Source organism: Anopheles arabiensis, chromosome 2, assembly GCF_016920715.1.
Source record: "Anopheles arabiensis isolate DONGOLA chromosome 2, AaraD3, whole genome shotgun sequence".
NCBI classification, from domain to species: Eukaryota; Metazoa; Arthropoda; class Insecta; order Diptera; family Culicidae; genus Anopheles; species Anopheles arabiensis.
In genome coordinates this window covers 13,646,708-13,753,828 of record NC_053517.1, presented here as the reverse complement: position 1 = coordinate 13,753,828, position 107,121 = coordinate 13,646,708, and the positions used below count along the sequence as shown (strand labels likewise).

At 49.2% G+C, this 107,121-nt stretch overlaps 11 protein-coding genes across 22 annotated transcripts; 5 read left to right on the top strand and 6 right to left on the bottom strand.

The window, feature by feature from the left end:
- The first annotated feature begins 1,376 nt into the window (after positions 1-1,376).
- On the top strand, positions 1,377-25,970 carry LOC120893901. 4 transcript variants are annotated; one of them, XM_040296104.1, is made up of 4 exons: positions 1,377-1,635; positions 3,380-3,714; positions 22,133-25,484; positions 25,942-25,970. In XM_040296104.1, exons 2-3 carry the CDS (start codon positions 3,496-3,498, stop codon positions 25,406-25,408), a joined length of 3,495 nt encoding a protein of 1,164 aa, XP_040152038.1. In that variant the 5' UTR covers positions 1,377-1,635; positions 3,380-3,495; the 3' UTR covers positions 25,409-25,484; positions 25,942-25,970. The 4 variants fall into 4 exon arrangements, with proteins under 4 accessions (XP_040152038.1, XP_040152037.1, XP_040152035.1 ...); XM_040296103.1 differs by having other exon boundaries at positions 1,377-1,656; XM_040296101.1 differs by having other exon boundaries at positions 1,377-1,660.
- LOC120893903 (actin-histidine N-methyltransferase) lies at positions 16,943-28,663 on the bottom strand. Its single transcript, XM_040296105.1, has 3 exons — positions 26,815-28,663; positions 18,178-18,462; positions 16,943-18,072 (listed from the first exon to the last, which is right to left on the bottom strand). The coding sequence occupies exons 1-3, from the start codon at positions 27,516-27,518 to the stop codon at positions 17,580-17,582; spliced, it is 1,482 nt and encodes a 493-aa protein (XP_040152039.1). The 5' UTR covers positions 27,519-28,663; the 3' UTR covers positions 16,943-17,579.
- A 276-nt stretch (positions 28,664-28,939) lies between these two features.
- LOC120895262 (acetylgalactosaminyl-O-glycosyl-glycoprotein beta-1,3-N-acetylglucosaminyltransferase) lies at positions 28,940-31,009 on the top strand. Its single transcript, XM_040298427.1, has 2 exons — positions 28,940-29,480; positions 29,543-31,009. The coding sequence occupies exons 1-2, from the start codon at positions 29,198-29,200 to the stop codon at positions 30,463-30,465; spliced, it is 1,206 nt and encodes a 401-aa protein (XP_040154361.1). The 5' UTR covers positions 28,940-29,197; the 3' UTR covers positions 30,466-31,009.
- LOC120895261 (acid phosphatase type 7) lies at positions 30,922-32,977 on the bottom strand. Its single transcript, XM_040298426.1, has 3 exons — positions 32,088-32,977; positions 31,591-32,011; positions 30,922-31,451 (listed from the first exon to the last, which is right to left on the bottom strand). Exons 1-3 carry the CDS (start codon positions 32,708-32,710, stop codon positions 31,104-31,106), a joined length of 1,392 nt encoding a protein of 463 aa, XP_040154360.1. The 5' UTR covers positions 32,711-32,977; the 3' UTR covers positions 30,922-31,103.
- Positions 32,978-33,156: 179 nt separating this feature from the next.
- On the bottom strand, positions 33,157-52,685 carry LOC120896150 (dynein heavy chain, cytoplasmic). 7 transcript variants are annotated; one of them, XM_040300066.1, is made up of 10 exons: positions 52,261-52,685; positions 50,416-52,043; positions 49,828-50,337; positions 49,391-49,429; positions 44,516-48,757; positions 43,963-43,989; positions 40,453-43,476; positions 40,138-40,378; positions 39,731-39,932; positions 33,157-37,365 (listed from the first exon to the last, which is right to left on the bottom strand). In XM_040300066.1, exons 1-10 carry the CDS (start codon positions 52,526-52,528, stop codon positions 33,468-33,470), a joined length of 14,079 nt encoding a protein of 4,692 aa, XP_040156000.1. In that variant the 5' UTR covers positions 52,529-52,685; the 3' UTR covers positions 33,157-33,467. The 7 variants fall into 7 exon arrangements, with proteins under 7 accessions (XP_040156000.1, XP_040156001.1, XP_040156002.1 ...); XM_040300067.1 differs by lacking the exon at positions 39,731-39,932 and adding an exon at positions 38,424-38,622; XM_040300068.1 differs by lacking the exon at positions 43,963-43,989.
- Positions 52,686-53,528: 843 nt separating this feature from the next.
- On the top strand, positions 53,529-56,682 carry LOC120896095 (probable leucine--tRNA ligase, mitochondrial). Its single transcript, XM_040299949.1, has 4 exons — positions 53,529-53,670; positions 53,731-55,534; positions 55,605-56,083; positions 56,172-56,682. Exons 1-4 carry the CDS (start codon positions 53,590-53,592, stop codon positions 56,469-56,471), a joined length of 2,664 nt encoding a protein of 887 aa, XP_040155883.1. The 5' UTR covers positions 53,529-53,589; the 3' UTR covers positions 56,472-56,682.
- A 270-nt stretch (positions 56,683-56,952) lies between these two features.
- LOC120897064 lies at positions 56,953-62,856 on the bottom strand. Its single transcript, XM_040301674.1, has one exon. It carries the CDS (start codon positions 61,449-61,451, stop codon positions 57,132-57,134), a length of 4,320 nt encoding a protein of 1,439 aa, XP_040157608.1. The 5' UTR covers positions 61,452-62,856; the 3' UTR covers positions 56,953-57,131.
- Positions 62,857-67,073: 4,217 nt separating this feature from the next.
- On the bottom strand, positions 67,074-104,661 carry LOC120894150 (lateral signaling target protein 2 homolog). Of its 3 annotated transcripts, none has more exons than XM_040296564.1 (4): positions 104,354-104,661; positions 101,746-102,054; positions 68,135-68,752; positions 67,074-68,053 (listed from the first exon to the last, which is right to left on the bottom strand). In XM_040296564.1, the coding sequence occupies exons 2-4, from the start codon at positions 101,752-101,754 to the stop codon at positions 67,865-67,867; spliced, it is 816 nt and encodes a 271-aa protein (XP_040152498.1). In that variant the 5' UTR covers positions 101,755-102,054; positions 104,354-104,661; the 3' UTR covers positions 67,074-67,864. The 3 variants fall into 3 exon arrangements, with proteins under 3 accessions (XP_040152498.1, XP_040152500.1, XP_040152499.1); XM_040296566.1 differs by lacking the exon at positions 104,354-104,661 and adding an exon at positions 104,012-104,319; XM_040296565.1 differs by lacking the exon at positions 104,354-104,661 and adding an exon at positions 103,238-103,428.
- Positions 77,705-83,152, top strand: LOC120894152. The gene is made up of 2 exons (XM_040296568.1): positions 77,705-78,403; positions 83,010-83,152. Exons 1-2 carry the CDS (start codon positions 78,130-78,132, stop codon positions 83,111-83,113), a joined length of 378 nt encoding a protein of 125 aa, XP_040152502.1. The 5' UTR covers positions 77,705-78,129; the 3' UTR covers positions 83,114-83,152.
- LOC120894153 (eggshell protein 2A-like) lies at positions 90,427-91,066 on the top strand. Its single transcript, XM_040296569.1, has one exon. The coding sequence runs from the start codon at positions 90,648-90,650 to the stop codon at positions 91,011-91,013; it is 366 nt and encodes a 121-aa protein (XP_040152503.1). The 5' UTR covers positions 90,427-90,647; the 3' UTR covers positions 91,014-91,066.
- Positions 98,935-99,572, bottom strand: LOC120894151 (eggshell protein 2A-like). The gene has a single exon (XM_040296567.1). The coding sequence runs from the start codon at positions 99,441-99,443 to the stop codon at positions 98,988-98,990; it is 456 nt and encodes a 151-aa protein (XP_040152501.1). The 5' UTR covers positions 99,444-99,572; the 3' UTR covers positions 98,935-98,987.
- Positions 104,662-107,121: the final 2,460 nt, after the last annotated feature.

The window sequence follows — 107,121 nt, the reverse complement described above, 5'->3', positions numbered from 1 at the left end:
AGTTGATTCGCATTCGCACTGTGTTATTTCTTCCTAGATGCTAGAGATTGTTGCTTCCATTCGTACCCTTTGTGGGCAAACTTTTGGGGGGAGGGAGCCACATCTTCATCAAAATCTTTTCGAGTATTTTTGACTCACCGAATCCAAATGGCCCCGCTTGCCCTTGCCAAAGAAATCCTGGCTGACTTTCGTAGATAGCAAAACTTACGGTCAAAAGTTTGAAATAGCAGAGGCAGAAAAGGGCAAACGCACAACAAGCAGTTGCAGCAGGCGCTGGACAAGGAAGGTGTAGTGAGTACAAATTTAGCTTGAAAGTGGAATTTTGCAGAAAGAAACCATACCACAAACCCAACTCATCGGTCGCCGTCGGTGTAGATTTAAATTAATCGTTACGAATCCCCCGTACCCAAGGATTCAGCAAGGACTCTTGGCAGGGTGGGGGGTCAACAGCTTGGTGGAAGTTTTTCTGGGCAGTTTTATCTTGTTTCGGAGAGCACAGAGCTTAAGCATAACTTTTGCGGCAACAACCGGTAGCAGCAACAGCAGCAAGTAGCAGCCGCCAGAAAGTTTTGGTGCGATGCCTCTGCGCTTTTGTTTTCCTTCTACTGGTGGAGTTCTATTCCGGGCAGAGGGAAGTGAGTGTAATATGGTATCCACAACTCCCACCCCGCTTGCTGGTTGGTTTTAGAAAATTTGTCTTATTTTTCTATTTATGCTGGGAAGCATATTTTTTTTCTCAAAAAGCCAACACTAAGGAGTACAATTCACAAGAATAAAAACCCTCCGTTAGAAGTTTTGCGGATTCGCTTTCGGGGAAACAAACAGATTGGCTAAGCGGTTTTTGAGGGCCGAAATCAGCTGACATCACTAATGATGGGTGGTTGCGGGTGGTTCGCAAGTACTTCAAAAGCAGCTTGCGGAGAGAACAAAAAAGTTAAACACCGCTTCCACGAACAGCGAAACGCTCAACAAATGGAAGTTACCGGTTTTTTTTCACTATTTTTATTGCCACCTGCCGAAGACGACGCAAACAAACCATCACCCAACCGAACCGAAGCCCGATCCGGAGTAACAACGCGCGGTTGGCACATGCTGGCGCACGAGCCACGCCACCGTCACAGCATCCTCCAACGCGCGCATGAATTCATGTGCTCATGCATGGTTCATGCGAAGCCTCGGCGCAAAGCCCGAAGCTGTTCATCCCATCCGCTTCCATGGCAACCGACGTGCCGGTTGCAATCGCACGCTCCCGCTCTCTCCAACGGGCCCTTGCGCGCGCTTTCTCAGCTTGCAGAGGAGAAGCGTTGGAGCTTTCCCATCATCTCCCGCTTCCCAGTCAGTGGGGGTTGGCACACAAAAAAAAAAAAAAAAAACCGAAAGCTCGCCAGCACCCGACCGATCGACCGAGCGACCAGCTGGACCGCTTTGCCGGATGGACGTGAAATGCCAGTCTGTTGTTGCGCTCGGGCGTATAAAGTGGTCTCCGGCTGCGCTTTATCTCGTCACAAAAGAGAACAGTGGCCGTTGCCGTGGCTGTTCGGTGTTGGTTCGCCAGTGTTTTACCGAGGGTGGCCAAAACATAGCACCCGGTCGAAGGCGAAAAGTAAACGCAACGGGTGGCCCAAGCCGTAACGGGTGGCGTAATTTTCCAACTTTGTGTGTACGTGCATCGGTGTATGGTTTTAATTTGCTATAATATAATTAGTGTGTTAACATTTCGGTGAAAAACAAACAGCAAATGGAAAATGTTGCGAGAATTGGCAAACACAGTTCAGCGTTGTTCCGGGATTGGGGGATTGCAGATGGCGAAGATAAGAGGAAACTGACACGGCACGAGTGGCATCTCTTTTGTTCGGTCGAGATTTTGCGCTAGACGTCGAATTAAATCCCTTTTTAAAAATTCTTTATTTTCTACCAATTTTTGTTTGTTTTTTGCACCCCCAGAGTCAAGTGTCGCCAAAGTTGTGTCGGTCGGTTGGCGTCCGTGGCGTAAGCACTGCCCGCCCACTTGTGAGAGGCGTGAAAAATCCAAAAATGCGAAAAAAAAGAAACTGGACATCAAACGAAAAACTGCCTCAAACGGGAATCGTATGACCGATGGGATGGGGATGGACGTGTACTTTTTTTTTCTTTTAATTTGTTAGCCGTAATGTGTGATCTTTGGAGAGGAAGGTTTTGTTTTTTTCTCTTTTTTAGTACTTCATAGCGTTTCTTGGCACCTTTTTTTCGGAGAACCCCATTAAGTAGGTGTCGTGAGGGAGCAAACACAAATCGGTTGGAGGTAGTGTGGTAGCATGTTCCGACAAAAACTGTCAGGACAGACAGGGCGGGTGTCAGCTCTAAGCTCCAAGAAGAAGACTCACGCTTGACTATTACGAAAAAAAGGCTTGGAAGAGTTTAAAACAGTAAAAATATACGTTTAGCTTTTGAAAGATTCGGTGCGGGCAACACCCTTTGCTAACGATCGAAAAGTCTCGTTCTTGGAAGTCAATCCTTTTGATGTGATCCTATTTAATAACCCGGATCAGCTATCACAAAATCCGTCGCCTTAGTTAAATCCGTTGTTTATCGAATGGAATTCACTGTCTGCGCGATGTACACTGCTAGAGCGTGGAATAATTAGAGCGTTTATTGTGGAGGGTGTAATCATACGCCCCATGTAGCATTTTCTCCTTCACATAGCACAAGAACGTAGCTGTCGAGGATACGCGTCAACCGTGATGCAGCGTGAGCATGCATACACACATTAGCGCCTGGTGCGGGTGAAAATGCGCAAGTGAATGAAAGTGTGATGCAGAAGCGAGCATTAGAAAAAAAAGAAAAAAACCCACCCCCCCGTCAAGACGCAACAACAAAAAGCAACGGGGTGCGTTAACACACACCGCACCGCCGGGCGGTTTTGGCGAGAGCATCAACAAGTGAAAACGCATGCACGCGATACCCAACGATGACGGTGATGATGATGATAGGTGATGCTGGAACAAATTGTTGTTTATCGAACGCGAGGCACAATCGACCGTGGCGAAAATCGCATGATTGACGTACTGAAGTGTGTGTGTGTGTGTGCGCGCGTCTGTGTGTTTGTCAAAGTGACTTGATTGAAAATGTGAAATAGGGAAATGTGAAACAAGGGTATTTTTTTTTTTAATTTTACTCAAGTCAATTCTCCTCTCCTTCTTCGCCAGGGAGTTATTAAAAAGACGTTTGCGTGTTTGGGAAGGAAATCGAAAAAGAAGATTACATTTGATAGGGGGTTGTTAAATATGTCAAATAATGACCCAAAGTTGTGACAGCAATTAAGCCAAAAATTTCCAATTGCGTCACCGATCATCATAGCAAGCCGGAATGTGAAATGTCATTTCTTTTCTCCTTCTCTCAGGGTAACAGCAACATAGATACGAGTGTGTGTGACTTATTCTGTGTGTGTATATGTGTGTGTGATTGTGCCCTGTAACCATCTTTTAAAGCGAGTGTCCCCGACAAACAGTCCTCCAAATGATTCCACATCGAACTGTACGGCTGCATCGATTGCAGCGAGCGGGAAGCGTTTGGAACGGCCAACGGTCGGTGAAGACGTTTGGTGGTGCGGTGCTGGCGGTGATGCTACTGTGTGCCGCCACCGTGGTCGGCAGGGCTGAGGGATACAATGCGTCCGCGGGCAGCAAGCCGGAAGACATGCCGAGCAGCGAAGAAGGCGAGCAACTGATGCCACAGGTAGGACACGCAGCGTAGCGGTGGTCGTTGGGCAAGAGGTGGACAGAAGTAAACGAGTATTTTTTGTTAATAAGCTGCTACTTTTTAATAAGTAATATTTCAATTTTTGCCGGTCTCGTAGTACAGTCGTCAACTCGTATGACTAAACAACATGCCCGTCATGGGTTCAATCCCCAAATAGACCGCGCCGCCATACGTAGGACTGACTATCTTGCTATGGGGGGGAATCAATTAGTCACTGAAAGCCAAGCCCACAAGTGGGTACAGGCAGGCCTTGACCGACATCGGTTGTTGAGCCAAAGAAGAAGAAGAAGAATATTTCAATTAGGTATAATTTCATTAAGCAGAGATTAGATAGAACTGTAATTTAAAAATTCGTTACGATTTCAAAACACCAGAAAACATAAATCCCATCCAGTAAACCCACTGTTTACCAGTACTGTTCAAGCACACGCTGGGGGGCAAAGTTCACCGCCACCGCCACTGGCAAAGGTTATGTTTAATGCACGAACGTAGAAGACACCATCGATAGAGAGACAGGACAGGACAGAAGAGAGGGGGCTGTGGATCGATTGAGCCATGAAAAATGTAGTGACCGAGTGGGTAGAGAACGGATACAAGCCAAGCAGAGTATCCCGTGGGAGTTATCGCTTTGAGGAAAAAATAGAAAACAATCGCTCTAGAAATAGTTAGTGCGATCGGGCAGACCGGGTCCTGGGGAGGCCAACGGATCGAATCCCGGCCAAAATAGTCATGGGCCTGGATTTAATTGGATGAGCAGGAGTATTGAATTTTTAATCACTTGCTCTACTTATTTGCGACCTAGCGCGACCGGCATTTGGGCCGCAGCACACGCCAATGTTGGTGTAAAGTTTCGCTACTAAATAACTAACTAAATCATCTCATTCGCATTATTGTATTACAAGCAATTTCGACTACATTACGGCTATGGCGCTTGATTAGTGGAGTGTAATGTAGCGAATACAAAGAGACATAATGTTGCTACTACTATCCACGCCCAGTGTTATACTGTGAAAAGGATGAAAATACACACAAATTAATAATGCTTGCGCGTGTAATCTACTCTCCCGTGGAAGTGGTTCGTTCCCCCAAGCTTGAGCAGCTCCCTTGATAGTGAATAATAATTTGATCAACATCGTGTAGGTACAGGCCCAGGCAACCCGAGAAGGGGTTCGGCCTAGTCCCGGTTGCATACTCTACATCACCAACGCCATAGCCTACTACCCGGGTGGAGTATAAAGTTTCATCAGCTTGCAACCGAACGATCGAAGGCAACAGAATAGTTTCCTTCGGGGCAAGCGTTACGAGCCTGACCGGAAAGGGGGAGCAAATAAGAAATTCTCACAGCCATGTCTTCCGTTGTTCGCTGGAAACCGGTGTCGACTGATCTGTTCCGTAAAATAAAATACCTGCATCAAATTTTCACATAAATAAAAGGAATCTCGTCCTGCACGGTAGCAACAGACGGGGGACTTGGGCGACGATGGGTGGCCCGTGCCATATCGAGGGGGTTTCGCTGGAAAAAGCTGCAAAGATAAGATGCAAATTTAGCACAACTTGCCCAGGCCAGCTTGGCTGGAAGAGGGTGGTAAGCATCCCTCTAAGTATGTGCTGAAGTTCCCTTGCCGGCTGCAACTAACGGAAGTGTGCAGCGGGGTCGGGGCAGCAAAAGGGACACACAAGCATAAGCTAAAGCGATATTGATATGAATATTTTAATATCCCCCTCCATCCTGGTCCGCCAACCCAGGAGCCATTGCCAGCAGCTTCATCGTCGGGTGGGGAATTTCGCATAAAAACGCTCCCAGCAGCAGCAGCAGCTCGAGATGTGGCGCGCGCTCGTACACGACACACGAGACATCCTTGCGCGCCGTATCCTTCTTATCCGGCTAACTTCTGGTGCCTGCCGCGAAAGAAGTGCTGCAAACAAGTGACTAAGCCTTCAACTCTCTGCTGCCATTCTACACGTCCCCCGTCCCCGCCAATTCCCTGGTGGCGAGGCATTCCCGGAGTTCGTTCGTCCCGGTTGTGATACACCAAGCAGTGGAGCGAAGTGATGATGATGATCAAATGAACGCCAGTGATTTGGAATATGTATGGCAGCGGGGTTGGGATGGTTTGGAAGCGCATAGTATTTGCATTACGGGTTGTTGATTTTCTTGTCTCGCTTGCCGCTGGTCCCTTGCCGCGCCCGCCAGAACAAAAAGAATGCCTCTGCTACGATTTACAGCGCATATCTCGGAGCGCTGAGCAAGCCCGTCCCTGCGGGAGGACACACAAGGCGGAGGAGGCCGAGCGTTATACCCGAGTGAGCAGCAGCAGCAGGAGGTGGAATGCTTTGGGCTTTGGAATGTTTTGTTGTTGTGCTCGAGCAAGCAATAAATGGAAAGATAACGCATTGAAATTTCCATTTCCGAATGCCTTGCCTTCGGGACGATTTTTGGAAGGATATTTTAAATGCAAAAAAAAAGAAAATGCTCCGACCAACACCACCAACGCCACACTTCAAAAGCACACGGATCAGGTTGTGTCGAGGTGTACCTGATTTTTCGGATGAGCGTTTTATCTCCATTTTTTTTTGTTGCCTCATTTGTTGCCTCCCCCGTCAGGTACGCTCGGTTTCCATTAAGGGACTGCCCCCAGGATGCGGAGGAAACGGAAGAGATAATTGTAATTGTGTATGAAATGGGCTCTGATGCTGACAGCTATGCAATAAATACAGTCCCGGTCCCTGGTTGCCATAACGATGGGAGTTCTTTTGCTGTGCAAGCAGGGTGCATGATAAACACAAATTCGTTGTAAATTGAAAGATAATCTTAAGTGATGTGTCCTATAATACGTTGAGTGTTGAATAGTGTGCAGGATCTGCAATATGATCTCATTATTTGGTGGTGAGATGGTGTGACTTCCCAATATCGGTGAGCCATCGTTCATAGAATTCTTCCGGCTTTGGGACATTCCAACGTTCTCCTGACCGCCGCTTTAGGAAGAAAGATTTATCAGACGGAGTTCTAGTCCGTAGCCAGTGTGTGGATAATTTCATTGTAGCAAATTATGCCTACTAGGCGCTAAGTGACTTTCATCTATATGACTTTCTATAACCATGAAAACACGTTCAACTTTAAGGCATTTGACGACAAACGGTTTCAAACACTCCGGGAACCGTGCAAAGAGATTCAAAATTCGTATTTTAAAATGTAAAGTTATGTAGTAATCAATCGTTTTAAAAGAATTTGGACTCTGATTCAAACATAAAATGAACAAAATGGTACGGAAGTAACGTCCAAAGATGTACAAAAATTCATGTAGAACTTGAGGTAACCTTCATCCACTTTCAACGCGACGGCATGATCATCGCATGATGGCAACTAATAGTGTCAATTATATTACATGAGCTAGTAGATATAGGATGTAGCGTGTTACATCTTACAGTCGTTAACGCTAAATTTTGGCTCTAACACACCTTGTTTTTGTCTTTAAGGTGCTCAGTTTATTTACAGTGTGTCACAATTTTTACCTCCAAGGCATCAATTTTCGACTGTAAGTCAATTGTTTTGTTTAAAAAGTTTTAATTACTATCTGAAAGTATGTGTTCCAAAAAAAAATTCAATTTTAGTCAATTAATTAATAATTCAATACATATAATTAAAAATATTTAAATTGTTATGACAATTTTGGAAGTTTAAACGGAGTGAGAAAAATGGCATGTATTTTCAGGTGTAAACTATGTCTTTGAGAATATATTAATTTGTATTGTATTGTTTATTGTATTAAGTGATTGGCCAAACAAGCGGCCTTATCACTGAATTAAAACTAAAACTTAAATAACTAACGCAGTGTACAATGACAAAACGGATCAACAAAATCTAGTAGGTAGGTGCCAGTCAAATGAAATGTAACGCTGATTAAATTTACGGGCCATCGCAGTCATTGGGTCGTTCTCGCTGTATGCACGTCTTGTAAGGTCAGTTCTTATTAGTCTGTAGTTACGGAACACTCTAGGAGGGACATTTATGTTGACTCTAGCCAGTAGTTCTGGCGAATCTATCTCACCGACAATAAGTTTGGACAAAAACGTACATTGGGCATTATCACGTCTCCTAGCAAGTGTGTCCAGACCAAACAACAAACAACGAGTATGATACGATGGACGAGGGGTTACATTACGCCACGGAGTGAAGTGTAGGACAATACGAGTAACTCTCTTTTGGACAGCTTCTATTCTATTGGACCAAACACTAGAGAACGGACACCAAACTGTAGAACTAAACTCGAGGATGGAACGAACATAGGACTTATACAGAGTTAACAGGCAGTGTGGGTCATTGAGTTCTCTCGAATGGCGACGAATAAATCCTAGCATTTTGTTAGCTTTGTCTAAAATATCACAGTAATGTTGTCGGAAATCTAGTTTGCGATCCAGGGTGACTCCTAAATCCCTGACCGTATTGCACCGCGGTAGTTGTGTCCCTGATATGCTATAGATATACCTTATCGGACTAGCTATTCTAAAGAAAGACATTGACGTACACTTATCAACAGAAATTAGCAGGTCGTTGTTGATACACCAGTCAGAGAAAACATCAATCGATCTTTGCAGAGAAAGAGAGTCGGATGTGTTCCGTACGATACGAAACAGCCTAACATCATCCGCATAAAGCAGACAATCTGCTTCCGTAATGGCCAGTGTGACGTCGTTAATAAAAAGCGAGAACAGCAGTGGTCCCAAGTTGCTGCCCTGAGGGACGCCAGATGAACTCTCGAAAACGTTAGAGGAGACACCATCGATTTGTACGTAGTAGCTACGTTCAGAGATATAGGACCTGAACCAATTCACCAGCGGAGTAGAGAGACCGATCCGGGCGAGCTTAGCCAACAGCAAGCGATGGTTCACACGATCAAACGCAGCCTTAAGATCAGTGTATACTGCATCCATCTGAGCTCCGGAAGTAAAGGCTGCATGGCAGTTGGAGACGAATTCCACCAGGTTTGTGGTAACACTGCGTCGAGGAAAGAAACCATGCTGGCGTGTAGAAATATAAGAACGACAGTGATACATTAGCGAGTTTTGTACGACGATCTCAAACACCTTGGCACAAGAAGGCAAGGTGGTTATACCGCGGTAGTTCTCAGCAGAGTTTTTATCCCCTTTTTTGTACACCGGAAACATCACAGAGGATTTCCAGGCCGTGGGTACAGTACTTTGTGCAAAAGAGAGTTGGTAGATTTGAGACAGAGGCTCTGCTAAAAATTCGCGGCATTTGGCAAGGATTGCCGTAGGAATACCATCGGGTCCAGGGTTGTATGAGGTTTTGACCTGCTGCAGAGCACGTAGTACAGTATCTACCGAGATAATAATATCGCGTACGTCAATGTCAACAACATCACGGGGCACATTATTTAAAGCTGCTTCTAATGATAAGCTTGCATCATCCGTAGTAAAGCAGTCCTTGAAACGATCAGCAAATAAGTTGCACATGCCTTCCTTACTGCTTGTGGAGACGTTGTTATATGTGAGAACATCGGGGAGCGAGCTGTTACCGCGTTTTGATTCAACATACCTCCAGAATCGTGTTGGGTGTCTGATGAGCGAGAATTTCACTCGAATGAGATAACGAGTATGAAGTTGTCTGTTATAGCTTCTATATACATTATGGGCAGCAATGAACCTTAATTTGGAGTGTTGTGTACCATTTGTACTGTAAAAGCGAAAGCATGACGCTTTGTTTTGCTTTAGACGGCGTAAACGTGCATCAGACCATGGTGGACTGCGACGCGGTGGCATTAGAGGACAGCAATCAGATATAAGCGCCAGTAGTGTTGTGTTAAATAGTTCCAATGCTGAGTTAACATCCGGATTACCTTCCAGGAAAGACCAGTCAGTAGATTGAAGCAGTTCAGCTAGACGGATAAAGTTAGTTCGCCTGTAGTTACGTGTGCCGGACTCACGGTTCGGTGCGGTAGAACGCCAGGAACGAGCTGTATTGCCAGCACCAGTTAAATGTAGTTCAGATTTCATTCGTTTTTTTACACAAATAAGAAAACAATCAAATGACATACTTTTTGTAGTGTTTTTCGTAGTTCAAAATTACGATTGTCTTAAACCAGCTTAAATAGCTTGTAAATGTATCATGATCGTTACAAGAGCCGAAAATGGGTGACTTTCAGACAAGTCAAGAATTGATGCCTTTGGTGCCAAAATTTGGTGGCAACGACTGTATTAAAAATATCTGGCCAAACTGCTACTCGCAATATCAATTTTAAATGTGACAGAAAAGAACAGCATTAATTGGTGGACTTTCCTTTCATAAAACCATTGCTTGGTAATCAAAAAGTGATATCCCAACGCTACGTTATCAAAAACCAATATTGGTGCAATAGCTTTCTCGTTAGTTGGATAAAAAAAATGCATTGCTCATAGCGCACCCCAAGCTTCAAACAGTGATCATATGCCACCAGTGTACTATTCCACCCGTATCTCGCCTGCGGTGTGTGGTATGCAATATTAATCTCAGACGAGAATCTATTTCACTAGCTATGAATCCTAACTCGCAACGAAGCTACTAAAAACCAATCGCAAACCGTTTTCAGCGCACCATGTATCGTCATACGCTCTTGCCCTTGTGTATCACTTGTTCGACACTTGAAATCATCGCCATCTCTTGATCACGTCAGTCGACACGGTGGCCCTTTCTTTTTTCTCTTTTTTATTATTCATTTTCATGTTCACCGACGCTGGGTGAGTTCCTTTTCCTTCGTCGACGTCTTTCCTGCTCGTGTTCACAACATGACAGCCTTCATTTTACTCCTTCCTCCGGAGCAACACACACACACCGGGATGATGCATCAAACCAATTCTTCGATCGATCAAACTCTTTTGCTTTTCACTTATTTCACTCTTTTGTTTTTATGCAGCTGCACATACACCCTTTGTGGCTCACACGTTCGCTTCTTTCATGGGAGCCGGCGATGCATGCCGATGCCATTGCACATTCGTCTGGCATGCAACATGCGCCCGGCATGCATCATGCATCAAATTCCCCTGCCCGGGCGAAGCATCCTTTTTTCGCATGCTGTGGCGTCTTTGGGCCATGCCGATTTTCACCACTCCGCGGCTGATTTTCACCCAAAAAGAAGGGAAAGATGGTGCAGCCTGAGTGGTGGGGGTGGTGCTGCTGCTGCTGCTGCTGCAGTTGCTCGTGTATTGGAAAGGCAGGAAAACTAGCCAATCCCCTACAACAACATGGGAGGTGGGTCGCTGGTGGATAGGAAGGAAAAGATTTCTCTTTTCTCTACCCACGGCGGAGGTATCGGCCACTGAGGCACGTACACGTTCGTACACAGATTTCCTACGCTTCAATGAACCGGTTCGAATGGTGGAATGCCGACCACCCGCTGAACAACTGAGCCTGCCCAACCCCTCTCTTCTGTCCACTTCATCAGGCACCGCTTTTCTGCTTTTATGAAAATTAACGCCCGACCGGGGATGGAAATTGAAAAGAAAACTCTTCTTTTCGATCCACACACACACATGTGAGAGTCCTTCGGTACGGAAGAAAGGGTGGGCCGCTCGTTTGTGTGTGTTGTGTACCACCCTTTTTGCCTCCCTTTTGCTATTTGCGCGCGTTTTCTCACTTGGGTTGCATCGCAAAAAAAGGTTTCGCACGGGGACGCGAGCCGGCGGCGTGCCGAATGGAGCGATGAAACAGAATTGATAAGCTTCTTACTTTCCATCTCGATGCATTCGCGTGCATCGAATGCGTACGTGCGTGTGTGTGTGTGTGAGGGGTGCCTTTAGTGCATCGTTTCGGCATTGATCGATGGTATGCGCCGGGCTCTCGATACAGCTGCGGGAAAACTGCATCGACGGTGTGGAGTGTGGTTGTGTTTTATTTTTCGTTCGGAGAAAATATTAATCATTTTCCGTCCGCTCCATATGTAGCAAACGATCGTGTACGGGATTAGAAGTGGAGAAGGGGGAAATGATTTTCCCCGTGATGTGAGTTCCGAGAAAAGAACACGGTTTCTGGGGGAGGGAAACCGTTTTACGCCAAAACGCATTTCATTCGCATCAAATGCGTTTATGTGCAGTAAAAGCATCGAGTTCGAATGATTAAACACCGGTTTGTAGTGATTGCTGGACAGGATCAAAACGTTCGTCCATGAAAGAAGCTGCACTACACGTTTTTTTCTCGTTCAATTGATTGATGGAGAGAGAGAGAGAGAGAGAGAGAGAGAGAGAGAGATCCCCAATACCAAACATGTCATGCGAAATTATTATTCACACTGCTGGTTATGACAATCCAATGTCGAGGGAAGAGGGATTGTCTGTTCAATTTTTAACCAAAAACCAGCACCCTTGCGGTAGCATAAATTAAACCACAATCAGCATCAACCCACCGGGCATCGCTCCAACATCGTGTGCAGTCGAGCAAAATGCACGTGTCTGCTGTGCACCGCAATGCTGTCGAATAGTTTTATCGCGCGCAATGGCTGACGGGATTTTCACACGGTATGTGTCAACATTAATCAGCACTCCCGAAACCGATCACTCCCCTCCCCCCTCCTGCTGTTCTGCACCACCTTTCTCCCCTTTATTTTCCTATCGCGAGAGCCAATATGTTGTTGTGTTTATAGAAGCAACCGTGTAGGAGAAAAAAAAACTATGTTTCCATTTTCGTCCTAACAACCAGCAACAGCCAGAACATGAAAACTGGTTGAAAAAAAAGAAAGAACGATCCGAACATACACCAACATATTGCGGGGAAAATGTGTAGAAGAAAAAAAAACGGTTACAATATAACGAAAACGTTGTGACAAGTGGACAAACTCCGGATTCGCACGCCACACTACCGAAACGGCTCAATCAAATGGTGCGCTAGCGCTTTAGGGGTGCGGGAAGGGAGTACATACTACAGGTATAAAAAATGCTTAAAACAAATGACAATAAAACGTGGAAAATAAAAGACTAATGGTGCACATTCTGCCCGGCAGACGGGCTAGCAAAACAATAGATAGTGCGCACAAACCGGTAGCGCTCGGCTTAAAAGTGCACGTGATACCGGTGCGGTAGAGAGAACAGTGTGTGCCAGCAACAACGTTTGTCAGCAGACATGGTTGTAGTTGCGAGTGTGTCCCAATAACATTCAAGTAAATAGAATACCAAAAAGTGCACTGTCTTTCATTTGTTAAGATTGGTAATGGACGTCTACTGAAATAACTGAAATAATTCGATTTGTGTTGGGAACTCTTTAGTTAATCTTTCGATTCGAGAACTTCCAAACATCGACAATTACACGTAGAAATATCTCGATTTCGTCAATAGAATACTGCTAGAATGAATAAAAAATGGGAAAACCCTCTCCATCAAACCGATCGTAACCGAACTCTACAATAAAACCCTTGTATTAGAAGCAACTTGTTGGGCTAGTCCCGTGGTATAGACGTCAACTAGCACACAACCTGCTGTAAGAGCATGCTCGTCATGAGTTCAAGCCTTTTGACTATCTTGATAATCGGAAAATCAATCCTTCTTAAGTCACTGAGTTAGATAGAAGAACCAAACTCCATTAGTAAGATATAAAAGGGTGTCTCTCTGCCTTTAGAGTTAGTTTCTTCTTACTTTTGAGGCAGAGGCGCCCTTCTTTAAGTCCTTCGACCCATATTACTGTTGATTGCTATGCCAAATAAATAACTTCGAATATCCTAAAACCAACGAAATTTAAGTATACACGACGACAATCGGTTGCTTGTAATTAGCAAGAGCCAACCTGTTCATTTTTGGCTAAGGTTTTCGCTTTAACGCTACTAACCACTTGCCAACCATACCAAAATTTCACTAATCCTACTATGCATTAGGGAAACCCTGATCCTCCGATGCCTGCCAATATTGCCAACGCAATTAAATACCCTTTTAAAATGGACGTCAAAATGTCCCCCGGCAAAACCACCACCTGTTTGCGGGCTGTCCGCTGGCCTTGTCACGCGTTTTGGATCCAATTATGGCTGGTGTGGTTGAGAAAATTGTTTTCCCACTGCACCCTCTCGACGTAGCACGAGAGCAAGATTGGGCCAATTTTCCGGGCGCCACTGTACAGGACACGCGGTCGGCGAAAGATCGATGTTGTACGCCGCGGAACACACAGGTACAAACAGGATCCCGGGGGGGGGGGGGGGGTGGTGAGCAGGATGAACTGCCAGAAGGAAAAAAGGCAGACAATTTCTGCTGTAGTTACGAACATCAACATGACACGTGGTACGAGGGCGCGCGTACGGCAACGCGGTTTGGCAACGTTGCTGCGCGCACAGCACATCATGTTTGCACAGCTGCCAGGGAGACAACAGTAATAACTGTTAATCAAATTGTGTGTGTGTTCGTGTGTGTTCTAACGAGTGCAAAAACGTAATCTACGCCACTCGAAAGCGCAAAGCGTTCCGGTGTAGAAGGGCTTCCGCTGGCCATGATGCTTCATCAGTAGTAGCAGTAGTAGTAAAAAAACTGGCATTTCTCGCTGTTATGATGCCCCGTTGTTCCGATATATGAACCATTAAACTACATACCCACACCGAGCCCCGGAAAGGAGATAGGGTTCTGTTTGTTTTTGGTTGTTCATCTCGATGTTTTTGCTGCTTTCTTTTTGTTGTGTTCCCATCAAACCAAAAATGCAAAAGCTTATTCGTGAAAAAAACAACAAGAAGAGCGGCTTGGTAGAAAGCAGGCACCCCAGGAGGAGCTTCCGGTGGAGCATTTATTTTGATGATTATTGTGCTCGGGCCATGCCAAGCCAAAGGGCCGAACGTTTGCCGTTTCGGTTAAAATTGTTACTGTTGGAAAACAAAACACAAACTGGCCCCGGGGCAAAACGATGCCGATATTAACATGCACGCATGGGTGGGTGGGTTTGTTGGGTAAAAATAAACCACAAACCGTTGCTGCACGCGTGGCCGAGAGACCGAGGGTAAATAAAACCGCCACGAGAGATAAATGTAAGACCCACATTGCCCCGTCCGTGCCGATAAGCACTTGCGCACGCAAAAGGATTGTGCCCGGGCAGGATAGGGTTTGGGGCTGTATAACGAGCTTTTTCGTTTTAATCCAATTTTCCTGCCCTTCCTTTTTTTCTACCTTCGGACGGAGACGGGAGCCTGCACGCGTTCAGAAATCACTTCATTCGGCTGGATTAATAGCATTAAATGAAACGCGTATCTTTCGCGGTAGCACCACTTGTGGACCAACGCTGACAGGACACATGGACTCATCAGGGCCGGAAACCACACAGTTTTTTCTTCTTCCTATTCCTTCTCTCGAGTGCCTCCATACCTATAGGTTGACGAGTTTTCTCGTCGCGCCGTTGCTCTTTTGTGGACGCCCGCGGTATTTCATAATCTAATTTTCACCAATTTGTGCCATCGACAGCGTCCTATGACCGGTGTCTCACCGTCACAGGATGAAATTAAACTCGGCGTACCTGATTGGCACCAAGAGGCATGGCTGTGTGCCTGTGTGTGTGTACGACGATGTTCCGTTTAGTTTAGAAAGCCACGCTACACAGCATCCGTCGGGCAGCGGTCGTACGATCGGGTTGACTTTTGGCAGGGTGATTTGGGGGGAAAGTCATCGTTTTCCAATTTGTTTATGGCTGTGAGCTATTATTGCTGGATCGGTAATCTGGCCCTTCCTTTGGCTGCGGCGCTGTTGTGATAGCTGCCCGATATAGGTAAACTGTAATTGGAAATGAAAATATTAACATTCGCACTAGAGAGGGAGAGAGAGAGAAAGCATCGTGTGACATGTGACGGTTTAATTACGCGGCTGTTTAGTATCATAAATACTGCTCCCCTTGAAGGAGGGCAAACATTTTGCCCGCTGGCTGTTAAAGCTTTAATGTACGATTAATTAAGGCAAATGGTTGCATTTCTAGTGAACAAAAAGCACCTATCAATAATGGGTGGGACAGTAAAAACTATTTGTTAGCTGCATACATACATACGGCACGTCATTGCCACACCGTACCGCACAATCAAACCTCATTAACTACACCTCTAACGAATCCGCACGAAGTGTAGTGTCAATTGTGTGGGTTTCTGCTTAAACTGCTCCGAAAACTAAATGTTTGAATAAAGCCCATCCTTCCCCATCTCTCCGTCGGCACACATCTCGGTGCACCACATTTCAATCTATCCGGCCCATCCGGTATGGCCATTTTACCGTTTCGGCGGTTCCATGAAAATTGTCTCTCTGCGCTTGTTCGTTGTGGCGGTTCGTTTTTTTTTTTGTTGGTTTTTTGTGTGCTCCATTCTGGTTGAACAATTGCAATAAAACCACACGCGAATCCGATTCTCCCAAATCCACTATTTCATCCCCCAAGCCGTATGCACCAGTGAACGAAACTGGTGACCACACAAACCGGTCACGGTGTGGGTGTCACTACGGAGCGGTGAATGTATGTGCGTTTTGGAGGTTTTGATGGATTTTCGACCTTGCGAACCTTAACCACCACCAACAATGCGAAACGGTGTGAACCTATTGTCTCTGTGGCGCCTACACAGGAACGGAAGGAACGAGTGTGTGGCACAGGCGCTGACCTAACTGAACCCCATCCGTACTGGAGAGCATGCATAAATCAGCGGCAATAAATCGATTTATGCTTTTTGCAACGATGTTGCCGGTACACCCGTTAACCACCGGGACAGCATGAAGTTTTGCCTTGCTTTGCCAGATGGTGTACAGGCGCAGGTTTGGTGGCTACATGGTGAAAAACTGCAATAAGAGTGGGTGTTAATGGCTGGGGGTAAAGGAGGATGTGATGGTCAGGATTATGCATGCTGGGCCAATGGACATATCCACCAAATCGCTTTGAACATTGTTTAGATGGGGAGAAGTACGTTGGGGAGCTGCTTTTTGGCTGGTACACGCAACAATCGTATCATATTTCGGAAATGCATTTCAACGCAACCGATTAACATTTCAGTGATGCCTGCTTATGTGATTTTGGTGCATAAAGAGAGTATTGTCGTGAGCGACTGATTGGAAAGAGATTTGCTATGAACTAATTATACCTTGGATGTGATTAATCTCAGTATTTTACCATGAATTAGACTGATTCATTAATCACTTATTTTGTTACATTCTGTTTTTCATCTAACTAATCTAGTTTAAGCTGGCGATATTTTCTTTCGTCACGGAATAATTCTACCATTCTTGTCTATCAAGAATAATATAAGAATTTTTTTATTCCACTCTAACGTTAGTTTCACATTCGTTACACGATTTATAGGCAAATTATGCTTCCGTGGGTGACAAGAAAAACATACAATAGAACATGTAGTAAGCGTATACAATTATGCAAAACGAAACGTAATATGACTGTTATGTGATATGTGATAAGAAAAACAAACAAAAAAACCGCTATAAAGCGACTAAATCCAATCAGTGGTTGTGCACAGCTAATACTAAGTTAAGTTAACAAGACTAAGTAATAACAAGAGAAAAGTTTTGATAGGTTTTTTTTTACGAATTTTGATTGCAAAGGTTTAAGCAAAATAATACTATTTCATGTTCAATATTTGCTGCACCGCGAACTAGAAGATATGCTCGTTGCTACAAAAGCTTTATATGCTATTGCAATAAAGCTTTATTCATGTTCATGTCATGTTGCCGTGAAGCAACTATTTGGTGGTGGTTGATTAGTTGTTCGCTGCAAGTGCGCAACCGTCGTTTCCGATCCGATTGAAAATGGGGGGTTTGTCAGCGATAACAAATTCTCGGTATTAGAAAATAGTATTTCAACGAACCCGATTCAATCAGAACGGGTGCTTTACAACATTGTTGCTTTCCAGTACAGTTTACAACTCGCGAAGGGTGCACCAGCTGCGCAGTATCTGCTTCTCCCCGAGCCGATACTCGATCAGCAGCCGGCGGATGTGATGCCGGTTGGTTTTCAGCAACGCTTCGTCCTGCTCGATCGTGGTGGGGTAGCGGAGCAGCATGATCTTCATCACCGTAGCCAACCACCGCTCGGTACGGGCGCACAGTTCCGCGGGCAGTAGGGCCTGGTACGTGCGCAGCGTTTGCCGTTGCGTCTCCTCCATTGCGGTATATTCGTCCAGCTCCTTAGCGGTCATGGAGGAAACGCGGGCCAGCGAGATTAGTTCCTGGGATATCGGTGTAGTTGTAGTAGCGGCAGCTGGTTCCCTGGCGGGCCCAAAACTAAACGTCCCCGTCGTCGGCATGCCGAGCAGCTCGAGCAGGTGCGCCCGCTCCTTGTACAGGGGAATTGCGGGCACCAGGGTAAAGCGCTTCTGTACGTTTGCGTGCGGATTACGGGGGCAGACAAAGCTGAAACAGGGAAGATATGCCAGTGACGCAGTGTTGTGATTTGTTTTTTTAATGATGGAAAGTGTGAACTAATAAAACATCTTCTTGCTTGCTGCAACAACTTACCCATTGTGCACGAGAAATTCGGCATCCGTTCTCGTGCCGTAAACGATAAAAATTGGCACGCTGGCGGTGTCGCTTACTTCCTGCGTCAGGCTACACTCCAGCTGCTCGTTGGTGGCGTTGTAACAGGTTTCGGCCACGCATCGAGTCTCGTTCGAGGTGTCGGGAAATGCGTGGTTTGCCATATCCCAGAGCGGGATCAGTGCCAGCGTGTGGTCCATCCCGTCGAACTCGGCCAGATTGACCGGTACTTTGTTCTGTCGTGTCATAACCGTCGAGACAGCCCAGCTGTGTGGAAAAAGCAAGGAAAAGAGGAGCAATCTGATTTAGTAAATTTCTACCTCTATTGTGCTGGTTATAGGGGGGGGGGGAGGAATGTTTAATTGCTAAATATTACCGTAAGAGCATATCAAACGCTGCCGTTTGCTGAAGCCTAACAGTCCGCAAAACGGACCTAATAAAATGGGATTAATGTGACCAGTAACATAGTCACTAACGAGAAGGTAACATCGATCCAATGCAAGCCAAATACGCACACACATACAACATACATACAACATAAATTTGTTTGGCAAATACCGAACGTAAGCTAGCAGAGACAGCTAGTAGCTCGGGTAATAGTCGAGGGAATAGATCATATATCGATCGTTTCGGAACAAAAGCAAACCTCCCCTCACTGCAAACTTTCACACCGGATCGAAAGCCATCGCCAGGATTGTGGGCATTGCTACTTGCAATAAAGTCAATTTTCCCCTAATTCCGTTGCTTGGCTTGTGCTATGCCTCTCCAGGCTCCGCTTGCCGATCGTCGTGGCGGCAACATTGCCTAAGAGGACGACGATATGCAACAGGGCATATTCGGTTCGGAAATAAACCTCTGGTCCACGCTGCAAGCTGTTTGCCAGGCAATTTATATCCGATTGGGCTACCAAGCAAGCGGGCAACTGTGAGCCGGCGGTGAGACGGAAGACGGTACGACGGTGCAATAATGTCCGAGTGGATGCCGGGATGGACTGGACCGACCAGAAGCGAGAGTGAGAGCGAGGAGAGAGAGAGTAAAATCAATTCTACTGGTGATATCAGCATTGCAAACGCATAAATTCGAGGCTCCGGTGGAAAGGATGGGGCAAACTTCTTGGAAATCGTTGGTCCTGGCGTGCTCGAGAAGCTGGCGAACGAACCGCATCTAACATCTAACAGTGTCGAGAGTGCCTCCGGGAAATCGATTGGCCGCTATTAAGCTTGTTTTGGCAAAGTGCTGAGCGTTTCACGGCAAATCACACAGCCCGGTATTTGCGAGAAGAATGTTAAGCCGTTAAAAGTATTTCAATCAATCTCATGCTAATTCGTACTAATCTTGAGACAGCCTGCGGCAAAGGGGTGGAAGGAGTTCTTTTTGTGTGTATTATTACAAGACTGCCGAAACAATGGGGAGGAAATCACAATCCTTCCACAGCGAGCAAACACGGGGTAAGGCAAATATGATGAAATGCAAATATGTTCCTTCCAACTTTCGCCAAAATTTACCACTCACCGTAACAATGTAGCGGACCCAAACAAATACAGCCCCCTACTTCTGCACACATATCCTTTAGGCTTTGGAGCTTATTTCCTAAACAAAACGCTGGAGCTTATTTCCTAAACAACAAAAAAACATCAACAAATTCATCCTTATGGGGAGAGGTATGGGAAATAGCAAGAAAAAAGGGGACAACATTTTTCCCCACAAAAACCCTTTCCGAAGGCCCCTCCTGGCCGAGCCTCGCCCCTATCGTCACTGCGTAAAAACTCGCCCATCCGTGTGCGGCATTCAAATCAAACGGAAAATGTTAGCCTCACTGACTTTCTCTCCCTTTTCCAGCGCTGTGTGTGTGTGTGTGTGATGATGTCTTGCTTAGGATCCTTTGGTTTGGAAAGAATGCCTCCCAGTATATGTCCCCGGTAGTTGGAAAGATATCCGATATCCTTCCTGTGTCTTCATCCGTCATCCAAACACGATGACACATCTGAACATGATGACGATGATGAGGATGATGACGGTGAGACATTGCCGGCAAAAATTGCCACTAAACCTCTGCCGCTGCTGCCGCTGCTGCTTTCCGATCTACCATCGTTGGTATTGAATGGAAGAATGTCCTTCTTTGGTCCTGTGTGTGTGTGTGTGCGTGGTTGCGTGAAAGGACTTTGCTTCGGACAGGCAGAAGTAATGCAAATCGGATCGGAGAACGGAGCAGTACCGAGTTTGGCCCCCAAAACGCATGACTGCACTTTATGAGGGTTGTCCGATTTATGAGACGTGGCTCTCGGGTATCCTTAGTGATGGTAGGATTTTGTCAGTCCTCTTCTCTCTTTCCCTCCCTCCGCCCCCCTCCTAGTCCTATATTCCGTTCGGACTCTAATGAAAACCCCGGCAAACACAGCTGTTACCGCCTGAACCAGGCCATCGAAGTGGAACTAGGCGGAGGGATACGAGAATTTAATAACTCAAAGTTTTGCCGTGACCCATCTACTGGACGGGATCCCGCCGGCTGCAAACAGCACACAACATATCAATATTGAAATGTGACGACAAACTGTGTGTGCCATTTATTTTGCAAAAAGTGGCTATAACATTTGTGTTCCTATCATTTAAAAATAACATCATTTATTGGCCAACAGTGGGGGTACAGCGCAAAAGGCGCAACCAATGCGACGAGGGGCTTTGGGTTTGTTTGCAGTGGAGTGGATGCATAAATGAAATGACCTCCCGGTCCCGGAGAAGCAGAAGCAGTTCGGTAAACAACAGAAAAGGGCCAGATTTACACCCCGGCTGGGTAGGTAGAGCAAGGATTTAGCCAGAGTTTAAAGCCGCCTCCCTACTCGTTTCTGGGGCAAGAAAAATGTGCTTAATTTCGAACAATAGAGAACCGGGTTTGACCATACTGACACCATATGCTTTTCTGCCGCATTCTCACAGACAATGTTGTGCCCACTGTGTGTCACCTTTACTTTATGATTAGTTTTGTGATGCGTTATGGCCACCCGTTGTGTTCTAATTGCTTTTCCATGTTTTCGTATCTCACTCACCCAGCAGAGGAGGGCAGCTCGGGCTTGCAGCCGGAGACATGGGGGCATTGGGTTGGAGGAGTTGGTAGGGCACAACAAAACACTACACTACAAATAGACAGTGTTTCAAGCTAGTTTTAGAATTCCCAGGAACTGAGGCGAATTCGGATTTGCAAGTGGACAGATGTGGGTCGTGGGGGAGCTCACTGGAAGCCTAGCCTAGCAGATGAGAACCGCGTCCTGATTTATCTGTTTGTGTTTACGTGTGTGTGTGTGTGTGGATTTGCAGGACGATAAGTTTTTCGTATTATTCCAGGTAAATGAGCTTGGTTTTGCCAGCTAAACATACCAACCGCCGAGCTCAATGGCCATGGTATAATGGTTCAATATATACATATTGGATGCTCTAGAAAACATTCCAATCGTGAACTTGGAGTGGAAAATGGAAAGCTTTTCAGACAATCTGAGCGCATCGGATCGATTCTGGCGTCCGATTTCCGTGCTCTTCGCCGTCTGACCTTTCGGTGGTGGAGTTAGGTCCACTTGGTAATAGAACGGGAATTTTAACTGACGTATTGCGCTATTGGAAAGGAAGGTTAAATGTCAATTGCGAGTTCACGCGAAACGTTCAGTCTGCAGGCTCATTATTGAATGCCAGAATTTGATATTACGGTATAACATTTCATTAAAAGAATCGTTTCGTTTGGGATACAGCAACTACCAACTGCGGCCGTAGGACGTAGTAGGTAGCTAGAAGCATTGAAGCCTTGAGCCCTGCTGCGCATACCCATTTAATTGGCTATTAGTATCATCGTCTAGACATGCATATTCACATGTGAGATGACGTGAAATGTTGTTCGAACGGCTTTCCCGATGTTAATAATAATGTTTCTCAACCCATCCTCTCCTGCCAGGCACTCTCGCTAACGACACTGCTCTCGGAGGATCCAACGGCGGCAGCGCTGCAGCACCAGCCCGGCCAAACCGATGCATCCCTGCAGCCCCTGTCCGAGCACGGCCCGTCGGCACCTTCCAGCTCACCGCCCGACGGACGCCGGCGACGTCGGCTGGGCAGAAAGCGCAAACGTCGCCCACTGCAGGACGACTACTGGCCGCCGGCCGCACCGGAAGATAACGATACCGAATCGAACGTGTTTTCCTCCCCGACGGCAGCGGCGGCCGGGACGCGCGGATCCGAACGGAAGCGTCTGCCAGCAGCACGGTGGGAAGAGGCGGGACAGCAGCAGAAGGTGCCACCGTCCTCCTTTCGGCAGGGTGTTCGCACGAATGGCAACTGGAATCATCATCCGCAGCATCAGCAGCGCGCCGGCGACTGGATGCACAATCCCTACACGGATGCGGTGAACGTGGAGCAACCGGCGGCGGCAGCGGCGGCAATACCTGCAAGACGACTCCCCGGTGGACAATCGACTGCGGCGGCATCGGCCGGCGGGAATTTGCCACCTATGGATGCGAATAGGTCTCGGCGAATTGCCGGCGGCCGGCCGACCGAACCGTCACCGACCAATGGGAAAGCGTACCGGAAGCCCTACTCGCAGGCCCGGCGCACCGAGGAGGAACACGGCGATGGTGGTGGTTCAGGAGAGACGGCCGGCAAGCTTCCTGCGTCGGCGGCCGATCTGAAGGCCCTGCTGAAGCAGTCGGACGGGCTCAGTCTGAGCGAAATACTGCAGCAGCGCAACATTTCGCTGCAGGATCTTATCAAGGGCAAGCAGATGGCACTGGCCGCCCTGACCCAGAGCCCGCTGGAGGCGACCACAATGACGATGCCGTCGACGGTTGGCGAAACCGACCCGGCGTCGACCCTCTCGCCGACACTTTCGAGCGTACGGTTTCGGGTGTACGACGATGATGGCGTTACCGGGCGAGTGTCGCAGCCGGGCGGCGAAACCACCACCGGCACGATAATGACGAGCCCAACGACGAGCACGGTGTTACCAGTACCGGCAAGCGATATGCTAACGACGTCCGGCTTCAATGGTCATCCGCTGGAGGACGACGAATCGAGCAATGCGGTTGGCGATGATAACAACGGACAGAACGGTGGTGGTGGTGTGGGCAACATTTTCCCAACGGTGGAAATCAAACAGCTCGCCCTCAACCCGGTCCTGCCCGTGCACAAGGAGGAGCAGCAGCGCGTGCGACCGATAAAGGGTGTCGCCTCGCGGATACGGCCCGACCTGAGCAACACGCACATCCGCACCGAACCGGGCCTAACCACACCATCGACGAGCGGGCCAACGAGCCCATCGCTGCTGCTGCTAACACCGACCACCCGGGAAAAGTGGACACCGTCGGCCGCCCTCGTCGGGCAGCGGGCCAAGCAGCAAACGACCGGCGGCAGGCAGCGGCACCACGGTTACGGCACCACCCTACCGGCCAGCTTCAGCTCGTCCGGTTCGGCTGACCGACTGACCGTGACGACGGTCGAGCCACCGACGGCGAAGAAGCTCGTTGCGCCCAAACTCAGCTCCATCGAGGCCACCTCCATCCTGCCGGAAGCGGAAGCAATGGTGGAGCTGTCGCCCGATCGGCCCCTTCAGCAGCATTTGCTTCGCGTGCCGAAACTGAAGCCCCGGATCGCCATCAAACCGAAGCTAACGAACGTGGTACCGCCGACGCTGCCCGCCGAGCCGAACGGAGCAACGGTGGTGTCATCGCCGTCACCACCTCCACCCGACAAGCGGCCACCGGCGACGAAAGATCCACTCAACCTGTCCGACGTCGAGCTGGAGGATGACAGTGCTGGGGAGCGAGGGACAGTGGTTACAACTGACCCGCCGGCCGGCAAACGGCAACCGCCAACCCGCCAGCACCGGCTGCACGATGACCTGGAGGACGAAGGGGAAGAAGAGCCGCGGCTGAACATCATCGAGAAGTTCACCTCGTTTGCCGATTCGTCGGCCGGTGTGCGGCCGCACGCCGGAGCGCAGGACGAGCGCGACTCCGAGCAGGAGGAGGCGGCGGTGGCCGATTTGATCGGCCGCATCAGCGAGCACACGCAGCGCTCGTTCACCGACAGCCTGGAGGAGCTGTATCGCGACGTGACGGAGAGCAATCCGTCGCTGTTTAACGACCTGTCGCCGATCACCAGCGCGGACGAGCGGCGCGAGCTGCTCGAGCTGATGGAGGACCGGCGGATCGGGTCGCGGCTAGCGAAGGTGCTGTCCCAGCGCAACATGACGCTCGACCAGCTGCTCGAGCATCGGCGCCGCGGTTCCAGCCAGCTCCATCTGGCGGAGATCGCGAACGGCAAGGTGAAGCCGATCGACGACAAGATCGACATCGTGACGGCGTTCGAGCACTTTCCGCGCTTCAACATTGGCAATCTGCGCAGCATCCGGCCCGATGACATCAAGCACGATTCGCAGGGCTTCAGCTACTTCACCTCCATCATCAACATCCGCCCGTCGGACGAGGGCTACAGCAAGGAGGCACGGGCGCTGCAGCAGGACCGGCACCGGTCGCGGGCCGCCGCCGGCAGCAACCACCAGCACCACCATCGCAGTGAGTCGCATTTTTTAGTGAAGGGCGGATCGAAGGATAGGCTGCTCGTGCCTTCGAGAATGTCCGCCGCAATGGAACACGCGTACGGCAGCAATGGTGAGCAGCAGCGCGGGGATGCCGGCACGGGGGGCGACCGGATGGATGTGGACGGCGATCTGCTCGATCTGGAGCTGTCCGGGCACGGGTTTCAGCACCACCGGGGCTCGGTGACGATCGAAAGCACGTCGATGCCGGTCGGCGTCCGGTCGGCGATCGTGGCCAGCTCGGCCATCGTGGGCGTCTCGCTGCTGATCTTTGTGGCCATCTTTGTGGCGTGTCGGGTGCGGCAGCGCCGGCGCCAGAAGCTCAACTACACGGAACACTTCCACATGGCCAAGGGGCGGCTGCCGATACTGCACGGAGGAGTGGAACAAGAGCAGCAGCAGCAGCAGCAGCAGCAGGCCCGCAACAGCTGCACACCGGCCGGTTCGGGCCGGTCGAGCAGTTTGGGCGAGCAGCAGGTCGTCTACACGACGCACCGTGCCCTGGCGGAACGAAACGGCACCACTGGTGGGGCTGGCACAACGTCCACAGCGACAGCGGCGGGCCGGCAGCGGACCATGATGGATCCGAACTCGGTCGAGATACAGGACTACCTGTGGGACCGGAAGCCGTTCCAGTAGAGACGGGGCATTTACGCCGTAAATCTGGAATGTCGACGGTTGTGATAGCACATGCTCTTTTTATCTGTTTGTGTAGGTGAGTGTGGCAATAATGCTTGCATTGCTATCGTAAAGTTGTGCAGCGGAAAGGAACTATTGGGAAGATTTCTTCCTGAAAAAACCGACCGCACTCCGTTTTGGATGTGTTTGTAATTAAGCCAACTTTTGCTGCCAACTTTCGTCAAACAGCACAGCATCGACCCGAAGCATTGATTTCTATGGCAACAGTAGCAACACAATCCGCACTGGTGTGTGGATAGTGGTGTGCATTTTGCATTGCTGGCCAAAGTTTAGGCAAACTTTCGGTTTTCCCCATAACCGCCACAAGCTTCTCGGATTGTGGTGCTAATTTCGTGCTAAAACTTTGAAGCTCTGAAAGGGTGCAATTTAATTACACAAACCCCTATCGCTCGCCTGCTCGCTCGGCACGAGACCACGAGACGTAAAAGTTGCACTAACGCAGCGCGTACCCATTTTCTTATCTTTCCTTTCAGATTGGTCTCATCACACCGAATGAAACAAAGCAAAAAAAAACACAAAAAAAAGGACAGCACCGAAACCGTATCGAACTCTTATTGGGGCGTACGAGAAGTAAGCTGTCCACTAAAAGTTGATGCCCTCGTGCCCCGAAACGGTACGGACGGTAATCCTGTTCATGCAGCAGTGGGGTTTGCAGCAGCCGCAGCAACCGCAGATTGGCGACATCTCGGGCACACGATTGTCCATGCGACATGCGACTAAACTTCCCAGGAATTGGTTATTTAGATATGGTTACGAGCAAAAGGACCAACAAGGTCGGTTGCGGCCGTTCGTTGCGCGTAGAAAGGAGGAGAGCAGCAACGAACAACAGTAGACCAGAGTTTCCAGAGTGATGTATTAAAGAGACAAACATAATTATCTACACAGTAGACTAGTAACGTGCGTACGTTGTTAAGAAGCTTAGGGAGGAGATGGAGCGGGAACGAAGATCTTGTAAGATAGACAAAACCAATGTGCAATATTATGATGTTCGAAAGGAAGAATAATACATTAATTTAGAGCAGCGATAGTGTAGAAACGACCCGCAAAACGACAACCCGTTGGCGGTACGCGTTGTAGCCCGGTAGGGAAATAATTTATAGATTAAAACAACGATGCCCCGTATGTCCGTTTCTTTTAAGGATAGGTTGGGATGGTAGAATAGGAGTTCGAGTTGCCCAACGCCCGCCTGATTGAGCACCAAGGGGGAACACTAAGGGGGGGTGGGTTTTGCAATCCGACTTAACGTCGATGGTGAAACCAATCCGAAACTCTCTTAAATTACAATAAATCTAATTAAAAGGTAGTGGTGGTATCGTCCTCTTTTCCCTTTGTAATCTCAAACTCACCGGAACACATCGTACGTGAAGCAGTCCCGCAGCTCGTCCACCTTCTCCTGCACAAACCTCCGGATGAACCCGTACTGGCGGGCGATGTGTTTGCACAGCTTCAGGGCCGGCAGAAACGCGTCCGTCTCGGCCAGTTCGCCCATGTCCTCGGTCGTGTAGTAGAGCGGTGTCGTGTACCGGTCGGGCAGCATGTCCAGGTACGGCTTCCAGTCGCTTTTCGCCCGGAACCGCTCCATAATGAGGGCGAGCGCCAGCATAATGTTGCCCTGCTCGCTCATCATCGCGCCCGGCATCAGCTCGAGCAGCTGCCGGTAGCGCGGCTCGTTGGTGACGTAGAAAAACATGCTCCTCGGTACGGTGATAATGCATTCGCCGGCCGGAATTGGCCCACAGGATTCCAGTCCGAGGCCGCCGTACTCGGCGTGTTCGGCGACGCGCACATTGTCCACCTGGCAGCCCCGCTCGACCGCCCACCGCATAAAGTGGGCAACCGTTTCCATCCGCGGCCGTCCGTTGGTGGTGCGGAGCTTTGGTTCGACGCGCCGGATGCGGTCCAGCACGCCGGCCATGTCGCGGTGCTGGGCCAGCAGCTCGTCGGCACCGTTCGCCTCCCGGAACCCGTACTGCATCAGCTCCTCCACCAGCCCGTTCAGCTCTTTCACCTTACCCTTCGAGAGGGCTTTGGTGGGGGCGCCGCCGTTCATATTGTGGCGCGGATGGGGGTGGCGTGGTGGTGCTGATCCGACTGCGTTGTCACGTGCCGCGCGACCCGTTCTTCTACCCCGTCGTTATATTGCTTGTCACGGTGATTTATGTATTTTTGAAAGTTTTGTCGCCAACCTCCCTTCCGTGTTTTGTTCGTGTTCTGGGGGTCTCCGTCGTCTTTAGAGGGGATATTTATCACCTACGCACGCACGCACGCTCGAATCCACATTAAGGAATGGGGGGGACTGTGAGAGTTAATTTTTCTATGCTCCTTTGATGAGATGTCCCAAGCCAAGCAAACCTTCCCCGCACGCTAGATTGGTGTGTGACGGGTTCGCCCGGTACTTAAAATAGATTCCGAAAAAATGGGTCGTGCGCCGTAGATTGACTTGCTTGCTCGCTGAGGCGGAACGCGATGATCTACTAGTGAACCACCCGTACGGGCGGAACGTGTGTGTGTGTCCGAGGTCGAATTTGCAACACTCCGCTTCCTTCCCAGTTGTTGCTGCTGCTGCTGCTGCACCAAATTCCTTACGATCTTGTCCCCGGCACGCCGGCAGCCGAAAGCCACACACTTGACAATATCGTAATTTTCCGATCAAAACACACACACGCGCGCGCGCTGGCAGAATAAATGATCTTTGCCGGTTGGCCGATGCACGAACGGGGTTGAGAGCCGACTGTACCAAGCGTGCAAGCAAAAATTGCCCACTCGCCTCTTGCTGCTCACCCCGAGCGGTCGGGGGTCCGGTGGCGAAGTATTTGGACTATTCGAAAAACTACTCAAACATGCCCATCACCGCTGACAGGGACCGGTACGTAAACAACACGTAAATTACCCACGGCTACACCACACCGGAATACCACACAAATCACCGTCGTACTTATCGTACCCGGACCGGCGGCCACTGCTGCTCTCTGTGATCACGGCTTTCTTGCACAACACAGTACACAATCACGCACACACACACACCCTTTTCGACACTTGTGGGAGGGTAGGTCCACTTTATCCGCTTTTCCGCTCACAGCACGATTCGGAACAGAAAAACTGAGTTAAATTGCATAAATAGGCATCGAAAATGCAGCGAGCCGAGGAGCTACGCGGTGACGTGCATGCGTGCTGAAATGTTGTTTCTTTGCACTGTCTTGCAGGGATCGTCGTCGGGGTGTGTGAAAATGCAGCACAAAGTGTCGTGATTTTGTACACAATTGTGTGAAATAGTGGAAATAAAAGAATTTACCTAATTTTTATATCATTATTAATTATTTTAACGATTATTTGAATGATAATAAAACACGCGTTTCGTTTAGGAAAATATATATTACAATAAATAAAGTTGACCATCCCTGGTATAAGTTTGCTTTGACAGCGTTTGACAGCAAGCCTCATTGGTGTGGTGTAAACGACACTTAAGCTCGGTTTGTTTACACATTCCGCTGTAATCGGTTCGCAGCCTATCAGCACACACACACAAAAAAGCAAAAACAGTGCCATCATAGAAGTGTGTTAAAAAGCGTTTTATTTTCATGTAATCTAATGTAACATTCATTCCCCAGTGCCAAAATACTCAAACAACCAAGTGCCAAGTGTTTTACGTGCGTGCCCGCGACAGTTCTGCATGGGCTGCCGTACCCTTTGTGTCGTGTGCCCGTTGCTTTCCACTTGTTGCTTTGTGCGATGAGAAAGTTTCAACGGTTTCTCGCTTCCGTGGTAGCTTTGGCCGTGCTGTATGGCGTGTATCGATACTCCTTCCGCAAGGACAGTGAAGGGAACTATCTGTTTCTGCTGCCCGGGGAGGGTGGAAGGTCAGCGAGCGACAGCGAACAGCAATCGTCAGCGGTGAGCAGTGAGCGGGAGTGGTCGTCCGTGGATCCTTCCCGGTTGGCCAACTTGACCGGATTCGAGTATGTAATAGCGAACGATATCTGCAAGGAGAACGGCAGCTTTTCGGAACTACTGGGTAAGAAGAGTGGGTATGTGTGTTGTTGTCGTGGTCACTGTTTTCCCTCTTTCCCCTTTTAGGAGTGATTCTGGTGACCTCGTACGTCGGTCACGATGAGATCCGCGCTGCCCATCGACAAGCCATATCGCAGCAGAAGCTGCTCTCGATGGGGCTTTTGCGTATATTTTCCCTCGCCTCGATTCCACCAACCGAAAAATTCATCACGCAGGCCGCCATCGAAGCCGAACAGCGCCTGCATGGCGATCTGATTCAGGGCAACTTCGTCGAGGCGTATCGTAATCTCACCTACAAGCACCTGATGAGCTTGCAGTGGGCGACGCAACACTGCCGCGGTGCCAAGTATCTGCTCAAGATGGACGACGATATCGTGTACGATCCGTTCTACATCCAGAACTATCTGTCCGATCTGCACCAGAGCGAGGAGGCGCGAAACCCCCACCACCACCACCACCTGCTGGCCGGGTACGTGTTTCGCAGCAAAAAGGTCATCCGTTTGCAGGCAAACAAGTGGTACGTGTCGCGGGACGAGTTCCCGGGCGACATTTACCCCCCGTACCTGTCCGGGTGGCTTTACATCACGAACCAGCGGACGGCCCGGGCACTGGCGGCGGAATCGCAGAAGGCGGGCAGCAATTTCTTCTGGATCGACGACACCTTCATCACGGGCATACTGGCACAGCGGCTGCAGATACAACCGACGGCCCTGAACCGCTGGTACAGCTCCAACTCCGAGTTTCTGGACTGCTGCATCCGGGACATGAAGCGCTACTCGTACCAGTGCGACTACTACGTCGGCCCGAACGGTGGCAATGGGAAGCTGATCATGGAGTTCATCCAGGAGCTGGAACGGTGCTACGACAATGCGTGCTACCAGCGGCCACCGGGCAAATCGCTCACCGCGACGTGCGTTGCCGAGTACAAGCAGCAGATCCAGCCCGACCACGGTACGGCCATGATCAGTCAGATGAAGCTGAGAAAGTAGTATGGTAATGGTAAGCTAAGGGTACGGGAATAGTTACCAAACCGATATAAATAACCCCCTCAATCCACTAACATGTGCCAACGAACGAAACAACGAGCAACCTTTCCTCCCTTACCATACTATCATTGCCATTTTAGGGGGGAAAAAGACACATTTTTTACACACATCCGTCCTTAATCATGTGCACGATCACACAAACGGTACTGCCATTAATTTTTAATCCCTCTTACACTAAGATAGAGCCAGAGAGAGAGAGAGATGTATTAGTATTAGTAGTGCAAGACTTACAAGTAGATTTAGTTAGCAAAAGCTTATTATTTTACATCATCGAGAACCATTCCCTCACAAAACTTACGAGACCGATCTTTAGAACCGATCTGTGATACCAATTGCTGCACAAAACACACAAACACTACCGGACCGGAATCTCAGCCCCAAAAAAAACGCGCTGCAATATATAGGTAATTCCTCCGATGTGTTTATTGCGTGGTTTCAAGTATTATTTTGATCACTAAATAAATCGCTTGCATAGTAGCAATCTGAACAACGGCAAGGAATTTCTTATTTGGTAGAGGCAAAGGATAAGATAAAAGTGGAAAAATATAACGCATAATGGTGTTTGTGTGTGCGTATGCGCTTTAAAGGAGATTCGCTTCCGCCTCAGCGCCGCCGCTGCTCTTCGCACGCAAACGCTCCTGCTCGTCCCGCACCAGCAACTGTTTGTACGGCAAATGTTCGTCCTTAATGATGGTGAAGGAATCGATGACCGCCCCCTCCTTGTCGACGGAAATTTGCTCAAAGTACAGATGCGATCCATTGATCGCCTTCATGCGCGTGTAGCCATAGTCGCGGCTGTGAATCGCACTCCAGGTGGGTATTTTGTTGATGAACGGCTCCCGTCCCTCCTTGCACCCAGCCGAACCGGTGACGAGGTGAACGGGGGCACGGGGATTACGGTACGGTTCCTCGTACGAACCATTGTACACCTGCGGAGGGGAGGAAGAGTTTCAGTAAGGTTACGGGGTTTCAGCACCTTGTCAACGATCGATCGAATCACGGGGACTGTCCGCACTGGCTTGATAGAACGATAAGGCACAAATTGCACAGACAGCACATGGCCTTTACCTTGTAGTCGTAGATCGGAAACAGCCGCTCGTACGAATGCTCGTGGGCCCAAATTTCCACATCGACACCGTGCTCGTAGAACAGATCCTCCAGCCCGAACCAGTGCATGAACGGGAGGCCCACGCGCACGAGCGTTTCGCTGTGCGTGCAATCGTTATCGTTATCGTTGCTGCAGTACATCGGTCGGTGACCGTAGGTGACGATCCAGGGGCGCAGTTTGCGATTCTCCGGCCGGTTCGCTTCCTCCAGGTCGCGGCGCAACCACTCGTACTGCTTCACCAGCGGCTTCAGCCCGTAGTTCATGAAGTAGTACACCTCGGTGGAGAAGCCGATTAAATGCACCGGGCCCAGGTTGAAGCTGTACATGATGTTTTCCGTCCCACCGGGCATGCTGAACCGTGCGCGATAGTTGGAGAAATTGCTGCGAAAAGGAAAGAACGGGGGATTGTGAAACGGTGGTGGTGGAGCAACAACGGACAACCCAGCCAGTGACTCACTATTTCTCCTCGTGATTGCCCGCACACACCATGTACGGGGTGTAGGCGGCGATCGATTGGATCTGGTTCATAAACTGATCCCCCACGAGCGCATCGTCCGTGTTCATGTCGTACGCGAAGTCTCCCACGTGCAGAATCGCATCGTACATGTGGCGCTGGGTGTCCTCCTGCAGCCGTGCCATCGACTGTGCATTCTCGTTGCCCATATCGCCGAAGATGGCCAACGACGGCGACCAGTCCGTGCCTTCCGGGGTGGTGTGGAAGTAAAACTCCGCCGACCAGCCCCACTGACTGCCGCAGTGGTACTCGTAGCGTGAAGCCGGCTGCAGGTCACGCAGCACCACCCGGTGAATGTATTGCGTGCGCTTGGCAGGGCCACCGTCGACGAACTTAGTTTCCGTACCGCTGGCGCTCAGGATCAGCCCTCCGATGCCGTACTCGACGATGGATTCGTTCGTCGCCGTCATGGTGCTCCAGGTGACGACAATTTCGAGCGGTGATTCGCCGAAGGACAGGTGCACCTGTTCCGGTTGGTAGTAAAACACTTGCCCATTGCAGACGGTGATGAGCAGGAGCAAGAGTAGGTTTCCTGCCAGAGGCCTTATACCTCCCAGCAGCCCCATTTTACGTAATACTGCGTAAATGGCAGTGCGTCTAGCCAAGTGCGTTAACTTCCGTGGCGTAGTTTACACTTGAACGGAGGATGAGAGAAAGCTTCACTCTTTCGAAGAGGAAAGTTCTAAATGCTAATAAACAAATGCGATACCACCAGCAATCACTAGCCTTGGGAGATAAGGTAGCGATTGGCCTGTTTTGTGCAAACGACGATTGCAGCCGTTCTTTGTTTTGCGTTGTTTTCGTCACCAGCGGCGGCGTCAAAACATTTGTTGACCTGTTTTCAGTGCGCATGACATGATGGGGTCTTGTCAAATTCAAATTTGACAGTTAGGCTCCCGGGAACCGTTAAAAGGCAGTTACTTTTTACGCACTCGGTATTCGAAATTCTTGAGGTATTTTGAATGTTTTTTTTCTTTACTTTTAATCGACATGAATGAAAACTCGCATTGTATTTTTGTTTGCATGAGAAGTATATTTGAATATATGTATGAATTGAGTAAGCAAAGCTCCTCCTCCATTCTTAGAACGAGGGAGTTAATAATTTTACTAGCCGTTGGATAATTGTATGTAATTCCACTTTTTTACTCTCTCTAAATACGTGCATGTCAACATGCGTAAATGTGTTAAATGAAGATAAATAGCATGATTCCCAATAACCCTTTTTTATGCACCGTTTAGTTGTTGTGTGATGATATCGGTGTGTGATAGACATGTGTGTGAAAAGCGCAGCACGTGTGTTTGCTTGCTGCCCTCCCATCCCGTTTAGTTCAAAGCAGTTGAAGCCAGCACGGCGACACCGCGTTCGTAGAAGCTGTGCGGATCCTGGCCCGGCGCTACCGTCATGTCGACCGTGAACAGCAGCTCCACGCGCGTCGAGTTCAGGTAGACCGGCAGCGTGAGCTTCGTGGCGCGGGCAGACTCCGAATCGATGCGCGTCCACTTGAGCAGCGTCAGCGGCAGCTCGGTCATGATGGCGGACGTCAGCAGCAGCTGGTTGTTCTTGCACTGAGCGCCCTGCAGCTTCAGACCCGACACGCCGAAGCTGCTGTCCTTCAGGTTGTCGTAGCTGTCGGAGCCACTTTCCGTGATCGTTACGGTGAGCGTTAGCTCTTCCAGCGACCAGCTGTTCGCCTGCGCGACGCACTGGCGCGTAGCGGTAATGTACGCTTCCGGATTGAACAGGCCGCCCAGCCAGACGGGGAAGCTCTGCAGCTCCTTGGCACCGGCCTGCGATACCAGCGTCGACACCTTCTGCAGCTGCTGGACGCGCTGGCTAAAGTCCGTGATCCACTGGATGACGGTGCAGCCCGCCGGGACGGTGTAGCGGCGCCATCCGGCCGGCAGTATGCCGCGCACCAGCTCGCTCAGCATCGTCCGGTGGTAGTTGGTTTGCTTCTTCTCGCCCTGGCAGATAAACACCACGTCCTGCAGGTCGCTCACGACCGTCTGCAGCAGCTTGGCGCCACTCGAGACCTCCCGCTCGAAGTACCGGTACAGCGGGTCCTTGATGTTTTCGACCGTGCGCTTCAGCGTGGCCAGACTCTTGGGCAGCAGCTCCAGCCAGGTCAGTGCGCTGTTGTGCAGCGTCTTCATCCACGACGGCCGGCCATCCTCCTGGCGCGTCTGCATCGTATCCAGGCTCTCGTCGTTGCTGTACGCCAGCTCGTCGTCGTCCTCGAGCTGCTGCATCTTGAGCAGCTTGCTGATCAGATCCGTGCCGCGCGTGGTTAGCAGCACCTTCTCCGCGTTGTTCGGCAGTCCGAGCCAGGATGGCGTCTGCCGGTCAGCCAGCGCCTCGATCCACTTCAGGAAGTGATCGCGCCTCGTACCGTCCGGCATGGTAATGTGACGCTGTCCGTTCGGTCCACCGGCCACACCATCCACGTTCGCGACGAGTGCAAACTCTGCCTCGAAGCTGTGCGCCGTGAAAAGCTTCGACAGGAACGAAGCCAACAGCCGCTGGTCGAAATCGTTGTCGATCTTGCCACCGTAAATGCTCTGCGAAAGCAGCGTCACCAGCGCATCCCACGGGACCTTCTCGGGCGGCAGGTTCGTTCGGCCCATGGCGGTCGCGTCGATCCACGTGTCGAGCGTGTCGCAGGCGACGCGCAGATCCGACTCGTTGAACTCGTACTTCTTCGCCCATCCGAGCGGCACGTACCGGAGCCGCTCCTGCACGATCGCGTGGAACCAGGACAGCAGGAAGTACAGCCGGGCGCGCTCGCTCGGCTGCTTCATCATCCGGGCGGCCGGCACGGTCGAGAACGTGCGCAGCAGATTAGCCCGAATGCCTGGCGGTGGTTCGTACACGAAGATGCGACCGGCACGCAGCAGATTCACCGGCACCTTCGGGTTGATCTCCATCGTGAGGTACAGCCGGAAGCCGGAGTGGGGCTGCAGCGAGTGAAGCTTCTTCTCCAGCTGCACCAGCCACTGGGGGGCCAGGTGCACGTTCTTCAGCAGCACCCAGCGGCCCGACTTGCACGCCATGTTGATGGCCCGTTCCGCCTGGTTGAAGCCTTCCGCCGAACCGATCGCAATGCTCGAGATCTGCTTGTTCAGCTCCGCCGCGAGATCGTCGACGCGCGACGACGCATCGTACCCGGTGACCGAGCAGAGCAGGGCCGGCGTGTTGCTGGTCAGCTCCTTCTCGACGCAGGCCGCAAAGTCGAGCTCCTTCTCGGCCTGCGGCATAAAGTCTTCGCCCAGCACGGTCGACACGAACAGGTGTGCCGCGGCAATGACACGATCCGGCCGGAACGCCTGTATCAGCAGCAGCTGATGCATGGCGGCCGAAATCGCCGACAGCGCCTTCGATTCATCCCACAGCACGGGAACGTTCTGTTCGGGCGAGCCCTGCTGCAGCCAGGCGGTCAGCTCCGGCATGGATTTGATCTTGTCGAGCAGCTTGCGGAAGATGGGCAAACGCGTCGCCAGCCGGGTGACGGACTCGAGCTGCTCGGCACTGACGCCATCGACGTGGCTGGCCGACGCCACCAGGCCTTCCTTGTTGCGCAGGAAGAAGTTGAACTCCTGGTCGAGGTTCGGTTCCGCCGTGCCCTTCAGATGGATGCGGCACAGCAGGATGGCGAACGTGAGCCGGTCCGCGTGCAGCATGCCGCGCGCCACCCGATCGTAGCACACACGGTACAGGTCCGACGTGATGATGAGCAGCCGGGCCGTGTGGTCCGATTTGCCCTCGAGCTTCGGGTTGTTGTGCAGCACCGTGCTGAAGATGTCGAGGAACATCTTCAGCGAGTACTGGTAGAGGAAGTGCACCTGGTTCAGGCTGTCCATCGTGAAGTAGATGTTCGAGCAGGCCTGCGACAGGGACAGGTACTGCTGCGACACCGTCTCGATCTCGCCGATCACCTTATCCGTCTCCTCCACCTTCTGCCCGATGTCGGCCGCCTCCTTCTTGAGCGTTTCCAGCGTGGTGATGACGGAATCGTCGTCTAGAATCTTACCCTTCGCGTCGTTCAGCGCCTGCAGCAGGCTCTTCTCCAGCTGGCGCAGCCGCAGATGGAACTCGCCCTGCAGCTTCAGCAGATCCGACCGCTTCTCGTCGATGTCGGGCCGCTCGGCCTTCAGCACCTGGTTGAGACACTGCGACTGGAGCGAGCTGCGCGTGACGGTAAAGTTCACGAACGTCACACGCGAACAGATGTCGGGCGGGAACTCGACGGTCGGGTCGCGCGTCGACAGGAAGATCACGAACGACGGCGACAGATCGATGTCCTGGTCGCCGAGCGTAATCAGCACGCGGCCACCGGTACGGCGCAGCTCGCGATTCAGCACCGGGTTCAGTATCGGGTCGTAGTTCTCCACGTCCTGCACCAGCAGCGGATTGCCGAAGCGCAGCGCCGACTCGAGATTCTTCCGGAACGAATCGTCAAGGAAGCTGGTCTTGGTGATCTTCTTGTCCTTGAACTCGTTCATGATGAACTCCGTCGCCTGCCCGGACGGATCGATGATCAGCGGGTAGCGGTTGAAGCGCTTCAGCATGATCGCATTCTCCGTGCACAGATCGTCCGTCGGCAGTGCGTTCGCCTGCCAGCGCAGCCGCTCGTCCGGGTTGGACAGATACTCGGTGCGGGCAATGTCCGCCCGGAACTGTATGTTGGCCGCCTGCAGATGCTGGCACCAGGTCGAGAACAGGTTGCTGCGGTAGTGCTGGTCGAAGTAACCGCCGTACGCAATGAAGGCGGCCGACAGCAGCACGTCGCCCACGATGGTGGACATCTGCGAGCGGAACGTTTCGCTCGTCGCCTCCCAGCGCTCCCGCTCGATCACCAAGCTCTTGAGCAGCGCGATCGAACGGTCCACCTTCGCCTGCACGTTTTCGAGATCGGTCTTGATCGCCTGCGCCTGCGAGATCAGCTGCGCGTACTCCTCCTTGTACGCGGCGATGCTCTGCTCGAGCTGCGCGATCAGCTCCTTCACCTCCCTGCCGTGCTTGATGTTCGTGTCCGCCTGGCGCTCCAGCGAGCTCAGCTCTTCGCGCAGCGGCTCCACGCGCTTGAGCATGTCCGCGTACTCGACCTGCGCGATCGCCCACTTCACCATGGGACCGCACGCCATCGAGGCACGGTTCACCTTCTCGAAGTTGTAGTCCGGATTGCTCAGGTACTTCGATTTCATCTTTTCACGCACCTCATCGCTGTGCTCGCCGGGAAGTCGGAGAAGAGGAAAGGAAAAAATCATATTAGCGTACTGTTTCGGACAGGGGTCGGAAAGCGCAACGGAAAGCGTGGTACAAGCAATTGTATGGCATGCAAGGTGAGGCAAATAGGCAAACTTTAGAAGCATTGTGTTACGTGCGCGTGTTATGATCGCAGTCCAGAAAGGAAATTAATAAATAGAGGCACAAACGAACAATTTAGAACCGAATGCGACCATTTTAATTCTTAATTTTAATGTTAATGCGTAATATTCATATATATGTGTGTAAAAAGCAACTTTCTTAGTAAGTGTCGTGCAGGCTATTTACAGGCGGTAAGTAAGCATCTCTTGAAAAGATCAACTCACTTAAAGTAGTTGCTGTTGGAATGGAACAGAATAAAAAAAACACACACAGTATCCCTTAATAAATCGAACGGACATCGGTAGTAGTTGTAATGTGCCGCGGATTGTATAGGGGTTTTTTTTTTAATGTAAATTATTAAATAAAATAAAAACAACACAAAAAAGGTAATTGATCTTGAAAGTAATTGCTTTTTACAGTCACACACGCCATGCGGAAAGGAACACACGCACGCAGATGTGTCGCACAAGGATAAAGAATGGCCCACACTAAATCCATTTTCTACGTCTTCTACATCTACTAGAAATAAGATAGTGCACTGCTATATACTGATAGGGGGACAGAGGAGTTCACCCTAGTAGTGAGAAAGGTTACTACTATTGCTACTTCCAAGGATGGGTGGCGTTCAGTGCTCACTAGACACTTTCACACTAACTCCAATGTGAATTAACTCACACAATTTTAAAGGGAAAACATGATTAAAAAAAACACTCCAATCGAACAAAGGAAACAAATAAAATAAATACAAAAGAAGAAAGGATGATTTTTCTAAAACAATCAAACCACAAATGTGAGAAAAAAAAAACAACCAAAAGGAAGGATAAGAAAGAAAAAAAAACACGGGAGCAAATATAACAGAGAGGGAATGTGAAGAAAAAAACAGAGAGGGAGAGTGATTCAGAGATCATGCTTACGTTATGTCTTCGGTACTGAAATTGGACACAATCAAGTTGATAAAATTTTCCCGCATTATAACGGCACGAATGGATTTCCAGTCCGATGCGTTCTCGCCTAGCAGCAGACAGATCGATTCGAGCGCCAACTTTACCACGGCCGGTGGGTTCGCCATCGAACGTACCTCGACGAGATGCTGCTTCTTGATCGACTTTACCGCTGCACGGTGGGGTAAGTGGGTAGGTGGGTGGGTGGGTGTATGTTTTGGAGTTTTTTTGTTGTTAACGGTTCCGCGTTTGGAAAGAGATTAGTGTTTTTGGATTACGAAACGTTCATGTTGTGAGATGGTGTTAACAGAACAGAGAGATTATTGTATTACACAGTTTGCGCATCAAGAGTCGGTGTAGGAAAGTAATCGGAGTTTGGAAATTATCATTTGAAGGGCACGCAAGAGTTCGTTAATCGTTTAAGATTAGAAGATGAAGAAAGAGAAAAAGAGGGAGAGAGAGAAGTAAAAAGATAAAAGAAGACATTTAATTATTAGAAAACTGGTTCAGATCATTAAACATACGTTAAACATATATGTTGTTGTTGTTTTTTCCATTGCCATAACATAACGGGTAAGTATGTGGCTCTACTTTGAGCCAGGAGCAAATCATCACACCCATTACGGCGATTGTTATATTACGGAACATACACACATACACACACAGCCGTCGTTCTGTTGTTGTACCCACACACCCTGATTTGAAATCGCATAAGAAATCGTTGAAGCCAGCGTACATTATGTTCGATTATAGTAGCATATAGTGCAAACGGTAAGTAAAGTAACAGCCAAAGCCATGTTTGCAGCACGAATACAGCGCTGCAGACAGTTGACCACGTGTGGGGGAAAAAGCTGGTGAAGAACAAGCTGTTAAAAATGAGTCACAAACACGGATACATAGTTTGGCGGTGCAACGGAACCCTTGACAAAACACTTCATCATGCTGGTGTGCTGCCTAAAACAATAATAACTCAAATTTCGATTGGGTTATTTAGATTTAGCATCTTCCCTTTTCTTTTCGTTTGTCAAGTTTTTCCGTGTGCACCACCTTTGCAATTTAGTCACGAGAAGCCGCCGGAACGGTTACGGATGAGTGTTTGCCATTATCAATAGAGAGTATTGCGGATGGAGGCTATAATGCGCTTGCGCTTGTCCGATCGAACGAACACGGTGGCCCCTTTTCCTCCTCCCAAAAGAAGCAGGACGAAGAAAATGGGGCGCCCGAGCGTCGTGTCGAGCTATGGGGGGAAGGGGCGTCAAACCCCAAATCATGATAATTACGTAATGTGCGATGTGTCCAGCTTGACGATCGACGCGATGAAGCTATCCTTCACCATGATCGCGCGTATCGCTTTCCAATCGCCGCCCCGATCGTCCTCCCCGAGCAGCAGACACACTGACTCAAGCGCCATCTTGACCGGAAGGGGCGGATTCGCCATCGTGCGCACCTCCGCCAGCTGCTTCTTCTTAATGTTGCCCACGGCTGAGAGGTGTTGGTCGGGGTTTGTGACAAAATTCGATCGACACAACAACAAAACACGAAAATTAAACAGTTTGAGATTATTACAATAAAAAGTGTGTTGGTGGTGGGTACACACATGTGCCGTCTTAGCATTTGACACGCGTCCTGAAAACAGTAAAACACGGAAAAATCCCCCCTCCTCCCGCACCCGTAGCACAGTACTTACCGGCTTGTGCGTCGATAACGGCCGGTTCCACCTGGGCCAGATCCGCCATTACGTCCTTGCGCTTTTCCTCGATCTTTACCGTCTGCTCGGCCAGCTGCTGCTGAATCTCCTGCGACTGCACCTTCTTTATTTCCGCCTCCTGCTGATCCTTGAACATCTGTTTCAGCTTGGCATTGGCCGCCTCATTCTTGGCCTGCAGTTCCTGCGATTTCACTGCGAGTGATTTTTGCATTTCCTCAACCTAAAATCCATTAAAGCGGCAATCGATTAGCTTTAATGTGTCCTTTTTGTGCCGTCTATCTCTCCCTTTCTTACCTGCTCGACCGTTTCGGCGATCTTGTTCAAGCCGACGTTCAGATGCAGCTGCTGCTCCTCCAGATCGCTGCGCTTCTCCGAGTACAGCTTCACAAAGTGATGGATAAAGTCCAGATAGTGGCGGGGTGTGATGGCCATCGTGCGGCTGCCACGCTTGGCCAGCCGTGCGTTCGCCTTGTGCAGCGTTTGATGCACGTACACGCAGCTATTAATGACCGCGTCCCGGTGGGACGGCGTGTTCGACACCAGCGGACACACGGCCGGGAAAAAGTCCGGCGCCGACCAGGTCGGCTTCTCCAGGTCCACCCGGATGGTGAACTCCTTGCCCACCTGGAACAGGGCCGAATCGGACCAATCGCCGAACCAGTTCAGCACGCAGCGATTGAACAGAGCGGGCGAGGTAGCGGCCCGATCCTTCAGCCCGTCGGTCGACGGGTTCATCGTGAACACGACGTGCAGATTGCGCATGACCTGCTGCGTGAACCACTTGTACAGCTCGTCGCTCGAGTCCAGCATCAGGCCCTCGCGCTGCGCACCCTCCTTGCACTGCGTCATGAGCGTTGTGTACTCGTCGCCCTCGAACAGCCCGGGCACCTCACCGTTCGCCAGCAGCGTGTTCATGCGCTCCAGGAACCCAGAATCGAGCACGTTCGACTCGTCCAGTATGAAGGCGATCTTTTCATCCTTGCAGCCGGACCGGCGCAGCACGCACCGCAGATCCTCGTCGAAGTCCTCGCTCGTGTACTTGTTGTGCACCTTGATCTGGAAGATGGACAGCCCATTCATCCAGGCGACGAAGCGGGACAGCGTCGTCTTGCCCGCGCCCGACACACCGATCAGCAGCAGATGGCCCTGCGGCTGGCGGAAGATTCGATCGATGCGCAGCACGTGCTCGAGCACTTCGTCGAACAGGACGAGCGGAACGTCCAGCTCCTCCTCGTAGAACACCTTCAGCCGCGCCTTCACGTAATCACGCAGCTCGTCCCTGTTGACCGGCATGTAGTCCTTCGACAGCCAGTTGCTGTACAGGATCGGGCGGGCGAGCGCCTTGTCGCGATCGACGCTCGGGAAGTGTTTCGTCGCCACCAGGTCGATGTTCTCGTTCGTCCAGCGGCGTTCCGATTCTTCCACCAGCCGGTCTTGGAACAGGCGCAGGGCCTCGTGCGCCCACAGCCGCACCAGCCCCTCGACCGGCAGGTTGTCCAGCGGGCGAATCGCCTCACAGATGCCGCGCACCCAGCGGGTCATCTCACGCGGCGAGTACACGTAGTGCGGCTGCATGTCCTGCGTGAACCGATCCTGCGACGCGAGATAGAACTCGACCATCGCGTTCGTGAGCGGTTCGGCGTAGCCGCGCAGATTCGGCATCAAGCGCAACATCGCACGGCTGAACGTGCCGTAAATCTGCTTGAGTGACGTCTCCCCCGGGTAGTCCACGTAGATGATCGGCACGTGGCGCAGGAAGCGATGGCTCAGCGGCTTACGACCCGGATCGGTCGGCGGGTTACAGGCTCCCACGAACTGAATGCGCTCCAGCGACACCCACGATTGGTCCGCGGCACGGTAGAAGCCCTTATGCTCGACCAGCTGGCGCAGGAACGAAATGACCCGCTGCGTACCGTACGAGTCCATGTCGGGCAGATTGATTTCGTCGCAGAACAGCACCAACCACTTGCCGAGCTGTACCGGGGCGAGCACCACCCCGTTCGGTGTCTTGCGGTACTCGCAGTAATGGTCGAACGTTTTCAGCAGCAGCTCCGGCGTGGTGGCGGACGAGAAGTTCAACCCGACCACCTCCATGTCGGGCAGGGCGCGAAGGGCCGAGAACAGGGTCATCGTCTTGCCCGAACCGGGCGGACCGCACAGCACGAGCGGCTTGTGCTCGGCCAGCCACGTGTACAGCAGCGACTCGTGCCGCACCGTATCGAGCGTCGGCACGACCACGTCCGGTGCCGCCACCTTGTGCGTTTCGATCTCGATGACGGGCACCTTGTTCGACCACGGCACCCAGTCGCCCTGGATGTTCACCTCGTAGTCGATGATCGGATTGGCGCCCTGCGCCGGCAGCGTTACCGTGGTGATGCTGCGCAGGAAGTCGCCCAGATCCGAGCGCACCTTCAGCTTGGAATCGCCCGCGAACGACCACAGCATCGAGTAGATCAGCAGCTTCGGGATGTACTGTTCCAGCTGCTCCGGCGGCACCGGGAAGTCCGGATGCTGCTGGTTGAACGTGAGCACGTTCCGTGCGCCCTGATTCAGCATCGAGAACAGCGAGCTAAGCGCCCGCAGCCGCGTAAAGTCCATGATGTGCTCCTGGCCCATCGCATACTCGAGACAGCGCACCACGAGCCCGTCCGAGCTGAAGTACGGCTGCAGCAGGGCCGCAATTTCACGCTGCGTTTGCAGCGCGGGCGTCACCTCGTCCTCCTTCTCGGTGCTGCCCTTCGGCTGCCCGCTGAAGCTTTCCTCCTCGCCGTCCTCCAGCGGAATGTGCCGCAGGCGCGACATGTAGTTTTCGAAGATCATCTCCGTGGACAGGACGTCCTCCGAGAACCACACCATGCCGCAGCGGGACACGGTGGCCAGCGTGGCGTACTTCAGATCCTGCACCTCGAACATGATGCGCACATTCGGTGGCAGCGACAGCCGCTCGCCGTTCGGTAGCGTCAGTAGCTTGTTGTCGTCCAGCACGGAGTTAAGGTTCTCCACCCATTCCGGATCGACGTCGCCGTCAAAGATGATCCACTGGCGTTTGTTAATTTCGCCGCGCACATTGTCGATGATCTTGCGCAGTATGTGCGTAAACAGACCGTCCGTCCATTCGCGCGTGTTCGGATCCAGCACACCGTACAGGGCCTCCTTCGAGATGGCTTTCGGGTCGATGACGTGCGCCACACCCTCCGTACCTTCGAAGCGCTCCAGCGCCTTCAGCAGCACCTTCCAGGCGGACGACTTGCCCGACCCGGACGGGCCGACCATCATCAGACCGTGGTTGAGGTTCGAAATTTGATACAGTTGCAGAACCTGGAAAACGGTGGTAAATGAGGGTACAGACGATTAGCGGTGATCGAGCGAGTGCGTATATCGCGCCAAGCACATTTACAAGGAGAAAATGCAAAACTCAAGCCACACACACACACATACACACGCACTCACACACGGGCACACAAAATAGAGACACTCGGTTACTGTTCTTCATTTTTACACGGTGGCGGGTGACCCAGCCAGCCAGCCATTAACCCGGCATTAAGAGCTAAATGTCCCTAAAAATGGCGTTAGATCAAAATGGATTATCTTTTCGAATTTTGACAGTACCAATATCCACTGTGTAAAAATGATGATTGGAATTTTAAAAATCAAAAGGAAACTCTTAATACAAAAAGAAAACTTAAACGCGTACACGGAAACAGGAAGCAAATTAGGGGGGAAAGAGGGAGCATAAACCGCAAACAACTCATAACCACAAGCGGGTGTATACTTATGGGCTTCTTAACGATTAATTGCACTCACTTTGTCAACCCACGTTTCGCCGAATCCCTTGTGTTTTACATTTTTTTGCAGGCGGATTTCGGTACGGTGGATAGTTTTGATATTTTTTTTGTGTTTGCGTATTTTGTAAATAAAGCGTTGGATTAGGTGAGAAAGAAAAGGGCAAGAACAGGTTAGTTATTCGCCGTACAAGGGGCTTCTTTTGTGGGAAAGGCCCGCAAATATTAGTTTGGATAACTAAAGTATATGGATGAACATGATGGATGTTTGAATGATTCCCTGTACAGAGTTAATGTTACATTCGTTTTTTCAGTCTAATAGCTAATTGCCGCAACGGTAAACTGAAAATCCCCTGAATTAAAAACCTTTTCAGCATTGCTGCAATTCTGATCATATTGAAAGATTGGTTAGTAGAGTCATAATGCAGAGCAAGTGTTATCGATCTATTTACAAGTTTAGTTCCCCCAGGTTTGCTATCGAAGAATTTAGTTATTCATTCTAGTTTATCATAAGAACTGTTTACAGCAAATGCCAGTGTGTAACGTGATCGCTATTCTATCGTCCCTTATCTTACCTTCTCCATCCAGGCGCCGCCCTGCTCATCCCCTTCGCCGCACACGAGATACTCCTCCGAGCACACCTTGCGAATTTCGTCCTTCAGCCCCTTCATCTCCGCCCGCGTGTAGCCCACGTTCGGGAACACGTCGCTCAGCAGCGAGAACAGCAGCGGTATGTCCTCCGCCACCAGCTTCGGTACCATCGTTTCGCACACCGACTGGATCAGAATCTCCTGCTCGGGCAGATTTTCCGCGATCGACGCCTCGTCGATGTTTTCCTCGCCCTGCTGCTTCTTCGTGTCCTTGATCTTCATGATGCGGTCGCGCTTGACGTTGCCGGCCGACACCAGCACCGACTTGAGCGCACGCAGCCCAAAGTCGTAGTGCGACTGGTTGGACAGCTGCTCATCGCACAGCTTGAAGAACGGCACGATCTTGCACGCCAGCTTCTCGGCCGTGCGGAAGCCCTGGCTGAACAGCATCACCTCCGCGATCAGCTGGCGGTCGGGCGTGGTCATGGCGAGCGAGCGGAACAGCTTCTTCAGATTGTCCGGCAGGTTGGAGCGCCCGGCGTAGCCCGGATTCATCGTGATGAAGATGGCCATATCGGTCGACACGCGCACCTGCTTGCCGACCAGCTCGACCGTGATGCTTTGCGCGTCCCGGTTGGCGTCCTGTTGCGATTTCAGCGCCTCCTGGATCGTCTGGATCTGCTGCGACACGGCCGACAGCATGCGCTCCTCGAGCCGGTTGAACTCGTCGAAGCAGCCCCAGGCGCCGACCTGGCACAGGCCGACGAAGATGCGGCCCATCGCCTGGAAGTCGAACGTTTCGTCGCAGTTGAAGACGAGCACGAAGCGGCCCAGCTGATTACCGAGCGCCTTCACCGATTCCGTCTTGCCGGTACCGGCCGGCCCGAACGGTGATCCGCCGAGCCGCGCCTCCAGGGCCTGCGTCATCGTCAGGTAGCAGCGATCGGTGAGCGGCGTCTGCACCAGCCGATCCTGCACGCCCAGATACTCGAAGCCGTAGTAGAAGCGCGCGTTCGCCATGTGGATCGTCAGCTGCTGCAGCACCTCCGTCTGGCGCGGGTCGAAGTAGAAGCGCATCTCGCACAGCCAGTGGAACGATTTCGGATTGTTCACACCGTGGGCGATCAGGCGCCGGGTGACCGTGCGCTTGTGCACGAACTCATTGATGAGATGTTCGAGCTTTTTGCGGCGCAGCGGCGGCTGCTCCTGCAGCACCGAGTCGGCCAGCACGTTCAGCGTCGTCTCGACCGTGGTGAGCACGCGGTGCAGGGGGGTTTTGTCCTTGCCGTTGCCCCCGGTGCCACCGTTGCCTTCGGACGTTTGCTGCAGCGCGTTTTCGACGTCCTCCGACCAGAGGATCTGTGCGGCCAGGACAACGATCTGCGCCTGGTACTTGTCGCACCATTCCATGTACTTTTGCGTATCGATCACGTCCTTGAACTGCTTGATGTCCTGCACCGCCTGGGCCAGGTAGGAAGCGAGCGTGAAACGCATTTCCTTCTCCACCAGCGACAGCCACTCGTTGATCTTTGGATGTTCGATCGTCGAGACGGGCTTGATGAACCGCACTTCTTCGCCCTCGCGCGACGCTATACCCAGAATCACCGTGTTGTCCTCGTTCAGCAGGATCGAGGCCACGCCGGCAAACATCTTCTTGAAGTGCTTCTGCAGCCGGGCCACATTCTTGCTGTTACCGATAATCTCCAGCAGATCCTCGTCGCCGACGAAGTAGAACCGCGGGAAGGAGGTACGCTCCCGCTCGAGGTACTCTCCCAGCGCTTTCTGGATCTTGCCCAGCAGGTCGGCCAGCCGCTCGAGCGACCGCTGCACCGCCGGAATGTTCAGCACGTCCATCACCTTCGGCGATTTGGCCACCTTCTTCATCAGGCCCAAAAACTCCGAGCTGATGCTCTGGAAGCGGGACGTTTCCACCGGCAGCAGCGTCTTGATGTCGGCACTGCCCGAGAAGATACCCTCCAGATAGACCCAGCGGCGCTGCACATCGATCCACACGTCGAACAGCGAGTTGATGCGGTTCAGCTTCTCCTCCCAGGTGAGGGCTTCCTCCTCGAACACCTTGTAGTACGGCGACAGCTTCATCGCGGCGACCGAGTTGATGTGCTCCTTCACCTTGTTGAACAGATCGTCCCAGCCGCGGATGATGCGGCACTTGTTCTGGTAGTTGATCAGGTCCAGCTCGTAGTTTTGCCAGCTCTCGCGCACCTGCTTCAGGAACTCCTCCAGCGCCATCTCGCCCTGCGCCACCAGTATGATGTCCTTCACGATCGACTCGTTCTTCAGCAGGTTCACGTCCCACACCTGGCCGAGCGTCAGGTCGGACAGCACCCAGCTGACGCGCAGCTGCTTGGTCAGCTGCTTCCAGTGGCGCTCCTTCAGCGCGTCCGACTTCAGCTCCACGATCATCATGTTCACCTTGATGTAGCTCTGGAGCAGCTTCTTCACGTACTCGTAGCTTTCGTACATGCGCAGCCGGGCCGGCAGCTCCTTCAGCTGGTTCATCATCGCTTCCAGCGACTGGCGCAGCTTGCGCGGCTGCACCGACAGCCACGGCTTTTCGCGCGTCTCGTCGATCTGGGCCCACACCTTCGACAGCTCGCTCCAGACGCCGCGCAGATCCTGCAGCTCCTCCAGCACCACCGACATGCGCTCGGTGCTGTTGTTCGGGATGGCCGATTCCTGCAGCTCGAGCGCTTCCTTCGCCTTCGCCACGTTGTCGCGCTCCTCCTTCAGGCGCGAGAACTTGGTCTCGAAGATGTGCAGCTGCTGCAGGGCATCGTCCGGCCGGGTGCGCCCACCGGTCGGTTTGTTCTTCTCCCAGTCGTTCAGGAAGTCGACCGTGCGCGTCTCGACCGCCTTATCCTCGGCCACGATCTTGGCCTGCAGGCTGGCGACCTGCGTCTGGATGGCGGAATCCTTCCGCTTCATGATCTCGTTGAACGCGGACCACTCGCCCTCGATGTTGTCCACGTGCAGCCAGTTGTTCGGGAACTGGAAGCGCTGCCGCTCGAGGATGCGCTGCGCCTCGCGGTACACCTCGACCTGCTTGTCCCACACGAGCATCTCCTTCTTGAGCGACTGCACGTACGTGATGAAGCACACCGCGTCCGACGTGCTGGCGGCCTCGATGCTCTGCTGCTCCAGATCGCTGCGGCTCTTCGACACCTTCGAGTGGAACGTGCTCATCTCGTTGCCGAGCAGCTGGCCGAACTTGCTCAGCGCCTCCTTGTGCCAGGAGTCGTACTTGAGCGTTACCTTCGCCTGCACCTTCGCGTAGTCGATCACGATCGGACCGTACGCGCGCCTAGTATCGGACGTGTCGAACGTGGTGCGCGATTTCTTAATATCGTTCAAACACTTGATCCACAGGTTGATGTCCTCGCCGAGCCGGCCGTACAGCATGTCCGCCTGCAGATCCCACAGGCTCTGGTAGCGCAACCACTCGTCGACGTAGCTGCGCACGTCGCCGATCTGGTTCTCGATCGCAGCGTACGCACCCTCCAGCGGGTCCGGCTTGTTCGGCAGCTTCGTCAGCAGATTGCGGTACGTCTGCGAGACCGGCTTGTCCAGCCCGACCTGGTAGCGCGAGCTTTGCAGGCGCGTCTGCGACGTCACGATCGCTTCCCAGGCGAACAGCTGCTGCATGATCTGGAAGCGAGCCTCCTCGATCGAGGGGTACAGATACATCTGCTGGTTGGTGATGCGGATCTCGTGAATCGCGCGCTGAATCTGCGGATCCCCGCCCGGGCGAATCGTGGGCTGCGTCGGAGCGTCCGTGTCCATGGAAAGGTCGACCTCCTTCTTGTTGCCCGTAAGCGCGTCGGTCCACGCCTGGATGCCGGCCTGCAGCCGTGCGGCCAGCTTCTTCTCCACCTCCTCGTCCAGCCGGGCGACCCACACGTGCAGATTGGAGTACTGCTTCAGCGACAGATCGTCGACGGCGTGCTGAATCTTGGACAGTATGTCAGCAAACGTGGCCGCACTGTACGGGCACGTTTCGAGCGAGCGTACGTCCACATCCAGCTGCTCCTCCACCACGAGCAGATCCTCCACCTTCTCCTGGAACGATACCACGTTCTCGGACAGGCGCTGCACGTACGGATCCAGCTTGTAGCTCTCCCACACGAGCGCAATGCCTTCGGAGATGAGCGACAGGACCTCCTTGCGCAGTCCAGCCACCAGCGGAATGATGCTGGCCCGGTCTTCGATCTACGTCGGTGGGTGTGGGGAAACACGAGAGAGAGAGATAAATGTTAGCAAATGAACACGCACAGCGGGAAGTGGGGTTTGTTCGAACAATAGAATTATTTTAATGTTGAGCACAATTCGATTTTGTAGCAGTTTCGTGCAACAGTAGATAATAGCATTACTATATGAAGCAACATGATTAGAAAGAGAAATAAAACATCCAGAAATTACTTTTGTAAAGCATCAATGTTGTACAATTTTGCCACTTTGCGCCAATTGTTTCATGTAAATGAAAAATAAATTTCAAATTTTATGGAATAAAAGCTCCAAAACGATAGAAAATTCATAACAAAAGGAAGAAAAGGCTAAATACGATATAAGCAAAGTAGATAAGCATATCATTCCGTAATGGCAAAAGGAAGCAATAACTAAAGCAACGACAACCATTCAAGTACGATCGATACAAAGTCGAGCAATCGAGCAAAGGAACAAGAAAAGTGCTGCAACCTGAGCAGTACCAGCAACACAGAACAACAAATAGGGTATTACGAAAAACAGGGAAATCAAAACAAAACAAGAGCAAAATGTAAGCCTTTCAACAAAAGAACAAGATAGGCAAATAGGCTAGGAAAACTGGTTTTAGCGGTTCGCTACCTTAAATACTGAATTTTGTGCTAATGTCCTATTGTTTAGCTGCATGGAAGAACAAATTAAGGATACGAGATTCTTACTGTGATTGACAATGGTAAAACTCTAATGAGGTTGTATGGGTGTTGGATCGTGTGTGTGTGTTTTGTTTGTTTAATTTTACGATTACGGTGAAGAAGTGAGATAAAAGCACAATTTCGTCACATATTGAAGAGAATTTCTTGTTCTTAGCCAAACAGGAGTGTAGAATGGAATGAGCAGAGCGCCATATTGTTTCGAAAGTGGCGATCATATGGGTGGTATGGGTTTTTCTTTTCATTTCACTTTGCAAAATGTGTGTGTTCAGTCCAAAGGGAGATGGATAGGCGAAGGTTTGAAGAGACTTGTAAAGAACAAATGATAAAGTTTGGTTGTCGGACACGCGGCGTACAGTGCGCACTTACCTTCTCCAGCGTGCGCTCGTACGTACGGATGCTTTCGATCAGCGAAATCGCGAACGGGTACAGCTGATTGGCCTGGTGCGCCTTGTTCACGATGGCCAGCGGCACCCGGAAGCCCAAGCTCTTCAGATTGCGCACCTCCTTGTACAGGGTGATGATTTCCGGCAGGAAGTTCACCCGCAGGCGCAACGTATTGCCACGGCCCGTTCTCGAGCGCGTTGCTTCGATCGAAAAGATCCGCCCGGTGATGCCGGTGTTGCGCTCCTGCACCTTCCGAGCCCAGTCCTGGAACACCTCGGCCGTGGACAGCTTCGCCCGGAAGCTATCCCCGTCCGCCTTCAGCTTCTGGCCATCGATGTGCGATTCCCAGCCACGACCGAGCACATCCTCGACGCGCTTCAGATACATCGTGAGCTGGTTGTCGATCTGCCGCGCCCAAATGATTGAACCGGCAACGGGCGGCAAATCGCGCACCACCGACAGGCGACAGCTTTTGCTTTGCGGGTATTGCACCTGGAACGAGAGAGAGAGAAAAAAGAACACCAGCGTTAGGGGAAACTTCCATTTAAGGCAAACCCCTTCCCACCGTACCTTAAACTTCTCGTGCAATGCCTCAATGTCGTCCTTCACACGCTGTATCAGCTGCGTCTGGTACTCGCGAATCGCCCCACGGATGTGCGGCCGCACGAACAGTGCATTGAAGCGCGAGAAGATGCGGAACATCTCGTTCGCGTTCTTCGCCGTACCGAGCTGATCGCGCAGATGGGCTGTAATGCGTGCCTCCACGCGGTCGATGCGCTCCTCGTAGCGCTTGATCGCCGCATCCCACGCCTCCGAGCCCTCCTTCGAGATGTCCAGGCACTCGATCTCCTTCACGTTCTCGTACGCCAGATTCACCTCCTCGATCGCGTTCGCGTCGGCCGTATCGAGACTGTACGGCTGCTTGCCCTCGCCACCGACACCGGTGTCGCCGGCCGCGGACAGAGCGGACGACGGTTGACGGGTCGGGCGCAGCACACGCACAATCACCGTGCGCAGCTGCTCGTGCTGCCGGCGGAACTTGCGCATATGCTCCATGCGCTGCTGCAGGATCTTGTGCGCGGGCGAGATGCGCCACACCATCTTGATGTGCTCGTCGCGCTTGCGCTTGACGATTTCGCGCAGCGTACCGAGCAGCTTGTCGTACTCGTCGTCCCAGCAGCTGAACACCTCGAAGCACTGGTTCATCACCCGCTCGAACTCGTCGAACGGGATGTGCATCAGGCGGCGCGTGCCGAGCACCTTCAGCAGCTGCTGGCTGAGATCGCGCGAGATCGCCTCGATCAGGCGCAGGCAGCGCTGGATCGGGTACTTGGTGTTGCGGATCTTGCGCAGATGGTTGAAGATCGAATGGACCGCTTGCCGGATCTTGTCGAGCTCGGTCGCCGACAGCAAATCGTTGATCGGGAAGTCCTTCATCAGCGGGTTGTAGTCCGCGACCATCGCGAGCGTCTGCTTCAGCCCCGTGTCCGTATCGAACGAGACGGTCGCGTGGAAGCGCTTGCCGTGCTTGAGGATGTTCAGCGTCAGCGCCACTTCCGGCGATTCGCGCTTCTCCTGGATGCGGTGCAGCGCACGCTCCAAATTCAGCCAGAAGGAAATCTCCTGCAGCGCCGTGCCGGAGGACGGATCGCGATCCAGCTTCGTCACCTTCTGGATCTCCTTAATCCACCGGTTCACACCGTTCTGGAGCGTGTTCAAGAAGGTCGAATCCTGCACCTTGTCGCCAAAGTCGGTAATCTTCGCCTTGCGCTGCTCGTCCGCACACTTCTTCACGACCTGCGCCACCGTGCTGTTGATGTTGAGCGTCACCTCCGGGATGTCGATGTTCTGCTGCAGATGCAGCAATCCCATCTCCAGCTCGGCCAGCTTCTTCTCGACCGACGGTGCCATCTTGTCGCCGTCGCGGTCCGCGCGGCCCGATTCCTTCACGTAGCTCTTGAAGAACGGCGCAAGCGTTTTGCTGATGAACGCGTGCAGCGTCTCGTACGGCGAGCCCTCGGAAAAGTTGATCAGCCGCACCTGCGAGTGGATCGACTTGTCCGCCTCAATCATCGCGCCACGCTTGATGCACACCAGCGAAGCCATACGCTGGTTGGTGAAGTGCACATCGTTGCCGAAGTAGTACGTAATGGAGTCCTTCTCTTCCTCACCCTCGGTCGGTGGTTCATTCTCATCATCTATGGAGGGGTGGAAAGAAAAAAAAGACAAAAAAATTCAACACACATCCCCAAATGCAACGCGATGCAACGCCTATGCCGATGAGTCATGATTGCCCATAAACTTTCATCTTTATCGGCTGACTCGCTCTCTCCCACGAACACGCCCAACCTGCGCGAAGAAGCAAACACCTACTGATGACGTGATACGTCAGCATCCCCCCTATGCTCCCCCTACCTTTAAAGCAGTTCCGCTGGATGTACAGGGCCTGCGTTTGCGGATCCGAGATGAACTTTCGAATGCAGTCCTGATTAACACTGTCCTCGAGGGCAGCGTTCAGCGGACCGAACGATTTCATATCGTCCTCCGGCAGCAGCACCGTAATCGCCTTGCGGAGATAGTTGGAAAAGTTGTCGAAATCGATAATGGCTACCGCCTCCGGCTCCACCGATGGTGGCTGCTCGCTGCCCATGCTGGGCATCGTTGCCTCGAGCGAGTCACCCATCGTGGCGACTGTTTACGTAGCCGGATGAACTCTTCTTTTGAACGTCACACAAACACAAAAATTAAACTTTGAGTACTTTTCTCTTCACACAAAATTGATACTTATTGGAACGCGCAGACACGTCTGCACGTCGCAAAGCTGGGACCAAAGTGAAAAGAAAGATGGCGGCCTTGGGTTGCGGCTTGGTTGACAGTTCGCGAGCAGGCGTTTGTGTTTATATGACCTTGGGGAGGCGTCGGAAGAAAAGTGGCATGCATTTTTTCAACTTTAGATCTCTTTTTCGTGGTGGTGAAATTAAGTAAAGCTGACATTTAATTAAAATTAAAATCATTAATAAAAAATGTCCAAATAATTGGATAATTTTCGATTTGTCAGATAACCAGCAGCTGCGTAACGTTTGAATTGAAATATGAAACCTTGAAACTGGCGTTCTAAACTTACACTTTGACAATTGCACAATTCGTAGAAAAATGAAAAAAGAACACAAAAATGTACACTGCTAAGGAGGTTGAAAGAAATTTTCAATTGTAAAATGTACTTCAAATATTATTTTTTCCCATTTTTTAAGTAATTAGAAGGAATCCTCTGATGATTGTGTTGTTGATATCAATTTGATAATTATATTGCAAAAGATATAAAAATTATAAAAAATACACATTAAATTAAGCAAAAATCCCATGAAAGTATCAATAATAATCATAGCAGATCAAAATGCAACCAATTTATCATCAAGATTCAATTATTTTTCAAGTAAATTGAAAGTCAACATTAGCAAAAGATTTCCATTTTCAAGACCAACGATCCGTTATTTTTCCTTGTAGCTTTGGTCGATTGCAAATCATGCCATTTCACCGGCAGAGCGAGATGCAGCACGTTGTTTACAACAACAATCGATCAAACTGAACAGCTGATGCCGGTTGCCGCTGGTTATCGGGTCGTTTGTTGTGCTTCCCTCATTCGCATCCGAATCGACGAAACCCTGGCCCAGCTTGACAGCTCTCGCGCGTTATGTCATCCGTGTGCGGAAAAGTTTGTTGTGGGATTGTGCTCGGTGTGAAAACATGCGATTTCTTCACGTATCGCTTTTGGGAAGATGGTCAAAAGGGCGAAGGCACTTCTGTTCCGCGGTCGGACAATTGACGGTAACTATCAAAACGCAAACGACTCACTGATTGATTACATCATTTACCATCCGTTGCCAGACATGCCGCGAGTTGACGCCGGAGATGAAGCATCAGCTGGAGCGGAAGTGGCAGAACAAGCTGGGCGACTGCCGGTTCGACCCTGCCGACACGGTTAAACCGAAACGCTACGTGCTGGCCATGTTTCCGTATCCCTCCGGCAGCCTGCACATGGGCCACGTGCGGGTGTACACGATCAGCGATGCGATGGCCCGGTTTTACCGGCTGAACGGTGCGAACGTGCTGCACCCGATGGGTTGGGATGCGTTCGGGCTGCCGGCGGAGAATGCTGCCATGCAGCGGCGCATCCCGGCCGACACGTGGACGCACCGGAACATTGGGGAGATGCGTAAGCAACTAGAAATGCTTGCGTTCAGCTTCGACTGGGAGCGAGAGTTTGCTACCTGCCAGCCGGAGTACTACCGCTGGACGCAGCAGCTGTTTCTGATGCTGTACAGGGATGGGCTGGCGTACCAGCGGGAAGCACTCGTCAACTGGGACCCGGTCGATGAGACCGTGCTGGCCGACGAGCAGGTGGACGATAACGGTTGCTCCTGGCGGTCGGGCGCGAAGGTGGAGAAAAAGGTGCTGCGCCAATGGTTCGTGAAGACGACCCGGTTCGCCAAACCGCTGCTGGAGGGTTTAAGCGATCCGGGGCTGGAAGATTGGAAGGATATCATAAAGCTGCAGCGGCACTGGATCGGCGAGTGTGAGGGATATGCGTTCGAGCTGCCGCTGGTTGGAGAGCACAAGATGAAGAGCATTGCCGTGTGGACTAGCGATCCGGTCGAGCTGGAACGGGCCCTATTTATTGCTATTCATCCGACGAATCTACTGAACACGGCTAAACAAACCGATTGCTTGCTGGAGAACGTTACCGTACAGAATCCGTTCACCGGGGATGTGCTGCCAGTGATCGTAACGGAAGCGGTCACCTTCCCGGAGGGTTGCGACACCTATTTGGCGGTCGAGAGCGAATCGAATCGGCAGTTAGCGACCAAATGTGGATTAAAGCTGAAGGAAAACACACCGAGCCCTGCCAGCACTGGGGAGGAAATAGTCCGCAAAGCGCTCGAGCAAGGAATCGGCGGTCATCCAGTCAGCTCGAAGCTACGCGATTGGCTCATCTCACGGCAACGGTTCTGGGGCACCCCGATACCGATCATTCACTGTCCGAGCTGTGGTCCGGTGCCAGTGCCCGAACAAGATCTCCCCGTACGGTTGCCCACAGATTCGGTCGGTGTTCCGTTGGCCCAGAACGAGCAATGGCTGCGGGCGGTGTGTCCCACCTGCCAACGGGCCGACTGTCGGCGAGAATCCGACACGATGGACACTTTTGTCGACAGTTCGTGGTACTTTCTGCGCTTCCTGGACGCGCACAATCGGCGGGAAATGTTCGATAGTGCGCTTGCGCACCGGCTGATGCCGGTGGACCTGTACGTCGGGGGAAAGGAGCACGCGGTGCTACATCTGTACTATGCCCGGTTCGTCGCACACTATCTGCACGGCAAGGGTTTGCTGCCGACGCCGGAACCATTCAAACGGCTGCTCGTACAGGGCATGGTGATGGGCCGATCCTACCGGGTGGCCAGCAATGGGAAGTACATTCCACCGGCGGAGGTCGAGATCGTGAATGAGAAGGCCAACAAAGCGATTGAGCGGGCGACGGGCGAACCGGTCACGATGCTGTGGGAAAAGATGTCCAAATCCAAGCACAACGGTGTCGATCCGCTCGAGGTGCTGCGGGAGCACGGTTGCGATGCGTTGCGCTTGATCCTGCTGGCCGACGTTGCGCCGACATCGCACCGGAACTGGTCCGAAGCGAGTAAGTAGATGGATTACTTACCGTTATTAATGAAATTCATTCTAATGTCTTTATTTCTTATTGATTGCAGCATTCCCGGGCATTTTGAACTGGCAGAAACGGCTCTGGCTGACGATGTACGATTTCCGGGAGGCGAGGGCAAACATCGATCCCAGCTCAGGCGCACCGACACCAACGCCCGAGTTTACCGAGCACGAGCACAAGCTGTGGGACGCACGGAACTATTTCACCGCCGGTGCAACCTTCAACTACCGCCACTCGCACCAGCTGAGCGTGGGCATCTCGAAGATGCAGGGCCTGACGAACGCGATCCGGCGTGCCCCGCCGGCCGTGGTGAGCTACGGCCGACAGTACGAACGGGCACTGGCCGCCCAGATCATTATGCTTGCCCCGATGGCACCCCACTTTGCGGCGGAACTGTGGGAGCAGCTTGCAACGGCACCGCACCGTGTGGATGACGACGCTACTGGTCTGCGCTGGGACGGTACAGTGTTTGAGCAACGATGGCCCGAAATCGACGAAGAGTTTCCGCTCGATCTTACCTTTAAGGTGCCTTTTTCTTTCTTTCCAAAAAACGCAGACACACGATTTAAAGAGGAATGGCCATTTATTGATTGTTTTGGCTCTCGTTTTGCAGATCAACGGTGCGGAGTGTTGCATACTTAAAATCCCAGCCAAGCGCTTCAACCAGCTGACGCATCAGGAATCGCTCGATCTGGCACTGCGGCAGGAGCCGATCGTGAAGCTGATCGGCAAACGGCCGCTCCGGACGAGCGATTTCACCCTCTACCCGAGCTGTGAGGCGATTCTGAACGTCGATCTCGATCGTGCCGCCGTGGAGGAAGGCGGGGAGCCCGCGACGAAGAGCAAAAAGGAAAAGAAGGACAAGAAGGCGAAGAAGAAAAAGTCACTGCAGGTGCTGCACGTGGGGATGTGATAAGCGTGATAAGCAGCAATAAATTCAACGCCCTGGTGTGTATTTGCTGTGCTGGTTTATTTGCATTTTACACCAAAAGACACGTTTTAGTACTAAGTTTTGCATTGGCGACGTTGGGCGGGATGAATTTTAGGAAACTTAGGAACAAAAGGTAGCGGATAGAAATAGACTTTCAAGAAAGGGGGACAAAATAGGAGGATAAACAATGAAAGTGTGTGTGGTTTTTTAATGTTATTATTGCACCTTTCCTATTTTCACTAGTTAAACGGGAAACCAACGTTCGCGATCGAACGTTTACTTAGCGATGTATAAAACTAAGGTACGGGAAATGCATCATACAAGCTTTTCCAGGAGTTCTCATAGCTGTGGGAAACTATATTGACTCTTTCTTACATGAAATGAACTAATTGTAATGGGAATTGGACTTTCTAGCACCCTTGTTGGACAAATGCTATAAGAATTCCAAAAAGGGTGCCATAGAGTCAAATTTCCAACATTTGCAGTTCACTTCCAATAGGAAAAAGTGTAGGAAGTGTCCCACAACTATAAGATCCCCTGGAAACCCCTGTAATCACCACGTGGCGGTTAGGCCGCGTGCGTTTGCTGAACACATGTTTGCGTGCAACGCCGCATTCGCTCCCCTCTCCCCCCCCCCCCTCCCTACTTGAGCAGCTCGACCAGCATCCCCTTGACGTACACGTCGATCTGCGAGTAGTCGATCAGCGTGTTCCGGATCATCTCGAGCAGCAGCACCGGCCACATCGTTTCCAGCCGCTGCAGCTTCTCGACCGCATTGCACGTGTTCTCCAGCATGCGGCCAAAGTACGCCCGGCCCTTCGCCCGCATCGCCGTGTCGTCCTGGGCGGTGCTGTGCTTCTTCCACTGCAGGGCCTCCTTGCCGACGATGTTCTTGAGCGACGGGTCCGCCTGCATCAGCCACTCCTTCGCCGTCATCTTCGAGGCGTGGGCCGTCTCCTCCAGCCGCAGCCGCTGCAGCAGCGGCTGCAGCAGCCCTTCCGGGAGGGACCACAGCACCAGATCGGACAGCCCGGCGTACGTCGCCTCCGCCTGCTGCACCTCCTCCGGCGTCACCTCCGCCCCGTTCACCTGCTTCAGCCCCCAGTGCGACAGGCGGTAGATGGCGTAGCTGCGCCAGGGCCGGCCCGCCAGCGGATTGCCTTCCGGGTCAATCGTGAGCGACGCGATGCCCTGGCTTTCCGCCAGTGCATTGATCTGCCCGAGGCAGGCGATGTTCGTCTCGCGGAAGATGAAGTTTTCCGCATTGACGAACCGCACCTTGATGCGGCACAGGATCGCGGTGATGCTGTTGAAGTTGATGTAGCTAAACTTAACCGTGTGCACGTCGCACGCCTTCTGCATGTTCCACTGCTTGTCGATGAACCGGAGGGCCCCGAGCCCGTACACGTTCAGGTAGCGGCCGCAGATCTCGATCAGATAGTCGCCGCCCTGCTCCCGCTCCCGTTCGCCCGACTTGCCGGAGCGGCCGGTGCCACCCGACGCACCCGACGGCGGCCCATAGTTGCTGCTCGGTATGCCGGCGTACGTACCGCTGGGGGCGTTTGCGAGCGGCGCACCCGTGCCCGCGTTGCCGTGGGCCAGATTGGACGAGTTGGCCAGGCTGGTGGTGCCGCCGGACGGAAGCGTGGATGCATTGCGGGCGGTTTGCGTGCGGGCGAGCGTTCCCGTGCCGTACCGCTTGATCGGTGTGGTCAGCTTCGTCTTGTGCGTTCGGCCCCGCTCGGCCGTTAGGGAGGGAGTGGGGCCGCTCGTACTGCTGCTGCTGTTGCTGCTGGCAGCACCGGCACTGCCACTGCCACCGGCCGAGCTGCTGCCGGCCGAGTCCGTGTTGGAGCCGGTCGAGTCCGAGTTGCAGGAGTTGGAGGACGCATTGGTGATGACCGACTCGGTGGCACTCTTCGTCGAGACGGTCGACAGTGTGGACAGCTTGTCCAGATTGGCGTCCAGATCGGGCGGTGGACAGGGATCGGCCATGCTGATTGGCGGTTGGCAGTCGTCCGAAGCGGCGGGCAACTTCAACTCCTCTCTTGGCGGTGCTCCATTCTCCTCCGGCACGGGAAGATCACGAGGCGCAACGGGATCACCGGAACTGGAAGGGTCTTCCGCCACATCCAACGCGCTCCCCAGTGCCGCAACCACCCCATCCGGTCGGTCAGTTTCCTTCTCCGGGGTAGAGTTTGCACTCGCCACCAGCGTGCTCTGCTTCTCCATTTCCTTCTCCAGATTCATCTGTTCCTCGTTTTCTGAGCTAAAACCACTGGAGACGCTCGAATCGGCATGCGTTCCCACGCCGGACGTAACAGATGCCTCACCTTCGCCCGCACCTTTACCACCGGCCGGTGCGGATTGCTCTAAAAACGGGGCCAAAATCGGGGGCAATCGGAAGTAATCTTCTCCGCCCTGCTCGGACACCTGCGAGCTTGAGTTGTCCTGCGAAGAAGATCGCACCAGTGGCTTCCGGTTGGACGGCATTTTCTTCCCATTGGCGGGTCGCAACGGTCGCGTCCCTTGTGAGGACGCCCCATTCGCGCCCTTTTTGGTCGGTTTTTCCACCGCGGACGTCACACCTTGATCGCCCGGTGGCAGTATTGCACCATCGCCCAGCAGCATACCGCCGTCCGGCTCCTTCGCAACCTCCTTCCCGCCGGCCGCGGGTCGCTGGGTGCCGCGTGCGATCGCCATCGACTGCTGCGACCGGAGCAGCTCCCAGTTGGTGCGCGCGTTCGAGATGATCTCCTCGCGCCGCATGCTCTGGCAGACGTCGGACGACAGGTTGGAGTACTTGCTGTCCGACAGCTCCTTGTTGCGGCGCCAGGCCGAGGCGGCCCGGCGCACCTGCTCGGTGATCTGCATCTGCGACAGCGACACCAGCCCGGGCAGGTAGCTGACGAGAAAGGAGACGCAGTCGCCGGCGAGCGAGACCGGATTGTTCTCGATCGTAACCTCCTTCAGGTTGATCGCTTTCGCGATCGCCGCCATATCCTCCACGCACTGCAGATCGTTGTGGCACAGCCAGAGCCGCTCGAGATGGTGCAGATCGTCGAAGCCGAACAGCTTCTTGATGCGGTTCCGCTTCAGGTTCAGCTCCTTCAGGCTGAACAGGCCGGCAAAGTCGTGCGCCTGGATTTGGCGCAGCGCGTTCCCGGCGAGGTTGAGCGATTTTAGCTCCTGCAGCTGGCAGATCTTGCCGCTGATGTTGCTGATCTTGTTGCCGTGCAGGTCGAGCACGCGCAGCGTGCTCTTGAGTGACACCAGCCCCCCGATGTCGGTGATGCGGTTCTTGCCGAGCAGCAGCACGGTCAGGCTTTTGAGCCCGTCCAGACACGAGATCTTCTCGATCTGGTTGTCGTACAGGTCGAGAAACACCAGATTGCTCAGGTTGTAGCGGGTGACGAACGCCGGCGGGACCACACTTTCCGCCCCCGGTGGCACCACCGGCGGACCGGTGCTGGTGGGCGTTGTTTTGCCACTGTTGCCCGCGCTGCCATTGCTGCTCGACTGTCCGTTAAAGTAGTCCTGCTCGCCAAGGCCCGCACCGCCGGCAGGCAGCTCGGCGATGTTGCTCAGATTATCGATGCTAAAGGAGGGCACCAGCAGCAGCTTGCCGGCCCGCATCTTCAACATCCCATTGGAGGTGGTGGTGGTCATGGTGGCCCCATTTGGCGTGGCGGGCTGTGTGGCCCCCGGCCCACCGGTAAGGAACATGCTCGGTCCGCCGATGAAGCTGTTGGACTTTTTGAGCAAACTTTTCTGATGCGCCGTAATGGCGATCGGGCCCGTTGAGCCGTTGCCGGTGGAGGCAGCTGTCGCTGGCGGTTTCTGAAGGTGCGGCGACACCCCGGACATGGGGCCGGTTGACTGGGGAGCACCATTCGGTGCCGCCGGCTGCTTGCTACCGATCGTAATCTTGCTCTGGATGAAGCTGCTCGCCACGGAGTTTCCGTTCCCGCCGGGCCCGGCCAGTGAGGCCAGATTCGTGCCCATTAGCAGCTGCCCGCGCGAGGTTGACTTCTGCCGGAGGAACTGCTTGGCGGAGGGTTTCGTGGCCGCTGGCCCGTAAGCGGTGGACGAGGAGGAGGAGGAGGCAGGTCCGTTCGTCGGCGTACCGCTGGGCGAGGGTTTGGTCGGTGTCGGTGGACTGCTGGCCGCGGCGGGGTAGTAGTGCGCCGTGGCCGGCTTAAGCTCTCCATTCGACACCACTGCACCCTGGTGCTGCCCCCTGGTGGTCGGCAGATTGTTGTTCGGGTCGGCTTCCGGTGGGATGTGGAACGCGTTGATCAGATTGTGCTGCAGCGAGAGCAGCCGCAGGTTTGGCTCGTCCTCGATGAGCGGGATCGAGCTGAGCCCCTTCCGGTCGAGGTTGACCCGGTCCGGGTGCTTCTCGCGATCCTTCTGCGAGCGCCTGATGCTCGGGACGCCGTTCTGCACGATCAGCGTACTGTCCAGGGGCGGTGTTTCGGCGTACCCAGCCAGCAGCGCATGATGCCCGGTCGTGTCGTGGGTTGATTGTGATGCCGCTGCTACTGCTCCCGCTTGTGGCGGTGGCGGTGGTGGTGGCGATGGGCCACCGTAGCCGCCCCGCTCGCAGATCGGTTCCGGGCGGATGGTGGCGCCCCCGGTCGGATGGATACGCTGCTGCCGGTTGTAGTCGGCGGCCGCCGCCGCCGTCACCTTCCGCAGGTAGGACGAGCTGAGCGTACTGTGCGACCGGTGGAAGGTGCGCAGGCGGGTGGAGTGGCCCGCCGCCGCTAGGGCCAGACTTGAGCCGGGACCGTTCCCGACCCGGCTGCTCAGCTTTGGCACGACGGATTCGATCTTTAGGAGGGCGGCGGGTGGACCCGGACCCCCGCCGGTCACCACACCCGCCGTCGGTGCACCCGTGCCGATGATACCGTCGTTGATGTGGAGGGCCGACTTTCCCCGCATCTTCGAGGTGCTCATTGTGCTGCCTGCGGCTGTGACCTGCTTATTTCCTCTGTTCGTTTTTTTTCTTTCTGTTAGTTGCTGTAGGATGTTTCCTCCGCAATAACCTTGCCAGCCTGTCTTGTGCGGATTGCTGATTGACAGCTCACCGCCTCACGGAGTGTGCCCTTTGCGCGTCGTTTCGCTCTCCGCACAGTCAGCACCGGGATGGTACGGTGCATCGTACGCGCTGCGGTCAACACTTTGAGGACACTTCCTGGACAATACTTTTCAGATCCCTGTCTCACACACACACACACACACAAACACACTCGGATACAGGCTATGAAGACTGACGAAAAGGTTGGTTGTCACTCGGCACAAGAACGGTGGAAAGTCCTTCAGCACAGTGGTAGGGAGTCGTCCTTTCGTTAGGATTCCGTCCTCCGCTGTAGTAGTGATGCAGTGCAGCCGTTTGTAATTCATGCGCTTCATAAAGTTGTTTATGAGCTGTCTTGGTGAAAAGGGTGGTGGTGGTGGTGGTAGTCCTTTCTAACTGTCTCCGTTGTTTGCTCCCCGCTCGCCGTACACCGAGGCCCACATCAAACGACACAGACACTGTGGAGCACACTCTATTTCTCCCTCTCTCTCTCTCTCACACAGACACACACACACACACAACGTCGGCTATACCGCGTCGCCCCCCCCTTTCGAATGATAGTTGTAGTGAAAATCAATTGAATGCCGAAAAACTTTCGTGACCGATTTTCCCGAACCGAAACAACCCGCCTGCGCCCACTTTGCACTGCCCTCTATCGCTCGCACGAACTGATTGACAAAGTTGGCGTTGGCGGCGCACACTGTTCGCGTTTGCTTCTTCTCGGTCTTCTTCTTCTTCTTCTTTAGTAACCCCTTTTTCTTATTCTTCCCCTTTCATTCACTCAAACTCGGCTCCTCTGCTGGGCAAGGGTTGGCACGCAGAGTGGTTCTTGGGCAGGATCTTGGGCTTGGGGGTCCGTTTACGGACGGACCATCCGCACTGCTCTGGCTGCCCATTATTGGGCTTTTTATCCTGCAGACAGACACACTAACGGTTTGACATATCCGTACTACATTCCGAGTACAATGTTTAATGTAAAAACACGCACTACACACTGCATTAACGTGTCACTTTATTCAAGCGAAATGCCAACTGTGTGTGCCAAGGCGACGGTTCGGAAAACGGAAAACCCGCACACGTGGAGCTATGTGGCCGTACCCCCCGGGGGCCAGGGTTTGCCAACACCACCAAAAACACATCCGCACACGCCAACGCGATCCTTTCGACTGCTGCTGGCTCCTGTGACTTCGGCTCAAGCTGTTCAGTGTCCTGTCCTGCAGGTGTGTTGGTGTGCACGGACCTCGGGTGAATGGAGAAACACTCCCCAACCCTCTGCGCGGGACAGTTATGTGGTGTTTTTTTTGCTGCGCTCCTTTTATTCTCCCTCCTCCCCCCCCCTCCCCGCCGTTACGTTGTTTATGATTGAAAATCGGCCAACAGTCCCGCCGCCGAAGGATACGTTGCTTTGGTGGGTCGCTCGCTCGCTCGCGCACCACGCTTTTCGTACCGGTTGCGCACACGGGCGTGGTGGTGGTGAGGGAAGGGGTGTCATTTCAGCGCACACTAGGATACGCCGCGCTGTTGCAAATAATGCGCTATCTGTGCGCTGGGTGCTGGGGACTGTGTACTGCGTGTATTGAGGTTAGATATAAACAAAAGCCTAGTGATTGCTGGGTGCTGAGAATGTTGTTAAGGGGGGGGCCACATAGCAGGCGTGTGCGTGTGCGGTGCCCGACGGTTGTTTGTGGTCGGTTGCCGCGTAGCAGTGGTGTTGCTCAAGGGGAGTTGTTTGTTTCCCTTTCTTTCTTTCATTCTTTGTTCGCTGTTTTCCACGCGAGAACCGGTCTGTGGAAAAGGCGCTTCAAAATCGCCTATCGCCGGAAAATGTTCTAAACACGTTCTACCGAATCCGGCACCTACCCCGGTGATGTTCCGCGGTCATGGTACGCGCAACCGCTACCGGTCTGATGAGCCGTGCTTCACGTGTTGATGTCAGTTCGGATTCCCGACGGGGCTGGGCAGCGATGAAGCGAACAAGAGAAAGCGATTCTCAACCGGAAAACGGTTGTTCGTGTAAGTTTCGTCCTGCCGATGGGCCGAGCAAGTAGCAACCGAACCCACTGAACTGGCCCCGTGTCCAAAACTCGACCGAGGCCGATGTGTGTGTGTGTGTGTTCGTGTGGGAAGGTGAGTAATTTAGTCATGTTCCCTCTAAACCATGGTCTGATTAGAAGTCGCGTCCATAGATTACGCTCCAGGCGGAACTTTTCGCACTCGAACCACTGCATAAACACACACACATACACATGCATACGAAAAGCAACGGAAAATCCTAACCCGCTTGCTGTGACGTGGCTCAAACGATAAACGGGCACGATGAAACTACACGTCATAGAAACTGTGGCAGATGTTGTGTGTTTGTGTGTGTGTGTGTGTTTGCGCGGGAGTAAAGGGCGGGGTAAGGCAAACTTTCGAGCCAGTCTGCCCCAGCTCCAAGGCTCGCCCCATATGCCCACATGGTCGCTGCCGTGTTGGCTGCCGTATGGTAGTGTTTCCGGTCGTCTGAATAGTTTCGCACACTGGCCCCTCCCCCCTTGGATTCACCCGGGGTCCTACCCCGGGGATCTCACCTGGGACCCCCCCCGGGGGGAAAGGTTGGGCTGGTTCATTTTTTGTCTCATTTCATCCCCCTTCTATCTCCCTCTCTCTCTCTTTCTCTCTCTCATTTGCATAACACATCCCGTTAACCCATCGTGACCCCGGAATTTCCGGCTGCGGAAGTGTTACTTCCAAGTGCCGTAAACTTCCGCAATATGAATCGGTGGTACCAAATGGAGTGAACAAAAAAAAGTGAAACTCGTTGCAAACGAAATCTGCAAAGTTTGCCTCCGCCGTCACTCCCGCTGTACTTTCGTTCTGCTCCAAGGCGGGCACTGCGCGCCCAGGCATCGTGCCCGATTTCGCATTCTTCGGAAGGTTGCAAACACCGGGACAGGGCGCTCTGGTTGAGTGGCTTGGTTGGAGGGGGGAGGGAGGGGACATCGTGTTGAGGAATTCGGCCTACATTTTCCGGTGCCATTTTCCATCATTAGCACACTAGGTTCTATTTGTGGAACTCGCGCTGCAACTGGCGGGATATACTGGTGGTGGCTGGTGGTGCTAGGCAAACATTCTTCTCCACAACCACGCAGCCGCCTTTCGGAAGCTATTTTCAGCGTACAGTGGGTGATAATTTTCAGCGACAGAGGCAGTAAATGTTTCGAAGTAGGATTATTAAGTGTTTATTTTCGTCTAGTCCCTTAGCACTGGTGTACAAAAAGATGAAAAGTTTATATGAGCAAGCGTTGTATATGATCGATAAAGGATCAAATCTCAAACATATCCTACTATTATGTTCGCTATAAAAACCAATTAAACAATTGCTAAAGAATATGGAGAGAGATATCCAAACGGGAGTTGATACTCAACCGGATCAAATACATTCAACTTGCACGCCTATCGATCAGACTATCGAGCCACTCCGTATCGGAGAGGTTAATTGATGATATGGTTTGTTCCGTTTGTTTCATTGAGACAGGATAATATATTATGTATACTGTACTATTTAATTCCGTTACGATTTTAAACAAATTGCACGAAAGGGAAACAATTCTTATAACTCAATACCTACCATACTATCATAAAAGTGGAAAACAATCGCACAAAATGTATAACAATGTCACTCCGTAATTAAAACATGATTGGTACCATTTCCTCCCCTATTACCACGCTAAAATGCATCCTTTTGCTGGCTTTTTTTAATTCACCCTCCAAAAAGAATGATAACAAATCGAGCAACACATCAACCCGACTCAGCATGATTCATCATTGGCTATGCAGCGCCGTGGGTCGAACTAGTCCTCGGAACGGCAAACGTACAACGTTTGCACCAGTCAAGCTTGCTACACAGCGGAATGCAACCTGAAGCCGGAAGTGAATGTACTAAAAACAAAAAAAATACAACACCCACCCATAGCCCCCAGGTTAACGAACGCTAAAGTTCGCAGTCACATAATGGAATGGCATGAAGTGGGTGTGTGTGTGTGTGTGGGTGGGTGGGTGTGCGAGCTTCACCTCCCTATTTTCCTTTCGCAAGGAGCAGGTGAAGTGGACTAAGTGATGGACTGGTGCTCTAGAAAAGGGCACTGCTCGAGTAATTAAGTATAAAGCACGCGGGCGTGCTGATTGTAGCAGTACAGAACGGGGCCGACCGGTTCACGGGACAGAGCAAGTTAATAAAATGTTGCAAAACTTTCCCCCCCAATTTCCCTTACCACGCGCCAATTGCTCACTTTGTGTGTGTGTGTTTTTTTTGAGGCAATGTAGGGTGAAAAGGTTGAGGAGGGCGTTCACAAGCTGATGGAGTAGTTGATTTGCATTTCTGGTGCTGGGCTTTGGAGGCAACGCTTTACGCCGGGAAAGCATTGGAATGATGACAAAAATGAAACCAAACAAGCAGAGAGAGAGAGAGAGAGAGAGAAAGAGAGAGAGAGAGAAAGAGAGAGAGAGAGAGAGAGAGAGAGAGAGAGAGAGAGAAAAGAAAGAAACAACTTGAAGTGCGGTAAAGGACCCCGACGCCCGATTGTCCTTATTTTTTTTCTATTTGCTCAATGTGTCAGTTCTCGATCGTACTGTGCATAAATTCATATGCGAGCGTTTGGTGCAATCGGTGTCCCACCCCGCTTATGGGAGCAGCTGTGACAGGGAGCTCCCGGCACACCCGATCAAAGCCTACTCGGCCGATTCGACTTGATGGGGTGTATGGGAATATATTGGACTACGTAGTACGTGTGAGGGCATGTGGGGTAGTTTGTGCGGAGCAAGTTCAATGGCGTGATTATGCCTGGCGGATAGCGCTCATACACCGCCCGCACGGTCACGTTTGTTCGATGTTTGCATAAAACTAAAGGAAGTCAATGACAAAAGTTATGACCGCACGCGAATTGTGGGTGGAATGTCGCGGAAGGAATTCCTTTTTTTCGATTTTTGGAGACAAATTGATTCGGCCCTCCCCTAAGGCTGGTCCGATTTCTGGGAGATTGATTTGTTTTTTTGTTTTGTTGTTGCTGGAAGTTAAATCATTCGTTGAAAATTGCTATGATAATGAGCCATGAACCATTAATCCGTTAGGGTCATATAATTTGAAAATTTAGATTTATATTAAATTAGCATTTGAAATTGCACCGATATAAAATTAGGCTAAATTTGGGAACTCTTTAATTTTCTGGAAAATACGACCCATACACACAAGAAAACGTCATCAATGCGTGAAACATTATTTTGCAACTTATTTAAAACTAGCGCAATCTATTCCACTTTTTGCTTGCGATGTTAACTCACTTTAGCGATTTAATTTCACGAAATGGGCTTTAAATAAGCCATCCGGCCTTCAAATATTGGTAATATGAAACTAAAATTATTCCCACGTGTTGCAGCTCACTGTCGCCAACAAGAAAGAAACAAGAAAGAAAAAAATCGAATGCTTGCATGCTTTTTTTTTTACTAGTTATCACAATTGGATCATTTATTGTACAACCTACACAGTGTTCGGAGTAGTTTAACTTACGTATAATTTTCTAATCTACAACCTCACCCCCCTCCCCCCCTCTCTCCCCTAATGATGCTCGTTAGCGTAGTTTAAAACCCGCCCGCCACTGCGACAAATGACGCGAAGTGATTGACCTCGCAGGGGACACTTCCAATGCGCTGACACCTTTAGGCTGATGGTCTTACATTTTCTGCCTATAATTATGTTGGCTAAGAAGCAGCGGCAGCGTTGAAACGGGCCAAGCAACGGGGGACACACAACGCGCGGTACAAGCAACAAAATCGGTGCTGTTCCCGGAAGCGTTAAATTGAATATTGGATATGTCACAAAGGAAGAGGGAAAGGTACTGTATTCCAACACCGTGCCCGTAAGCCAATTATCGTCGAGGACGAGGACATTTGCTTGGTGTGTCTCAGCGCTGTGCCTCGCTGTGGCTATGATGGACAATGGAGCAGTGCACGGTACGCACTTAGCAAGAAGTTGCAACGTTAAATACGCTATCGATTTGGGGGTTCTCCGTTCGTTCTTTGGATGTGCCGTTGCGTTCGTTCGCGTGTCTTTTGAACCACCGCCGAGGCACTACAAAGCCGCCGACATGCAGTCACGAGGATCTATCGGAGTGTAATAAGGGTATAATAAGACCGGCCGGACCGGCGCGTACTGAAAACAGCTGGGCACGATGGCGAAGGCTTCCCCAGCACAAGCGGCACACGCACGCACGGCGCATTAGGCGTGTGCCGAGATTGGCGAACGAATCCGGGCAGGTTAGGTGACCGGGGTGCCTTCTTCGATCGGTGCGTCGGTGTCGATTTTGTAGGGCCATTCGCGATGTATCACCGGACCGATGTCGCCGTTCAGGATGGCGATCAGCTCGTCCAGGAATCGTACATCGTCCAGATCGTCTGAGAGTTTCTTCGCGTCGGCAATGAGGCGGTTAGTAGTCGCTTCCAAGGACTGCAGGAATGGGAGAATGGTGAACAAAATGGGGGTTTTAGCATTTGGGGCAAATATTGTAATCCCACGGACCCTGCTTACCAGTATGTCATTATGCAGCTCGACCGATTTGTACATGAGCGAGTGGATGTTCGTGTCGAGCTTGCCGATCTCCTCGATCTTGTCCGAAATGTCGTCGATCATGCTCGATGCGGTCGAGCTGCAGCTCGTCTGCCCCGAGGAGCTGGACGAGTCGAACACGCTGGGCGTCTTGCGGCGAAAGTTTTGCAGCTGGAAGCTGTTCAGTATGCTGGACTCGAGCCGCCCGAACGTGCGGTACCGCTCGTTGCGACGCGTCACGCTGTCCCGCCATCTGTCGGACAGTGTGTTGTCGCACCGGTAGTCCTCGTCGCTGGTCGAAACGTGAACGTTCGGATCGGTGTCCTCGGAATGCTGCTGTTGCTGCTGGTGGTGATGATGGTGATGGCGATGATGTACGCTTTGTGCATCGTCTAGCTGGCGCCGGCCGGTAGGGCTGGAGGTGGTAGATTTTGGCTGGTGGAAGGGCGAGGTGCGCAACAGACCGCAGCAGCAGTTGACGTTGAGGTTGGTCGGGTTGATGTCCGTCTGCTCGAGCTCCTCGTACAGGGTGAGCGCATTTTCTTCGTCCGTAGAAAGCGTAAACTCTAGCTTTGGTAGCCGTTCGTCCACGGGGTTCATCTGTGTGTATGTGCAGAGGGTAAAAAAGAGGATGAAACAAGTTAAACATAAAGTTGTAAAATTTGTAGAAGCGTTGGAAGAAGGTCGATTTTACTACATTAGGACAGGTGTAATCATCAATGTGTGTTCATTCTCAAAAGTTAATGAGTATTTAATACGGGCACTGGTTACGCAGATCAGGTATAAAAGCATGGAATCACTCGTACCACAGTCATACAGCAAGTTTGCCCACAACCGTCAACTGCTCTTGTTTGAAACATCTAACCAAACCCAACCCAACCCACAACAATGAAGGCTACTCTGTTCTTCCTGGTCGTCGTCCTGTGCGTCATGGCTATCTCTGCACACAGCAGTGAGCAGCATGGCAAGGGACAGGGCAAGGGCAAAGGAAAGGAACAAGCTTCCGCTGGAGCTGCCGATGGCTCGAAAGTAGGCGTTGGCAACGGCAAGGGCAAGGGACAGGAGAAGGGCGACGCTGCATCGCGTGCTGAGGCTGGCCGTGCCCACGCTCAGAATGGAGGAAAGGGCCAGGAGAAGGCCAAGGAGCACGGAACGGGCAAGGGAAAGAACTGAACGGAACATACGGAAATAAAATGATACATTATAGCTAAACATACATACATTTGTAGTTATTTGATAACATATCAAAACAATACATGTGAGATGATTGAAAGAAAATGATCGTGAAGAGGGAATCCTATGAAAAGTGTCTCAAACATTTGAATATCACTAACTTTGATTTTGCATGATATGATAGTACAAACAAGATGTTACGATTACGATACGATTCAGAGAAAGAGGGCCTGTAACTTCTGCCGTTTGCTCATGAATAAATATGTTACATGTTTCACTGAGAATGCTATAATTTAATCTGAAGTATGTACAAACGGCACCATGTAGCAGAAATAGCGAGATTTTTAGCATTGTAGCTTTGTATTGGACTTTATTAAATTCTACCACATAACTTTTATACCTCATGTACTTCGTGACATGGTATCATTACTCGGAATATGGTAGTTATTAGTGTAGCACATATAAACATAATCAACAAAGAATCTGGCGCAGACTTTGTATCGCTTATCGGTGAAGTTTGCGATGTATGTTTGGTGGAATCTATGAACATGCAATTTTTAGGAAGTCTCGGATCTGGGAAGATTACAGTTTAGTAAAGTAATACTGTGTAATACTCCGTAATACTTTGATCAACAGGCCGGCCGTGTGGTACAGTCGTAAACTCGTACGACTTAATAACATGCCCGTCATGAGTTCAAGCCCCAAATAAACCGTGCCTTCATACGTAGGACTGACTATCCTGCTAAGGAGAGTAATCTGAAAGTCATTGAAAGCCAACCTCACAAGTGGTACAGGCAGGTCTTGACCGTCAGTACGGTTGTTGAGCTTAAAGAAGAAGTAGAAAGTAATACTCCGACTAAGATCATTCGAATGTCGTAGTCAAGCCTTAAGAAGAAGATATATGATCCCCTGATGATGAGAAGTTCCATCAACTTATTGAGATTGAATAGAACGGATGATGGAAACTGCATGATTTCCTAACGATCATTTTGTTTTATGATAATAATCGGAATCAAATCTAATATATGATCATGTGCCAGATCATTAATTCTTGTTTTAAACCTATTTGTTCACCCTGACTTGTTAATTCATTGCTTTCAGTATTCATTTTCTTAATCGCAGTTTAATAGCTTTGCATGTATGACATTGTTATGTTATTTCTAACGATCATGTTGGTTGACTATAAATAACGATGAACAACCCTCGAAACAGCACAACCAGCTCAGCTACCAGCAGCTTAACCAACCAGCCAACCTAGCTCCAACCAACCAATCCAACCCTATCTAACCAACAATGAAGGCTACTCTGTTCTTCCTGGTCGTCGTCCTGTGCGCAGTGGCTCTGGCTGCTCCACCATCCGAACAAAAGCGGGGTGGAAAGGGAAAGTCCGAAGTACAGGGCAAGGGCAAGGGCAACCGACAGGACGAGTCGGGATCGATGGAGGACGGACAGCAGGGTGGCAGCTCGGAGGAGAGTCATGGTGGAAAGGGTGGAAAGGGCGGAAAGGGCGGCAAGGGAGGAAAGGGAGGAAAGGGCGGTATGGATCGTGAGATGGAAAGCTCGCCGCGTCGCATGGAGAGCCCGAAAGGAAAGGGAAAGCAGGAGCAGCAGAAGGAACACGGCAAGGGCCGTGAAAATGGCAAGGGCAAGAAGAACTAAGGTGACGATTGGTTCGAGTGATGGTTGAACAATAAAGCATCTTGAAAACAAAACAAAAAGACTTATTTGTGTAGAGTATGAGGAACGCAAGCCGAACAAACGCAAAAACGTTTCCATAAATGTTGTTGAAATTTACGTGGAAGGTTGTTGATATAACCGACCTTTGACGATATGATCTTTGGTATTTCTAATGATCTTACTAATCCGGCGCTACTAGCACTTATCCGGCACTGCCAATCCGTTATCTCGGCTTCAATGGTGGACGCCGCAACGCCATCTTGCGACCTCAATTGGGGCCTAACACGCCTCCTCTGTTCTTGCGGACAACATGGTCAGCCCATCGGAGCCTGGCAAGCTTGATACGCTGCACGACAGTGAGGTCACCGTATAGCTCGTATAGCTCGTCGTTATAACGGCTCCTCCATTGTCCTTCCACACATACGGGGTCAGGAATCCTTCAAAGCATCTTCCTCTCGAACGCGGCTAAGAGGGTTTCGTCATATTTGGACAGTGTCCATGTCTCAGAGGCAGCACTGGTACATGTAAGCACTGGTACTATATAGGAGCTATATATTCGCTGCTTCGTCCGTCGCGACAGGTTCTTTGAGGAGAACTGATTGCTCAGGTCGTAGAAAGACCGGTTGGTAGCCAGCATCCTTGCGTGCAACTCAGCTACCACGCTATTGTCGTTGCTGACCTTTGACCCGAGATAGGTGAATTGTGGAACGACTTTAAAAGTGCGTTCACCTATCTGTACGTCACGCCTATGTAGGTTTGGATTTGTTATTGGTAGGGCCGGTGATGTTGCCATCATCAGTTTGGTCTTTGCCTAGTTTATCTGAAATCCGAGGTTCTCCGAGGATCAGTTGAGCTGATCGGACAATGTTAGAAGTCATGATAATAAGACGAATATATCATATGTTAAAGATCTTCTACGAACTATTGGCAAACATAATCAATCAAGTGTGAAAAGCTTAGAAGTTCGATCAATGTATTGACATTACGATCTATTAAGTGATATTACGCCATTATTTGTCATTTTTAGTCAATTGGTCATCGCTGTTTGTCCTTGAACAATATCCAGTTGCAATTTTCTTGATCGCAATTTAATAGCTTGACAAGTATGTTATTCTCACTAACGATCATGTTGGTTGACTATAAATACCGATGAACACCCCTCGAAACAACACAACCAGCCCAGCTACCAGCAGCTTAACCAACCACCCAACCCAGCTCACCAACCCAACTCAACCCACAACAATGAAGGCTACTCTGTTCTTCCTGGTCGTCGTCCTGTGCGTCGTGGCTATCTCTGCCAACAGCAGTGAGCAGCATGGCAAGGGACAGGGCAAGGGCAAAGGAAAGGAACAAGCTTCCGCTGGAGCTGCCGATGGCTCGAAAGTAGGCGTTGGCAACGGCAAGGGCAAGGGACAGGAGAAGGGCGACGCTGCATCCCGTGCTGAGGCTGGTCGTGCCCACGCTCAGAATGGAGGAAAGGGCCAGGAGAAGGCCAAGGAGCACGGAAAGGGCAAGGGAAAGAACTGAACGGAACATACGGAAATAAAATGATACTGTTGCGAACTGCAACAGGATTCTTTCTTTCAGCCCAAGTAAATTGTTTTTATCAAATCAAGCGTTTTTTAAGCATCGATATTTTTATTTGCGAAGCTAAAAATCCGTCGCTTGTCTCGGGGTTAGGAGAAAGAATGAACTTTGTTCTCTCCTGCAGCTCCGATCGTAAGCGTTCGGGAATACTCGGCCCGATCAGCGTTGAACGTTGACCACACTAAACGCGGGCCGTGTCGCCCTCTATCGATAATTACTGGGAACAACACCTTACGATCGAATCGGTCGTTAATAATAATTAACACTCTCCCCCAGTGTTTGCAAGCTATAAAAACACTCTGATTGTTCCGATTCGGTGTTGTCTCTCGTTGCTTACTTTTCTTGTCCCAACGCAATTTTAGCCTATTTAGGTGACCACCTAAAGCCGAAAGTTTCGCCATTGTGTTAGCACAATTTAGCACATCTAGATTGTTCTCCGCTAGCTGGTTGCTCTGCCCTGTTAGGTTGCCCACCCCTGTCTTATTGCTTTTCTTTGTGGACAAGAATGGCGGTTCACTTCTCGCTGAGCAAATTGCCATGACTAGCATTAATATTCTCACTAACATTAACACAAATATTAAATATACTTCACTAATAGAACAAAGTGTAAATATTTTAAGTATGCTTCTACAACACTACGAATGTGGTTCCTTTTAGTGTCACTTCTTCTACTTTACTTCACTTCAGCACGGCCTTATTCCGAATTTCCTCAAGAACTATTACATCGCCGGCAACGGGTGAGATGTACAAGAAAACGACACGATGTCCTTAATCCGTAGCTCTAGTGTAAGCACACACACAAACTATTTTCACTGCACATTTCCTCACTTTGTCTCTTTTTTCCTCTTTAACTCCAGCATAGTGATTCCGAATTGCCTCAGGAACCATTTTTGCCTTGTTTCTTACCCTGCTCTGCTGCACAGCGAATCCGAATTACCTCAGGAAACTTTCTAGGCTGGCAACGTGTGAAAGTAAGAAAGAGTTTAATGATTATAGACGAGCTAGGATTTTTAGAATGTTGCGAACTGCAACAGGATTCTTTCTTTCAGCCCAAGTAAATTGTTTTTATCAAATCAAGCGTTTTTTAAGCATCGATATTTTTATTTGCGAAGCTAAAAATCCGTCGCTTGTCTCGGGGTTAGGAGAAAGAATGAACTTTGTTCTCTCCTGCAGCTCCGATCGTAAGCGTTCGGGAATACTCGGCCCGATCAGCGTTGAACGTTGACCACACTAAACGCGGGCCGTGTCGCCCTCTAGCGATAATTACTGGGAACAACACCTTACGATCGAATCGGTCGTTAATAATAATTAACAGATACATTATAGCTAAACATACATACATTTGTAGTTATTTGATAACATATCAAAACAATACAAGTGAGATGATTGAAAGAAAATGATCGTGAAGAGGGAATCCTATGAAAAGAGTCTTAAACCATGTTATACTTAAGAAGCTTCACTTTCTCTTTGACAGTTGTCGCTTTTTCTGGAGTGTTTGCTAACTGATGTCGCATCATATCGCCACAAAACTATGGTAATATATTGTAACTCAGTGAAATAATGCTGAAGAAATGGTGTTTATTCCACTGTAGACAACAGCTCCTGTTAAATGCTCAAGGACCAGTATGATACACGTTGCGCTAAGAAGGATGTAAATGAATCTGAACTGAACAAATATAGCGTCATGAGAATAGTTTGAATCAATGTGGTTTTAAGTATTGGAGCAGTCCATTAGATTAATTGAATATCTTTTGTGATGCAACTGACCACATTTGAATGTTATTTTCTAGTAAAGGAATGCACTTGAATGTCGAGCAATTCGTGACATAATATCCAACATCCAATACGTGTGGTGTAGAAAATATACAAATAATATTATATATTCGTTTCAAAAAAAAATCTCGTTATTCCTCAGCTGAATCACTGGCGATAACTCTTGATCAATCATAGATCAAAAGAGGGCTTTTTATTTGGTGATACCTTTGAACAGACGGTTTTGACCAAGACACGTATGTGGAAAGATAACACTATAAGGTGTTGAACTCGATACCCAAGTAGAAGTAATTTGACTAGGATATATTTGCAAATGATCACCTGCCGATCAGTAGCCCGATTAATTTACTGAGTTTGAATAGAAAAAGAGATGGAGAAACGCATGAACTTGCTGCATGAATCACATCTAATACATGATCATGGGACAGCTCATTACTATTCATTTTCATCCTATTAGGCATAACCATTTACTGCATGCAGTGTTCATTTTCTTGATCGCAAGTTAATAGCTTGACACGTATGTTATTCTCACTAACGATCATGTTGGTTGACTATAAATACCGATGAACACCCCTCGAAACAACACAACCAGCCCAGCTACCAGCAGCTTAACCAACCACCCATCCCAGCTCACCAACCCAACCCAACCCACAACAATGAAGGCTACTCTGTTCTTCCTGGTCGTCGTCCTGTGCGTCGTGGCTATCTCTGCCAACAGCAGTGAGCAGCATGGCAAGGGACAGGGCAAGGGCAAAGGAAAGGAACAAGCTTCCGCTGGAGCTGCCGATGGCTCGAAAGTAGGCGTTGGCAACGGCAAGGGCAAGGGACAGGAGAAGGGCGACGCTGCATCGCGTGCTGAGGCGGGTCGTGCCCACGCTCAGAATGGAGGAAAGGGCCAGGAGAAGGCCAAGGAGCACGGAAAGGGCAAGGGAAAGAACTGAACGGAACATACGGAAATAAAATGATACATTATAGCTAAACATACATACATTTGTAGTTATTTGATAACATATCAAAACAATACATGTGAGATGATTGAAAGAAAATGATCGTGAAGAGGGAATCCTATGAAAAGTGTCTCAAACATTTGAATATCACTAACTTTGATTTTGCATGATATGATAGTACAAACAAGATGTTACGATTACGATACGATTCAGAGAAAGAGGGCCTGTAACTTCTGCCGTTTGCTCATGAATAAATATGTTACATGTTTCACTGAGAATGCTATAATTTAATCTGAAGTATGTACAAACGGCACCATGTAGCAGAAATAGCGAGATTTTTAGCATTGTAGCTTTGTATTGGACTTTATTAAATTCTACCACATAACTTTTATACCTCATGTACTTCGTGACATGGTATCATTACTCGGAATATGGTAGTTATTAGTGTAGCACATATAAACATAATCAACAAAGAATCTGGCGCAGACTTTGTATCGCTTATCGGTGAAGTTTGCGATGTATGTTTGGTGGAATCTATGAACATGCAATTTTTAGGAAGTCTCGGATCTGGGAAGATTACAGTTTAGTAAAGTAATACTGTGTAATACTCCGTAATACTTTGATCAACAGGCCGGCCGTGTGGTACAGTCGTAAACTCGTACGACTTAATAACATGCCCGTCATGAGTTCAAGCCCCAAATAGACCGTGCCTTCATACGTAGGACTGACTATCCTGCTAAGGAGAGTAATCTGAAAGTCATTGAAAGCCAACCTCACAAGTGGTACAGGCAGGTCTTGACCGTCAGTACGGTTGTTGAGCTTAAAGAAGAAGTAGAAAGTAATACTCCGACTAAGATCATTCGAATGTCGTAGTCAAGCCTTAAGAAGAAGATATATGATCCCCTGATGATGAGAAGTTCCATCAACTTATTGAGATTGAATAGAACGGATGATGGAAACTGCATGATTTCCTAACGATCATTTTGTTTTATGATAATAATCGGAATCAAATCTAATATATGATCATGTGCCAGATCATTAATTCTTGTTTTAAACCTATTTGTTCACCCTGACTTGTTAATTCATTGCTTTCAGTATTCATTTTCTTAATCGCAGTTTAATAGCTTTGCATGTATGACATTGTTATGTTATTTCTAACGATCATGTTGGTTGACTATAAATAACGATGAACAACCCTCGAAACAGCACAACCAGCTCAGCTACCAGCAGCTTAACCAACCAGCCAACCTAGCTCCAACCAACCAATCCAACCCTATCTAACCAACAATGAAGGCTACTCTGTTCTTCCTGGTCGTCGTCCTGTGCGCAGTGGCTCTGGCTGCTCCACCATCCGAACAAAAGCGGGGTGGAAAGGGAAAGTCCGAAGTACAGGGCAAGGGCAAGGGCAACCGACAGGACGAGTCGGGATCGATGGAGGACGGACAGCAGGGTGGCAGCTCGGAGGAGAGTCATGGTGGAAAGGGTGGAAAGGGCGGAAAGGGCGGCAAGGGAGGAAAGGGAGGAAAGGGCGGTATGGATCGTGAGATGGAAAGCTCGCCGCGTCGCATGGAGAGCCCGAAAGGAAAGGGAAAGCAGGAGCAGCAGAAGGAACACGGCAAGGGCCGTGAAAATGGCAAGGGCAAGAAGAACTAAGGTGACGATTGGTTCGAGTGATGGTTGAACAATAAAGCATCTTGAAAACAAAACAAAAAGACTTATTTGTGTAGAGTATGAGGAACGCAAGCCGAACAAACGCAAAAACGTTTCCATAAATGTTGTTGAAATTTACGTGGAAGGTTGTTGATATAACCGACCTTTGACGATATGATCTTTGGTATTTCTAATGATCTTACTAATCCGGCGCTACTAGCACTTATCCGGCACTGCCAATCCGTTATCTCGGCTTCAATGGTGGACGCCGCAACGCCATCTTGCGACCTCAATTGGGGCCTAACACGCCTCCTCTGTTCTTGCGGACAACATGGCCAGCCCATCGGAGCCTGGCAAGCTTGATACGCTGCACGACAGTGAGGTCACCGTATAGCTCGTATAGCTCGTCGTTATAACGGCTCCTCCATTGTCCTTCCACACATACGGGGTCAGGAATCCTTCAAAGCATCTTCCTCTCGAACGCGGCTAAGAGGGTTTCGTCATATTTGGACAGTGTCCATGTCTCAGAGGCAGCACTGGTACATGTAAGCACTGGTACTATATAGGAGCTATATATTCGCTGCTTCGTCCGTCGCGACAGGTTCTTTGAGGAGAACTGATTGCTCAGGTCGTAGAAAGACCGGTTGGTAGCCAGCATCCTTGCGTGCAACTCAGCTACCACGCTATTGTCGTTGCTGACCTTTGACCCGAGATAGGTGAATTGTGGAACGACTTTAAAAGTGCGTTCACCTATCTGTACGTCACGCCTATGTAGGTTTGGATTTGTTATTGGTAGGGCCGGTGATGTTGCCATCATCAGTTTGGTCTTTGCCTAGTTTATCTGAAATCCGAGGTTCTCCGAGGATCAGTTGAGCTGATCGGACAATGTTAGAAGTCATGATAATAAGACGAATATATCATATGTTAAAGATCTTCTACGAACTATTGGCAAACATAATCAATCAAGTGTGAAAAGCTTAGAAGTTCGATCAATGTATTGACATTACGATCTATTAAGTGATATTACGCCATTATTTGTCATTTTTAGTCAATTGGTCATCGCTGTTTGTCCTTGAACAATATCCAGTTGCAATTTTCTTGATCGCAATTTAATAGCTTGACAAGTATGTTATTCTCACTAACGATCATGTTGGTTGACTATAAATACCGATGAACACCCCTCGAAACAACACAACCAGCCCAGCTACCAGCAGCTTAACCAACCACCCAACCCAGCTCACCAACCCAACTCAACCCACAACAATGAAGGCTACTCTGTTCTTCCTGGTCGTCGTCCTGTGCGTCGTGGCTATCTCTGCCAACAGCAGTGAGCAGCATGGCAAGGGACAGGGCAAGGGCAAAGGAAAGGAACAAGCTTCCGCTGGAGCTGCCGATGGCTCGAAAGTAGGCGTTGGCAACGGCAAGGGCAAGGGACAGGAGAAGGGTGCTGAGGCTGGCCGTGCCCACGCTCAGAATGGAGGAAAGGGCCAGGAGAAGGCCAAGGAGCACGGAAAGGGCAAGGGAAAGAACTGAACGGAACATACGGAAATAAAATGATACATTATAGCTAAACATACATACATTTGTAGTTATTTGATAACATATCAAAACAATACAAGTGAGATGATTGAAAGAAAATGATCGTGAAGAGGGAATCCTATGAAAAGAGTCTTAAACCATGTTATACTTAAGAAGCTTCACTTTCTCTTTGACAGTTGTCGCTTTTTCTGGAGTGTTTGCTAACTGATGTCGCATCATATCGCCACAAAACTATGGTAATATATTGTAACTCAGTGAAATAATGCTGAAGAAATGGTGTTTATTCCACTGTAGACAACAGCTCCTGTTAAATGCTCAAGGACCAGTATGATACACGTTGCGCTAAGAAGGATGTAAATGAATATGAACTGAACAAATATAGCGTCATGAGAATAGTTTGAATCAATGTGGTTTTAAGTATTGGAGCAGTCCATTAGATTAATTGAATATCTTTTGTGATGCAACTGACCACATTTGAATGTTATTTTCTAGTAAAGGAATGCACTTGAATGTCGAGCAATTCGTGACATAATATCCAACATCCAATACGTGTGGTGTAGAAAATATACAAATAATATTATATATTCGTTTCAAAAAAAAATCTCGTTATTCCTCAGCTGAATCACTGGCGATAACTCTTGATCAATCATAGATCAAAAGAGGGCTTTTTATTTGGTGATACCTTTGAACAGACGGTTTTGACCAAGACACGTATGTGGAAAGATAACACTATAAGGTGTTGAACTCGATACCCAAGTAGAAGTAATTTGACTAGGATATATTTGCAAATGATCACCTGCCGATCAGTAGCCCGATTAATTTACTGAGTTTGAATAGAAAAAGAGATGGAGAAACGCATGAACTTGCTGCATGAATCACATCTAATACATGATCATGGGACAGCTCATTACTATTCATTTTCATCCTATTAGGCATAACCATTTACTGCATGCAGTGTTCATTTTCTTGATCGCAAGTTAATAGCTTGACACGTATGTTATTCTCACTAACGATCATGTTGGTTGACTATAAATACCGATGAACACCCCTCGAAACAACACAACCAGCCCAGCTACCAGCAGCTTAACCAACCACCCAACCCAGCTCACCAACCCAACCCACAACAATGAAGGCTACTCTGTTCTTCCTGGTCGTCGTCCTGTGCGTCGTGGCTATCTCTGCCAACAGCAGTGAGCAGCATGGCAAGGGACAGGGCAAGGGCAAAGGAAAGGAACAAGCTTCCGCTGGAGCTGCCGATGGCTCGAAAGTAGGCGTTGGCAACGGCAAGGGCAAGGTTCAGGAGAAGGGCGACGCTGCATCGCGTGCTGAGGCTGGCCGTGCCCACGCTCAGAATGGAGGAAAGGGCCAGGAGAAGGCCAAGGAGCACGGAAAGGGCAAGGGAAAGAACTGAACGGAACATACGGAAATAAAATGATACATTATAGCTAAACATACATACATTTGTAGTTATTTGATAACATATCAAAACAATACATGTGAGATGATTGAAAGAAAATGATCGTGAAGAGGGAATCCTATGAAAAGTGTCTCAAACATTTGAATATCACTAACTTTGATTTTGCATGATATGATAGTACAAACAAGATGTTACGATTACGATACGATTCAGAAAAAGAGGGCCTGTAACTTCTGCCGTTTGCTCATGAATAAATATGTTACATGTTTCACTGAGAATGCTATAATTTAATCTGAAGTATGTACAAACGGCACCATGTAGCAGAAATAGCGAGATTTTTAGCATTGTAGCTTTGTATTGGACTTTATTAAATTCTACCACATAACTTTTATACCTCATGTACTTCGTGACATGGTATCATTACTCGGAATATGGTAGTTATTAGTGTAGCACATATAAACATAATCAACAAAGAATCTGGCGCAGACTTTGTATCGCTTATCGGTGAAGTTTGCGATGTATGTTTGGTGGAATCTATGAACATGCAATTTTTAGGAAGTCTCGGATCTGGGAAGATTACAGTTTAGTAAAGTAATACTGTGTAATACTCCGTAATACTTTGATCAACAGGCCGGCCGTGTGGTACAGTCGTAAACTCGTACGACTTAATAACATGCCCGTCATGAGTTCAAGCCCCAAATAAACCGTGCCTTCATACGTAGGACTGACTATCCTGCTAAGGAGAGTAATCTGAAAGTCATTGAAAGCCAACCTCACAAGTGGTACAGGCAGGTCTTGACCGTCAGTACGGTTGTTGAGCTTAAAGAAGAAGTAGAAAGTAATACTCCGACTAAGATCATTCGAATGTCGTAGTCAAGCCTTAAGAAGAAGATATATGATCCCCTGATGATGAGAAGTTCCATCAACTTATTGAGATTGAATAGAACGGATGATGGAAACTGCATGATTTCCTAACGATCATTTTGTTTTATGATAATAATCGGAATCAAATCTAATATATGATCATGTGCCAGATCATTAATTCTTGTTTTAAACCTATTTGTTCACCCTGACTTGTTAATTCATTGCTTTCAGTATTCATTTTCTTAATCGCAGTTTAATAGCTTTGCATGTATGACATTGTTATGTTATTTCTAACGATCATGTTGGTTGACTATAAATAACGATGAACAACCCTCGAAACAGCACAACCAGCTCAGCTACCAGCAGCTTAACCAACCAGCCAACCTAGCTCCAACCAACCAATCCAACCCTCTCTAACCAACAATGAAGGCTACTCTGTTCTTCCTGGTCGTCGTCCTGTGCGCAGTGGCTCTGGCTGCTCCACCATCCGAACAAAAGCGGGGTGGAAAGGGAAAGTCCGAAGTACAGGGCAAGGGCAAGGGCAACCGACAGGACGAGTCGGGATCGATGGAGGACGGACAGCAGGGTGGCAGCTCGGAGGAGAGTCATGGTGGAAAGGGTGGAAAGGGCGGAAAGGGCGGCAAGGGAGGAAAGGGAGGAAAGGGCGGTATGGATCGTGAGATGGAAAGCTCGCCGCGTCGCATGGAGAGCCCGAAAGGAAAGGGAAAGCAGGAGCAGCAGAAGGAACACGGCAAGGGCCGTGAAAATGGCAAGGGCAAGAAGAACTAAGGTGACGATTGGTTCGAGTGATGGTTGAACAATAAAGCATCTTGAAAACAAAACAAAAAGACTTATTTGTGTAGAGTATGAGGAACGCAAGCCGAACAAACGCAAAAACGTTTCCATAAATGTTGTTGAAATTTACGTGGAAGGTTGTTGATATAACCGACCTTTGACGATATGATCTTTGGTATTTCTAATGATCTTACTAATCCGGCGCTACTAGCACTTATCCGGCACTGCCAATCCGTTATCTCGGCTTCAATGGTGGACGCCGCAACGCCATCTTGCGACCTCAATTGGGGCCTAACACGCCTCCTCTGTTCTTGCGGACAACATGGCCAGCCCATCGGAGCCTGGCAAGCTTGATACGCTGCACGACAGTGAGGTCACCGTATAGCTCGTATAGCTCGTCGTTATAACGGCTCCTCCATTGTCCTTCCACACATACGGGGTCAGGAATCCTTCAAAGCATCTTCCTCTCGAACGCGGCTAAGAGGGTTTCGTCATATTTGGACAGTGTCCATGTCTCAGAGGCAGCACTGGTACATGTAAGCACTGGTACTATATAGGAGCTATATATTCGCTGCTTCGTCCGTCGCGACAGGTTCTTTGAGGAGAACTGATTGCTCAGGTCGTAGAAAGACCGGTTGGTAGCCAGCATCCTTGCGTGCAACTCAGCTACCACGCTATTGTCGTTGCTGACCTTTGACCCGAGATAGGTGAATTGTGGAACGACTTTAAAAGTGCGTTCACCTATCTGTACGTCACGCCTATGTAGGTTTGGATTTGTTATTGGTAGGGCCGGTGATGTTGCCATCATCAGTTTGGTCTTTGCCTAGTTTATCTGAAATCCGAGGTTCTCCGAGGATCAGTTGAGCTGATCGGACAATGTTAGAAGTCATGATAATAAGACGAATATATCATATGTTAAAGATCTTCTACGAACTATTGGCAAACATAATCAATCAAGTGTGAAAAGCTTAGAAGTTCGATCAATGTATTGACATTACGATCTATTAAGTGATATTACGCCATTATTTGTCATTTTTAGTCAATTGGTCATCGCTGTTTGTCCTTGAACAATATCCAGTTGCAATTTTCTTGATCGCAATTTAATAGCTTGACACGTATGTTATTCTCACTAACGATCATGTTGGTTGACTATAAATACCGATGAACACCCCTCGAAACAACACAACCAGCCCAGCTACCAGCAGCTTAACCAACCACCCAACCCAGCTCACCAACCCAACTCAACCCACAACAATGAAGGCTACTCTGTTCTTCCTGGTCGTCGTCCTGTGCGTCGTGGCTATCTCTGCCAACAGCAGTGAGCAGCATGGCAAGGGACAGGGCAAGGGCAAAGGAAAGGAACAAGCTTCCGCTGGAGCTGCCGATGGCTCGAAAGTAGGCGTTGGCAACGGCAAGGGCAAGGGACAGGAGAAGGGCGACGCTGCATCCCGTGCTGAGGCTGGTCGTGCCCACGCTCAGAATGGAGGAAAGGGCCTGGAGAAGGCCAAGGAGCACGGAAAGGGCAAGGGAAAGAACTGAACGGAACATACGGAAATAAAATGATACATTATAGCTAAACATACATACATTTGTAGTTATTTGATAACATATCAAAACAATACAAGTGAGATGATTGAAAGAAAATGATCGTGAAGAGGGAATCCTATGAAAAGTGTCTTAAACCATGTTATACTTAAGAAGCTTCACTTTCTCTTTGACAGTTGTCGCTTTTTCTGGAGTGTTTGCTAACTGATGTCGCATCATATCGCCACAAAACTATGGTAATATATTGTAACTCAGTGAAATAATGCTGAAGAAATGGTGTTTATTCCACTGTAGACAACAGCTCCTGTTAAATGCTCAAGGACCAGTATGATACACGTTGCGCTAAGAAGGATGTAAATGAATCTGAACTGAACAAATATAGCGTCATGAGAATAATTTGAATCAATGTGGTTTTAAGTATTGGAGCAGTCCATTAGATTAATTGAATATCTTTTGTGATGCAACTGACCACATTTGAATGTTATTTTCTAGTAAAGGAATGCACTTGAATGTCGAGCAATTCGTGACATAATATCCAACATCCAATACGTGTGGTGTAGAAAATATACAAATAATATTATATATTCGTTTCAAAAAAAAATCTCGTTATTCCTCAGCTGAATCACTGGCGATAACTCTTGATCAATCATAGATCAAAAGAGGGCTTTTTATTTGGTGATACCTTTGAACAGACGGTTTTGACCAAGACACGTATGTGGAAAGATAACACTATAAGGTGTTGAACTCGATACCCAAGTAGAAGTAATTTGACTAGGATATATTTGCAAATGATCACCTGCCGATCAGTAGCCCGATTAATTTACTGAGTTTGAATAGAAAAAGAGATGGAGAAACGCATGAACTTGCTGCATGAATCACATCTAATACATGATCATGGGACAGCTCATTACTATTCATTTTCATCCTATTAGGCATAACTATTTACTGCATGCAGTGTTCATTTTCTTGATCGCAAGTTAATAGCTTGACACGTATGTTATTCTCACTAACGATCATGTTGGTTGACTATAAATACCGATGAACACCCCTCGAAACAACACAACCAGCCCAGCTACCAGCAGCTTAACCAACCACCCAACCCAGCTCACCAACCCAACTCAACCCACAACAATGAAGGCTACTCTGTTCTTCCTGGTCGTCGTCCTGTGCGCAGTGGCTCTGGCTGCTCCACCATCCGAACAGAAGCGGGGTGGAAAGGGAAAGTCCGAAGTACAGGGCAAGGACAACCGACAGGACGAGTCGGGATCGATGGAGGACGGACAGCAGGGTGGCAGCTCGGAGGAGAGTCATGGTGGAAAGGGTGGAAAGGGCGGAAAGGGCGGCAAGGGAGGAAAGGGAGGAAAGGGCGGTATGGATCGTGAGATGGAAAGCTCGCCGCGTCGCATGGAGAGCCCGAAAGGAAAGGGAAAGCAGGAGCAGCAGAAGGAACACGGCAAGGGCCGTGAAAATGGCAAGGGCAAGAAGAACTAAGGTGACGATTGGTTCGAGTGATGGTTGAACAATAAAGCATCTTGAAAACAAAACAAAAAGACTTATTTGTGTAGAGTATGAGGAACGCAAGCCGAACAAACGCAAAAACGTTTCCATAAATGTTGTTGAAATTTACGTGGAAGGTTGTTGATATAACCGACCTTTGACGATATGATCTTTGGTATTTCTAATGATCTTACTAATCCGGCGCTACTAGCACTTATCCGGCACTGCCAATCCGTTATCTCGGCTTCAATGGTGGACGCCGCAACGCCATCTTGCGACCTCAATTGGGGCCTAACACGCCTCCTCTGTTCTTGCGGACAACATGGCCAGCCCATCGGAGCCTGGCAAGCTTGATACGCTGCACGACAGTGAGGTCACCGTATAGCTCGTATAGCTCGTCGTTATAACGGCTCCTCCATTGTCCTTCCACACATACGGGGTCAGGAATCCTTCAAAGCATCTTCCTCTCGAACGCGGCTAAGAAGGTTTCGTCATATTTGGACAGTGTCCATGTCTCAGAGGCAGCACTGGTACATGTAAGCACTGGTACTATATAGGAGCTATATATTCGCTGCTTCGTCCGTCGCGACAGGTTCTTTGAGGAGAACTGATTGCTCAGGTCGTACAAAGACCGGTTGGTAGCCAGCATCCTTGCGTGCAACTCAGCTACCACGCTATTGTCGTTGCTGACCTTTGACCCGAGATAGGTGAATTGTGGAACAACTTTAAAAGTGCGTTCACCTATCTGTACGTCACGCCTATGTAGGTTTGGATTTGTAATTGGTAGGGCCGGTGATGTTGCCATCATCAGTTTGGTCTTTGCCTAGTTTATCTGAAATCCGAGGTTCTCCGAGGATCAGTTGAGCTGATCGGACAATGTTAGAAGTCATGATAATAAGACGAATATATCATATGTTAAAGATCTTCTACGAACTATTGGCAAACATAATCAATCAAGTGTGAAAAGCTTAGAAGTTCGATCAATGTATTGACATTACGATCTATTAAGTGATATTACGCCATTATTTGTCATTTTTAGTCAATTGGTCATCGCTGTTTGTCCTTGAACAATATCCAGTTGCAATTTTCTTGATCGCAATTTAATAGCTTGACAAGTATGTTATTCTCACTAACGATCATGTTGGTTGACTATAAATACCGATGAACACCCCTCGAAACAACACAACCAGCCCAGCTACCAGCAGCTTAACCAACCACCCAACCCAGCTCACCAACCCAACTCAACCCACAACAATGAAGGCTACTCTGTTCTTCCTGGTCGTCGTCCTGTGCGTCGTGGCTATCTCTGCCAACAGCAGTGAGCAGCATGGCAAGGGACAGGGCAAGGGCAAAGGAAAGGAACAAGCTTCCGCTGGAGCTGCCGATGGCTCGAAAGTAGGCGTTGGCAACGGCAAGGGCAAGGGACAGGAGAAGGGCGACGCTGCATCCCGTGCTGAGGCTGGTCGTGCCCACGCTCAGAATGGAGGAAAGGGCCAGGAGAAGGCCAAGGAGCACGGAAAGGGCAAGGGAAAGAACTGAACGGAATATACGGAAATAAAATGATACATTATAGCTAAACATACATACATTTGTAGTTATTTGATAACATATCAAAACAATACAAGTGAGATGATTGAAAGAAAATGATCGTGAAGAGGGAATCCTATGAAAAGTGTCTCAAACATTTGAATATCACTAACTTTGATTTTGCATGATATGATAGTACAAACAAGATGTTACGATTACGATACGATTCAGAAAAAGAGGGCCTGTAACTTCTGCCGTTTGCTCATGAATAAATATGTTACATGTTTCACTGAGAATGCTATAATTTAATCTGAAGTATGTACAAACGGCACCATGTAGCAGAAATAGCGAGATTTTTAGCATTGTAGCTTTGTATTGGACTTTATTAAATTCTACCACATAACTTTTATACCTCATGTACTTCGTGACATGGTATCATTACTCGGAATATGGTAGTTATTAGTGTAGCACATATAAACATAATCAACAAAGAATCTGGCGCAGACTTTGTATCGCTTATCGGTGAAGTTTGCGATGTATGTTTGGTGGAATCTATGAACATGCAATTTTTAGGAAGTCTCGGATCTGGGAAGATTACAGTTTAGTAAAGTAATACTGTGTAATACTCCGTAATACTTTGATCAACAGGCCGGCCGTGTGGTACAGTCGTAAACTCGTACGACTTAATAACATGCCCGTCATGAGTTCAAGCCCCAAATAAACCGTGCCTTCATACGTAGGACTGACTATCCTGCTAAGGAGAGTAATCTGAAAGTCATTGAAAGCCAACCTCACAAGTGGTACAGGCAGGTCTTGACCGTCAGTACGGTTGTTGAGCTTAAAGAAGAAGTAGAAAGTAATACTCCGACTAAGATCATTCGAATGTCGTAGTCAAGCCTTAAGAAGAAGATATATGATCCCCTGATGATGAGAAGTTCCATCAACTTATTGAGATTGAATAGAACGGATGATGGAAACTGCATGATTTCCTAACGATCATTTTGTTTTATGATAATAATCGGAATCAAATCTAATATATGATCATGTGCCAGATCATTAATTCTTGTTTTAAACCTATTTGTTCACCCTGACTTGTTAATTCATTGCTTTCAGTATTCATTTTCTTAATCGCAGTTTAATAGCTTTGCATGTATGACATTGTTATGTTATTTCTAACGATCATGTTGGTTGACTATAAATAACGATGAACAACCCTCGAAACAGCACAACCAGCTCAGCTACCAGCAGCTTAACCAACCAGCCAACCTAGCTCCAACCAACCAATCCAACCCTCTCTAACCAACAATGAAGGCTACTCTGTTCTTCCTGGTCGTCGTCCTGTGCGCAGTGGCTCTGGCTGCTCCACCATCCGAACAAAAGCGGGGTGGAAAGGGAAAGTCCGAAGTACAGGGCAAGGGCAAGGGCAACCGACAGGACGAGTCGGGATCGATGGAGGACGGACAGCAGGGTGGCAGCTCGGAGGAGAGTCATGGTGGAAAGGGTGGAAAGGGCGGAAAGGGCGGCAAGGGAGGAAAGGGAGGAAAGGGCGGTATGGATCGTGAGATGGAAAGCTCGCCGCGTCGCATGGAGAGCCCGAAAGGAAAGGGAAAGCAGGAGCAGCAGAAGGAACACGGCAAGGGCCGTGAAAATGGCAAGGGCAAGAAGAACTAAGGTGACGATTGGTTCGAGTGATGGTTGAACAATAAAGCATCTTGAAAACAAAACAAAAAGACTTATTTGTGTAGAGTATGAGGAACGCAAGCCGAACAAACGCAAAAACGTTTCCATAAATGTTGTTGAAATTTACGTGGAAGGTTGTTGATATAACCGACCTTTGACGATATGATCTTTGGTATTTCTAATGATCTTACTAATCCGGCGCTACTAGCACTTATCCGGCACTGCCAATCCGTTATCTCGGCTTCAATGGTGGACGCCGCAACGCCATCTTGCGACCTCAATTGGGGCCTAACACGCCTCCTCTGTTCTTGCGGACAACATGGCCAGCCCATCGGAGCCTGGCAAGCTTGATACGCTGCACGACAGTGAGGTCACCGTATAGCTCGTATAGCTCGTCGTTATAACGGCTCCTCCATTGTCCTTCCACACATACGGGGTCAGGAATCCTTCAAAGCATCTTCCTCTCGAACGCGGCTAAGAGGGTTTCGTCATATTTGGACAGTGTCCATGTCTCAGAGGCAGCACTGGTACATGTAAGCACTGGTACTATATAGGAGCTATATATTCGCTGCTTCGTCCGTCGCGACAGGTTCTTTGAGGAGAACTGATTGCTCAGGTCGTAGAAAGACCGGTTGGTAGCCAGCATCCTTGCGTGCAACTCAGCTACCACGCTATTGTCGTTGCTGACCTTTGACCCGAGATAGGTGAATTGTGGAACGACTTTAAAAGTGCGTTCACCTATCTGTACGTCACGCCTATGTAGGTTTGGATTTGTTATTGGTAGGGCCGGTGATGTTGCCATCATCAGTTTGGTCTTTGCCTAGTTTATCTGAAATCCGAGGTTCTCCGAGGATCAGTTGAGCTGATCGGACAATGTTAGAAGTCATGATAATAAGACGAATATATCATATGTTAAAGATCTTCTACGAACTATTGGCAAACATAATCAATCAAGTGTGAAAAGCTTAGAAGTTCGATCAATGTATTGACATTACGATCTATTAAGTGATATTACGCCATTATTTGTCATTTTTAGTCAATTGGTCATCGCTGTTTGTCCTTGAACAATATCCAGTTGCAATTTTCTTGATCGCAAGTTAATAGCTTGACACGTATGTTATTCTCACTAACGATCATGTTGGTTGACTATAAATACCGATGAACACCCCTCGAAACAACACAACCAGCCCAGCTACCAGCAGCTTAACCAACCACCCAACCCAGCTCACCAACCCAACCCACAACAATGAAGGCTACTCTGTTCTTCCTGGTCGTCGTCCTGTGCGTCGTGGCTATCTCTGCCAACAGCAGTGAGCAGCATGGCAAGGGACAGGGCAAGGGCAAAGGAAAGGAACAAGCTTCCGCTGGAGCTGCCGATGGCTCGAAAGTAGGCGTTGGCAACGGCAAGGGCAAGGGACAGGAGAAGGGCGACGCTGCATCGCGTGCTGAGGCTGGCCGTGCCCACGCTCAGAATGGAGGAAAGGGCCAGGAGAAGGCCAAGGAGCACGGAAAGGGCAAGGGAAAGAACTGAACGGAACATACGGAAATAAAATGATACATTATAGCTAAACATACATACATTTGTAGTTATTTGATAACATATCAAAACAATACATGTGAGATGATTGAAAGAAAATGATCGTGAAGAGGGAATCCTATGAAAAGTGTCTCAAACATTTGAATATCACTAACTTTGATTTTGCATGATATGATAGTACAAACAAGATGTTACGATTACGATACGATTCAGAAAAAGAGGGCCTGTAACTTCTGCCGTTTGCTCATGAATAAATATGTTACATGTTTCACTGAGAATGCTATAATTTAATCTGAAGTATGTACAAACGGCACCATGTAGCAGAAATAGCGAGATTTTTAGCATTGTAGCTTTGTATTGGACTTTATTAAATTCTACCACATAACTTTTATACCTCATGTACTTCGTGACATGGTATCATTACTCGGAATATGGTAGTTATTAGTGTAGCACATATAAACATAATCAACAAAAAATCTGGCGCAGACTTTGTATCGCTTATCGGTGAAGTTTGCGATGTATGTTTGGTGGAATCTATGAACATGCAATTTTTAGGAAGTCTCGGATCTGGGAAGATTACAGTTTAGTAAAGTAATACTGTGTAATACTCCGTAATACTTTGATCAACAGGCCGGCCGTGTGGTACAGTCGTAAACTCGTACGACTTAATAACATGCCCGTCATGAGTTCAAGCCCCAAATAAACCGTGCCTTCATACGTAGGACTGACTATCCTGCTAAGGAGAGTAATCTGAAAGTCATTGAAAGCCAACCTCACAAGTGGTACAGGCAGGTCTTGACCGTCAGTACGGTTGTTGAGCTTAAAGAAGAAGTAGAAAGTAATACTCCGACTAAGATCATTCGAATGTCGTAGTCAAGCCTTAAGAAGAAGATATATGATCCCCTGATGATGAGAAGTTCCATCAACTTAGTGAGATTGAATAGAACGGATGATGGAAACTGCATGATTTCCTAACGATCATTTTGTTTTATGATAATAATCGGAATCAAATCTAATATATGATCATGTGCCAGATCATTAATTCTTGTTTTAAACCTATTTGTTCACCCTGACTTGTTAATTCATTGCTTTCAGTATTCATTTTCTTAATCGCAGTTTAATAGCTTTGCATGTATGACATTGTTATGTTATTTCTAACGATCATGTTGGTTGACTATAAATAACGATGAACAACCCTCGAAACAGCACAACCAGCTCAGCTACCAGCAGCTTAACCAACCAGCCAACCTAGCTCCAACCAACCAATCCAACCCTATCTAACCAACAATGAAGGCTACTCTGTTCTTCCTGGTCGTCGTCCTGTGCGCAGTGGCTCTGGCTGCTCCACCATCCGAACAAAAGCGGGGTGGAAAGGGAAAGTCCGAAGTACAGGGCAAGGGCAAGGGCAACCGACAGGACGAGTCGGGATCGATGGAGGACGGACAGCAGGGTGGCAGCTCGGAGGAGAGTCATGGTGGAAAGGGTGGAAAGGGCGGAAAGGGCGGCAAGGGAGGAAAGGGAGGAAAGGGCGGTATGGATCGTGAGATGGAAAGCTCGCCGCGTCGCATGGAGAGCCCGAAAGGAAAGGGAAAGCAGGAGCAGCAGAAGGAACACGGCAAGGGCCGTGAAAATGGCAAGGGCAAGAAGAACTAAGGTGACGATTGGTTCGAGTGATGGTTGAACAATAAAGCATCTTGAAAACAAAACAAAAAGACTTATTTGTGTAGAGTATGAGGAACGCAAGCCGAACAAACGCAAAAACGTTTCCATAAATGTTGTTGAAATTTACGTGGAAGGTTGTTGATATAACCGACCTTTGACGATATGATCTTTGGTATTTCTAATGATCTTACTAATCCGGCGCTACTAGCACTTATCCGGCACTGCCAATCCGTTATCTCGGCTTCAATGGTGGACGCCGCAACGCCATCTTGCGACCTCAATTGGGGCCTAACACGCCTCCTCTGTTCTTGCGGACAACATGGCCAGCCCATCGGAGCCTGGCAAGCTTGATACGCTGCACGACAGTGAGGTCACCGTATAGCTCGTATAGCTCGTCGTTATAACGGCTCCTCCATTGTCCTTCCACACATACGGGGTCAGGAATCCTTCAAAGCATCTTCCTCTCGAACGCGGCTAAGAGGGTTTCGTCATATTTGGACAGTGTCCATGTCTCAGAGGCAGCACTGGTACATGTAAGCACTGGTACTATATAGGAGCTATATATTCGCTGCTTCGTCCGTCGCGACAGGTTCTTTGAGGAGAACTGATTGCTCAGGTCGTACAAAGACCGGTTGGTAGCCAGCATCCTTGCGTGCAACTCAGCTACCACGCTATTGTCGTTGCTGACCTTTGACCCGAGATAGGTGAATTGTGGAACGACTTTAAAAGTGCGTTCACCTATCTGTACGTCACGCCTATGTAGGTTTGGATTTGTTATTGGTAGGGCCGGTGATGTTGCCATCATCAGTTTGGTCTTTGCCTAGTTTATCTGAAATCCGAGGTTCTCCGAGGATCAGTTGAGCTGATCGGACAATGTTAGAAGTCATGATAATAAGACGAATATATCATATGTTAAAGATCTTCTACGAACTATTGGCAAACATAATCAATCAAGTGTGAAAAGCTTAGAAGTTCGATCAATGTATTGACATTACGATCTATTAAGTGATATTACGCCATTATTTGTCATTTTTAGTCAATTGGTCATCGCTGTTTGTCCTTGAACAATATCCAGTTGCAATTTTCTTGATCGCAATTTAATAGCTTGACACGTATGTTATTCTCACTAACGATCATGTTGGTTGACTATAAATACCGATGAACACCCCTCGAAACAACACAACCAGCCCAGCTACCAGCAGCTTAACCAACCACCCAACCCAGCTCACCAACCCAACTCAACCCACAACAATGAAGGCTACTCTGTTCTTCCTGGTCGTCGTCCTGTGCGTCGTGGCTATCTCTGCCAACAGCAGTGAGCAGCATGGCAAGGGACAGGGCAAGGGCAAAGGAAAGGAACAAGCTTCCGCTGGAGCTGCCGATGGCTCGAAAGTAGGCGTTGGCAACGGCAAGGGCAAGGGACAGGAGAAGGGCGACGCTGCATCCCGTGCTGAGGCTGGTCGTGCCCACGCTCAGAATGGAGGAAAGGGCCAGGAGAAGGCCAAGGAGCACGGAAAGGGCAAGGGAAAGAACTGAACGGAACATACGGAAATAAAATGATACATTATAGCTAAACATACATACATTTGTAGTTATTTGATAACATATCAAAACAATACAAGTGAGATGATTGAAAGAAAATGATCGTGAAGAGGGAATCCTATGAAAAGAGTCTTAAACCATGTTATACTTAAGAAGCTTCACTTTCTCTTTGACAGTTGTCGCTTTTTCTGGAGTGTTTGCTAACTGATGTCGCATCATATCGCCACAAAACTATGGTAATATATTGTAACTCAGTGAAATAATGCTGAAGAAATGGTGTTTATTCCACTGTAGACAACAGCTCCTGTTAAATGCTCAAGGACCAGTATGATACACGTTGCGCTAAGAAGGATGTAAATGAATATGAACTGAACAAATATAGCGTCATGAGAATAGTTTGAATCAATGTGGTTTTAAGTATTGGAGCAGTCCATTAGATTACTTGAATATCTTTTGTGATGCAACTGACCACATTTGAATGTTATTTTCTAGTAAAGGAATGCACTTGAATGTCGAGCAATTCGTGACATAATATCCAACATCCAATACGTGTGGTGTAGAAAATATACAAATAATATTATATATTCGTTTCAAAAAAAAATCTCGTTATTCCTCAGCTGAATCACTGGCGATAACTCTTGATCAATCATAGATCAAAAGAGGGCTTTTTATTTGGTGATACCTTTGAACAGACGGTTTTGACCAAGACACGTATGTGGAAAGATAACACTATAAGGTGTTGAACTCGATACCCAAGTAGAAGTAATTTGACTAGGATATATTTGCAAATGATCACCTGCCGATCAGTAGCCCGATTAATTTACTGAGTTTGAATAGAAAAAGAGATGGAGAAACGCATGAACTTAGTTAGGCATAACCATTTACTGCATGCAGTGTTCATTTTCTTGATCGCAAGTTAATAGCTTGACACGTATGTTATTCTCACTAACGATCATGTTGGTTGACTATAAATACCGATGAACACCCCTCGAAACAACACAACCAGCCCAGCTACCAGCAGCTTAACCAACCACCCAACCCAGCTCACCAACCCAACTCAACCCACAACAATGAAGGCTACTCTGTTCTTCCTGGTCGTCGTCCTGTGCGTCGTGGCTATCTCTGCCAACAGCAGTGAGCAGCATGGCAAGGGACAGGGCAAGGGCAAAGGAAAGGAACAAGCTTCCGCTGAAGCTGCCGATGGCTCGAAAGTAGGCGTTGGCAACGGCAAGGGCAAGGGACAGGAGAAGGGCGACGCTGCATCCCGTGCTGAGGCTGGTCGTGCCCACGCTCAGAATGGAGGAAAGGGCCAGGAGAAGGCCAAGGAGCACGGAAAGGGCAAGGGAAAGAACTGAACGGAACATACGGAAATAAAATGATACATTATAGCTAAACATACATACATTTGTAGTTATTTGATAACATATCAAAACAATACAAGTGAGATGATTGAAAGAAAATGATCGTGAAGAGGGAATCCTATGAAAAGAGTCTTAAACCATGTTATACTTAAGAAGCTTCACTTTCTCTTTGACAGTTGTCGCTTTTTCTGGAGTGTTTGCTAACTGATGTCGCATCATATCGCCACAAAACTATGGTAATATATTGTAACTCAGTGAAATAATGCTGAAGAAATGGTGTTTATTCCACTGTAGACAACAGCTCCTGTTAAATGCTCAAGGACCAGTATGATACACGTTGCGCTAAGAAGGATGTAAATGAATATGAACTGAACAAATATAGCGTCATGAGAATAGTTTGAATCAATGTGGTTTTAAGTATTGGAGCAGTCCATTAGATTAATTGAATATCTTTTGTGATGCAACTGACCACATTTGAATGTTATTTTCTAGTAAAGGAATGCACTTGAATGTCGAGCAATTCGTGACATAATATCCAACATCCAATACGTGTGGTGTAGAAAATATACAAATAATATTATATATTCGTTTCAAAAAAAATCTCGTTATTCCTCAGCTGAATCACTGGCGATAACTCTTGATCAATCATAGATCAAAAGAGGGCTTTTTATTTGGTGATACCTTTGAACAGACGGTTTTGACCAAGACACGTATGTGGAAAGATAACACTATAAGGTGTTGAACTCGATACCCAAGTAGAAGTAATTTGACTAGGATATATTTGCAAATGATCACCTGCCGATCAGTAGCCCGATTAATTTACTGAGTTTGAATAGAAAAAGAGATGGAGAAACGCATGAACTTGCTGCATGAATCACATCTAATACATGATCATGGGACAGCTCATTACTATTCATTTTCATCCTATTAGGCATAACCATTTACTGCATGCAGTGTTCATTTTCTTGATCGCAAGTTAATAGCTTGACACGTATGTTATTCTCACTAACGATCATGTTGGTTGACTATAAATACCGATGAACACCCCTCGAAACAACACAACCAGCCCAGCTACCAGCAGCTTAACCAACCACCCAACCCAGCTCACCAACCCAACCCACAACAATGAAGGCTACTCTGTTCTTCCTGGTCGTCGTCCTGTGCGTCGTGGCTATCTCTGCCAACAGCAGTGAGCAGCATGGCAAGGGACAGGGCAAGGGCAAAGGAAAGGAACAAGCTTCCGCTGGAGCTGCCGATGGCTCGAAAGTAGGCGTTGGCAACGGCAAGGGCAAGGGACAGGAGAAGGGCGACGCTGCATCCCGTGCTGAGGCTGGTCGTGCCCACGCTCAGAATGGAGGAAAGGGCCAGGAGAAGGCCAAGGAGCACGGAAAGGGCAAGGGAAAGAACTGAACGGAACATACGGAAATAAAATGATACATTATAGCTAAACAAACATACATTTGTAGTTATTTGATAACATAGTAAAATATTTATGTATTTATTTATTTAAATTTAGTTTAACGTTACTTTCAATGAGAACTTTATCTTAAAAGTGCTAATTAAAAGTGCTTGTATTTCTGATAATATGCTAGTTAGCATATTATTCTCTTATGTAGTATAAAGTAGTCAAAGAATATATTCTCATTTCGTGAGCTTCGCGTGATATAACAAACTTACCAATGGTGGTAGGGTTCAAAATATGCAAATAATATGTTTTGTTCGTTCTTCTTTGCCATGATCACCGCATCCATCAGCAAAAAGCCGGCGAAAACGCTTGATCCAGCATCGGTGATCGTTGCGATCTAGTTTTAGTGGAATCTATTTAATATAGCATGCAATTTTGAAGATCATATCGTCGAAGGTCGGTTAAATCAACAACCTTCCACGTAAATTTCAACAACATTTATGGAAACGTTTTTGCGTTTGTTCGGCTTGCGTTCCTCATACTCTACACAAATAAGTCTTTTTGTTTTGTTTTCAAGATGCTTTATTGTTCAACCATCACTCGAACCAATCGTCACCTTAGTTCTTCTTGCCCTTGCCATTTTCACGGCCCTTGCCGTGTTCCTTCTGCTGCTCCTGCTTTCCCTTTCCTTTCGGGCTCTCCATGCGACGCGGCGAGCTTTCCATCTCACGATCCATACCGCCCTTTCCTCCCTTTCCTCCCTTGCCGCCCTTTCCGCCCTTTCCACCCTTTCCACCATGACTCTCCTCCGAGCTGCCACCCTGCTGTCCGTCCTCCATCGATCCCGACTCGTCCTGTCGGTTGTCCTTGCCCTGTACTTCGGACTTTCCCTTTCCACCCCGCTTCTGTTCGGATGGTGGAGCAGCCAGAGCCACTGCGCACAGGACGACGACCAGGAAGAACAGAGTAGCCTTCATTGTTGTGGGTTGAGTTGGGTTGGTGAGCTGGGTTGGGTGGTTGGTTAAGCTGCTGGTAGCTGGGCTGGTTGTGTTGTTTCGAGGGTTGTTCGTCGGTATTTATAGTCAACCAACATGATCGTTAATGAGAATAACATACGTGTCAAGCTATTAACTTGCGATCAAGAAAATGAACACTGCATGCAGTAAATAGTTATGCCTAATAGGATGAAAATGAATAGTAATGAGCTGTCCCATGATCATGTATTAGATGTGATTCATGCAGCAAGTTCATGCGTTTCTCCATCTCTTTTTCTATTCAAACTCAGTAAATTAATCGGGCTACTGATCGGCAGGTGATCATTTGCAAATATATCCTAGTCAAATTACTTCTACTTGGGTATCGAGTTCAACACCTTATAGTGTTATCTTTCCACATACGTGTCTTGGTCAAAACCGTCTGTTCAAAGGTATCACCAAATAAAAAGCCCTCTTTGATCTATGATTGATCAAGAGTTATCGCCAGTGATTCAGCTGAGGAATAACGAGATTTTTTTTGAAACGAATATATAATATTATTTGTATATTTTCTACACCACACGTATTGGATGTTGGATATTATGTCACGAATTGCTCGACATTCAAGTGCATTCCTTTACTAGAAAATAACATTCAAATGTGGTCAGTTGCATCACAAAAGATATTCAATTAATCTAATGGACTGCTCCAATACTTAAAACCACATTGATTCAAATTATTCTCATGACGCTATATTTGTTCAGTTCAGATTCATTTACATCCTTCTTAGCGCAACGTGTATCATACTGGTCCTTGAGCATTTAACAGGAGCTGTTGTCTACAGTGGAATAAACACCATTTCTTCAGCATTATTTCACTGAGTTACAATATATTACCATAGTTTTGTGGCGATATGATGCGACATCAGTTAGCAAACACTCCAGAAAAAGCGACAACTGTCAAAGAGAAAGTGAAGCTTCTTAAGTATAACATGGTTTAAGACACTTTTCATAGGATTCCCTCTTCACGATCATTTTCTTTCAATCATCTCACTTGTATTGTTTTGATATGTTATCAAATAACTACAAATGTATGTATGTTTAGCTATAATGTATCATTTTATTTCCGTATGTTCCGTTCAGTTCTTTCCCTTGCCCTTTCCGTGCTCCTTGGCCTTCTCCAGGCCCTTTCCTCCATTCTGAGCGTGGGCACGACCAGCCTCAGCACGGGATGCAGCGTCGCCCTTCTCCTGTCCCTTGCCCTTGCCGTTGCCAACGCCTACTTTCGAGCCATCGGCAGCTCCAGCGGAAGCTTGTTCCTTTCCTTTGCCCTTGCCCTGTCCCTTGCCATGCTGCTCACTGCTGTTGGCAGAGATAGCCACGACGCACAGGACGACGACCAGGAAGAACAGAGTAGCCTTCATTGTTGTGGGTTGAGTTGGGTTGGTGAGCTGGGTTGGGTGGTTGGTTAAGCTGCTGGTAGCTGGGCTGGTTGTGTTGTTTCGAGGGGTGTTCATCGGTATTTATAGTCAACCAACATGATCGTTAGTGAGAATAACATACTTGTCAAGCTATTAAATTGCGATCAAGAAAATTGCAACTGGATATTGTTCAAGGACAAAAAGCGATGACCAATTGACTAAAAATGACAAATAATGGCGTAATATCACTTAATAGATCGTAATGTCAATACATTGATCGAACTTCTAAGCTTTTCACACTTGATTGATTATGTTTGCCAATAGTTCGTAGAAGATCTTTAACATATGATATATTCGTCTTATTATCATGACTTCTAACATTGTCCGATCAGCTCAACTGATCCTCGGAGAACCTCGGATTTCAGATAAACTAGGCAAAGACCAAACTGATGATGGCAACATCACCGGCCCTACCAATAACAAATCCAAACCTACATAGGCGTGACGTACAGATAGGTGAACGCACTTTTAAAGTCGTTCCACAATTCACCTATCTCGGGTCAAAGGTCAGCAACGACAATAGCGTGGTAGCTGAGTTGCACGCAAGGATGCTGGCTACCAACCGGTCTTTCTACGACCTGAGCAATCAGTTCTCCTCAAAGAACCTGTCGCGACGGACGAAGCAGCGAATATATAGCTCCTATATAGTACCAGTGCTTACATGTACCAGTGCTGCCTCTGAGACATGGACACTGTCCAAATATGACGAAACCCTCTTAGCCGCGTTCGAGAGGAAGATGCTTTGAAGGATTCCTGACCCCGTATGTGTGGAAGGACAATGGAGGAGCCGTTATAACGACGAGCTATACGAGCTATACGGTGACCTCACTGTCGTGCAGCGTATCAAGCTTGCCAGGCTCCGATGGGCTGGCCATGTTGTCCGCAAGAACAGAGGAGGCGTGTTAGGCCCCAATTGAGGTCGCAAGATGGCGTTGCGGCGTCCACCATTGAAGCCGAGATAACGGATTGGCAGTGCCGGATAAGTGCTAGTAGCGCCGGATTAGTAAGATCATTAGAAATACCAAAGATCATATCGTCAAAGGTCGGTTATATCAACAACCTTCCACGTAAATTTCAACAACATTTATGGAAACGTTTTTGCGTTTGTTCGGCTTGCGTTCCTCATACTCTACACAAATAAGTCTTTTTGTTTTGTTTTCAAGATGCTTTATTGTTCAACCATCACTCGAACCAATCGTCACCTTAGTTCTTCTTGCCCTTGCCATTTTCACGGCCCTTGCCGTGTTCCTTCTGCTGCTCCTGCTTTCCCTTTCCTTTCGGGCTCTCCATGCGACGCGGCGAGCTTTCCATCTCACGATCCATACCGCCCTTTCCTCCCTTTCCTCCCTTGCCGCCCTTTCCGCCCTTTCCACCCTTTCCACCATGACTCTCCTCCGAGCTGCCACCCTGCTGTCCGTCCTCCATCGATCCCGACTCGTCCTGTCGGTTGCCCTTGCCCTGTACTTCGGACTTTCCCTTTCCACCCCGCTTCTGTTCGGATGGTGGAGCAGCCAGAGCCACTGCGCACAGGACGACGACCAGGAAGAACAGAGTAGCCTTCATTGTTGGTTGGACTGAGTTGGTTTGGACGGTTTCAAATAGTAGGCACGAAATGATAAATTCTATCGCCTTCCGATGGTCTTTTATACGGATGGTCATGCGTAGTGCGGTTATTATAATGTCATTTAGTTATGTACTGATCGTTTTTAAATGTGTCTAATATGCATGTTGTTTTAAGGTTGCAAATGCGGCAACTATTTTTAACATCTTACGCCTGTATATAAAAGGCCTTGTAGTAAATCATTCTTCCAGTGCCTTGTCTATCACAATGGGAACTATAAGAATTCTGTTGCTTCAGGTGTTGGTCGTTTCGTTCGTGGCAGCTACGGCCGGAACCAAATCTCAGCTAAACACAGAGCAGGATAAACCTTCAACCGAAAGCTCAGAAGAGTACAATCGCTATCGGGTACGTCGTTCACTGTCTCCAGGCAACACTGGGCTAGCAACGTTCCCGCCTTTCAAACCAAAAGCCGCGCTTCCGGGTACAAATGCTTTGCCCTACCGAGCGCCGGTTGCCGTAAAAGGACCAGTGAGTGTTGGGACCACGAAACTATCAGTTACCTTGCCTAAAACTCCACCCAAAGGACTGACCACGGAAAAGAGCTTAAGCGTAGTAAATCGCATGAACATTCCTATACAACCTGCACAACCAGCAAAGATGCCACTGTCTATTTCACCACTGGAATTAGTACCCAAACATGAGCAGCATGTTAGTGAATCTATCGACCAACCATCTCGTAGCAGTAGCCCCGGCAAAGGAAAGAAGAAAGGCCACGAAAAGAATGGAAAGCATAATGGCCGAGGAAATGGGAAGCAACGTGATGATGCGAAGGACAGCTCTAGTGAGGAGAGCGCGAAATGGTAGAAGGTATTTATCGACACATTCCTGTTTACATAACGTTAGCTGGCGACGAAAGACAATGCATATTCAAGAAAATAAATATTAAATATTCTCTGCTTCAAACCCATTACAAACGTGATCCAATGATCAAGATTAAGAATATTTTTTGTTTCGCCGTCAGACAGTTGTTTGTTGAGATTACACACCAGCTGGGCACCAGTTTCAAGCTATTGATTGCTCTCCGTTACAGCCGGACGTACTATCAAAAAACGATTTTGGAATACTGTCTTATCAGCACACTGGTTTTACGGGTAACGGTTTGCTAACATTTCGAACAGCAAATTTAAAATTTCAATTAATTGAAAAAAAAATCCGTTAAGAGATAAGAAATGGAGTGAATTAAAAAAAAAATAGACGTGTTCTCATGAGTCATAAACGGGACACGAGCAAGTGTTCCAGCAATCAATGCAATAAGCTGCTGAAGCATTCCAAGGGTTCAGTGTTGCTTGTTGATTGAACTGAGTGTATAAAAACGGAGGTGAATATCCACTGAGTAGACGATCATGCATTATGCAAACACCAATAGTGATGTGTTTCTTTTTACAAGATTCACTGTTCAGTTTCAGCTTGCTCGCTGAAGAATAGAAACTAACGAACCATATCACTTCACTAATTGCCCGTATCGCCCCTAGCGCTATGCGGGCATGATTGGAACAGCCACGTAGCAGGTTGGGGAAAACACTCTCCGAAGCAAACCTAACACATTGCCACCAAACAGTCGATGGCCCATACACGTGTCTGTTGCGGGATGGTTTTTAACGTGTTCACATGCGCGGTGCTACCGGACTATCGGAAGGTGTGTGGAGCATTTGTGATAAATTGAATTATTAACAGCAGTCATTAGGACAAGAGAGAGAAGTGGAGAACACTAGCACACAGGGTAGTTCCGAGCAGGAGGCAGTAAACAATCATTTCCAACTAGCAATTGAAGGCATAAGTAAAGTAGAATCTTGTAATAAAAAGGAAGTTATTTAAAGATAGCTTATCATCATAGTTTACTACTGTATCTTATTGTGTATTATTTTACCATGTCTATTGAACTCGTGTGGAAAATCGAAAAGCCGTCTAACAGATCAAATGCAGCTTTAAGCACATTCTCTTGATCGAGCTCTCAACTTCACTCATAAAACCTTGATCCGAATTACAGGGGTGTTCTAGTGAACTATGTGAACTGTAGCATTCCTCGATCGTAAGATACTTTTCAACAGCAATTACATACTTTTGACTGCTGGCCAGTTGAAAAACGTCTCTGTTTGCATATGAAAGCGACTTGGAACACGCTGCATTTTGTTTCTTCTCGGCGGAACGGCTTATGGTTTCACGAATATAACAATGCAAATTTGCGGTAATGACATATGAGTATCGAAAAGAAGCGCTAAAACCCTTCAAATGTTGAAACTAGTTACACTAAAGATGGATACTGCATAAAATATTCTTCTATACACCGACTTCATCTTACAGTCACCCTGTACAAAATAAAATCAACTTCTGTGTACGTACCGTATCCATTTAACGCTGTTCGATGGTCAAGTTTACGGACGGCGGCAATCAGTGAGTGAGATCAGCAGTTGTTTAGCAATCCGATGACCGGAAGCATGACTTTTTCAACACACACAAACACACAAATACACAACAAGTTGATTGGCACAGAACAGTTCCGCGACAAAACAGCAGCAGTACAGTTTACTGGATCTGTCTCGCTGCAACCTGTACCACTCGCCTGCACATTAGATAACAAATTGAAAGGCCACTCATAAACACGCGCACTGACGGCACAATCGACGGCTACGACACTCTCGCTGGTTCAGGCTGGTGGATTGAAGGAGGATATGTATAAGATTATACCACTGCAGCCGTAAACGTTGGAAATAGCTCGCCACCCCTGGAAAAGCAAAGACAGAAGAAAACAGAAAGAACATCTCTCAGCTTTTCCTTGGGTGGCCCGCGCAACGGCATTGGCTTCCAAGCGCTTCGACGCGTGTTTGGATTACTTCAGCCGGTGTTGTATTTGTTGTTGTTGTTGCTACTAGTGCGAGACACACTCGCGGAATCCGAAACCATACGGGGAGGGGTAGGAGGTGGTGGTGGTAACGCAACAAGCCGCGCTAGATGACGCACATTCTGCGAGGAGCAATTTCGAAGATTTCGACGTACGGAGGAAGGTTGTTGGTTTTGTTTTTTTGTGTCGAAGCACAATTTTCGCGATTTCACTCCGTGACCTCCATGGTCAGCTCCTCACCGTTTGGCCGAGAACGCAGAGGCATTGGGGTTGAACCGTCATTGTATCCTCCAAACGGTGTGTGTGTGTGTTGTGGAATGTTTTTGTTTCCGTTTGTGTTTGTAGATGGATGGGAGGGGGATGGTAAGGTTGTGGAACACGAAAAAATTGGAGAAGTATTACGCAAAAAGGCGCTGTTAGAAAGGAAGCTTCTTATCCAGCTTAGCGGATAGAATTACCATTCCGGTGGGTAATCCCGCCTGGGGGGAAGAAGAGGGTGTATCGAATGAAATGGACACTCGAGGTTTTGCTTTGTGTTTTTGGGGACTCAGAGAACACCCTCTTGGGCAACACTGTGATAGTAGAGCCTCAAGTGCCGGATGGAGCCATTTGGATTGAAAGTTAGATGATAACACACCTCAACAACTCAACACGCTATAACAACAAATAGCAAAACAAACACACCCACACACACGAACACACACTTGTCACTGTTGCAATCAGCGGTCGTATCCACACTTCCTCGTGTTAGCTGCGTCACGTTACTTTTAGCGCGTACGCTCGTTACTTCACCACTGATTAGCGGGTTTCGCTACAAGAAAACCGAAAAGTTGCGAAAAAACACAAAACCACTAGCCGGTGAAACAGTTGCAGCAGTTTACTACCCGTACATGGTACGTACAACCGTGTTGGGACCAGCCTTTTTGAGGTTAGTGCGTATGATTGATCGCGCTCGATCGTAGGCAGCGAAACGCGTCTAGCATTGAAACCTACCAACACCACAGACACACACACCGTGATGCACCGCTTTTTCAATGTCGTTCTTTGCACCACTTGACGCAGCCAACTGGAGGACTGAGGCGTGGGGCGTGCGCACTCACGTCCGAACCACAACGTCCGATAGATGCGCGAAGTTGCGTTAAGCATGCAAGCCGAGCTCATTGCGCTATCATCGCCCATCATCGTCTAGCATCATTACCTGGCCGGGCTGAGAGTCGCACCAACCCCTTCTCTTCCCACCGGGCACTGTGGTTGCGTGTGAGGGTGTGGTGTTTATTTTTAACCGCCTGGCCTACTGCCGTTCACCCACTGTGCTTATGCTGCGTAGCGACGGCGGCAGCATGATGCGTGTGTACGCTCACTCACCGCACACGCTCCACTGCGACAATCGCGCGCCCCCTCCGGCGGACGGGTTGGGGTTGCGCGATGCTGCTCGGGACAAATTTAATAAACACTTGGCCGGATCGAACTCCCCCCCACCCTCCCCACCCCTCATACCGTGGGCGAAAAGGGGAAACACAAATGGCCGATCGTCGGTTTTGCACGGCGTAAAGAAAAAATGGAACAGCACAAGCGGTTCACGTAACGGTCGAAACTCACACAGAAATGGGAAATACAAAAACAAAAAAAACAAATTCACAAACACACACACCTGTCTAATGCTTTTACTTTTCTCGATTCGTTTCACTTTCTCGATCGTTTACTCGGTGGGAAAACAGAAGGGAGAGTCACAAAAACACACACACGAAGCGAATGATTAGGTTTCACCTGATAGGTTACATCCGCACCCCAATCGGCTCTGTCGGATCGATTTTGCTCCGTTCGATCACAGCGTCAAACGGGCCAGCGCTACTGTACGATTCGCTAACAGGCAGCCGTCCGGAAAGATTCAGGAGGAAATGAGCACCGTCACACACACATAAACACACGCACAGCAGGCGGTACACGATATCCGTGGAAAATGCGGTGCGCGCACACTTGGATCCCTTCCCGACGGAATTTTCTTCAATTTCTCGACGCAACGCAATGAACGAAGACGTTGGGGCAAGGCGACGGGAAGAAGAGTGCTGGTGATTATGAGGGGAGTGAAAATAGACAACGGAAACCTACGGCTGCGTGCGAAGCTAAACACTGCACACTCAGTAACTGCGGCCTGCCTCGACGGGTGCCGCTAACGAAATGATGGTCCGTCTGCCCCGATGGTGTTTGCTCCATCGCGGGCGCAGTAGCTGCGGTTCTAATTACCGCGCACCATGCGTTCGAGAGAGCGCGCGTCTTCGGGAGCGTCGTAGTTGTTGCTTGCTGGTGGATGGGTGGTGTATTGGTTTTTGTTTTTTGTTGTTGTTGGTTTGCTCCTATATCCCATCCGCTCGATTGGTTCGTTAAATTTGTACGCTTTTTGCTTTCATTCTGTCTGTGCGCCGGGCATATGGCACCTGCACACTGAGACGCGGCCATTAGCTGGTGGAGGCTAAAATGGAATTATAAAAGAATTGTTGAATTTTGAAGAAATTAATGATTATAGGCGATCCCCGAGATACATGGTACCTGTTATACGGGGCTTCGGAGATACGCGGTTTTCAAAATTTGACAGTTCTTTCGGCAAATTGTACTGATTTGACACATCAAAAATTTAATAAATAATTAAATAAATTGTAATAATTTCCCTTTTGATTGAATTTTAGAACCCATTTCAAATATTTTAAAGCTGTTATTTTGAATCAGAATATCAAATAATAAATAAAGTAGCTAAATCACCCCCAACTTGCACAATTATATGAAAATTAAAGATATTAAGGCTGAAAATCACAAGATTCGACTTACGCGGAAATTCGAGATACGCTTTATTTTGCTGCTGTTTTCGGTCCCCATTAACCGTGTATCTCAGGGTCCTGTACTTAGGTAGGAGATTTAGAGTGTCAGGTGGTGTACCTTGAATTTATCAACCGAAAGCAGCTCATACACTAATAGACATTGCGTGTAATATGGGCGGTATCAGAACCTTTTTCCAACGACGGAGGAAGGGGGTCGTAGTGTTGTTGCAATATGTGGTCATATTTTTGGCAATTTCAAATGAAAAATTAGATGATATTTTTAATCAGCTATGCAAGAGTGTTATAACAGTACATCAAGCAGTTTTGCTACACAAATTGCATAACTTAAGGCGCTTAAACATTATAACTTTATCTTCAATATGATATTTACAGATTACAACCAAGCCAATCCCAAAAAAATCATTCCTTAAAAGTTATACCATCTGCTTACAATTGCCACATTCAGTGTTCACGCTCACAAACACGTCCAGCTGACCAGCGCCGAACGACACTCCGGTGGGGCCCGTTCTGGGAATCGTTACGAATCATGCACGCGAAACTCCTGGCATGCGTGGAGCGTGAAAATGACCCCCTTCCCAATCCGCACGGTGTTGCTCATTTTCCGCTCCAATTTCCCTCCCTCCTGGTGGAGGGTGGAAAACATGGCCTCCGCCCGCGAGACACGGACATTGTGTCGTGGGGCTTCGTTCATTATACCTTCGCGTGCTCATTTGCGGAAGTGTCTGGAAGTGTCGCCCCCTGCGGGGTGGGGTAGTGCTGTGTTCGGGTAGGTTGTGTAAGGTGTAACCTGTTGGGCGGTTTGCTTGCGAGAAGATGACCGACATTACACCGAGATTGGGACCAATTAGCGACGGCGAGAACAACGACGACGACACACCGACACGACAAGGGTTTGGACATTGGGAAAAGGATTGAAAGTTCGTTCGCCTCTCCCCGAAATGTGGGTCACTTTTCATTCGATTAGAAAGCACCGAGCGAACGCTTGTTTCTAGTTTTTAATTTGGTGCTGGTGCCTGGTTTTGCGACAAACGCGGTGCGCGGTTATTATGGAATGTGACATAATATTGCTAACCTTCTATCATGCGTAACGGTAATCGGATCGGTAGTTCATAGATTTCAGGCGTGCGTTTTTGTTTTGCGCCTTTTTTCTTTCTTCTGTTTTGGGCGATGGACGAGGCCAACCGAGGACGTACGAAATTATTGCCCTGCCGGAGGAAGTGACATCACAGTCCAGGGACGTTACATTCCAGGCCGTCGGTGGCCGTCGTTAATTGGATTGCTGGGAATAAGGCGAGCTAGCCGGAGACTAATGCGACAATTTTATGCCACTGTTTATAATATATTCCTCGTACGGTTCGCGCGCCCGCGCCAATGTACGTTGCACTATTTCCCTGTACTTCTTCTGTGTTTAATGCATTAGCATTAGGCTTGGATGAGTTTTAGGTTGAAGCATAAACCTGCGACGACACAAACAGACACTGGGTCCTTCTTGATCCGTGAAGGTGGAAGCAAACGTGAGGGTAAGTGGGCTTTACGCAGGCGAGGTGGGCCCAAGTGAACAGGTGATACATTTCACGCTTATTAAAAGAAATGGAGAGTATAAAGCAGGCGCTCAGAGCGGCTATGATCGCGTGATAAAATGGCAGCTTAGCGTGACCAACGCGTTGCCGCGTGTGTGCCGGAGCGTGCAAACGAAAATTTGCAAACGCGCCGTCCGACACGATCACGGGTGGCGGGCGAACGGGCCACTGGCCATGTGCTCCCGGTGCGGAGGCTCATGTTTGTGTGCTCAGCGGGTTGGATTGCCGTTGCCTTAATCTGCGATCCGGAATGCGGTCCAGCTGTGGGGAAGGGAGGGACTTTGGCGATGATTGAGCCGGTTGGCATGAAAATGGAATTTAAATAGGCAAACGCGTGCGAGAGGGAGAGATAGAGAAATGCGTCTTGATTTCAATCGTAATAGAAATCAATTTACGAACCACGGTGGAAATCTTTTCGCAGATGACGTGTGTTTGTAGGGGAACGTAGGTAAAGACGGACACT

Coding starts and splice junctions, on each gene's coding strand:
- LOC120893903 (XM_040296105.1), bottom strand. CDS start 27,518: ATGAACGGCGGCGCCCCCACCAAAGCCCTCTCGAAGGGTAAGGTGAAA. Junction 18,463..26,814: donor TTCACGTACGATGTGTTCCG/GTGAGTTTGAGA, acceptor TTTTCCACACAG/CTGGGCTGTCTCGACGGTTA. Junction 18,073..18,177: donor GAATTTCTCGTGCACAATGG/GTAAGTTGTTGC, acceptor TCCCTGTTTCAG/CTTTGTCTGCCCCCGTAATC.
- LOC120894151 (XM_040296567.1), bottom strand. CDS start 99,443: ATGACCATCCGTATAAAAGACCATCGGAAGGCGATAGAATTTATCATT.
- LOC120897064 (XM_040301674.1), bottom strand. CDS start 61,451: ATGAGCACCTCGAAGATGCGGGGAAAGTCGGCCCTCCACATCAACGAC.
- LOC120893901 (XM_040296104.1), top strand. CDS start 3,496: ATGATTCCACATCGAACTGTACGGCTGCATCGATTGCAGCGAGCGGGA. Junction 3,715..22,132: donor GCGAGCAACTGATGCCACAG/GTAGGACACGCA, acceptor CTCTCCTGCCAG/GCACTCTCGCTAACGACACT.
- LOC120894152 (XM_040296568.1), top strand. CDS start 78,130: ATGAACACCCCTCGAAACAACACAACCAGCCCAGCTACCAGCAGCTTA. Junction 78,404..83,009: donor GGGCAAGGGACAGGAGAAGG/GTGCTGAGGCTG, acceptor GACAGGAGAAGG/GCGACGCTGCATCCCGTGCT.
- LOC120896150 (XM_040300066.1), bottom strand. CDS start 52,528: ATGGGTGACTCGCTCGAGGCAACGATGCCCAGCATGGGCAGCGAGCAG. Junction 50,338..50,415: donor CATTGCACGAGAAGTTTAAG/GTACGGTGGGAA, acceptor CTCTCGTTCCAG/GTGCAATACCCGCAAAGCAA. Junction 40,379..40,452: donor TCGCCGAAACGGTCGAGCAG/GTAAGAAAGGGA, acceptor AATGGATTTTAG/GTTGAGGAAATGCAAAAATC.
- LOC120895261 (XM_040298426.1), bottom strand. CDS start 32,710: ATGGGGCTGCTGGGAGGTATAAGGCCTCTGGCAGGAAACCTACTCTTG. Junction 32,012..32,087: donor GGCAATCACGAGGAGAAATA/GTGAGTCACTGG, acceptor TCCTTTTCGCAG/CAATTTCTCCAACTATCGCG. Junction 31,452..31,590: donor TTCCGATCTACGACTACAAG/GTAAAGGCCATG, acceptor TCCCCTCCGCAG/GTGTACAATGGTTCGTACGA.
- LOC120895262 (XM_040298427.1), top strand. CDS start 29,198: ATGAGAAAGTTTCAACGGTTTCTCGCTTCCGTGGTAGCTTTGGCCGTG. Junction 29,481..29,542: donor CAGCTTTTCGGAACTACTGG/GTAAGAAGAGTG, acceptor TTCCCCTTTTAG/GAGTGATTCTGGTGACCTCG.
- LOC120894150 (XM_040296564.1), bottom strand. Junction 68,054..68,134: donor AGCTGCATAATGACATACTG/GTAAGCAGGGTC, acceptor CCATTCCTGCAG/TCCTTGGAAGCGACTACTAA.
- LOC120896095 (XM_040299949.1), top strand. CDS start 53,590: ATGCGATTTCTTCACGTATCGCTTTTGGGAAGATGGTCAAAAGGGCGA. Junction 55,535..55,604: donor CCGGAACTGGTCCGAAGCGA/GTAAGTAGATGG, acceptor TATTGATTGCAG/CATTCCCGGGCATTTTGAAC. Junction 56,084..56,171: donor CGCTCGATCTTACCTTTAAG/GTGCCTTTTTCT, acceptor CTCGTTTTGCAG/ATCAACGGTGCGGAGTGTTG.
- LOC120894153 (XM_040296569.1), top strand. CDS start 90,648: ATGAAGGCTACTCTGTTCTTCCTGGTCGTCGTCCTGTGCGCAGTGGCT.